Source organism: Hylobates moloch, unplaced genomic scaffold (assembly GCF_009828535.3).
Source record: "Hylobates moloch isolate HMO894 unplaced genomic scaffold, HMol_V3 SCAFFOLD_9, whole genome shotgun sequence".
Classification (NCBI taxonomy): Eukaryota; Metazoa; Chordata; class Mammalia; order Primates; family Hylobatidae; genus Hylobates; species Hylobates moloch.
Window position 1 is genome coordinate 25,616,809 of NW_026652284.1, and position 139,223 is coordinate 25,756,031.

Sequence of the window (139,223 nt, forward strand, 5' to 3'; positions counted from 1 at the left end):
AATAAGAGTATAGCAGCGGGCCGGGCACAGTGGCTCATGCCTGTAATCCCAGCACTTTGGGAGGCTGGGACAGGTGAATCACTTGAGCCCAGGAGTTTGAGACCAGACTGAGCAACATGGTGAAACTCTGTCTCTACAAAAAATACAAAAAGAAGCCAGGCATGTTACTCCAGCCTGGGTGACAGAGCTAGATCTTGTCTCAAAAAGAAAAAGAAAAAAAAAAAAAGAGTACACCAGAGGCCCTTCTCCTCCCACATTCCCTACCTGCCCCATTGCCTGCATGTCAAGCTGTATCCACCCACCCCTGCTGCCCTTGGCCACCCCTCAGGCCTAGGAATCTACCCTGGAAGTGTGGTTTGGATGAGGGAAGGGCCCACCCAGGCCCTGGAAATTAGCTCAGCGAAATTTAGGATCCTGGGTACTCAGAGGTGGTCTAGGAAGGGGTAGGGGTGGGCCCTGGGTGGGTATGTCCTCTTGGCCTCTCTGACTCCTCAGTCCAAGGGAGGCACCCAGTGGAGGAGGGCTAGGGTGGCCTTCTAAAACACTGGGGCCCCTGTCTCCACGGTTGCCTGGGCCTAAGGTCTGTACTAATTAAGAGTAAATGACAAACCCTGGCACAGCACATAGCTGACACCCGGGAAATAGTAAAAATGGCTGCCATTCATTATCTTCACAACAACCCTGAAAGGCAGGTACTATTGAGCTCATTTTGAAGATGAAGAGCTAAGACTCAGAGAGGTGAAGTCATTTGCTATATCTAAGGGGAGAACTGGGACTCAAAGCTGAATCTGTCTGACTCCAACGGGGCTGTTAGCCAAGGGATGGGAATCCCAAAGCCACCAGCAGATCCTTTTTGGGGCTGTGCCAGAGCTAGGTGCTGGAGTGGGTATGGTATCTGTCCCAGGATAATGACCAGACCCACACAGGATACGGAGGCTCAATTTGCCCCAAGTAACCTTTAAGCCCATCTCAACCTCCGGCAGCATTCTAGCTAAAGTTATTTATTCATTCTACACATATTTGCACACCGTGACTTGTGTGTGGAGCCATGTGCTGGGCCCTGGGGACCCTGGATGAGTCAGTCTTGGCGTCTGCCCTCCAAGTGCTGCTAGTCTGGTAGGGGAGGCGAATGCATTGCTAGAACACCTTACTGTAGAGCAGTGTGGAATAAGGATTAAGCACATGAATGGTGGCAACAAATTGCCTGGGTTCAAATCCCAGCTCTATCACTGATTATGTTTGTGAAATGAGCTAGTCACCTAACCTTTCTGAGTCTCAGTTTCACATGAGCAAAATGGGAGTGATGACAAGACACTTTCTTATAATATAACCATGAAGGTTAAATATGATCACGAACATGGAATGCTTACGTAAAGCCTAGCACATAGAAAGAAGCATTCAGTGAGTATTAGCTATCTGGAATTAAATGTAATGGGGCATAGGCTGGGCACAGTGGCTCACGCCTATAATTCCAGCACTTTGGGAGGCCAAGGCAGGTGGATTACCTGAGGTCAGGAGTTCAAGACCAGCCTGGGCAACATGACGAAACCCCGTCTCTACTAAAAATGCAAAAATTAGCCAGGCATGGTGGAGTGCACCTGTAACCCCAGCTACTCAGGAGGCTGAGGCAGGAGAATCGCTTGAACCTGAGAGGCAGTGGTTGCAGTGAGCCAAGATCCCACCACTATACTCCAGCCTGGGCAACAGAGCAAGACTCTGTTTCAAAAAATAAATAAATAAAAATAAATTGTAATGGGGCATAGAAGAGAAACTCATTCGTGTTGGGGGGGTGGGGGTCCAGAGGGGCTTCTTAGAGAAAAGGAACATCATCTGTGTTGGGCTCTAAGGATGAAGAGTTCACCTGAAAAGTGGCGGAGGGCATTCCAGGAGGAATGTATTTTGTGGACAAAGGCCCAGGGATGTGGAAGGATATGACCTGTTTGGGTGTGGCCGAACACAGAGTTGGCTGAGAGGAGTGGTAGGAAATGAGGTTCGAAAGGCAGTGTTGAGGGCATCCAGTGCCTTGCACTGAGGGCAGACTTTAAAGGACTAGGGAAACAGAGCAGGATTTTAAGGGCTGGGAAGGGACAGGATGGTACCTATTTTATTTTTATTATTTATTTATTTATTTAGAGATGGAGTCTCGCCCTGTTGCCCAGGCTGGAGTGCGGTGGTGCAATCTGCTCACTGCAACCTCCGCCTCCCAGGTTCAAGAGATTCTCCTGCCTCAGCCTCCCGAGTAGCTGGGATTATAGGCATGCACCACCACACCCTCACTCTTTAGTAGAGACGGGGTTTTGCCATGTGGGGCAGGCTGGGTCTCGAACTCCTCACCTCGTGATCCATCCTCCACGGCCTCTCAAAGTGTTGGGATTACAGGCGTGAGCCACGATGCCTGGCCTTATTGCGCCTATTTTAGAAAGATGATTCTAATCGCAGTGTGGAGCATGAACTGCACGAGGAGAGCCTGGCTGTCGGGGAGCAGATCTGAGCATGCTCCTCACCAGCCCTCGCTCAGGCTCGGACCTCTCTGACTTCCTGCCTTCCCACGTGCTCTTGCCTCTGCTTAGAGTATGTTTCCCTTGATTTTGCCTGGCTAACTCCTTGTCCACCTTCAGGTCTCAGTTTAGCCAGCACTTCCTCCCGGAAGCTCTACTAGACACCCCTCCCAGTCCAGATAAGATCCTCCTACTTACTCCTCCTCTGCGCTTGCAGACCTGCCCACCTGCCTGCCTCGCCGACTGGACTCTGGCCAAGGGCAGGGACTGTGTGGCACTGCTCACCGCTGTATCCACAAGGCCCTAAGGCATAGTGCCTGGAGCCTCAATCCATGATCGGGAGGGAACGAATGAATGGCTGAGCCTGTTGGGGCAGGTGTGATAGTTTGAGTGAAAGTGACAGGGTCTGCAGTGGCAGCGAGAAGAGAAGAGACACCATAGAATTGACGGGACCCAGGAACCATGAGAGGGGAACACGGGGAGAGAAGAAGGAGTTGGTGATGACTCAGAGGTTGTTTTTTTTTTCGCCTGGGTAAGCCCTGTGCCTCTAACCAAGATAGGAACCATGGAGGAGGGGGTTGGAGGGAGGGAGGGAGGAGTAGGCCAGGGCAGAGGGGCAGGGCGGAGCCTTACCTTGGTAGGAGACTGGGGCCCTGGCCCAGGCTGTTCCTTGGAGTATTCTTCCCTTCTGGGATGCTGTGCACACTGGTGGATCCTCAGCAATGCCTGTGACTGTCCAAATGCTGCCACCTTGACCACTCTAACTAGGCTGCCTCCCCTACGAATTATTCTCTACCAATGCACTCTCTCCACTTCCTCCCAACTCTCGTGATTGTAATCGTGTATCCCTTGACTTGTATTTTATTTTCAGTGTGTCTTCCTCACTAGATTGGAAGTTCCATGAAGGCAGGGATCTCGCTGGTTTTATTGACCATGTATACCTGGCAGGCTCCCTGGCACATAGTAGGTGCTCAAAAAATATTTGTTGAATGAATGAGTGATGAATGAATGAATGAATGAATTCCTTGAATGCCATAATAAGGAATTTGACTCTTAGCCTCCAGGAGACAGGGAGCCATGGAAAGTTCTAGAGGAAGGCAGTGTCAGGATGCAGCTCATGTCTTAGAATGCTCACCCTGGCAGCTGTGTGGAAGACAGATTGGGGAGGGAAGGCGGGAGACTAGAGGAGGGGGAATTGAGGAGCCACTGGGGGAGACAAAGACATAGCACTTGGGGCTGGGCCTGGGAGCTCCCCTGCCTGTGAGGGCCCTGAGCCCCCTCCCAGTCCTTCCCCATCCCCCTGCCAGGCCTGTTGTCTCTGAGCCCAGCGGCGGGCGGGCGGTGGGAAGAGCAGGGCTGGCAAAGCTGACACTCACTAATCACGGCCCTCACCCCGGAGCCGCACTAACTGTCTGGTCTCCATGGAGACACGGCAACCTCCGGCCACTTGTTAATGGCAGCTCAACAAGGCTGCGGCAACAGGGACGGGCCTGACCAGCATGCCCAGCTCCACACTACCTGTCCCAGCCTGGCCCTCTGCAGAAGACCTCAGGGGCACCAGAGCTGGGGGACAGGACTGGAGGTCTAGTGGCTGGAAGTCTCCCCAACCCCTCTGTGGCCCCGCCTCCCCTGGCACTGCCAAGCAGCGAGAGGGCAGAGGCAGCCTCTGCCCAGGCTGACTCCTCTGCAGGGCTGCTGGGAAGCTGAGCTCATGCAGGTCACCCAGACAAGGCCAAAGGGCTGGAGGGGGGTGGTGAGGAGTGGAGCGGGGACCTGCCCACAGCCCACACACTAGCAGAGTGGAGGAGGGCGCGCTTTGCCTGCCCTGACAACCCTCTGCTCTGCTAGCCTGAGGCAGGGGCCCAGTTGGGAACCATCTGTCCAGAACCTCTTCCCGGTGCACTGTCACTACATCTGAAATGCCACCATTAGCAATGCACTCCTTCGGGAGGCAGCGTGGCATAACACAAAAAACACGTTTGCAGTCAAGCAGGCTTGGGTGCAAGGCCTGACTCTGTTTCTCTACCTCTAAGCGTTGATTTCCCCATCTGTAAAATGGGGGTAATCATTGCACATACAGGCTAACTCTTCCTCTTCCTGCAAACCTGATCTCAATACCTGTGATGCCTCCCCCAGAGTCTTCTTCACCCCCACAAACCAGCGGGGCCTCCTCCACAGTCCCCGGGCTCATCCCACAGCATGCTGCACCCGCCTGTGACTGTCCCACATTTGTCCTTCCCACAGACTGAGCTCTGTGGGGTTGGGCAGAGTGAGCCTCAGGAGAGGGTGGCGAAAGGAACAAAGGAAGGGCGTGGGGGCCTCCCCCGGTCTTCTGCCTTTGCACCCTCCTTCAGTGCAGGTTGAAGACTTTCTTTCCTTCTCTCCTTCAGACCTTTGTTCCTCCATCTGTGTGCCTATCCATCCGGCCTGCAAACTCTCTCCAAGCCCTTCCCTTTTGTGGGGCCTCAGAGAGGACGCAGATCCCACCCCAAACTAAAGGTGAGGCAGGGACCCAATTCCAGGGCTCTGGACACCTGAGGCACACCCGTGGCTGGCCGGGGACCTTGGCACAGCTGCCTCCTCCCTCGGTCACTCCTTAGGCAACACTCCAAGCTGAAAAGGCCCTTGGAGATCATCTCCTCCGATCCACGACAGCCAGCCAGATGAAGAAACTGAGGCCCGGAGAGCCCAAGATCCCATAGCAGTTCTGTTTTTGAGCTGACAATGTACCAATTATGCGGGCCTGCTGGGGAGGCGGCTTTTGGCTCTCCCGGCCCTGCTGACAGCTGTGTTCCCAGTGGCAGCTGGAATGCTGGTGGGAGGCCTGTCTGGCCTTTGCACCCTGACTCCCCAGGGCAGAGCCAGGTGGCTCCGGTGGGGCCCAGGGCTGGGAGGTGGTGTGGGCAGACAACCCTGAAGGGTGAGTTGGGGCATGGGATGGCTGGAAGAGAAGGGAGGAAGCACTGATTTTGGAGAGTAAAGCAGAAGCCCTGAGGTCTTGTTCCAGCTCTGTCACTCTCTTGCTGGGTAACCTTGGGTGGATTGTTTGACCTCTCTGAACCTTAGTTTTCTTATTTCTAAAATGGTGCTAATTTTGTAGATTGAAAACCTTTTATCAATAGTGGTAGCCATACAGAGGTGAAGAATTTTTCTTGTTGGGCTGAAAGGCTAAGATTCCAGAGGGGAAGGGACTAGCCCGAGGCCACAGAGCACTGAATTGGATGCAAGGATTTGGACCTGGAGGAGCGTCCAGTCCATACTATTCACTTGCTGAAGGGGCAAATAGAGCCAGAGAGGGGGAGCAAGTTCCCCAAGGTCACTCCGTGAGTCTGGGGCCAGTGTGGGCCCAGAGCCAGGCTGTGCACGAGGTCCCCTGCCCAGCTGCCTCGCTTGCTCATCCAGCCCCCTTGGTTTTGTCTCCCCCAGTGAGTGGGTGCAGAACGGGCCCAGCTTCCTTCCTGCCGCCCTGCCCGCCGTCTGCCACGTTGGCATCCACCCTCAGCCTTCTCGCCCCTGCTGCTGCTGCTGCTGCTGCGGCATCAGCCGAGACCAACCCGCCGAGAGTTTGCCCAGAGCAGTCAGGGCTGCCGGAGCCGGGGCTGGGCTGGCTGGCTGACTCTGCCAGACAGGAGGGAGCGAGCCAGCCGGTGGAGGGAGGGAACAAGGGCTGAGCCAGCCCCTAGCCTTCCCAGCCCTTCCCCACCCTCGCCGGCCAAGGGAAGGAGGCAGGAAGCTGGGGTTGGGGGCCAGGGGACTGCAGTGTTTGAGAGTGAGGTTCCGATAGCTGGGTCTGTCTGTGGGAGCATGCACACGTATGTGTGTGCACGGAAGAGCATGTTGGGTGGTTTGTGAGTCTGCGTTTGCCTCAGTGTGCACAGGTGATGACGCTATGTGTGTGGGTTTGTGCCGACATCGGGGGCCACTGTGTGTTTGTGTAAGCACAAGGGAAAGCTGTGTGCCCTGAGTTTGAACACGGGCCTGTGTACAGAGACACGCGGGATCTAGCAGTGTGTGCACATGGTAGCGTATGGGTACCACGTCAGTGCCAATAAATCTTTGTATGCACAAAAGAGTCGGTACGTGTGCCTGAGTTTGTGTATGTCACGTCTGGGTGTGTTGGGAGCCCCTGTGATTTTATGGTGTACAAGAGGATAGCAGCATATCTGTGGGTTTGAGCTTGTCTGTGTATGTGCAAGGGACAGTGTGTGTGCAGAAGGGAACTCTGCAGGTGGCTGGGATTTTGTGCATGTCTTGTGCCCAGGAAGGCACTGTACTGGTGGTGTGGGCTAGTCCAAATGTCCAGAGGGTGGGTATGGGCGCCTCTGTGCCCAACAGACTTTGTCTGTGTGGTTGTTGAGAGTGACTCAGGGGAACACTGTGTGACTGTATATGCTTGGCTGTGTGTACAGGGAACAGGCGGCACAGGCATTGTGTTTCTGTGGTTGCATTTACACAGGGCGGTGGCGGCGGCGGTGGTGGTGATGGTGACGGTGCTGTGCTACAGGTTTGCACTTGTTTCTCTACGTGGCAGGGCCCTGCGTGTGACTGCGTTTGTGCGTGTCTGTGAGCGCGGTGTGCTGGAAACTGCGTGCTTGGGTCTGTGGCAGGCTGAACGGAGGAGGGCGGAGGGAGTCCGTGGCTATGTTTGTACTTGTCTGTGAGCCCGGGGTCAGATGCGCTCCATGTGCTACCTCCTGTGTGCACAGGTGGCCGCTGTGTCCAACCGTGTCTTTGTGTGTTTCGGGTCGCCTGAATGTGCACAGGCGGAGGACACGGAGGGGGGGATTTGAGTGCGTGCCTGTGCAGGCCCCTTTAACGTGGCAAGTCTAAGAAATGTCGGCCTTCTTGGCAGTGAATCTGGGCTTGGTTCCACTGGGGGCGTCTGCAGAGAGGGGCTCTTAGAAGGGACGTGCTTGAGCGAGAGAGGCAGGAAGGGAAGGGGGGGCCAGCCCCAGCTCGGGGTTTCCAGGAGGGAAAGCCAGACATTGGAACTTGTCAACGCTACCTCCTTCCCTGCCCCCACCTTCCACTGCTGCCTCCCCTCCTGGCGCCTGAAGGCTGCTGGCAGACGGACAGACAGACAGTGCACACATAGACTGGCTCATAGGCACAGAGCCCAAACCTGAGCCCCTAAATGCACAAGCCTGGACACTGAGGTCCAGAGAGCGCAAAGGAAGTAGCTGAGTCTCGGAGGAGCCCGTGTGTTTATGCATTTTGGGGGCAGGGGGTGCTGTTGGCCTCTGGTGCTTCCACCCAGACTGGAGCCCAGGCCTAGGGCGGGGAAGAGGCTGCAGAGAGCCTCTGGGGAGGGGCTTTTATGGCTCTAATCAGGCTCTCAAGGCCCCCAGCTCCTCTCCCTGTTTATACAAACTGCTGCAGTGTCTTTGAGAGTCCTGTTGCCTCAAAAAACACCTACCGCAACTCCCTGTTTGTACAGAGGCAGAAAAGACCCAGAGAGGAGCAGCAGCTGGTCCAGGGTCACACAGCAGAACCAGGACTGGAATCCAGGGCTCCTTCTCCTAGCTGTGCATGTTGGCCCATGGGCCACTTAGTCCTATCTTTCCCTTGGTCCATTTACCTTTTCTTTCTCCCAGGTCTTCGGGATATGACAATGACCTCTTTTTTGTGTTGCTTTTGTTGCCCAAGTGATATGTCTGTCTGCCTGTTAGTCCATCTGTTTGTCACAGGGCTTCAATACCCTCTGGCAGAATATGGAAGAGAAGAGGCTTGGTTTTTGGCCAAGGGCTATTGGAGAGATAGGGGTGGGATGGGGAGACAGAGAAACAGAAGGAAAGGAATTTGAGACGAGAGAAAGGAGGAGAGAAGAGCAAGGGGAGGGCACTGGTGGCAGAGCTGAGAAGCCCAGGCTGCCCTTTACCTCCACCTCCAGCCTGGGCACAGGGTCGAGCTCTGAGCTCAGAGACTCTGAGTCCTGCCTCTTGGGGCCTTCGGGAGGGGACCCCAGGGCTCCTGTAGGGTCTGGGCCCAACCCCCAAACCCTGGGGGCAGCTGGGTTGGAGTTCTGGGGTCAGTATTCAGGGTGCAGGTGTGGGGTGCAGTAACCAACTGCCCTCATGGGAAAAGGAGGGAGGGGATTGCGGGTACCTAGGGGGCGTGAACCTGGGCATGCGTTGACTTACTGTGTGTGGTCTCTTTGCAGCAGGGTTGTTGAGAGTGCGTGTGAGGTTGTGAGTACGCTAGGACTCTGTGTGGACACCTGTGAACATGACCCAGTGGCAGACAAGCTGGGATTTCAGTGGGGAGGGGAAGGACTGCAGGAGTGTGTGTCTATGATCGGCAGGGAGTGGCTGTATATGTGTGGAAGGATTTGTGTGAACCTGCCTTACATGTTCTTGGGGAGGCTATATCCTGTGTATGTAGGCAGGTGAACTGTATAGCTCTGTACAATTGTGTGTGTTTGTGTGTGTGTGTCTGGATGAATGTGTATCATGTGTTTGAATTGCATAAGTGTTTACATGTTAAATGTGTAATTGCATATATGTGTAGATGTGTATACATGTCTGTAATTGTCTTGAGGTGTATGTGTGGAGTTACCTGCATGAGTCTTGCCTGTAGATTGTGTGTGCAGTCGTGTGTATTTGTGGAGCAGTGGATATTAGGAAGCTGTTCACATGTGTGGTTGTGTATTTTGGGGGATTAGGTTATATGTGTGGTTCTTTTTGGATGGAGTTTCATTCTTGTCACCCAGGCTGGAGTGCAGTGTCAGGATCCCGGCTCACTGCAACCTCTGCCTCCTGAGTTCAAGCAATTCTCGTGCCTCAGCCTCCTGAGTGGCTGGGATTACAGGTGTGTGCCACCACGCCCGGCTAATTTTTGTATTTTTAGTAGAGACGGGGTTTTGCCATGTTGCCCAGGCTGGTCTTGAACTCCTGGCCTCAAGTGATCTGTCCACCTCGATCTCCCAAAGTGCTGCAATTACAGGTGCAAGCCACCGCGCCCGGCCTATATTTGTGGTTCTTAAGGCTATACTTTATTTTTTGTTTATTGCCAAACTTCCCCTGTCAGAATGTAAACTCTATTAGGACTGAAATTTTTATCTATTTTGCTAACTATTTTGCTAATTTATTCCTAGTGTCCAGAATAGGGCCCAACACTTAGTAGGCACTGTATACATATTTCTCCAATGAATGATGAATGAGGGTGTGCATGCTTGGCAGGGTGTGGGAAGTGTGTTAGGTGTATGAATCGTGCGTGTGTGTCTGGGTGTGTGAATGGATAAATTTTTTGTGTCTGGGTGTGTGAAGTTTCTAGCATAAGTGGCCTATGAACCAAGTATGTGCACAGGTGCATGTGTGTCTAGGTGTGTGACTGTGTACCTGAAGCTGGGCCACGTCTGTGAGTATTGCACACAACTGTGTGCGTGCACAGTTGTGTGTGCTTGTACATGGGGGTGGGAAGGCGCTGTTGGCTTCTCCCAGCCTTCAGCACTCACTCAGCTTCACCCCAGGTCGCCTGCTGCGAAATGTCAGTGGCAGAGAAGCTAAAAATATCTGCTCTCCTCCTTCTGCTCACTGCTTGGGCTGATGGGACTGTGGGGCCCCAGCCGGCCCCTTGGGCCCTGCGGGGAGGAGGAACTGCTGGATGAGGGGGCGGGGTACAGGGGAAGGAAGGGAGGCCCTCCTCAGTACACACCCTTCCCCCTTTCCTCTTGGGCTCCAAAGCCAGGCTTCAGGCTCACCTCTTTCAGGAAGCCCTCAAGAATCCCCCAGGAGCTGTGTGTGTCTGTGTGTCTGTCTACCTGGCAAGGAGATATGGCCCCCATCAGACTGGAGCTCCACAGAGCAGGTCTGTGCCTCTTCTGCCCATCCAGGGACTCCAGGGGACAGAGCTCTGTCTCCTTCAGACCGGGGGCTCCCAGGGAGAAGGCTGGTGCTGTCTCCTCCCTAAGCCTGAGGGTTATGGGTGCAGCCCAGGCCAGACAGGGCTTCACTGGGCTCTGGTTCTGGGGCCACTAGGGCCCTCTGACCCCAGGGCAGATCTGCTGTGATGAAGAGTTGTGGGTAGGGAGGAGTCTCAGCTCTGCCCACACCACACCCTAGGCTGGCACGTGTTTGTGCTATGGGTACTTGTGTCGGTGCAGGTGGGACATGTCAGGGCCCATGGTCCTCTGGGGACCTGTGCCTCTCCACATGTCGGGCTCCTGCCTGCATCAGTGGTGTCAGCGACTGCCTGCCTTGGGCACTGTGGTCAATCAGTACAAGTTGGGTGTGTTGTGTTTCTCTGTGTGTATTTTTTTTTTTTGGGGGGGGGAACGGAGTCTCACTCTGACACCTCCCGAGTAGCTGGGACTCCAGGCGTGTGCCACCACACCCAGCTAATTTTTTTTATTTTTAGTAGCGACAGGGTTTCATCATGTTAGCCAGGATGGTCTCGATCTCCTGACCTCAGGTGATCTGCCCACCTTGGCCTCCCAAAGTGCTGGGATTACAGGCGTGAGCCTACACACCCGACCTTCTCTGTGTTCTTGTGTGTGCACATGGATGACTCTGTATATGGGTTTCTGCCTTTCATTGTGCAGGCCTGCAGACACTAGCAGGGATGGACTCTGCATTCATGCGGGAGTTGCTGATGTCACCATGGGGGGTTTCTGTTTGTGTGTCAGTGTGGTCGAGTGCGTGTCTCTGTCAGAAGGTCAGTCCCTGTTTGTTCTGTGTATGGAGGTGTATGTGGGTGCATCTGTGTGTCAGTGTTTCGATTACCATGTTTCTGTGTGTCTGTGTGTCTGTATTCCTGGTTGTCATTATGTCTGCGGTACCTACGTGCCTGTGTTGCGTGCCTAGGTCAGTTTGATTTTGCAGGTCTGTAGGGCCACGTGTCCCTCTCTATGTTGGTGTTTTCCGTGTGGGCTAGAGTCTGCCTCTGCTTTTCCCAGTCTCCCACCATTTCTGTGTAGAAGGCCTCAGGCATTTATTTGTGTGTGTGTGTGTGTGTGTGTGTGTGTGTGTGTGTGTGTGTGTGTTGTGTGTGTGTGTGTGTGTGTGTGTGTGTGTGTGTGTGTGTGTGTGTTCAGCAACTTTCCCCAGCCCCAAAGCCTGCAACCCTGAGATCTGCTCTCCCACTCTTTCTCCGTTGGACTTCAGGTGGGAGCTGAAGCAAAGAGGGCAGGCAGGCAGGGAGCTCACGACAGCCGGGGGCCGGGGCCAGGCTGCCACGAGGGCCCTACCTCAGCTTTCCTCCAAGCAAGCGCTAAGCCAGAGCCTCGGTTACATGTAAACACCAGCTGTGTCAAGACGGCGCAGCTTCTTCTAGGTCAACAGACAGCTGTGGGGTTGCTAGGCAACCGCCTGGCTCCCCCCTCCATTAGGCCCCCTCCCACTGCCTCTACCTGCAAACCCTCTGCTGGCTCCCCCCACGCCAGGATAGGCCTTACCCCTCCGCGCCAATTAACACAGCGGGACTGAGGGGGTAGGGGGTCAGGGCAGCTCCGGGACTGGAATCAAGGTATGAGGAGGTATTAACCCTTCACGTGCCACCACCCCCTCCACCTAGTCCTGGGGCACTTCACACACTCCTAACTTCACCAGTCACTTTAGGGCCTGGAGTGATGAGGAGCAGGTCCTGAGGGATGGGGACCCTCAGAGCAGCCACAACCAGGACTGGAGAGATGGTCAAGGCCTCTCCCCGCCCCAGCCAAGCCTGGGGGAAGGAAGGGTTAAATTCCCCCTTTATTTCCCCTGTCCCGCCCCCTCCCAGGACAACCACCCCATTTCCAGGGCAGCACCTGCGCTCCCAGCTGCCGTGCCCGCTTGGTGCCTGAATCCAGGCCAGGCAGCCCCCGCAGCGCCCAGGCCCAGGCCCTCGCCCTCGCCCACGCCGGCCCCAGCGCCGCCCTTTGCCGGGCCTGGGACCTCTCTGCCCGGAAAGGGGAGACAAGGGCCCCCAGGCCTTAGGCAAGGGGCTCAGGCCCACCGAGTGGGGTGCGTGGGCCAGGGCCGCCAGCCCCAGGGTGACTTGGCTGGAGCCGGAGGAAGGAGTTGGAGGAGGGAGCCCGGCCGGCAGGGGGGCAGCTGTGGGGGCAGCGCCCGTGGCCGCCCCATTAGTATGCGGCCGCGCTCCGCGCGCCATGGCAACAGCTCCCCCCGCGCAGCGCTAGGCGGGCAGCCCCGGGCGCAGCGCGCACCTCTCCTCCCACAGGTGGCGGCGCGCACGGGCACGCACGCACACTCGGCTCGGGCGCCTAGGGGAGCGCCGGGGGCGCCAGGTGCGCTGGGGCGTCCTGCCGCCCGTGCAGCCGCCCATGGGCGTGTCCCCAGGTGTTCCAGAGTGAGGCCCGAGGGAGGAATGTGTCCTTGAGGACGTTCTGCCCTCGCCTGGGTGTGCCCCTCGGTGGGTCCCTCGGCGGGCCTTCTGTGCTTTTCTGTCGGTCTCCGATTGTCCTGGAGGGTCTGTGCCTGTCTGTGCTCATCTGCCTCCTTAGCCCCGAGTGCCTGAGTGTGACTGCCAGTTAACCGAGCGTACCTGTGACTCTGTATCTGTGTCTGTACGCGCCCAAGGGGTGTGTGCGTGTCCGTGCGCGCGTCCATGGCTCTGGGTTTTCCCCAGGAGGAACGCCCTGGGTGTGCCGGCGACTCTGGATGTCCGTGTGTGCCTGAATGAGTACCTGTGTGTGCGCCTTTGTGTCTGTGTGTGGCCCGTGGATATCTGTCTGGCATCCCTGCGTGTTTCGGGTGTGGCTGTGTGTGGACTTTTGTACGTCTATGTCCCTGTGAGTGCCCTCAGGAGCCCCTCTCCCCATGCATATCACTGTGTGTTGCTGTGAGTGCCCCACGTCTCCTGGAGTGTGGCTGTGTGTCCAGGGGCTGCTGGCTCTTTGCCCTCCTCGGCTTCACTCCCTGCTGCCTGAGTGAGCCGACACCTGCTCCCTGAGCACTGGGCCCCCCTCCCCCCACCTGGCAAGGACAGGGAAGGGCACGGAAGCAGAGGCAGAGGCAGACATGGAGGCAGAGACAGAGACATGGAGGGAGACACAGCCAAGTAGGCTGGGGAGGTGGAGATCCAGTCACGTGATCAGCCTCAAAGCCCAAGACGGAGAAGAGAGGAACAGAGATGCCAAGATCCGGACATTAGAGAGAGGGAGACTCAGAGGCACACAGAGACCCAGAGCACGGCGTCCGGAACTGCAGAAACAGAAGAGATCAAGGATGCGGCTCCTCAGCCTCCCTTCCTCTCTCCCTCCCTCCCACTCTAGAGTTTCCAGCCCCAGCTGTGCCTCCCCCACATACCCAAAGCAGAGTTCTCCTGGCCCTGGGACTGGAAGCCAGCCTCCTCCTCACAGCTGGCTGTGTGTGTGTGGACACGTGTACATGCATGTGCGCATCTGTGTGACGCACTGGGCTAGTGCCTACCTTGTACACAGCCCTCCTCCATGAAAAACCTCCTCTCCCCACCACCACCGTCCACATTTTCACAGGCCCAAATCATGCACACCTTTACACACATGCCACACAGCCAGCCACACTCATTCAAGCCCAGAAACATGCCCTGGGCCTCCCTCTCTCAATCTCATCCACACAGGGCCAGAAGACCCAGCATACACAGCCACACCAGAAAGTCTCTCCCCGTCCTAAGGTCTGAGGGTCAGATGTCCACCCCTCTTTCCCCCCCTCAGCAACCCTCGAGGGGTTCGAACCCCTGCCACTCACAGGAAAAAACGCATGACTAAATTTGTCAATTCCATCAGATTAGACACTCAAAGGCAGGGCCCCTGCCTATCTGCTCACTGTTGAGTCCCCAAGTGCCTTCGACGGTGCCTGGAAGGTGCTTAAGAAATGTTTGAGTGAATATGTTCATACCAGGTCTCTGGTGTGGGGGAGAACCCATGGTAATTGACAGCTACTCAGAGTGAAAAACACTAATGGATACCACAGTGTACATACACACCTAGGACAGTACACTAAAGACAGTACACTAAATACAGTGTACATACACACCTAGGACAGTACACTAAAGACAGTACACTAAAGACAGTACACAATACAGTACACTAAAGACAGTACATGAAATACAGTACAGTAAATACAGTGTACATACACACCTAGGACAGTACACTAAATACAGTACACTAAAGACAGTATACTAATGACAGTACCCTAAAGACAGTGTACATACACACCTAGGACAGTACACTAAATACAGGACAGTAGGCTGGGCACGGTGGCTCATGCTTGTAATCCCAGCACTTTGGGAGGCCGAGGCGGGTGGATCACGAGGTCAGGAGATCGAGACCACGGTGAAACCCCGTCTCTACTAAAAATACAAAAAATTAGCCGGGCGTGGTGGCGGGCGCCTGTAGTCCCAGCTACTCGGAGAGGCTGAGGCAGGAGAATGGCGTGAACCCGGGAGGCGGAGCTTGCAGTGAGCCGAGATTGCACCACTGCACTCCAGCCTGGGCGACAGAGCGAGACTCCGTCTCAAAAAAAAAAAAAAAAATTAAATTAAAAAACAAAAATTTTAAATTATAGAATGGATTAATTTTTGGATTTTATAAGCAGATTCCCCCCCTCCCCCGCCTTAAAACTGTTACAAAAAAGCAAGAAAGGCCAGGTGCAGTGGCTCACGCCTGTAATCCCAGCACTTTGAGAGGCCAAGGCGGGCGGATCACGAGGTCAGGAGTTCAAGACCAGCCTGGCCAACATGGTGAAACCCTGTCTCTACTAAAAACACAAAAATTAGCTGGGCATGCGGGCACCTGTAATCCCAGCTACTTGGGAGGCTGAAGCAGGAGAATTGCTTCAATTGCGAAGGTTGCAGTGAGCCGAGATTGCGCCACTGCACTCCAGCCTGGGAGACAGAGCAAGACTCTGTCTCGGGATAAAAAAAAATAAAAGAAAAAATAAAAGGGAAATTTTTTTTCTTTTTAGACGGAGTTTTGTGCCGTTGCCCAGGCTGGAGTGCAGTGGCGCGCTCTTGGCTCACTGCAAGCTCTGCCTCCCGGGTTCACGTCATTCTCCTGCCTCAGCCTCCCGAGTAGCTGGGACTACAGGCGCCCGCCACCACGCCCGGCTAAATTTTTGTGTTTTTAGTAGAGATGGGGTTGCACCGTGTTAGCCAGGATGGTCTCGATCTCCTGATCTCAGGTGATCCACCCGCCTCGGCCTCCCAAAGTGCTGGGATTACAGGCGTGAGCCTCCGCGCCAGGCAGGAAAAAAACTTAACAAAGAAAAAAAGGCCGGGCGTGGTGGCTCATACCTGTAAACCCAGCACTTTGGGAGGCCGAGGCCGGAGAATTGCTTGAGGTCAGGGGTTTGAGACCAGCCTGGGGAACATGGCAAGACACCATCTCTAAAAAGCAGAAATAAAAGAAAAATACAAAAAGGGGGAAAAAAATAAAGGAAGGGCCTAAAGCCTAGGCCAACCTACTTCTGCCACTTTCCATGTGAACTTTGGACCGGTCCCTTACTCTGTGTCTGGGAACTTGTCTTCTCATCTGTAAACCAAGTGGGCATCTTTCTCTACCTCAAAGATTGTTCTGAAGAATAAACCCCTCAGGGAAGTGTTTAATAAATGATGGCGAAACCCACGTATCTGAGAGCCACATTGCCTTGATGCATTCTGGAATCATGTGTGGCACTGGGGTGGTGGTAGGGCCCTGACCTCTGAAAAGAACCGATCAAAACAGGGTGTGCCCCAAGCCTGCACCATACACTGTGCAGGGTCTCTGCTGCCCTTACCTAAGGGCACAGAGAACCTTCCATCCCAGAGGCCCTGGTCCATCTCCCGAGTCTGGTCTCCAAAATACACCACGGCCTCCCTCAGCCCTTACTAAGCAGCAGACCCTAGGCTGAAACCCCTCCCCTCCCTGAGCGCCCATTCCCTTGCTGCCCCTCCCTTCCCATCTCCTGGAGCCCCTGTTCTCACCAAGCCTTCCTCCCATCACTTCCCTCTCCCTGTGCCCCTCTCTTCATAGTGAACTCCCATCTTCCCTTTGAGTTAAGGAGCCCCTTCGCTGTGCCATAATCAACTCGTCAAACTCCCATTTCCTTCCTGGGCCTCCTCTCTCTGCCCCAGCTCCAGAGCCCTGGGGCCCACAACCCTTCACTGCCCTTCCTCCCCTTCTCAAGACCTACCTCATGTTGAGCCCCAGTCCCTTCCACTGAGCAATCCACCACTATCTCCTCCCCTCCCCGAAACCTCCTCTGGGCCGCCACTCCTCTAGCCCTCAGCGGACTCACCAGGCCCCACTCTGATTCCCTTGAAGCCAACTGGGCCTGGCCTGCCCCACCTGGACAGCCTCCCCGAGTCTCTTCTTCCTCAGCAGCCGCTGAACACAGGCACCTTCTCCCTGCAGGTGATTCTTGGGGCTGAACACAGGTTTCTCTGGGGTTGGCCTATCTGAGCCTCAGCCACTGCTTTCTCTGATGCTGCCCACCTGCTCCAGCCAGCCTCCACCCCACTCAGAGTGACGCTGCCAAAACCCTCTCCCCTCCCCAAACACAGAGTGTGCCCAACAGAGCTAACTGCGTGTGGCTCCTGCCTCCTGTCACCCTTTCGCATCTCTGGGCCTTTGCACATCCCCTTCCTCCTCCAGGAACTCCCTCACTTTTCTGCCCAGCACCTCAGGCTTGGCCCTGTAGAAGCCTTCTCCTCAGGGAAGCCCTCCTCCCTAACTCTCAGGGGGTCTCACTGCTTCTTGCCCCCACTTCCAGCTCCATACTGCATCGTTAGCTTCAGCGTAGCGTTGTCTTTCCCGTCAGCAGTCAGGAAGCGCAGGGTCATGTCTTCATCTCTGAGTCTGGGGGATGCAGGGAGGGGGCTTGGTGGGTGGATGAGCCTTTTGCTTCCAGCACAGAGGCTAGTTTCAGGGGACTGTGACCCGAGTCCTCCTGCCTCTTCCAGACAGGTGTGCCCAGAAGGTGTGTTTCCTCCTCAGACCACGGGCTCCTCTGACTCTCCTGAGGCCAGGGCCTAGCGGGCTGGGTCAGGGAGGGCAGGCCCCGTGGCACTATCGCTTGGCGTCTCCCTGAGCTTCACCGAGGAGGGACATGAAGCCACACTCCGCAGAACTTAAACATAAAATGGGTCTATGGGAAAAACTGCTTCCCAAAGACCAGGGAGGCCAAAGTGGGCATCGTTTGGGCAAGGGCACCCAAGAGGTCCCCAAGGTCAGGGATCAGGAAACAGCTCAGCTCTTCCAGGCCCACCGGACGCAGGCACAGGGTTAGGAGTCTTCTTTTTCCAAAGTTGACCAAAGCAGGGAGGAAACATTTGGAGTTCAGGGTAGACAGACAGGGGAGGGCAGAGCAACACTGGGGTGACTGGCCTGGTCATATCCCAGGTTCTGCATAAGCAGATGTGGGTGTGTTGGGGTAAAATGAGGGGCCTGGAAGCAGAGAAGACTGATGACCTGGGGCAAATGGGAGATACATAGACGGGGGTCACTCCATTCCTAGTGGGAAAGGGAGGCCCCATGAGGGTTCCTGGACTTAGGACGGAATGAGTGTCGCCAAGAGAGATGTCCCTGAACCAGAGTAGAACTGTGAGGCCCAAAGGCCATGAATACACAGGACACACAGAGGGAACCGAGGCAGAGACCTGGGACCTTGGATGGAATAAGGGGGTCCAGAAGCAGGAGCCCCATGATGGAGGTTCCTCAGGGAGAGGAAACCCAGCATTTGGGGAGACCTTGGACTTGGGATAGAACATAGGGAGAGTCAGAGGAGACCCAGGACCTAGGACAAAATGGAGGTCCAAGAGGCAGAATCCCTGGACCTGGGACTGAATGCATGATCAAGGGCCGGGATGTCCTCGGCAGCAGAGTGGGGAGCTCAGAGGCAGGGGAGACCCAGGGCCTGGAGTGAAATGAGGGGGAACCCAGATGCAAGGGTGACCCAGATCTCAGGCAGAAGGGAGAACTCAGTGCCAGGAACACATGTAGGTATTTCAACTCCTCTGGAGAACCAGTAGCTGGTGACAAAACCCAGCGGTGTCCCTTCCATTCCCTCCACCCTCACTCCCCCTTTCACAAGACACAAGACTGGTTTTTTTTTTTTTTTTTGCTTTTTTTCATTTCTTTTTAATACAAACTTGGATCTTTGGGTGTGTCCTGCCAACAGAAAACAACAACAACAACAACAGAAGAGAAAACCCAAAAGAGTGAAAAATAAGAAAGAAAAAAAAAGCTCCCGCAAGAGGTTCTTCTCCCTCCCCCCTACCATGCGAATTTGCACACCACGGGACCACAGCAGGTTTACAGAATGCAATATACAATCCACGATTTATAATAAAACAGTATATACAATAAATAGGATATTGTTCATTTTTGTCAAACGACCTGTAGATAAATTTCTCAGTGCATACTTGCAGGGGCTCTGGACACCGCGGGGCCCCGCTCGCAACCTCTTGCACACTCTCGCTCTCTCGCTCTCTCTCTCTCTTTTTTTTTTGTCTTTTTCTAAAACTGTGTTTTGTTTTTAAGTTTTGTACATTTTTAAAAAGTATTTACAATTGCTGGTTTTGTGCAGAAAGGGCTCACCTTCGGCTTCTGCGTGGAGGAGATGGGCGGGAGGGGGTGGAGGGAGATGGGTCTGCAGGGGGTGTAGGGGGCAGGGGGGGAGGCAGAGGGGGGAGGCGCTCCTGCCAGAGGACGATGTGGACGCTGGGAGGGATCTTGGCGTTGGTTTTCTGAAAGCTGCAAAGAAACACAAGAGAAGAGGCAGGAGTGAGCGGCAGGCATCGACTGTGCTCTGAGATCAGGGAAGTGAAGAGGGAGACCCCCACCCAGCTCCTCCCAGGATTCGGCGGGGTGGGGGGGGAAAGCTAACCATTGTTCTTTCTCACACAAACTCAGGCCTGCCTTCTCTGAGCCCAGTTTCCCCATCTGTAAAATATGCGTGTCCAAGCCCCAAACCATGGGATGAAGCAGGTGCTGGGTGAGGAGTTGGGGTTCCAGGCAGTGGAATTTGTTAAGAGCTTGGGCTCTGGGATCAGACACAGCTGAGTTCAAATACCAGTGCCACTCTTTAATAGCGCTACGACGTGGGCATGTTGTTGAACTTCTGTGAGCCTCGGTTTACCCATCTGTAAAAAGAAGGTAACTGAACTACCCCATTGGTATGTTGGGAGGATTCAGCGGTATAGGACAGATGAAGCCTGGTCCTTAAGTGCATAATACATTATACTGATTATTATTCATTATTATTTTTCTGGGGCAGTTGGGCTCTCCAAACCTGCCTCCTCATGTCATGATGAGTTTAGTAATTCCTCCAACTTAGGCTGTTCTGAGGAATGACATCATGGGGAGGGCAGGGCCTCAGCACACAGCACAGGTGTGAACAACTGCTTTTATTTCTTCTAAATCCAATCCTCTTCTTACCAATGCCATTCTGTTCCTTAGAGAGGTGAGGTGAGGAGGAAGTCTTTCTCAGTGAAAGAACAGAGAAACTGCTCAACACAAAGCCATCTGTGTCTGGCTTAGCCCTGCCTTCCTGAAGCTCAGACACTCCCAAGTTCCCAGTTCCTCCCATCACCAGACACTCAAGATCGGAAGCACCCCTTTTTCCCAGACAGTTCTCATTATGCTTGCGGGGCCCTGGGGATCTGACTTCCCTACCCAGACCCCCAGCTTGGCTAGACCCCCTGGATTCACAGCTCTGCTAGGGTGAGTGAGAAGGTCCCCTGAAGGACAGGGCTGGGCTCGGGACTTCCTAAGAGCTCCAGTCATCAGCCTGGTCCTTTCAGACTTCTGTCCTCCTCTCAGAGCCCTGAGACACACATCTCCCACCCTCAGTGTGCGACCATCTCCATCTGAATTAAGGGGCGAGGTGAGGGTGCTGAAATGGCCTCCTCAGGTTCCTTAGGGGCCCATCCGTCCTCCCCCACACCAGCAGGAATCAGGCGGCGGCAGAAAGCCTCTCCTCCCTTGTACTCTTGGCTTCCCTTTCTACCAGAGCCACATTGAAATTCTGCTCAGCCTCGGCTGCTGTCTGCTGGGCAGTCAGCCCCGGGGACGACTTTTGTCCTGAGGCTGGACTTGCCAGCACTCCCCCAAGGTCCAGGGGAACCAGGTGGGCTCCTGCAGGGGCAGGGCAGCACCTCATCCTGGTGGATCAGACCAGGTGGCAGGCAGAGGCATAGGAGAGGAGAAGAGCTGCATCTTTGTTAAGCTGTCAGGTCGCCTGCAGTTGCAGGAGGATGGAATACTAGCCGTAGGGGCGAGCGGTGCGCCTGGGAGGGTGACAGCTGTGCTGCAATGGGGTGATAGGTAGAAAAGCAGCTCTTGGGGCAGGGGCTGCTGCTGGGATGAATGCAAGCTCTCCACAGTCAGGCGGTAAACAGGCTGCAGAGACGAGAGGGGTGTCTATTAGGGAGTAGAACGATTTTATCTGGGGTAACTGCTTGAGCCAGAGGGCTGGGAGCATCTATCCAGAGGACTGCTCTATTGCGGTTGAAGAGCAGTTGCCAAGCTAAAGAACCTCTGCTGGGGTGTTGGGGTGACAAGGGAAGGGGACTTTAGGACGGGCTGCTCCAAACCACTGGCAAACCGATATTGTCCAACGCCAGCCTCCCCTGCTCCCTCCAAGGGCCCCGGGGCAGGCTGGGAGCCTCTGCACAAATCCCTGCACCCCCACCCCCACCCCCGGCCCTTAGCCACTGCCAGTGACCCTCTCTAAGCCAGGTCTCCATGGTGATCTCAGCCCAGCAGGCGGCTGCTGCCAGAGCCATTCCCGCGGTGCCTGCGGCCAGGCAGCAGGAGGCTTTCTCACCCTCTGCTAAGCCGCCCATCGCGTCTCACCTTCCTCCTCCCACTACCCTCCCCAGCTTTCAGGACTTGGCCAGCCAGAGACGTTGGCAGTCCCATCTTCGGGATGGGAGGGAGCGGGGGAGGGGGGAAATCAAAGCCCAAAAGCCCCAGGGTTCTCATGGAGGTGGGGGAGAATGCTGTGGCTGCATGGAACCCTGACCTCACCAGGTTCAGCTCTCCACAAAGCAGGACCAGACACTAACGTGCCAGGCAGCCCAGTGCTAGGCACTGGGGACAAAGCAGAGACCAAGACCCATCTGGTTCCTGTCCTTGAGAGGCTCACAGATAGAGGGGAAAGCAAAGCAGACCCCAAACCAGGTAATTACCATGCAGGGAGACGGGGGCTGTGCCACGGAAGGTCCTGGGGAGGCAGCTAACCTGGTCATGGCAAGAGAGACTGCGGCTCTTCAACTACCGCTGAACACTGCCCAGCACGTGCTGGGGCGAGACATACGCTGACTGAATGACAGAGCGGGGACTGACCTGAGTCTGGCCAGCATGTCAAGGTCCAGCTCCGGCCTTGCACACCTTCAGAACACCTCCTTAGACCACCCTGTTACCATAGCTACGATACCCTTGTCATCCCGACCTGGCTCCTCCAGGGCAGGAACCTGTATGTGGTACTGCTGCACACCCAGCGCTAGCACGCACCGGCCCCCGGCACACCAACCACTGTTCCGCAGACTTCACCTTTTAGTGCCTCCGTGACACACAACTGCAGAGCCACATTCCTCTGGGTCCTCATGCTCCGGTGGTTTCACCATCTGAGGTGCCAGGGCATTAAGTGGTCTCTGCCTGTCAGGGGGGGACTGGCACTGGCAGCAGTGAGGGACAGCTGAGCAGAGATTCAAAGTGCTGCAGAGCACATATAAATCAGGTTGTCCAGAGGGGGCTGCTGTCCTCCAAAAAGGAATATATATAATGTGCTTTCATTTAAGTAAATAGCAAACATGTATTCATGCCCACTGGCTGCCAGGGCATGAGTTAAGGTCTAACCTCTACTCTGTAGTCTCTACTCTCTTGAAAGGGTCCAATGTCAAACAAGGCAGTAGAGCAGAAGGCAAAAAGGGTGCATGAGGCTGGGCAGGGTGGCTAATGCCTGTAATCCCAGCACTTTGGGAGGCCGAGGTGGGTGGATCTCTTGAGGTCCAGAGTTCAAGACCAGTCTGGCTAACATGGTGAAACCCCGTCTCTACAAAAAATACAAAAACTAGCCAGGTGTGGTGGCACACACCCTGTAATCCCAGCTACTCGGGAGGCCGAGGCACGAGAATTACTTGAACCCAGGAAGCGGAGGTTGCAGTGAGCTGAGATTGTGCCACTCCACTCCAGCCTGGGTGACAGAGTAAGACTGTCTCAAAAAAAAAAAAAAAAACGAAAAGAAAAAGTGCATTAGAATTTGAGAGACTGATTTCCTGTGTAACCCAGAGTAAGTCCCTTCTCTCTCTGGGCTTCAGTTTTTTGTTTTTTTTTTGAGACAGGTTTTCACTCTATCACCCAGGCTAGAGTGCAGTGGCACAATCACGGCTCACTGCAACCTCCATCTTCCAGGCCTATGCGATCCTCCCATCTCAGCCCCTTGGGTAGCTGGTACTACAGGCGCACATCACCACACCTGGCTAATTATTTTATTTTTTTTGTAGAGACAAGGTTTCATCGTGTTGCCCAGGCTAGACTCGACCTCCTGAACTCAAGCAAACCACCTGCCTTGGTCTCCCAAAGTGCTGGGATTACAGGTGTGAGTCACCACGGCGGCCTGAGTTTCTATTCTATAAAATAAGGGAGTTGAACAGGTGATGGGAGAGATCTTCCGGCACTGGGATGGTGCCCCAAAGACAAAGGGTCAGGGGCAAACCACAGAGGCCCAAAGCCTGATCCATCCCTGTAACATTTTTAGGCAGCTAGGCCTGTGAGTCACCTCCATGTGGAGAGGATACTGCTTCCTGGGGGCTCCGCCCACAACTGGTATGCAGAAGTACCGTTGGACCTGGAATTCAATGAATTATCAATGAGGCTCCAAATCAGGGATCGGGAAGCTGTGTTTGTGTCTCCTTCTACTCCAGAGAAGCTTTTTTTCTTTTCTTTTTTTTGGAGACAGGGTCTCACTCACCGAGGCTGCAGTGTAGTGTCATGATCATGGGTCACCGCAGCCTCAAACTCCTGGGCTCAAGTGATCCTCCCACCTCAGCCTCCTGAGTAGCTGGGACTACATGTGCATGCTGCCACATCTGTCTAGTTTGCATTTTTGTAGAGATGGGGTCTTACTATGTTGCCCAGGCTGGTCTCAAACCCCTGGGCCCAAGCGATCCTCCCACCTCAGCACCCAAAGTGCTGGGATTGCAGGCGTGGTGAGCCACCATGCCAGGCCTGGAGAATTTTTTCTTTCTTTTTTTTTTGAGATGGAGTCTTGCTCTGTTGCCCAGGCTGGAGTACAGTGGCGCAATCTCGGCTCACTGCAACCTCTGCCTACTGGGTTCAAGCAATTTTCCTGCCTCAGCTTCCCGAGTAGCTGGGATTACAGGTGTGTGCCACCATGCCCGGCTAATTTTTGTATTTTTAGTAGAGACAGGGTTTCACCATGTTAGCCAGGCTGGTCTTGAACTCCCGACCTCAGGTGATCCTCCTCCCTCGGCCTCCCAAAGTGCTGGGATTACAGGCATGAGCCACCGCGCCTGGCAAGGAGGTTTTAAACAAACACCTGTAAAAGGCTGCAAGCCCTGTGGGGGCAGGGCACTGTGTGTCTTGCTCAGTGATACCGGCAGCACTGGATACAATGCCTGGCCCCAAGCAGGTCACTAGCTCATGTGTGTGAACACAGAATTCATCTACTTCCCCCAGCCTTCCAGCACAAACACAGTGCACTATGGCAGCAAAGGTTATGCTGACGAAGATGGCACAACTGCCAGGGGAAAAATCATGACATATTACAGTCACAAGAAAATATTTTTCATATTTGCAGTGGGGGAGAGGATTGGTGTGCATAACTGTGATGACAGCGTTTCTAGCTGAGCCGGGTCATTTTGTCCTTGGGTCCTCCAGGGAGGACGCTGCCCAATTGCTAAAGCAAAGAACTAGGTGCTATCACAAAGCCTCCCCCAAGGCCCCAGATCCACACTAGAATACAAGCTCCTTCCTAGGAGGGGCACAGGCGAGGATGGGCCGGCTCTGTGGTCCTGCGTGAAGGTACAAGAGGCGAGGGCTGGAGGTGTGTGACTCAGACAGGCTGGTCAGAGGCTCCGGAGTTCAGCCTCTGTGGGGTATTTACCTACCCATCACCAGCCACTGACTACGTGCTCACTGTGTACCAGGGACCTGGCCAAGGGCTTCACGCGTAATCTCATTTAATTCTCACAAGAGACGCAGAGAGCTGACGTGACTCATCAGGTGACATGACTCACCAGGTCACCTAGCTGGTAAGGGATGGAACTGGGTTGTGCATAGAGGCCTATCTGTGTCCACAGGCAGGCTCCCAGCCACCACCCTCCAGTTCCGTGGCCCTGCTCTGGGACGTGGGAAGATAAGAAAGAAGGAGGGTGAGTCGGTGTGGTCGTGGAGAGATTACATTTTCAGGAAATGAGGGCTCAGAACAAGGCCTGGCCTAAACATGGCTGCAGGAGTGGCAAGAGATAGGATCAGAGGGAGGATGGCCTCAGAGAGTGTGGGGAAGAACTTGTGCCCAGAAGAGTCAGGGCAAGACCGGCTGGGCCCTGACGTAAGGCCTGTTGCTCAGAGTCACAGGCAAGATCAAGTGACCTCTCGAGGTTTCAAGACACGAAGAGACAAAGCCCAGAGCAGCTGGGGCCTGGCCCAGGCCCGGGCATGCCTGCTGACCCCAGCTGAATGGTGGCCTTGGAAACTGCTTCCTGCTTCGGTCAGGCCCCAGCCGGCATAACCTTGGAGGACCTGTGACATTTCTCTTGGCCTCAGGTCAGGCCTGAGAGGGAGTAGGGAGGGGAGAGGGACTCGAGATTCCTGAACACCTTGGAGGGCCCTTCGTACCCTCCCACCCCTGTCCCCAGGGTCTGATAGGGTCGATCTTTAGCCTACAGGGCCCAATGTGGAGCCAGTCTGTCTGGCTCTACTTTCCATCTAGAGGCCCACAGAAGATGTCTGCACAGGGCCAAGGCCCCCTCCTTGCTTGACCTGTTCTGTTCCCCGTCCCATCAGCCACAGCTCTCCCATCAGTCGGGCCCCACGTTCCCCATTCTGTCTCCTCTGAGCTTTTATCCTCTAATCCACATTGGGATGTGACCTGCCTTTGCCCACAGCTCCCTCTGCCCAGAATGCCCTTCCCCTGGTCTCCATGTGTCCAAACCTTGCCCATTCTTGAAGGGTGAGCTCAGTGCAGCTTCTTCCACAGAACCTCAAAACCCATTTAAGATGTCAGACCCAGCAAGAGTTGTGGGGATTGGGCTGGGCGTGGTGGCTCACATTTGTAATCCCAGCACTTTGGGAGGCCGAGGCAGGTGGATCACAAGGTCAGGAGTTCGAGAACAGCCTGACCAATGTGGTGAAACCCCGTCTCTACTAAAAATACAAAAAAGTTAGCCGGGTGCAGTGGCGCGCCCCTGTAAGCTACAGGAGGCTGAGGCAGGAGAATCGCTTGAACCCAGGAGGCAGAGGTTGCAGTGAGCCGAGTTCGTGCCACTGCATTCCAGCCTGGGCGACACAGTGAGACTCCATCTCAAAAAAAAAAAAAAAAGGTGCAGGGATTGTGCAATCCAACCTATCCTTTCGCAGATGGGGAATCAGGCGTGGGGAGACGAGAGGCAGCCATATGGCAGAGCATCCAGGCTCAAGAGCGACAGTACTGGGTTCTAATCCTGGCTCCACTATTTGCTAATGGATCCCCTGGGCAAGGTTCAGAGGTGCAGCCATTTCCTGAACTCTAACGTGGGACAGGGCGGGAGGCAGGGGGTTGTGGTGGGGAGACACACCCCACCTCACAGTCTGCTGTGAAGGGTCAGTGAGGCAGCGTTACATAAAGGGCCCAGCACAAACGACCCTTTTCTCATCAAGGGGGCAGAGGGCTGACTTCTGACCACAACACCCGGCTGTCCAGCAGATCTTGTTTCTCGCTGCCTCTGGGCACCGGCCACTCTCTGCCAGGTGTTTTCAGGTTCTTTGTGTACTTGCTTTAGTTTCCTGGGGTGGAGGCTGAACTGGAGGACAGGGGTCATGTCTGCTTTGTCTCCCCAGTACCCAGCACTGGATGGACACACAGGGGCTCAAGTTGGGTAACTAAGCTCCACTACTGCTTCTCCAGTGCCGGGCGCCCAAACTGCTCAGTGCTGTTGGTGAATGGGCGTCCTTGTCCTCTCTGCTTAAGGCCTCTGTTGAGAGTGGCAGCTCCCTCTATGAACGCTTTTTCCTTGCCACTCTCCTCCTCTGTATCTCCAACTCTTTCTCCTTCCCGTGGTGATTTTGGTCATCCCCTGGCACTGGGGGGTTGCCCTAGAGCCTGTGTGTCATCTTAGAGAGAGAGAGGGGGCAGCCCTCCTACCACCTTGGCCTGGACCATCGTCACTGCGTGTGTGGACTACTGCAGCTGGTCTCCCTGCTTCAACACTAGCCCTGCTCCACGGTGGCCTGGGGAATTCCGGCAGGGAACTCTTCAGTGGATCCCCACGTGTCTGGGAATGAAATTCAGACTCCTTCCAATGCCCCGCGTGATCTGGCCTCGCCTGCCTCATCCCCTCACTTAGCTTTACTGCGTTCCCATAGGCAGTTTCTCAAAGCTGAGCCCCTTCCTGCCGCCAGGCTCTCCACACTGCTGTTCCCTCTGCCCAGAATGTTCTTCCCACTCCCCGCCAGCTGTCCAGCCCCATCATTCCTCAGGCCTCAGCTTCAAGGTCCGGTCAGCATGCTGTGTGCACTCACAAGCTTCTAGCTTTCTCTTGCACAGTGATTCCCATAGCTGGAATCATCACATGCTTAATGCCACTGTTTGCTGTCTTTCCCTCTAAATGGGAAGCCCCCTGAGGACCAGTACCTCATTTGTGGTGTTCACTGTGGTGCCCCCAATGCCTGGCTTCTAGTGGGTGCTGGACAGATGTCTCTAGAACAATGGAATGCATTGGTTTGAGGACAGCGCGGTTAACTCCCAGCCCTGAGCGGGCAGCAGGGCCAGAATGTGGGGCTGGATGGCATCCCAGTTCCTCCTGCGTTCAGGCCTCACTGGGTGGTTCCATTATGTATTTCACTGAGCTGTGACCTGCCCAAACACCCAGCCCCCACGCCCGTCCATTTTCCCACCCAGAGCCTGGGAGGAACAGTTTTTGGATTATTTCACATTTCTGGATTATCCATGAGACATCTCCCCTCCAGTGAGAAGGATCAAGAGTTTGACATTTTAAACCCTAAGCAGCTTCTCCCTGGCCTGCTTCAGATCTGAGGCTCTGCTGCTTGCAATGAGACGCATGGGGAATGGAAGGCCATTTTAATCTTCGCCTGGCTTCATTAGGAAGGAAAAGACGCTGCCATAAAAAAAAAAAAAAAAAAAAAAAAAGTTCGCTTCATTGTCTCTGCCATGCAGAGCTGCGAGAGCCTAAGGGATTATCAAAGTAAATTTCCTTGAAAAGATGGGGAAACTGAGGCCCAGAGAGGGGCAAAAGCTTGGTCAAGGGCATGTGGCAAGTTGGTGGCCAATCTGGGAATGGTCCCCTCCCAGAGGCCTCCTGACTCCTGCATGCTGCCCTTTGTCACCTTCAGGCACCATGGGAGCTGGGGTCTGGCAGAGAGGGGGCAACAAGTTTCCACTGACGTGACTTCAGGACCCTGAGTCACCCTGGCCTTGAATGGCCTCCCAGAGCACGGATGGGACTTTCCAGGAGCCCAGCTACTCCTCCAGGAAGAGAAACTCCCAGGAAGCTTCAGTGGCAGCAGAGGTGAAGGGTGAGGGGCGCGGGCATGCCCCCAGCCTGCCCCACCACCAACCACCACATCTGGGCCAATTTTGTGACAGATCTGTTGTCCAAAAGTGGGGCCAGTGGCGGCTGTATGTCTGGAGCAGGCTGTTCTTCGAGAAGATGGCTCCTTCAACCTTGTTCCCTTTGATCATTTTGGGGGCATTTTCTGTCTTTTATTTTCCCTTTTTAAAACACCAAATCTTGAGAATACTAAAACTGACTCCAACTAATGAGGTCACAGTACCTGATAAAAACAGTATCAAAACATTTAGCACTCTAACTGAACTCTCAGAAAAGCCTGTGGCTTCAGGAAAGGGACTGGCTTTTCTGGGGTCAAAATACCTTTGCCCGAAGATAGCCTCACTGGCTGCAGGTCTGCAGGGACAGTGGGACCCCAGCACCCCTTCTCCACTTCTGGGTCCCTACCCCACATGTTCCTGGCCACACCTAGCCTATCTCAGACCAAGGATGTTGGAAAATAGCCTTTGGGGGTACCTTGGGAGGCCAAGAGAGGACACTTTGGACCATCCTGTGAAGCCCTTGCAGAGTGTGTGACCACGCCATACTGGCCACTCTTGGCCTGGCCCTCACCAGTCTGCCTCTTAGAATCAGTGAAGCTCCCAGGGAAATGGGGGTGTCAGCAGGGCTGGTCCTCTGGATAGGCCCTGGGTAGACGACCGTCCAACCTGCTTCTCCCTTCACCTGTCTCACAGAGGGCGATATAAATGCCCACCCTTATCAGTGTATTTCCTGGGAAATACTCACTTCCTGCCCAAGACATAGCATGAACAAAGAATTGAAAGCTTAATGAACCAAACTACAGGGCCCCATCCAGTGTACAGTCCTCTGGCCATTTCAATTCACAAGACCTTCTGAACGTCCAAGCTCTCCGCTGAGTTCCCAGCCCAAGCACCCCATCTCCTCCCGAGACTGTCCGCAACAGCGAATCCTGAATCCCTACACCCTGCTCTCAGTCCCCAGCCTTGCCCTTAAATCCTGCATCTGCTTCCTGCACTCCGTACCTCTGTCCTTGCCTAAAAGCTCTGATGTCCTCTCCCCACCCCCAGGCCTCTGCCCACCGCGCCCACATCCCCAGACTCACCCAGGAACAAAACCTCGCGGTCCAGTCGGCACTTCAGTTGGCACTACAGGGACGTGACGGTGAATGTGTCCTCGGGGTGAGGTTCCGCCATGGGCCCCAGGAAGCCGCTCTTGGGGCCCCCACCCAGGCCAGGATGCGCCTGGGGCATAAAGCCTGGGTACCTGTAGGTGGTGTCCTGCAGGGGCAGCAGCGAGTCCCTCGGCACGGGGGACAGGGTCAAGTCACTAAGGAGTGGGCAGCCATAGCCAGCAGCGGCTGCAGCAGGGCCACGGGGTGGGCCAGGGGGCCGGGCCATTTCCAGTGGCTCCTTGTCGGCCTTGGGCGTGGCTGGTGGGCTAGCCAGGTGAGGGGCACTGAGGCACGCGGCCTCCGTCCTGCCCAGGAAGTCGGCCAGCAGCCCTGTACCCACCTTGCCTTCATAGGGCGGGCTGCGGGCAGCTGAGCCTGGAGGGTACCAATATGCTGTGCCCTTGCAGCTGGGGGAATCGTAGTGGGGCTGGCCCAGCGGCAGGTCCCGGCAGCTCAGGTGGGCCTGGGCTGCAGCTGCGTGGCCCAGGCTGGCCCCCTGGAGCCCATGCTTGAGGGGCTCGCAGGCAGCCAGCTTTGTGGGCGGTGGCCGCAGCTCTTCCTTGAAGCCCAGTGTAGGCGAGCAGGTGGGCGAGTATGCCTTCTGCAGGCCGGCGTCAAACACCGTGGGCGGGTGGGCCAGCGGTGGGAAATGCTTGCCATCAAGCTCGGGAGCACCCAGGCTGGGTGAGTCGCAGTGGAAGCCTTGGCCAAAGGTGCCATCGGAAGGCGTGGACGGGTTCATGGAGTAGGGTCCTATGAAGTCACAGGGGTCTCGCTCTCCCACGCTGAAGGCCCTCGACTGTGAGGGCAGTGGTGACATGCTGCTGTCCCCGCTATAGTAGTCCAGGCCGAGGTCAGGACTGTCCTGGAACAGTGGGTTGACCGGCTGTGGCTTGGGGATGAACTTGGCTTTGGCCGCTGCGCCACCCCGCTCCTTCTTGGCTGAGCAGGCCCCACCGCCCCGTCCACCTCGCGGCTGCCGGGGCCCGGTGCTCCGTTTGGATGGGTAGCCTGAGGCAGCGGCAGAGGCGGACGTCGGGAAGCTCAGATGTGAGGCCTCAAACAGGTCCACCTTCTTCCGCCGTCCACGGCCCGGCTTGGAGCTACTCTGAAAGAGGACACTCTGATTCCAGTTGTAGCCGGGGGCAGATGACGCCTCGTTCCAGTCCATCATCAGTTTCTCCAGGCTGGACAGGCTCGACTGGCCCTCACTACTTGAGGCCTCGCTGTTGGCACGCCGAAACCCCCCGCCACCGACCGGCTGATTGAACTGGGTGCTGTCGGAGGATGACTCGGAGAAGGTCTCCGACACAGCCGTCTGCTGCTTCACCTTCTGCGGTGTGTAGTTGGAGATGTCCAGGATCACGTTGGGCTCGCTGACGTGGCAGTCAAAACTGGGATTGTAGAGCTGACTAAAGGCCTCTGAGGCCCAGTCCAGGCCTCCATAGCCCTGCCGGAAAGGCCACTGAGAAGCCCCCGCAAACTGCCGACAGTTCTCGGGCGAGGGCTGGAAGGAGGAGGAGGAGGAGGAGGCGGCAGAGGCTGCAGAGGTGGCAGAGGCTGTGGTGCCCTTGGGCACCATGTAGCCACCGGGCGAGACTGTGCTGGCCCGGCTGTCACAGCGCAGGGGCGTGGGGGCTGAACCAGAGAAGGGGGCCCCCTCAGAGCTGTTGAAGAAGGAGGCCTTGCTTGGTGGCAGGCAGGGGCCCCCGGTAGGCGGTGGGGCATAGCCGGCGCTGTGGGCGCTGCTGGGTGAGGCAGGCAGGCTGTTGCCGCTGCCATAGGCGAAGCTGCAGTCCTTGCTGTTAGCGCAGTCCTGGCCTGTAAAGGGCTTAGCTGGGGCGAATACGCTTTGTCCAGTCCCATAGCCGCCGTACTGGGGCAGGTAGGTGTTGGCAGGCGGGTGGGTGGTAGGTGAGCGGGCCACGGCTGAGGGCAGGGGAGCCAGCTTGGGGAAGGTCTCGGCCGCCCGGCAGTCTGAAGTGGCTGGAGTTAGCCCATAGCTCGCTGCCCGTCCTGGTGGGAAGGTCTGGCGTGCGGACAGGACAGGCTGGAAGGAGGGGTCCGTCCCAGCCCCGCCGCTACCCACTGCCACTGGGCTGGCCTTGGCTCCCCGGCTAGGGAAGGTGGCCAGGCCCCGCTGGGCAGGCAGGGCGCTGGTGGGTGGCCCTGCATAGGTGCCTGATGCCTTCCGGGACTCTGGGCGAGAGGCTGAGAGGGCAAAGTCCAAGAGATCGGAGGAGTCATCCGAATCGAGCAGCGAGCGAAAGTAGCCGGTGAAGAGGTTTTGGCGCTCCTGGCTGAGCTCGGTCTGGCCTGAGGGTGCGCCCGTGCTGTAGTAGCTGCCACGGCCTGAGGCTCCACTCTCCAGCCCAGTGGAGGCAAAGGCCCGGGCCTCGGTCCCCTGAAACCCACAGTTTCGGCCAGCTTGCCCGCCTGGGTGCCCATGGTGAGGGGCCCAGCCACCACCCTTATCCCCGGCCCACTCAGCACCTGCCTCCCCAAAGCCTGGGCCACTGGGCACCTGCTCTGGGAACAGAGTCCCATTCTTCCGGGACCGTCTCTTGCGCTTTGGCTTCCCAGTCACAGCGTCTACCTCCCCCCGGCCCCGTTTGCGTGGGTGCCCCAACTCGGTAAGGCCAGGGCCCCCGACCGCAGCGGCTGCCACGGCCACCACCTTCTTTTTCTTGCCAATGCCCTCAAAGAAGTCACTGAAGGAGCATCGGGCTGACTTGGCCGCATGGCCCCCACCCCGGCCACCAAAACCGCCTGCTTTGCCCCCACGCCGCCGGAAGCCCTGCACACGATGCAGGAAGTGGGAGATGCTCTGGGTGTCGGGGGCCTGGTGCACTGACTCCGGCTCACTGGGTGTCCAGCAGCGGGGCGGTGAGCACCGTCCAGCACACTGGCTCTGGCGGTTCAGGAAGGCCAGCTTGGCCAGGACGTCTGAGTACTCGGCCTTGCTGTCGTTGGCGTCTGCTGCATAGGATGGCTGGGGAGATGCCAGCTTCTGCTTCCGCCGCCGTCGTTTCTTCACCTCTGGCATGGCCATGGTGGCTGCTGCCACGGTGGCTGCCTCAGCCGCCACCACAGCTGGCTCCTTGGGCTTGCCGGGACCCAGCAGCAGGTTCTTAGGAGGGCGGCCGCGCTTACGCTTGAGAATAATGGGCATCTCACCGGGCGGGAAGACCACCACCACGTTCCGCCCGTTGTTCTTCATCTTCAGCAGCGGGGTGGGCTCAGCCGACACGCGCAGGCCCAGCTCCTTGCCCTCCACGCTCAGGCTGCTGCTCAAGGAAGACACTTTGTATGTGGTCTTGTTCCGCCGCCCCAGCGATACGGGGATCTTGGCCATCTTCACCACCATGCGCCGCACGCCCCGGCACTTGCCTTTGCGGGTGGAGACCACTGGGGTCTGGGAAGATTCCGGCTTCAACTCTGGGACTGAGACCGGGCCTGGGCCTGGCAGGGCAGGGGGTGGAGGAGGCGGTGGTGGTGGGGGTTCGGCCAGGGCGGCCACCAGCCCCGTGGGCATAGGCAGGGGCAGTAGGCGGCCCTCGGGTCCGGCGTCTGCCTTGCGCCCCCGTCCGGCTTTCCGCCGGCGACACAGGATCTTTGGCCTATCAGTGCGCCGCAAGGCGTACTTGGGGTGACCCTCAGGCCCAGGGGGGCCGTGCGGTGAGCACAAGTCCAGGTGCAAGGGCTCGGCCAGTGGGCAGTGCCCCAGGGGCTGCTGGGGCTCCAGACGGCGACCTGGGACGTCAAGCAGCTTGGGCAGGGGGTCGAGTGCCTGGGGGTCAAGCAGCTGCGACTCCAAGGAGTCAGGCAGGGTGTCCAGGGCCTGGAGAGCCAGGCCCGGCAGCCCCAGAGGATCAGCAAGAGGTTGCAGGGGTGGCAGTTCCAGAGCTTCCCCGAGCGGCTCTAGTGCCTGCGGGTCCAGGAAGCGGGGCTGGGGGTCCAGGAGCTGAGGCTCTGGCTCAGGCGATGGTGGCTCGAGGGCCTGGGCCTCTAGCAGCTGGGCCTCTGGGCAAGTGAGGGAGGCCAGCTCACTAAGGATGTCGGCGTCAGCAAGTTCTGAGTAATCAGTGCTGTCTGGCTCAGGCTCTGGGGGCAGACCCGTGGCCGCAGCCGTGGCTCCGGGACTGTGGCCTTGGCCAGGCTGGGGACTGTCCCTAGGCTCAGGCTCAGGCTCGTAGAGGGGGTGGCTGGGCCGCTCCGACTTGGCGTGTGGGGTGGCCCGCTCCTCAGGGCTACGGATGCTGTTGGCCAAACTGGGTGAGGAGAAGAAGCTGTACTGTAGGTCGCCGGGTGGCGGTGCAGGCGGGCGGCTCAGTCGGAGCCCACCACAGTCCAGGTGTACACCACTGTGCTGCAGGTCCTGGGAGAGGCGTGTCAGGTCCTTCATGATGTCAATCAGCTGCACCACTGGTCGCAGGTTCACCCGCCCGTTGTCCCAGCAGCGTCGGGAGCTGCTGCCGTCTCCGGCCGGTGTGGGGCAGCGGGCCTGTGAGACAGGACGGGCTGCCCGTGGGGGCAGCGGGTCGTCCCCCTTGGCAAGGACTGGTGGGCGCCGGGTGCTGGGGTCCCGGCGTGGGGGTGGGCGTGGGTTCTCGGAGAAGGCGTGGGTGGAGAAGGCCTTGTCGGGTGGGCTGGCAGGGGGCCGGGTGGGAAGCAGGGGCCGGGGGGTGGGGGGGCCGCCGGGGTAGTACTTGGGTTCCCGGAGGTAGTCAGGAGAGCTGCACACGGCACTGGAAGTCACCACCAGGCCCTGGGGCTTCACACGCATCCTGACCTTGTCCTCCGCAGGCCGCCGGGCGGGGCCGGGGCTGACATGAGGGTGCGAGAAGCCGGGACCAGGACCTGCCAGGCAGGAAGAGCAGGAGGTCCCTTACTGAACACCTACATCCTCATCAGCTTCCCATATCCTCAATGAGCTCCTGGACCCCTCCCTCCTGAGGTCTCATCTCCTTACCAAGCTCCCCTCCCCACCCCAAGCCCAATCCCCTTGCTGACTCCCAGCCTTTCTCAAACCACCATGTGTATAGCGAGCCCTCATGGGCCCAGTTTCACTCTTGTTTTTTTTTTGGAAGAGAGTCTCACTCTGTCGCCTAGGCTAGAGTGAAGCAGCATGATCTCAGCTCACTGCAACCTCCGCCTCCCGGTGCAAGCGATTCTCAGGTGTCAGCCTCCCAAGTACCTGGGATTACAGGCATGCGCCACCACGCCTGGCTAATTTTTGTATTTTAGTAGAGATGGGGTTTCACCAAGTTGGCCAGGCTGGTCTCGAGCTCCTGACCTCAGATGATCCACCTGCCTCGGCCTCCCAAAGTACTGGGATTACAGGCATGAGCCACCATGCCTGGCCCAGTTTCACTTATTGACAGCTCATCCCGTTTGGGAATCTGGCTATGCACTCAGGAAGAACAGGACCCCTGCCTTTGAGAGGGAAGCACATCAGCAGGGTGATCAACCTTAAGGAGAGGGCCAGGAAGTTCTAACAAGGGCACGGCCTCCCTCCTTCTTACCCCCAAAGGGCTCTAGGAGAACCCCCACCACTCACCCTCGGCTCTGCCGCCTGGGCTGTCACACTGGAGATCTCTGTGGGCAACAAGACGGGCAACAGATCTGAATTCCCCAAATGGTCTGGTGGCCACAGCTCAACCCCTGCCCGCCAGCCCGGCCTCCTCCAGGTACCACCCCCCGGTTCCCTCAGCGCTCTGTCCAGCGCAGACACCCGGCTGACCTGGAAGAGAGAGGGCCCCCGTGCCTGGGGGCTCTGCCAGTCGCTGGCTGTCAGCTGGGGGTGCTGTGGAGCAACTTCGGCCTGAGCCCAGGCCTCGGGGCGTGGACAGCGCCTGGAAAGGACCATCGCAGCTCAGGTTTAGTGAGCACCTACTGCGCGCCAGGTACTGGGCTGGAAGCTGTCCAGGCATCGTTTCATTTAATTCTTCATACCAATCCTGTGAGGTAGGGGCTATTAATAACCCCATTTTGCAGATGAAGAAATGGAGGCTCAGAGATGAAAGTAACGTCATTCATTCATACACTCATTAGTTATAAAGTACCTACTTTGGACAAGGACTGGACAGACAGACACTGATCAGATCATTATAAATGACTTAATTACTAGGGGGATAAGAGCTGCAAAGAAGAAGTGAAGATGCCTGAGGTCAGAGCAATCACACTGGGAGTCAACAATAAAAGCCCATAGTTTGGGAACATTTTCTGTTGCCAAACACTGGGCCAAGCACTTGATATAGATTATCTCATCAAATTCCCCAGACAAACACGAGATCAATATGATTATCCTCCCCAGTCTTACAGAAACTATCTCCTGGAAGATGGTAAACACCGTAAAAGCAAGGATATCTGTCCTGTTCACCACTATATGGTATTTCCCAACACTCAGAACAGCACATGGCCTACAGCAGCGTTTAAAAAGAACAGCTGTTTGGCCAGGCGCAGGGGCTCACACCTGTAATCCCAGCACTTTGGGAGGCTGAGGCAGGAGGATCGCTTGAGTCCGGGAGTTCGAGACTAGCCTGGGCAACACAGTGTGACCCCCGTCCCTACAAAAATTTAAAAATTATCTGGGCACGGTGGTGCACACCTGTAGTCTCAGCTACTCAAGAGGCTGAGGTGGGAGGATCACTTGAGTCTGGGAGGTTGAGGCTGGCTGCTCTGAGCTATGATCGTGCCATTGTTCTCCAGCCTGGGCAGCAGAGTGAGATCCTTTCTCCAAAACATTAAATTAAAAAAGTTTTTTGAATGAATGAACACACACAAATGAGGTACGCAGAGCAATCGACCCTGCCTTTTCCCTTGAGGCTTTCTTCTTCTCCAGACCCAAGAAGGATGCTGAGGGAGGGACCTAAGAATGTGAAAAGGGACATTCTCTGATCCTTCTTCCACCTTCATCAGAAAAACTCTGCTGCTCCATCCTACCTCTGGCCTTGTCCTGGCCCCTGCTACATCCTCTCAGAGCCCTGTGTATTTCACCTTCATAGTATTTATGGCAACTATAATCAATTACTTGTGTGACTGGCTGTTTAGTGTGTCCCCCACAAGAGTGTGGGCTCTTCAGGAGCAGGGATCACGTCTGTCTTGTTTATCGCTGTATCGCCTGACCCTAGGGCCTGAGCTATGAATGCTACATAAATATTTACCGACTGACTCCCTGAGCTGGTCAGGGCAGAGCTGGGATTTAGATCCAGGCATGTCTGACTCCCAAAGAAGCCTGAGGACTCAGGGCCATGGCTGATCCCAGGAGCTGGGATCTCAGGGAGCAGGGAGCTGAATGGACTCCAACACTGTGAGGGTCTTAAAGACTGACCTTGATCGCTGCCTAATGTTTGGCTCTGACCTAGTACTGGATCCCTGGGACCTATGTGCCACAGAACCATGTAGATTCTACCCACCTACCAGTGCCGTCACCCCACAGGAAGACTGCAGAGCTGACTCGCGGACAGGATAAAGTAGAAAGAGACACTTCTCTGCTCCCCTTTGGGGGATGGCGATTTGCAATCTACAAAGCACCTACACATCTATGACCCACTGAATCCTCACAGCAGCCTGGGAGGCATGATTTATTATCCCCATGTTACAGGGGAAACTGGCTCAGAGTGGATGTGTAACTTGCCTGAAGTCACACAGCTGCTAAGTGGCAGGATTTCTAATTCTGCCTTAAGTCCAAAGCCTCCTTCCACTCCCAGCTCCTGTAACAATACTTCAGCCACTTCTGAAAATGCTCCTTCTAGCGCCGTGGTCTAATTTAAGGCTGGGAGGAACGTTAAAATTATCTAACCCATTGGCTTCCAAAGCCTGGGCCTGGGGGAGCTGTGTAACATTCCAGATACCCAGGCCCTAGTCCAGGGGAATGTGACTCATAGATGTGAAGGGACATCTGGGAATCTGTATTTTTAACCAGCTACCCCAGTGGGGACACTTTCTAGTGCCATCTCATGCCCCTCCCATTTTACAGATGAGGAAACTGAGACCTGAAGAGGGAAAGAGACTTTGTCCGAGGTCACAAAATGGCACAAGAAGGGGCCCTTTGGTTGCCCACCCAGGTGGAACATCCCTCTATCCACTGTTCCTTCTCTCTCTGCAGGTTCCAGGACTCAGCTTCTCCTCATTGTCCCACCTACTTTGCTCTCTCCTAGGCCTGGCTGTGGACCTGGCCCCTCCCGGGTCAGGATCTCTCTAGTCCAAGAACTTGGAGCACTGTTGCCCTCACAGGGAGGACAGTGGGTGACACCCTCACAGGGAGGACAGTGGGTGACACCCTCACAGGGAGGACAGTGGGTGACACCCTCACAAACGAGAAGAGGGGCTCAGACTCTGGAACCTCCAAGTCCAATTTCCAACAGTGTGGTTGCACCGTGCCTCCTGGCACCCGCTTGCAGATGCCCACCAGAAGCCCCCTCCCTCCCTCCATTACTGAGGGTCAGGCTGGCCGAGCCTTCCCCGCTCTGGAGACCTCCCAGCTGGGGCCTGAGGGTGTGATCTTGGCAGCAGAGAAAAACCTCCTCTCCGGTGGTGGCTTCTGTTCAACCCACCCGTGAAGACCTCTGGGCACGTCCTCCTGCCAAGCCTCCTGAGGCTGGCCACTGCTCTCTTTTGCAGCCTCCAGGATCTGAGGGAAGCAGCTGGCTCCCCTCCTCACCACACCCCGGCGGCCATTCTCTTGGACCCCTCCCAAGGGTACCACCTAGCCCTGGTCTGTGGACAAAGTCAAAGGGGTACTTCTGTCTGCCTGTCTGCTGTTGGGTCAGTGTGTCTGAGCTTGCCCATAGGGACACCAGCTGGTTGGGAGGGGGCTGGGGGCTCCAACCTGCTGTGCACAGTGCCGGGAAGCGCCAGCCCACATCCTTGAGTCCCCAGCCCCACCCTCCCCGGCTGTGGCTGTGACCACCCCACCCCTTCCCCAGCCCTCCTTCCCCTCCCCCACCCACTGCCTCCCCAGGGGAGCCAGGCTGCCAGCCCCAGCTCTCACTTCCGGCCTCATGACCCTCTCTGCAGCTTGCACACTCCTCCTCCCCCACCATTTCCCTCCCAGCCTGGTTTGAAGGCCCTGGGATGTCCTCAAATGGAAAACACTGCATCAAAGGGGCCATTACTGCTGCTCTGAGACCTTCCCATCACCTCCCTTTTCCTCCAGGAGCCCTTATCTCTCAGGATCTGCCCCTCAGGGACTAGTCATCACCCCTCTCCACCCCTACCTGCCCTCAGGGACTAGTCATCACCCCTCTCCACCCCTACCTGCCCACACAGTAACACCTGAAGATCTTTCAACCTGATCTCAGGCACAATATCATGATACAAATAACAATGATGGCAATAATAATGGCAGCTGTCACTCATTTGGCATCATTTAAATAGAGGCACAGAGAGGTTAAGTTATGCCCTTAAGGACAAACAGCCATCTCATTCAATTAAGCTGGTGTCTGAATTTAGGTTGAGCTTCTGTAAATCAAACTTCTTTGGTGTCCAGAGATTCAGCCCCCTCCCTTGTAGCCTCCTACAACGGTCCTAGTCCCAACCATCAGTTCTAATTTTTGACTTCTAATCTATCCTCCTCTCAGCTTCTAGTCACCACCTCCCACCAACAGCCATCCAACTAGATGCACTACTCTCCCTCGCCACTAGGTGTCCCCTTGGAGCCACTGATGCCCCCAAGGGGAGCTGGCCCTGCCCCGCCTCCTGGGGCCATCAGGGCCCCCCCACAGCACAGCACTGCACACCCCACCCCACCCTACCCCCAGCCACACAGAGCTCCTTTGTGCAACCCTCACCCACCCCCTTCCTCCCTGGAGCGGGGCACCTGGCAAGCAGGTCTGCCCCAGAACCGCCCCCTGCCAGCCCCCTGCCCTGGTTGCCAGGTGTGCGGGCACCACCGCCAGCTCTGGCTGGACCCGAGGGTCACCCTGCCGGCGGCCCTCCCTTCCTCCCTCCGAGGTCACCCAGGGACTAAGCTTCCCGCCCTGCTCCGCCCCCCTCCCCTCCTGCCCTTGGCCCTTCCAGACTCCCGTCCTTGTCTTTCCTTCTGTCTCCCGGAGGACTCCCCTCCTCCAGCCCCACTAGGCCCTCCCTGCAGCCTCTCACCCCCGCCCACCTCCTTCCCCAGAGAGCTCCTTGTTCCACCCACCCTCCCCGCCCAGGTCTGAAGAACTCCTCCTCCTGGAAAGTTGCTGCTGGAAAGGAAGTGACTTCAGCGATTTGGCCACAAGGCTGGGCACTGCTGAGCCCAGCTCAGCTCAAGGCTTGCCCAACCCACCTCCAAAGCACAAATGGAGCCACATGTGCACATCACTCCCACTGTGCACCCAGAACCCTGAGCACACACTTAGCCAGTGTACACAGATCCCCGTGTGCACACACCATACCATCACAGTGTATTCAGATCTTGTCTATACACACATCTCTCCAGTGTACACTAGCACCCTTGCACACACGCCATCCAGTGTGGCACACACAGTAACCCCACGCCTGCCCAGTACACACCTGGAATCCTGCATATTCATACTTCCATGTACCACATACACAGCCCTTGAACACTCCCCAGCCCAGTCCACTTATACAACTCTTGTATATTACCCCATGTGCATGGAAGGACAGAGCCCTCCACACACACCTGCTTGCACACAAGCTTGAGTGCCCTGTACATTTACATTCGGATACACACAGCCTTGCATCCTCCCACAGCTGTACCTCCCCACCCTTACAATCCCAGGAGACTCCACCCCCAGACCTCAGGCCCCAGGAATGCTCCTTTGGAAGTTGGGTGGGGTCCCCAGGCAGGCTCAGCTCTAGGGAGCTTCCTGGAGCCGCAGGCTTCACGTGTCAGTTCGGGGAGTTGCCTGTGCAGGGCAGGGCGGCTTCACCTGGCTCTGCAGTTCCTGAGCCTGGGTGGGCTAACCTGGGCCAGGAGGAGGGAGGTGGGTCCTGCCACTGCCCCCGCCCCCTCCCTGTCCTGCAAGGGCACCTTAGCATACCTGGGCTGCCCAGGCCCTCCCAGCACCTCACCTTGGCCTCCCAGTTCTCTGCTTCCACAGACTCCGGTAGAGAGGTGTCCTGGGGGGTCAGCAGCTGCACACATCAGGCACTCTGGTTTCCACCTCTGCCCTGAGTCCTGGTCATTGTCACAACCCCTTTCTCCTCCCAGTTCTCTCAGGTCATCAAGGCGCAGGGAAGAGTCCTCAGGCTAGGAGGTAGGACTCACTGTATATCCATGAGCCTCAGTTCCCCTTTCTGGATAACGGGGAGTTTGAGTAAATGTTGGGTTAATATGTTTTGATTCTGTAAAGAAGCTCTTTTTGACCTAAGCTGGGAGGGGATCCCTGTTGGGACTGGGAGGCAACTTCCCCTGATCCCCACTTCCTGGGGGTGGCCCAGGCCCAAGCCTGACTTCCCTGCACACTGTTACCTGAGCAGGCTGCGCAGATAGGCTGGGCTCAGCAGGAAAGGCCTGTCTTCATCAGCATCTCCAGGGTGGTCTCTGCAACGGCCTGAGCGTCGCCCCGCACTCGGGGCCCTCTGCACACGCTCAGCTGGGTGGGCTCTGGGGTCCAGGCCGATGGGTTGACAATCAGGCAAGCTCCCATCTGTGGAAGCAAACACAGCACCACAGAGCTAAGCATGGACACAGCGTAAGCCAGCCAGACAGCAGGGTGCAGAGGGACACTGGGCCAGGAAGCTCTCCTACATGGAGTCCCATCCACCTCCAACCTCATCGCATTATCCCACCAGGGAACTGTGAGACTCTTTTCTTTTTTTAAAAAAAAAAAAAAAAAAAAGAGAGAGACAGGGCCTCATCTCATTTTGTGGCCCGGGTTGGAGTGCAGTGGCATGATCATAGCTCACTGCCACCTTGAATTCCTAGAATCAAATGATCCTCCCACCTCAGCCTCCCGAGTAGCTGGGGCTACAGGTGTGCACCACCATGCCTGGCTATTTTTTTTTTTTTTAATTTTTTTGTAGGGACAGGGTCTCACCATCTTGCCCAGGCTGGTCTCGAACTCCTGGGCTCAAGCAATCCTCCAGCCTCAGCCTCCCAAAGTGCTGGGATTGCAGGTGTGAGCCACTGCGCCAGCCAAACCTGTTTCTTGAAACCCCAGGCTCCTACTGAGAAGCAATGTTTTTGCACATCTATGTACACACATGCATATACACGCACATATACTATAGTGGAAGGAACCTGGCCTCTGGGAGTCAGGCAGTCCTCGGCTCAACCTTCATAACTGTGTGACTCTGGGCAAGTCAGTTAATTTTTCTGGCTCTCAGTTTTCTCATCTATAAAATGGGAAAAGTGCGATCTTATGAATGGGGAGGAACATCTGGGGAAACTATAATGCACAGTGTTTATTGACAATGCGGGTGTGAGAGGTGCTGTTCAGAGTGATGGTGGATGCGAATCTCCACAAGGGTGTATATGCAGGTGGCGTTTACCCATCTCCATCAGTAACTAGTTATGTCTCTTGTTTTCTTTAATAACCACGGCCCTCCTCACCACCCCCCTGCTTCCTGCCCATTTGTCTGCCTCCTTGAGGTCTGTACTGGAACCCAGAGGGGGTCTGGGAACCAGGCCTCACGGATGCTTACAGGTTCTGGTTGCCTGGGAGTTTGTATGTGTGTGATCGAGATTCTGCCTGTACAAATGCATATCTGTCAAGGCTCAGCTGTCTGGGTAAATACACCTGTATGTGGGTTCCTGGGTCTATTTAGCCTGTTCGTGCTTCCCTGTATTTCTGTATGTCCGTGTGAGTACATGTGGGCTTAAGCGTGTCCATGTGTGGGATCACGTGTTTGCTCCGTTGTGGCTGCTGTGGTCAGCTGTGTGTGTGTATGTGTGATGCCAGGTTAAGTGTGTGCCTGGATTTGGTGTCTTCAGTCATACATGTGGGTATGTGCATTTTTCACATTTCTTTCTATTCGTTTGTGTGTGTGTGTGTGTGTGTGAGTCTAGCTAAGCCTGTTTGTATGTGTGTGAGGACACAAGGGTGCATGTGTGCCTGTGTGTAGCCAGGTGAGCCCAGGGGTGGCTAGGTGTGAGCATGCCTGGGTGTGCACACGCTCTGCCTGGCTCTCTGCATCTCGCTGTGTCAGGAGCCAAACCGGCTCCTGCCTGTCTCAGAGCTCTCTGGATGTGTGTTTGGCGGGGGGTGGGGGCGTGCGGCTGATCCTCTGCTGTCCCTGCAGGTTTCCAATCTCGAGGCCTGTGACTGCAGGCACTGGTGTCACTGTGGATCAGTGTTGCCTCCCTCCCACCTCTGCCTTTCTCTGGGTTTTCAGGGTCATGGTGTGGCAGTATGACTGGCCACAGTGTCCCTGTGGGTCTCTTTCACCATGGGTCAGTATGTGCTCGTGTGTGTGTCCATGCATGTGTGGATTTGTGTGACCTTACTGTGTGTCTGTGTACCACGGCGTGTCTCTGTGTATGTCAGTGGGTCCTTGTGCTATGTCATTGTATGTTTGTGCCAGTATGGCAGTGTGTCAGCGTCAACACGTGTGAGCAGGTCTGTGTGCCATGGTGCGTCAGCACCACGGTGCCCCAGTGTTTGTGTGGTAGCTTTGTGAAGGGCTCAGTGTGTGAGTGCGTGTGCGCATGCATGTGAGACACCCTTTGTGAGACAGTGTGTGTGTGTCTGTGTCACTGTGTTTGTGTGTGCCTGCTTCCCTCTTCCCTCCCTCTCCCTCCCTTCCTCTCTCTCTCTCTCTCTCTCTCTCTCTCTCTCTCTCTCTGTAGGAGCCAGACAACTCCCCAAGCCTGGATTAGGGACAATTTATCCACAGGCAGAGAAGGAGAATTCCAACCTGCCAGAGCCTCCCTCCTCTGATCTGTCCCCCCTTTCCCTGTGGTTGGGTGGGCATAGAAACACAGCCCGGCAGCTCCCAAGCCCTTGGGGAGCCCCCACCTTTGCAGCTCCCCAGAGGCCCAGGAGGAAGGAAAAGATGGGAATCTGGGTGGCCCTAGAGCCCTCCAGTGGGGGTAGATTGGCTGCCCCCCATTCAGGCCCCCACAGCTCGGCTCATCTTGGCCCTGTTCTCCTACAGATGGTGGTGGTGGGTGGGGGGAGTCTGCATGGGGTCTGCCTGGCCCTGAGGGTTGGGGGGACTTCAGGAGCAAAGCTCCCCTCAGCCCCTCCACAACCTGATACTCCCCAGCAGATAAACGTCAGGCCCCTACTCAGTGTAAATGAACTTCCAACAGTGCCCACACAGGCTGGGGGAGCCGCTGGGAGGCAGAGGACAGTGTGGTGGGGGGAACGCAGCAAGGAGGGGTGCAGGGGCTGGGCTGGGACTAAGGCTCCCTTCACGGTGCTCCAGGCGCAAGGCAGAATCACATGTTTCCCATTAGCTGCTCTGGCCTCCTTGTTCAGGGGGTGTTGGCTGGGGGAGATTTGTTCTGGTTGCAGACACCAGCCGAGACCACACAAGAGAGAGAGAGGAAAAGACAGAGAGAGAGAGAGAGAGAGAGCGTGCCAGAGGGAGAGAGGAAAAGACAGAGAGGAAGAGGGAGAAAGACACACAGGGAGACACAGAGACATGGGGAGAGAAACAGACAGAGAGACAGAGAAAGACAGAAACTGGGAGACAAGCACGCACAAACACAAAAGCAGAGACGGACTGGTGATGAGGGGCTCATGGAAGAAGGGAGATGGAGAGGAAGGTAGAGAGAGGCGGGTGAGACCTTATCAGAGGCTGAGGGGAGGGGGTAGCTCAGGCCCAGAGCGAGTCTGAGGCCAGTAAGGACCAAGGAAGAGCCCCAGAGAGGAGAGGGGCATGGGGGAAGCGAGCCAGGCAGAGATGGGAAAGGCAGGAGAGAGCAGGGACCAGGGATTTCTGCAGGAGCCTGAGAAAGAGGCGGCGAGGCAGAGGCAGGGTGGGCCGGGGAGAAGGGCCGAGGGGAGGCCTGTGTGGGCAGTAGACAGGCCAGAGCTGGGATGTGTGGGCAGGGGGAGTGGACGTGCCCGAGCTGGCTGGGCGGGGGCAGCCAGCGCGCCGACGCTTCCGCCTCCTGACCCCCGAGCCTGGGAGAGATAACAGGCTCGAATAGTGCTGACTTGCGGTTCAGAAATCCAATATCCTCCCCGGTGCACTGATCGACTACCTGAGCTCCCGGCCCGCGCAGAGCTGCCCCGATTAATCCTGCGGCTCTACAAGCCTTAATTAGTTGAACAGTTTCAGGGGCAGGAGAGGCAGGAAATAGGGTCCCCAGGCCCTCAGGGACACAGCCCCCTGCCCCCCATGCAAACCCTGCCTTGGTGCCCCACCTCACAGACACACACCTGTCCTGGCCCTAAAGGCCCTTCTCCACACCATCTGAAGAATGCTGGGTCCCTCCCCCTAAGGAACAGTCCCACGGGCTGACATGTGGGTGAGAGGGTAGATCATGCGGGACTGAGCACCCCCAGCCCCTACTTGTCCCTCTGCTCAGGGCCCCAAGCATTTCCTCTGGCCAGCCCTTTGGGGCTCTGTGGTCTGCATGGGAAGGCCCCACCAGCTGCCAGCCCCATATCACCAGGCAACATGTCGTCTCTTTAGAGTGAGACACGAGCTCCTAAGTTACTGACAACTTCCCAACAGCATGAGAGAATCACACATGCCACTCCCCACAGCAGCCTGCGACGGGCACATGGTGACATCTCACACACACAACAGCCAGAGACAGGCGCACAACTTGGTGACAACCCTCCTAACGGGATGAACTAAGCACATAACCTGTCGCTTCCTCCAAAGCATGAGATGGGCACACCTGACACACCCTCGACAGCATGGGGCAGGCGTCTGTCACTCCTCACAATGGCATGACACACAACCAGGCACCCCCACACTCACTAATAGGACATGAATGCACAGAGAACCTGTTACACAGCTGACCAAGACACACACACATGCACGCATGCACGCATACACCCACGCAAAGAACCTGTCACACAGCTGACCATGACACACACACGTGCACACACACACAGAACCTGTCACACAGCTGACCAAGCCACACACACACATACACACGTGGGACAAGTCCCATCTTCCAGGTGTGAGGAAGGCATGGACCCCTCCACCCACCACACAGCATGAGGCAGGGACACAACCTCGCCCCTGCCTGGGAATCCTCCCTGCAGACTGTGGGATGGGTACGCAACATGTCACCTCCCCGGCTGCCTTGGACAGGTGACAGCCCACCTCACCCCTCCCCCATCACTGTCACCAGCCCGGGTGGTGCTGTCCCTCTGCCTGCAGAGGCGTCACAGCTCACAGGGCATGAATGTCACCCCAGCACTGCCAGAGCCGGGCACAGCCACACATTGCCCCAGTGACAAACACCACTGGCCCCAGAGGAGGTGAAGGCACACAGGGCTCTGGTGTGACCTTGGTCTCTGGACACCAGGAGGGGAGGTGCTGTGGCTTTCCGCCCAGTGGCGGGTGCTGGGGGAGAGGAGTGCTGGGGAGGAAGCTGCCTGGACGCACTGACTACCTGGAAATGCCACCTCCCCCAGCCCCCACTCCACTCCATTTCTTATTCACTGTAGTTGTGTATCTAGGGAGGGGGCTGAATGAGTGGTGGAGGGAGGGCTGTCCTGAGGCCTGAGGAGCTGTTACTATGAGACTTAGAGATCAGTGGGGAGTAGGGCGGGTAGGGGTTGCTCTCACCATGTGCTCAGTGGGGAGGGTGTGGGATAATGGCTTGAGACCCCCACAGCTTCCAGGGCAGCCCTTCTTCCTTACAAAGGCCCCCTCTCCAAACTTCAGGCCACAGAGCTGGGGACAAGGAGGCCAAAGTCCAGGGACATGACTCACCCAGGGAACAGGCCCAGCCTGCTGGCCATAGCGGTGAGGGAGGCCAAGAGCCAGGAGGCCCGGGGTTCCAGTCTGAGCTCCTCCAGGGCCAAGCTGGGTGACCTTGGAGCAGCAGCTCAGCCTCTTTGGCTTTGGGGAGGGGGGAAGGGGCCGCAGTGAGAGAAGTACCAGGGTCAGAAAGAAGAAGCTGAAGCTGGAGACCAGCAGGCAGCGAACTTCAGGCCACAGAGGGCTCCAGCCCCGCTCCCCTGCTCCCCTGCTTCCTCACAAGGAACCTCATCTTCCTCATCTGTAAAACAGGGACAAGAGTGCCAGCCTCACGAGACAAGGTAGCATAAAGTGGGCCGCTCCTCAAGAAATGGGAAGCTTCTGATTGAAGAGAGGGAGAAATAGACTAAGAGACTTGCCCAAGCCACAGAGCAAATTAGGATCAGCTGAGCTCAGCCTCCATCTCCTGGCTCCCCACCTGGAGCTGTTTCTTTAAGACTGCTTGGAGGTCAAGTGTGGAGGGGGACAGGGGAGATGTTGGGGTGTTGTTGGATGCAGTGCCTCCCTGCCGCCCAATGAAGGCCAGTGAATCTGACAGGAGTCCACCATACCCTACCTTTACCCTAAACCCCACTTGGCCCACAGCTTGGACACGAGGAGTGGCTCTAAGGGGAGGGAGGCACCCCACCTCCCACCCCATCATGACCAGCAGCAGCACCTGGTGCTCGGAAGGACTAGAGGATCTGAGATGTCAGTGTCTAGGGCCCCTCGTTTTACAGGAGCCCAGAGAGGGAAAGGCCTAGCCTGAGGTCACACAGCATGACAGCAGAAGAGCCTAGAGTCCTGGCCAGGGACAGCCTCAGAGCAGAGTCCCTCTAGCCCCTGGGGGTGGCTGGAGCTGGGGGGCCCTGGGGGACTGAGTAAAGCGTGGCGACAGATGGCCTGCCGAGGCAGCGGCGATCTGGGCGGCTGGCAGGCATGCTCGCTCCCGCGCAGGGAAGCGGCTAATTTTAGCTGAGGCCTCGATGCCAGCTTTGTTCCCCCCACCCACCCGCCGAGGGGGCCCAGCATGCCTTGCGTGCAACCTGCCTCCCCCAGGCACCCCTACTCCCCCGCCTGGCCCCTTGGTGAGTAGTGCCCAGACCCCAGGATCCTAGAACGGTCTGCGTGATCGGGCCTCACCACACCCAGAGGTGAGGCCTGACTCCCCTACCCCAGGGCCTGTTTACCCACGACTCCAAGCTCATTCCATGAAGAGGGGCGAGAGAGGAAGGGCAGAGGCCACTGCCCAGACTGGGAGGGCGGGCCAGACAGCAGGGGCTGCCAGTCTTAAGGGGAGGCGAGGCACTGTCGTCCACCCAACCCTTAAGGAGACAGGACCCTGATTCCACCATGCCCTGGACAAACATTCTGTCTGGTGTCCCCCGGTGCTGGTGAGCAAGGGGCGGGAGTCACTCTAGTCTTTCCTCGTTCCTCATAACTTTGAGTTTGTTCCAGGAACTCAAAGCACTTTAAAGAAGTCAGACATGAAGCAAGGATAGTATCCCTATACCATCTGGGGAAACTGAGGCATAGTCTGACATTGCCATCATTTTAGCAAGGGAAGGGACAAATCCCAAGAATCAGTGAGGCCTGTTCTCTAGAGAGCTTCTTGGGCCAGTTTAGCTCCTGGAACTATCTTCTGTTCCCACCCTGGGCTAGTGGAAGGTGGACTAGATGGATGGAGCCCATCCCCTAAAACCGTGGACAGGCAGACTCACACCCTTGTTTCCTGGTGCCACACTCTCTGCAGGCTCTTCAACCTTGCACCCTCCATTTCAGGTTCAACCACATGAGCCCAGTGGGGATTCCAGGACATCTGGCCCCTACTAAAAAGAGGGATCCTTTGGGGTGACTCTGGAGCCCCGCCCCCTGCACCAGCTCCCCAACCTTCACAGGCCTGGGAAGGAAACAACCTGGTAGGAAATAGAGTAAGGAGACCTGAAAGGCCCAGCTCTGAAAGAAAGATATGTATTTAGAAGGAGAAAGTCAGAAGAAAGACAGGGGGCGGGAGAAATCAAGGCAGAGATTCAGATCCAGGAAGAGAGACAGAAAGACAAAGGACACTGAGGCAGGAGAAACAGGGCAGAAAGAGGCGGAAGGAGAAAAAGATCTGGAGGGAGGGGGCGAGAGCCAGAGAGGGAGAGAGAGGGCGACCATGCCAGAGGAAGGAAAACAGCAAGAAAGAGACTCAGGAAGAGAGAGAGACAAGGAGGAAGAAAAAGACAAAAGAGAGAGACAGGCAGGATGATGCAGAGACAAAGACACACGCACAGGGGGGAAGAGATGGAGAAGGAACCTGAGGAGTCTGCACAGACAGGCGGAGGCACAGAGCACCAGCGACCCAGGAGCTGGAGACAGACAGACGGACTGACACACCCAGAGCCCCATAGCGACAGTCGGAGGGTGAGACACACTCAGATGGGGTGGGAAGAGGGGGTGACACTAAGTGTTAGAGTGTGGGGGGAACAGCAGGAGTAGGCAGAGGTGAGGAGGGAGGGGGAGGAGGAGGAGGAGGAGGAGGAGGAAGAGGAGGAGGAGGGATGTCATTGCCAGAACTGGGGGGGGACAGAGGACAGAAATGGAATGTGGGTCTGGGCATGAGGCTCACAGATGCATCGGCTCTGGTTTCAGCTGGGGCAGTTGGCTGCTAGGGTGGGGGGAAGAAGGAGCAGAGCTGTCGAGGGAGGGGGGCCTGTTGCCATGGCGGCGGGCACGGCAGGGGCACAGTCTGCTGGCACTTGGAGCTCTGGGCATGGTAGGGGGCTGACTGAGGGGGAAAGGCAGGGTAAGGAAGAAGTCTCGCCCCTGCCCTCGGGGCTCTACCAGGAAGAAAGTTTCCAGAGAGCCACAGAGATGCTGGGAGTGGAGCATGGCTCTGGGCCCTGCCCAATCCTAGGGAGGCTGTGGAGAGTGCACTGCTCTCCAGGCCATCTGTGGGCATCCCAGCTTCCTGCGTGCGCCTCAGGCTGGCCCTGGGGACCCTCCTCCTCTCAGTCCCCTCCAGTCTAGCTGAAGATCCTGCATGCTGCTGCTTGCAGGAAAGCAGCAAGATTGTGAATTCAGGATCTGTAATCCTAACGCAGAGCCCAGGCCTACCGGGCTCCAGTTGCCAAGGCGACGGCGGGTCAGAGGGCAGCGCGGGGCGCCCGCTCCTCCAAGTCAGAATCCCAATTGTTAAAGCCCAAGAATAAACAGCTGAAGCGGCCGTCGGGGGGCCGGGAGGGGGGCTGAGGTCTGCATCGGCTCAGTGTGGTGTTGTCAAGCGAGATGTCACTAATTGTCTGAAGGAACAGGCTGAGGCAGCTCTTAACTGCTTCCGTGCCACCGGAGACACCTTGGCTGCCTGGTCCCATCCCTGGGGCCTCCCAGCATTCCACCGGGCCAGGCTGTTGGTGGGAGCAGTGCTGGCCCAGCATAATCCCTGCCTCCCTTGCACTGCACTGAACCCCACGTACTTGTGGCTCCTAACCCTCCTCTTTGCTCAACTTGGAACCTCCCACCTGCAAGCTAAATCATTATGTCCCCAACACAAACACCCTCAAATCACTGGGCCTACAATACTCCTTGCAGCCCAGAACTGCCCCTTTGGCTTGCAAAAGCCCTCCCAGCTCCCCCAACATCTCTCCCTCTTCCCAGAAGTTGGGGTTCTCGTCCATATTTGTGGATTGCAGAGGAAGGTAGGCCTAGGGCTCTTCCAATCTGTGGGGAGGGACAGGGAAGGGCAGAGGCCTCCTATGGGGAGAGGTGAGGCCTAAAGCAAGTCTCTGTGCAACTCCCTGCTCTTAGTCACACACCTGAACCAAAGGCCTGAAGGAAGTTGGGAAATCTGGTTTCCAGCTTTGATGCTCCTACCTCCTTTTTCTGTGTGACTTTGGGTGCACTGGTGACTATTCTGAGGCGGGCCGGTGTCTGTAACGCCTCACCAGAGGAACACCCAGCCCTGTGGGTGAGAAGGGCCCGATAGAACAAGGTGGACAGCCCGCAGAAATGCAGCCGGTAAGCCGTTCCATGGAGCAGTGTGGGGTACACAGCAAACCGTTCAGTGGATGGCAGCTAGCGCTGGCAGTAGTGCTGGTACTGCCCTTAACTACAGAGGGCCCTAGAGGGTGCAGGTAATCAGAAAAGATCGGAGGGTAGGTTCTGGGAAGGCTTCCTGCAGAAAGTGGTACTTGGCAAGATCTTGGGGCAGGTGGGCAGGAAGGTGGAGCACTCCAGGAGAGAGGTCTCGTGAGGAGCTTCACGGGAGCAGAGCAGCTCGGTCTCAGGTCGCTCGCGTGTTCAGCCTCTCCCAGACTTGGAAGGGCGAGGCCTTCAACGGTCTCCCCGCCCCTTAGGCCGGCCCTGCCTTTTCCTCCACCTCCCGCCGACTCCACCCACAGCGCGTCCTGAACACCAGGAGCGGTGCCGGCGAGGGGGCGGGCCGCGCGGGCCGGGCTCCCGGAGATTGGTAGCACCTGGAGTGATGTCGCGAGGGGCGGGGTCGGGGCTTCGGACACGCCCTCTTCCCCGGGCGCTCTTCCCCGGACCTTTTCCCCCGGCCACGGCGCGGGTCCCCGGGAGGGGGCGCTCCGCTCGCTGCGCCCCGCAGGTGGGGGCCTGCGGCGGGCCGGGCCGGGGCGCTCTCCGTGGGCGGGGAGCTGGGCGCGGAAACAGGGGATCCCCCAGAGAGCGCCCAGCCCAGCCTGGGGCTGGACACGTACAAAAGGCGACTTGTTCTTTCTTGGGATGCCTGCGCCTTCTCAAACATACCTACAGCCGCACTCCAGGGACAGCTACACCCACAGAGCCGCACAAAGCCTGCCAGGGTGGGGCGCGGGGGGCTGGCGAAAGCCCCAGAAGTCGGCCGTAAGAAGAGCCCTGCCCCGAGCCCCCCCCCAACTTGCCACATACTCAAAGCCCCCTCACCCCATCCCACCCCAAATCATCTGGACACTACCCCCCCATCACCCAGTGCGCAGCCCTGGGGACACTGACGCAGTCACATTCTGGAAACTGCCTTCTGCCTCATATGGTCTATAGCTCACCAACCCCTGCTCTGGAGTCAGACTGCCAGCTGCAATCCTGGCTCCACACTGTGTGTGACCTTGGCATCCAATAAGGCTTGTTAAGGTTACTTTTTACTGAGCACTTACTCTGTGCCAATCCTCGTCATCACCCTACATGGTGAGTACTATTAGTCTTATTTTGTAGATGGGGGAACTGAGGCTTGGGTAAAACAGCCTGCCTAAGACGGGCAAGGATTTGAACCCCATGTTCTTCCATGTCGCATCATCTCAGCCTCCCATCACAGCACCTTACACCCTAGCACCCCACCACACACACAACCGCAGACAGCAAAGCCATCTATCTCAGAGTTGAGGTGTAATTCTCCACCCCAAACATATCTCACTGTCACAGTCTAGTCCCAGGCGGGTTCTCTCACTACTCAAGTGTGTTTGGGGAAGGGAGGGGCATCTCCTACCTCTAAGCTTCCCCAGCCCTGATGCTGGCCGTCAGGAGTCATAAATGGGGCAGCGTGACGGCAGGGCCAGAACGGGCTACCTCTAACCTTTCCAGCAGGCTCACCTCCACCTCCCCTGACCCCCGGATGACAGAGCACTGCCATATTGGTTGGGGCGCCTGGCCTGTAGCTCTCTCCCTGACCCCACAGGCCTGGACCCTCCCCTAGCCCCCAACCCCTGCTGAGAACAAGTAGAAACAAACTCCTTCCTGGATGTCAAACACCTTTCCTGGGGGAGGCGGCACTGTGATGCCCTGAGTCTGGCGAGGGAGAAGGATCGGGTTACTCTTTCCCCAGCTGTGCCTGGACTCCCTGCAGCTGACCTTTCACCTCAGCCAGGCCAGGACCCAAAGGGGGCTGGAGTCCAGCCTTCACCTCCTGTTAACCCTCTGCATTCCTCATCTTTCCATTCCTGGGCCCCCAGCGGGTCTCAGGAAGCCCAGCCGGGCATGCCAACCTTTCCCTACCCTCCCATCCTAGGGTCTGGTTTCCCAGAGAGCTTTACAGAATGCTCCTCCCTGCCCCCTGCCCAAGCTGCCCTGCCGGGATCAGATACCTCCGCCCAAGCAGCTGAAAATGACCTGGGCTATTTTCGCTCTGGGATCACGTTGCAAACTCCCCCTTGAGCTGGCAGCTTCCCACACCCCTCCAGACCATCGCCCCCCACCCCTCATCCCTCACCCAGGGCTACTGACTAACAGGACAGGAGAGCTTTTAGAGACCACTTGCCTAAACCCTTCAAATGGGGATACTGAGGCCATGAGGAGTCGGGCACAGGGCTGGGCAAAGAACCAAGTTTCCTGGGTCCCCGCCCAGGTCTCTTTCTACTGTCTAGCACAGCCTGATCCATACCCTAGATCTCAAATCCTCTGACCCAGCCAAAAACCTAGCCAACCTCCCCTAAGCACCAGAAAGTCACACTGCAGGCTACCAACAAGTCCCTGAGCTGCCCTGCATGTCAGAAACTGCCTTGGCCACACTCTTCTCTTTGTTTAGAACTGGGACCAGGTCTGTACCTGTGTCACAGGCATGTGCACCACTGGAAGGTTTTAGGGGGTGCAAATTGGGAGGAAAGATAGGGAGATTGAGGCCTAGAGGAATGAGGAGATGAACTCAAGCTTTATGTATCTTAATACTTCCCAGCAGCCCCTTGCCCCAGCTTCTTGGCCCCCCCTTTCCATTCCTGCAAACCCACCCCCCTCCAGGCCCCTGCCCCTGCCCCTCTGCCTCAAGCCCCAGCCCTCCTGGGCAGGAATGTGACTGGTCAGGTCTGAGCTGACCACATGAGTGGCTATAAGGTGACAGACCCCCCCACTCTCCCATCCCCCCAGCCTAGGGGAGCTCACATACCAAGGCAAGGGGTGGGAGAGCTCCTTTAACCCTTTGCAGCCTGACTTTCAGGGAGAAAAGGCAGGGTACTCTACTTCCTGTGGCCAGACCCAGTGTGGGCTGCCAGGTGGAGGGAGTGTAGGAAAGAATCTCCTTTAGCAAGCGGGGGTGGAATGAGGGTATTCAGAGAGTCCCCACTAGTATTCTCTGCCACCCCAAATGTCCCATTTCATCTGCCATGCCATTTGGAAAAATAGTCATGAGCTGGTGCTGAGGGTGGAGAAGGAAAAGAGGCATTATGAACCCCAACCTCAGGAACCCCTAGTCCAACGGGAGAAATACAACCCTGCCCTGGGGAGTCTGATGGGGGAGACCAGGCACAGAGGCAGGCTGGGACAAAGAGCCTGGAGTGGAGCAGAACCCTGAGCTGCAGCAGGAGGAGGAAGCAGCCAGGGCAGGAGCAGAACAAGTCAGGTGGGGTCAGACCGGACAGGCTTCCCGGAGGCCCCCTCAGCCCACAGCCCTCCCCCCAGGCTCTGGAATCTCGGGGGTCAGGGCTGAGGGACAGCCCCACCCCCTGCTCCCCTCAGGCTCAGGAATTCCACCAGCCAAGGAGCGGGGGGTGGCTGCTTCGGCTTCAGTCCAAGTTGGCTCCCACTGGACCGAGAACAGCAGCTCCTCCTCGGCCCCCTACTTCACCCAAGCCCTGGGGCTGGCCCCCAGCCCCCTCCCCTCCCCCTCCCAGGCTGGCATGGTGTGTGCCAGGCGCTGGCAGAAAACAAACCCGCCGGGGTGGGTTTGCAGGGAGCGGGGTAACCTTGACACAGTTGCGGCAGTCGCTAATGGCAGACACACACTCCGCCTGTTCTGGGGGGACTGTTGCCGTTGCTAGGAAACCAGCAGCCGCGTGAATGGAAATGGGTCAGTAAACCTGGGGAGAGATAGTGTGACACTCGAACCACTGCAGCTGCTCCAGCCCACACCGAAATCCCTCCTCTTCAATATTTATCACTCCCGCCTGGGCCCTCAGCTCCTGCCAGACCCTGCACCAGCCTGGCCTTCAGCTCCCCAACTCAAGGCCCGACAGGGGTGGGGGAGAAAAGAAATGGAGGGGGTTGCTTATCCATTTTGGGGGGTGGTCCAGACGGGGTGGAACTGGTTCTGGAGGAGATTGAACAGGAAACAAAGTCTAATCCCGTGGTGGGGAAGGGGTTAAAAGGTCAATTCACGCCTGTTCCTGACTTAGGCATCGTGGTAAAATTACTGAGAGTGAGGGGGCTTGAGGCTGCCTGCCTGCTTACCTGTGGAGGGACTGATTAAGACAGGAGACCTCCCTCCAGGTGTCCTGGGGCCCCCCTCTGTACAAAGATAGAGGAGAAGAGACACCCAAAACATGGCCAGGATTCACTCACAGCCTGAAAACACCACCGGATGGTCCCAGTACAACCCAACATCTGATAGCAGCCCAAATGGCCAGGAGCTGCCTACTGCCTCACAACACCGTTCTGGACAGCTACGCGTCGTACCCCAGCCAGCCACACACGCACTGTTCAGAGGCCCTGACAACACCCCTACAGATACCCCCACAACAGAACATGACAACTCCAATTCCGAACAGTGCCACTCAGCTCAACATCCATAAACAACTGACAAACCCAGGCGCGGGCGAAACCACGCAGTGTGGGACTGTGCTGACTCCAGCCGCTTCCCCAGGAGGCTGGAGCCTCCCTGAGGAGCCTGTCCTGACCCAAAGCCCGGCTCTCTGGTTCATGGGTGTTTCTTCCTCCCTCCCACTGCCAGCCTCCTCGTCCTGCACACACCTCAACACACTGCCCCTGCAATCGCTCTTTTGGAGACACCATCCCACGAGCTAGCTGCCTTGTGCGCCACGCCCCCATTCCCTGGAGGCTGACTGGTCACTGACACACACATTCCCTTCCCCTAGAAGCACACGGTCTCACAGCCCCGCCTGACACAAGTCTTGTTCCTATGCACAGGCCTCTCCACAGACAACAGAGACCCAGGGAAGCAGCGGTGCCACTGGCTTGGGTGATATGCCCCCTCCATCCACCATAACCTCCACCAGTATCTCTGAAGGGTGTGTCTCAGGAAGGGAGGCACTCCAGCCTTCTGGGGGTGGGGTGGGGATACCTTGACAGGAATCTCGGAGCTGACTTGGTTCTCTGTGTGCGTCTATCTCCTAGGATACATCAGTCAACACAGGCTTGGAGCCTGTCAGAGCTAGAAGGTGCCTTAGGGAGCCACTAATCCAACCTCCTTTGCTATGCAGGAGGAAGGAAACCAAGGCCCAGAGAGGGGAAGCAGCCTGCCTAACGTCACACAGCCCAACTGCTGGTTGCCAGCCCCTTTTTCTTTCATAGTTCCCCAATGGGAGCCCTCTATGGGTGGGAGAGACACTGGGGAGTAGGGTACAGTTAGCCCGGGAAGGCTTTTCTGAGGCAGAGGGAGGTGGGACTGGACTAGTTGGGAGGGGAATCTGTAGTCCTAGAGAGGAGTTTATGAGAACTGCCCAGCAGTGCATCCAAAGCCATGAGCACCTCGCAGCCCTGGAATTTGGGCCACATAAATTTGGTGGGATCCAGGCCTTGCCAAAAAGAGCTGGTGGATGCTCATTCCTGCTCCACTTTCTATCCCAGGGCCCCAGAGAGCTGTCTCTCCAAACCAAAGGCAAGGGAAGGTTACACAGTTCCCTATACCTGGCCTTGAATGCAAGTTCCCTCTGTGGTCCAGGGCATCCCTGCTTTTTATATTTACATAGATCTCTGCCAGGAAGCCTCTGCAATGCACGAGTAAAGAGGTGTTCTGCTAGGTAGTTTTTATTTCAACTCCATTTTGCAGAAAAGCAAACTGAGGCTCACAAGAGGTAGGGTAATTTGCTCAAGTTCACACAGACAACAAATGGGGCCTTGAGCTCCTTCCAGTACACCAGGGTCTTTCCCAGTGGACATGGAAGGCCAATCAAACAGGAAACAGGGAGAACTGGGGGTAGGAGAGGTTGGGAGTTGACACAGGCCCAGGCCCAACATCCTGGGCTAAGGAGGAGCCCTGAGGCATCTGAATTTGAATCTGGGTATCTGGCAGTGGTGGAGTGAAAGGTCAGCAAGGAGATGAGAGGAAGAGGAAAGCAGAATTCCACCAGCCTCACAGCCTGCCTGGACCACCCCCTGGGGAGCCAGCCTGGAGCTCTCTGCCAGCCCCCGCCCCACCCGCAGTGGAAGGCAAAAGGAGCACTGTGAGGAGACTAGTGTGACAGAGACCTTGGGAAGTGAAATCTCACAGGCTTGGTGCAGGGTAAGGGAATTCAAATGTTTTGGGGGCTACCTCTATTCCTCAGGATGGGGCTGGATGTCACACGGGTGCCTCTCATTTCCCACCCTTACTATGTGCAGATGCTATGCTAACTGATTGAAATGTTGTGCAACTTTAAGCCCCACCACAAGGCCATGGCCTATCTAATGTTATCTAGTTTTTCACGTGAGGAAAGGGAAACTCAGGAGTAAAAGGACTTGTTCAAGGTCACACCGCCAGCGAGTGGCAACCGTGGCATAGGTGAAGGGTGCCTATCCCGACTGCTTTTGTTTGCCATGGTGAGAGTATGCTAGGTGGGGGCAGGAAACAGAACTGAACAGGGGCCACTGGCAGGGGGAGAAGGGTCCACCATCAGATGGGGAAGATGCCTGCTGAGTTGCCAAAAGGTTCATCAGTTTGCAGAGCACCAAATGGTGCTGGAAGGGAACAAAGTTGTGGGAAAGCGCCCCTTCCCCTCCCCAGCAAAGGGCAGGGTAGACCTCTTTCCTTCCCCAACCCATAGTGCCAAGAGTGAGCCCTGAGAGGTCGCATACCTACTCCTGGATTCTCAGGACTCCTGTAAAAGGAAGCCCCTCCCACCCCGGGGTCCTTCTCTGGACTCTGGGGCCTGCGAGGTGCAGAAATTCCCTCAAAGAAAGCTACTGTCGCCGTCGGGAAAATTATCCAGGATTTTCCCAGCACGTCTGCCCCCACTTCGGCTCCGCAGTTGGGAGGCGGGGCGGGGGTGCTGCATGCCGGGAGAAGACTGCCTTGCCTCCCTCCTAGCAGCCCTCAGATTCCTCTGGCTCGAGCAAGAAGCTCCAGTCCGCAGGCCCAGCACTTCTCAGGGCCCGAACAGCCCGCCTCCGAGTTTTCCCGCCGCCGCCGCCTCTGGGGCTACCTGGCAGGCTAAGCTGCCCCTGATCCCTGCCACCTCCGCCCCCCTCCCAGATGAGGCCGCAGTTTCTGGCTCCTGGAGGAGGTGACGGGCCGAGAGGGAAACCAGGCGGCAGGGGGAGGGGCGTTGCCTGCACCTGGCCCTTCTCCGCCGCGCAGGCCGGGAGGGGCGGGACTGGACCCCCGCCAGACCCAAAAAGAGAGGCCGAGGAGGCGAGGGGTGCTCTCTCCACTCCCGCAGTCTGGGGCCGGGCGGCGAGGTCTCCCCCCACCACCCTCGCCGCGGAGGCGCCCCCTACGGTCGGGCACCAGGCGCCTCTGCCCGAGCTGCGCGCTTAGCTCGCTCCCCCGGCCGGCCGCGCTCTCCAGCTGCAGGAAATTCCAGAAGCTCTCCATCATCCCCGCGCAGCGCGCGGCCCGGGCTGCCAAGGCTCCCCGAAGGAGAGCCACATGCCGGCCGGCCGCGCGGCCCGCCCTCGGCCCCCACCCGGTCCAACCCGGCCGGGTAGCCACGTCTGGCCGGGCGGGGGCCAAGCCGGCCGCCCCTTCCCGCGCCCCGGGCCCGGCGGAATGCGTGGCAGCCCCGACCGGGGGCTATTTTGAGCGGGAGGGGAGCGGCCTGGCCTCGGTGTTTTCGGCTTTTTCCTGGCCCCCGGCCCGCCAGGCCCTCGGCTGCCCGCTGGATGGGAGGGGGGAGGGTCATGTGGCGGGGGGAGGGGAGGGCCGTCGCGATCCGGGTCGGGCTCGGGCTCTGCCGCGGCCCGGGGACTGGAGGCGCCCGGCAGCGGTGCGGACCTGCGCTCTCGGACGGGGCTGAGTGGTGGGGTTATTAATAGCGCGCCTGGCTCGGGCAGGGGCTCCAGGGCGCCCGCTACCTGCACGCCCCTCCTCCAGGGAGCACTGGCGGCCCGGCGCTCCCTCCGCAGCGGCGGACTGAGGCCTAACTGGATAGCGCCACCGTGAACCGGCGGCCAATCACAGGCCTCGATTTCCTTACCTGTAAATTGGGGATGAGCTGCCCGGCTTTATAGGGTAGGTGCCATATAAAGGTTTTGTTTGCTGTGTGCCTCTCCTTGGGCAAAACGCTGTCACAATTGGGGGGCCTCCGTTTTCCTTATTAAAATGAAGGGGTCTGAAAAGGTCCTCTGCAGGGAAAGCGTCCGGACATCTGAACAATGCGTTTTCACTGACCACCTATTTGTGCCTAGCGACTACCCAATGGTCACTGCCAACACAGGGCACCTGCCCTGCATTATTAGCATGCGCTAACTCAATTATAAGGCCTCCATAAAGTAGGTAATATTATCCCCTTTTTGTTAATGAGAAGGCTGAAGTTCACGAAGGTTAAGTGACCCACCAAAGGTCACACAGTGTCAGAGGCTAAAGTCAGAAAAACTCTGGTTCCAGAACCCGTTAACCACTGAACACAGTGTTCACCCTGACGCGGGCAGGACAAGCATTGCTGCTTCCCTCCTCCCTTCCAGGCAGTCCCTGGGGCCCCCTTCTGCTCTGGTCCCAGTTCCAGGCATGAGGGGCTGTTCTCAACAGCTCCACTGGGGCCATTCCCACCTCCATCTACCCATAGGGACATGGGGGGATCACACCAGTGTCACCCTTACAACAGTGGAGGCTGCTTAGGGGCATGTGATGACTCGTGACCCTGGCCCTGTCTAGGCAATGGCCATCCTGAGTCTAGCACCTCACACACACATATATACAGTGCATCCCAGTGCTCACCGCCTGCCCACGCCCCCCAACGCCAGCACCCACCGTCATGACATGAACGCAGAGACCAGTACCCTACCTTGCACTGGTGACAGCGCCCCTGTCACAAAACCAGCAGCTTCAGACAGCATCCCTCAACATTCTTCCTGGCTGCTCTGTCCCTGTCCCTCACTCCCTCTCCAGTAGCTCACAGTCCAAATCCCACAATGGATGGGGAAACTTAGGCCCAAGAGGAAGGGATGGGAGGACACAGTCATCCCTCCTGAGACCTGGGGATAGGATCATAAATGAGGAAAGAAAATTGCCTTTGGCCAGTAAATGACAGACGTGGGCATCCAATACAAATCATTCAGCTCCTGGTCGGTTGCCCCACTGCAGCCCTCTGAATCTGTTCAGCTCCTGCTGTGCGGCAGCTAGAGGGGCCCCCAGGACAGGATTCTAGAAATGGGCACCAAGCTGGGACCAGAGTCCTAAGGACCACTCTCTGCTCCCAAGTGTCAGTCCCAGACTACTGGGCCCCTAGGTTTCACCAATCCATCAAATTCTAGACTCAGCCCAGCCTCAGAGCCATGGGGGCAGGGGCATCTGGGGGTGAGGGGAGATGGCATACAGGGGGAACAGCCTAGGACAGGGCTTGGAGCTGCTTCCTGCTCCCCCCACTCCCAAGCAAGGAAGCACAAAGGCTGGCAGGCCCCCCACTCCGCCCCGGAAACCTGGCAGTTTATTTCTGTCTCTGGGCCCCCTGTTTCCACAGAGTCAGTCCAGGAAGGCTGGCAGCAGCTGGCTTGGAGGGGTGGGGCTCCTGCTCTCTCCAGGGTCCAGCTGCCACCCTGCTCCCCTCCCCCTGACCTGCCAGGCCAGACAAGACTGAGGTGACACTGGGATAAGGGACAGGAACTGGGGGCCAGTGCTCAGAGGTGATACTGAATACCCTGAGAGGCCAGAGACCCAACAGAGATTCCACCTGAGGCCAGGGAGTCAAGACTCCAGGGGAGGGAACCCCTGACTCCCCAGCCCACAGCCCAGATGTTCTCCCAGGCAGTCAGACTACACCCAGTTCAAGTCTGCTAAGGGTGTAACCTCTGGCGAGTACAACCCTACTTGTTCCAGATTATTCTGGCTCGTAACTCCTCTGGACCCTGGTCCCAAAGAAAAGCCTGTTTCTAAACCTGTGCTGTCCAACATGGTAGCCACTAGCCACATGTGACTGTGGCTAGTAAGAACTGGAATGCGCTGTAAGTACAAAATATACACTAGATTCTGAAGTCTTAATATATTTTTTAAATGTAAAATACCTCATTAATAATTTTTATAATGCTTATACATTGAAATGATAGTACTTTGGATATATTGGGTTATATAAGATAAATTGTTGGGCCAGGCACAGTGGCTCACGCCTGTAATCCCACACTTTGGGAGGCCGAGGTGGGTGGATCACCCGAGGTCAGGAGTTCGAGACCAGCCTGGCCAACATGGTGAATCCCCGTCTCTACAAAAAATACAAAAATTAGCTGGGTGTGGTGGTGAGCACCTGTAATCCCAGCTACTCGGGAGGCTGAGGCAGGAGAATCACTTCAACTCGGGAGGTGGAGGTTGCAGTGAGCTGAGATTGTGCCACTGCACTCCAGCGAGGGCAACAGAGCAAGACTCTCTCTCAAAAAAAAAAAAAAAAAAAAAGATAAATTGTTAAAATTAATTCCACTTACTTCCTTTTATGTCTTTTTACTTTATTTCTTTTTTTATTTATTTTTTTCTTGAGACGGAGTCTCGCTGTGTCGCCCAGGCTGGAGTGCAGTGGTGCAATCTCGGCTCACTGCAAGCTCTGCCTCCCGGGTTCACGCCATTCTCCTGCCTCAGCCTCTCCGAGTAGCTGGGACTACAGGCGCCCGCCACCACGCCCGGCTAATTTTTTGTATTTTTAGTAGAGACGGGGTTTCACCGTGGTCTCGATCTCCTGACCTCGTGATCTGCCCGCCTCGGCCTCCCAAAGTGCTGGGATTACAAGCGTGAGCCACCGCGCCCGGCCTTACTTTGTTTAATGTGGCTACTTGAAAATTTTAAATTACATATGTGGCTTTTTTTTCCTTTTTTGACACGGAGTCTCACACTGTCGCCCAGGCTGGAGTGAAATGGCGCGATCTCGGCTCACTGCAACCTCCACCTCCCAGGTTCAAGCGATTCTCCTGCCTCAGACTCCTGAGTAGCTGGGATTATAGGTGCCTGCCACCATGCCCAGCTAATTTTTTGTATTTTTAGTAGAGACGGAGTTTTACTATGTTGGCCAGGCTGGTCTTGAACTCCTGACCTTGTGATCCACCTGCCTTGGCCTCCCAAAGTGCTGGGATTACAGGCGTGAGCCACCACACCCGGACACATATATGGCTTCTATTACGTGTCTACTGGATAGTCCTGTTTTAAATCTTTTTTTTTTTTTTTTTTTGAGACATGTCTGGCTTTGTCACTCAGGCTAGAGTACAGTGGTATAATCACAGCTCACTGCAGCCTCAATCTTCTGGGCTCAAGCAATCCTCCCACCTCAGCCTCTTGCATAGCTGGGACTACATGCCACCATGCCCAACTAACTTTTTAACGTTTTTATAGAGACAAGGCCTCACTACGTTGCTCGGGCTGGTGTTCTAGGTCTTGTGGGTTCTGGCTTTGGACTAAAGCTTTGTCTTCTCTGGATCAATATCTGTGTGACTTTAGCTCACTCACTTTCTCATATCTAGACCACAGCCTTATGTGTTAGTCTGAATCTCACCACCCCACACCACCCCACCCCAGTTTTCCGTGAATGTAGGTTCAGCCAGAAACGATGGCTTAGTCTGCTTTATACACACTATTTAGTGCATTTCTTGTTCATCAATCCCCAATGTCTAGATCCCAGCAAGAGTGTGACTACAGATCACCTTTCACGTTAACTTGCCATGGATCTAGGTTCCAGCCTGACATGCCAACATTGTTTGCTTAGATCACTGTCTAATTAGGTTTAAAATCTACACACCCCTCAGGAGGAATAAGGTTCTAGATCAGAGGATGGCAAACTATGGTCCATGGGCCAAATGTGGCCTGTTGTCTGTTTTTATAATTCAAGTTTGATTGGAACACAGCCATGCTTATTCGCTTATGCACTGTCTATGACTGCTTTCAAGGTGCAATGGCAGAGTTAAGTACTACTCATGACAGAGACTGAATGCTTACAAAGTCTGCAATTTTTACTTTCCAGAATGACCATTTTAGATGAGCAACAAATCCAACCCACTATAAATTTAGATTCCAGCCCAAGACCATGGCCTAGTCTAATCTAGATCACCTCCTGCTGTGGTTCTAGACAGTGCTGCCCGCCAGGATCTAAAACCAGAGCCTACCATTGGTTCCCTGGTGCTTGGGTTCCAAATCCTACTCTGATCTCAGCAGATGGGCCCCAGGACTCCTCTCTGGGATGGAAAGGGTGTCTCTACTTCTTAACTCCCCTAGAGAGATCAAGGCCCATGGGCCCTTCTTGATGGCCTTGGGATGTGGGAGGGAGGGCAGATTCCAGAGACAGCACTGGAGGCTGTCAAAGAGTTAGGGGTAAGCCCTTCCAGAACAAGGGGGCAAAATATAATCAGGCCAAAAGATAGAGTAGCCCCACCTCCACCCCTTCCCGGCAGGCTCCAGAGCAAGTCACTTAGCAGGTCATGTGGGAGAGATACCAAGCCCTTTAGAAGCCAGCCAGGGAGCTCTAAATGAAATCCGCATCTCCAGCCCCTTACCTCCAACTACTTGATGCGTCTCCCCTCAGAGCTGAGCTGGCACCACTACCCCTCTTCCCTTTTCTCCTGCTCTGCTATCTCCACCGCTTTCTTTGAAAACCCTCCCATACCTGTCCCCTTCCCTGCCCTTTCTTCTTCCTGAATCCCAGAATCCTTGGCTAACCTTTGTGGTTAAGATCTCAGGGTCTGGATCTGACAAGCCCAGGCTTAATTCCAACTCTGACTCTGGGCAAGCCACTTCATCTCTCTAGGCCTCCTCAGTTTTCTTGTCTGTGAAATGGCAAATAACAATGATAACTATTTCACAGGTTGTTGTATAGCTTTAACAAGATCATGAGGTATATCGCTCTGCCCAGTGCCTGGCACATAATAAGCATTTAATGCTAGCTGCTATTTTTATTACTATTGATCATCTAGCTTAGTTCCGTAAATGGACTTCACAGGTTTATAAACCTCACAAAATTTTAACCAACCAAAAACTTGGTTTTTTTTTTTTTTTTTGAGATGGAGTCTCGCTCTGTCGCCAGGCTGGAGTGCAGTGGTGCAATCTCAGCTCATTGCAACCTCCGTCTCCCGGGTTCAAGCGATTCTCCTGCCTCAGACTCCCGAGTAGCTGGGATTACAGGTGCACGCCACCATGCCCAGCTAATTTTTGTATTTTTTAGTATAGACGAGGTTTCACCATGTTGGCCAGGCTGATCTTGAGCTCCTGACCTCAGGTGATCTGCCCACCTCGGCCTCCCAAAATGCTGGGATTACAGGTGTGAGCCACCACGTCCGGCCTGTTTTTGTTTTTGAGACAGGGTCTCGCTCTGTATCCCAGGGTGGAGTGTAGTGGCGTGATCATAGCTCACTGCAGCCTCAACCTCCTGGGCCCAAGCAATCCTCCCACCTCGGCCTCCCAAGTAGCTGGGACCACAGGCATGTACCATCACACCTGGCTACTTAATTTTTTATGTCGCCCAGGCTCAAAAGTTAAAAAAAAATTTTTTTTAAATTTTTCTGGAGAGAAAGCCCCTAGGTCTCATCATCTTCTCAAAATGGGTCCTTAGCCAAAATGGTAACCAAGGAAAAAAAAAAAAAAGGTAGGCACGCCTTTAGTTCAGTCCAAATGGGAAAATAGAGGTGCGTAATAAAGAAGGGACCCTCAGAAAATCTGGGCAGATCCAAGGCCAGAACCCAGGGGTATCCTCTCCCAGGCCCTACTCCTTCCACCAGTCCAAGTGGTCTCTCTGGTCTGACCTCATCATGTCTCACCTACTTGGCCGTGACAGCTTCCCAGTGGGCTCCCCACCTCCAGTAGCCTCCACTGAATCTCCTCCACCTCGAGCTAGCTACAACTTCCTCAAATCCCATTCTCATGACACTGCGTCTCTGCCCTGAAACCTTTAACAGCTCCCTACTGCTGACGACAACATCAAGGCCAAGGTCTTGAGACTGACATTCAAGGGCCTTCAGAGCCAGCTCCGGCCCCACCAACCTCCTGGCTGTTCCCTCTCATCTGGTCAGTGGGGCTGACTTCGTCCTCTCCTCTATTCCCCTCCCGAGTCTCAACACCACCCACACACTCACTCCGTTCTGGACAGATTCTGCCCCTTTGCTCAATCACAGTGTCTCAGGCCTCCCCTGCTATGCCCTGGGGATTGCCTCTGGGTCCAGCCAACCTCTGAACTCACCCTGATTCCACCAGACCAGCAGAAGCTGGCCAGGCTTGCCTCCAGGAAACAGGCCTCTGCCCCACTCTCCAGCGCTGCTCCATCCCTGAACATTGACCCCCCTCGGCACTGCCCACCCCTCCAATTCCCATCTCTTTTCGTCTATCCTCTAGACTTTCAGGAACAGAACAGCGAATCCCACAGGGAGTTAGCAGGTATAGCACTGTCCTCAAAGTCATGACTCTTGACTCAGATTGTTGTCTTCAAGCCACAGTGTCCTTATCTATAAAATGGGGATGGCAATGGCAATACCTGTATCTCACTTGATTCTCACAGGGAGTAACTGCCTTGTAAACTGGAAGGTGCTTTTTCTACTAAAACCTGCTATACAAATAAGAGTAACAGCAGCCTCCATCTGTACATTGATTTAAAACTGCAGTAACCCTGTAACGTGGGCGTGCCCAATGCCCCTTCTCTGATTCGTTTTCCTCCTTGGTACATATCACCATCTAACGACCACTTATTTCACTTGTTTTTACATTAACTGTCTGTTTTACCCTCTCAATGTAAGCTCCTTGAGGGCAGGGATTTGTGTCTGTTTTGTTCACTGCTGTGTGTCCTAGAAAAGTGCCTGACGTCAAGTGTGCACTTGATGGTTAAGGAATGAATGCATGAGTCAAGTGCTTACTGCGTGCCAGGCACTGTGCTGAGCACTCCTCACAGAGCGTCTCATCGGAGGGGTCAGGTACTTTGATGACCCCGCGTTTTGGAGATGCGATGTTCAGTTGACTTGCCCTGGTCACGTGGTGGGACTCAACTTAGCTAGGATTGGACTGCAGAGCCTGCCTTCTTGATCACTATACTGTAGTTTCTGTCCAGATGGGGGTTTACTTCTATTTCTTTTTTTGAGACGGAGCCTTGCTCTGTCGCCCAGGCTGCAGTGCAGTGGCGCACTCTCGGCTCACTGCAACCTGCGCCTCCCGGGTTCAAGCGACTCCCGAGTAGCTGGGATTACAGGTGCCTGCCACCACGTGGGGTTTCACCATGTTGGCCAGGCTGGTTTCGAACTCCTGACCTCAGGTAATCCACCCACCTTGACCTCCCAAAGGGCTGGGATTACAGGCGTGAGCCACCGTGCCCGGCCGTTTATTTCTATTTCTACATTAGCTAAGCCTCTCGATTCTGTCGCCCTCCCTATGTCCTTGAGGCCAACAGCCCTCCCAATCCTCATCCTGATCTCACTCAGCAATTTCCTCCCACTGCTGAGCCCTAAGCCGCTGTTCATTCTCACCTCAGGGCCTTTGCTGGTGCACTGCACCCTGCCTGGAATGCTCTGGCTCCCCCATCTCTTTCAACTACCCATTTCTCAAGATTCACCTCTTCTGGGAAGCCCTCCCTCCAGACTTCACTTGTTCCCTTCCCTGAGCTCATGCCTTGTTGTTTATTGCTGAGTAAACCCACTCGGGGAGTGTATGTTGATTTGGTTCATTCTCTAATTGTTTCCTGAGGTTGAAGGCCTTGCCCACCTCTGTCCTTCTTTTCTATTCCCCCTGTCCCTCTCCTGGCCAGGTCTCCCCCTCCTTCCTCTGCTGGATCAATGCCCTCACCCCTAACCCGTCTCTTAATCAGGTTTAAAGCTTTGTGATTAATAGTATGGTTTTTGAGTCTCTCCAACTGCAGCTCCACCCTCTCCCTATTAGCTGTGTTTCCTTGGGCATGTCACTGCACCTCTCTGAACCCGATTCCTATCTGTGAAATAAGGATAATACGAGCCTCTGTTTCATGAGCAAATGTGCCTGGCACACAGTAAGCACTAAGTATCAGCCCTTTACTATTTCTATTGCATCTTATCATGTCACTTACCTCCATTCTAAAGGCTTCAGCCTCCTCTCTGCCTCCTTCCCAAGCAGTTGTCCCCTCTTTCCAGATTATGGTGATAATAATAAGATTGCTAACATGACCCCTTATGATCTGCAGTGACTGGAAACATGTCTGGCACCCAGCAGGTGCTTCATATTAGTTGTTGAATAAATTAATTAGCTCATTTAATCCTCACAACACCCTATGGAGGAGAGGAGAACTAGTATTATACTCATTTTACAGACAAGGAAATCAAGGCCCAGAGAGGGAAAGCAGCTCCCAGGGGCTGGGATTTAAACCCAAGCAGTCTGACTCCAAAGCCGGGGCGCTCACTGCCCATTCCATCCTCACCATTCCCATCCTTATCTGCTCTGATGCCAACCCCAGGGAGGGACCCTTTCTTTCTCCAGGTATTGGATTATAGCATCTAGATGGATGCTCATTGAGCCCCTGCTCCAAAGCTACGCCTTCATGTTTTATCTCATTTGAGCCTCACAAAACCCTATAGCATCAATGCCATTATTATTTCCCCTCAACAGGTGAGGAAACTGAGGCTCAGAGAGGAGTCAAGTAACTAAGGACACACAGGATTCAAAGCCCAAATTCTTTAAATGACATGATGTTTTTTGCAATTTTTTTTCTTATTGTTTTATCCCACTGTTGAGAATTGACCACACATATCAGCCTTGTTTTTCCAGTTAGTTGGGCAGCAAGCTCTCTGAGGCCAACCCTTCCACCTCTCCCATTGGTGGCCAGCACTGTAGCGGGGTGAGCTGTGCTCTATAGAGGCTTCTGAACCACTGATCTGCACACTCCTAGCGAGGCACAGCCTGACACTCTTGCCTGTTTCCCCCATAGCACTCTGCCTTATCACCCCATCAAACTTAGTGTTGGGAAAGGCAGGGCTAGGTCTCCCCTTCAACCTAGACTAGAGGCTCCCCAGAGATGCCTTATCTCCCAGGAATTCAGGGCTCCCATCTCCTACTTAGGGCATCAAGGGGGCAGGACAGGCCAGGCGTGGTGGCTCACACCTGTAATCCCAGCACTTTGGGAGGCCGAGGTGGGCAGATCACCTGAGGTCAGGAGTTCGAGACCAGCCTGGCCAACATGGTGAAACCCTGTCTCTACTAAAAATACAAAAATTAGCCGGGTGTGGTGGCAGTCGCCTGTAATCTCAGCTACTTGGTTTGGGCAACATGGCAAAACCCCATCTCTACTTAAAACACAAAAAATTAGGCAGGTGTGGTGGCGCACACCTATAGTCCCAGCTACTTGAGAAGAGAATCACCTGACCCTGGGAAGTCGAGGCTGCAGTGAGCCGTGACTGCTCCACTGCACTCCAACCCGGGCAACAGGAGTAAGACCCTGTCTCAAAAAAAAAAAAAAAAAAAAAAAAAAAAGAACAAATGAACAAACAAGGACTCTGGATCCTAGCCTTCCAAGTTCAAAGGGCGGCTCCACCACATACTGACTGCTGTGTGACCCTGGGCAAGTCACTTTACCTTTTTACGCCTCAGTTTTCTGATATATGAAACAAAGACACTAATAAAAGGGCTACAATCATAATTAAGTGAAGACCTATTTATAAAGTTGGTATAGTACCTGGGACATGGTAAACACTATATACGTGTTTGTTAAATAAATAAAAGTTGAGCTCCACCCAGCTCTGCAAAGGTCCCTGTGGTAGGGTACAGAGCTAGTGACAAAGCCCCTGTTCCAAACAGATAACTGAAGACCCACAAGGAAACGGGAAGAGGTAGCAGAGACCGCACACCTTCGAGAAGCCCCTTGTGGCAGGGACCCCCTCCTCCTCCCCACATCCTCCAGAGGCAGAGGACCCCATTTCCTGGCCTAATCAGTCTTCTGACCTAATCCCCCCACCCTAGTCCTCAAGCCACTTCCCCTCCCCTCCCTCCAACTGTTAACTCTTTCCATGCAATCGGACTGTGGCCAAAATTCATGCCCTGCTGCTTAGTTGCTGTGTGGCCCTGGGCAAGTTACTTAGCCTCTCTGAGCCTCAGCGATCTCCTCTATACAAGGGGATAATCCCCCTGGAGGTCTGTCCTAGGGATTAATCAATAACTGAAAACATACCCCCGGATATGTCCATAGATACTAAGACATGCCGGTTGTCCCACAGGCCTGACAATGTGGATGCGCATGCTGTTTGGGCACTGGGGTGGGGGAGAGGGGAAAGGGGCTGCTGTTAAAAACTGACCCCCAACTTCAAAAGTTTCCCCAAGGGTGCCTAAGCACCATCCAAGGCAAGTTCCCCATCCTTCCAACCACCATCCTATGACATCAAAATACTGTTTCTTGAGAGACAGGCAGGGGCCTCAGGTCAGGCCCCTCATTGCCACAGTCACTACTTCCAAGGCCCTGAAGCAGACCTGGGCGAGAAGAGGGAGGGAAAGGAGGAGCCACAGGTGAGATGGGAGGAGAGGACCCCTGGTGGGGAGGACCCCTGGGATGAGAGGGGCAGAAGGGGAGAGGGACAGGCCTCCAAGGACCTCCCTCTCCCCCACAGCTAACCCGGCAATCACCTGGCCCAGCCTTCCACCCATTTGAAAAGGAAGAGGAGCCAGCGGCAGTCGGTTATGATAGGCGATTACCCGTCATTAATTAATTAAAATAAACAGCAGATTAAATACAGCAAAATTAAAATAGCACAGAAAATTAATTCTCTCCTAGCCCCACCTCACAGGTGAGATGCTTAAAGGGGCCCTTGAAGCCAGGATCCAGGGCAGCTTGGGCTGGGGGCGTGTGTCGCCAAAACCTGCCTTACACCACAACTCCCGGCAACCCCAAATATCAATGGCAGAGCCCAGCTATCCATAGGCATCCACCTGGCTCTGCCACCCCAAGATTGGCCTCCTGGCTCCTTATCCCCAGGGGACTCCAAGCCCTGCTCCCCAGTCAGTGGGCAGGAAGGGTCCTGACACCCTCTAGGTTGAGGGGGGTTGGACACTGGGCCACATCTACCACCACACAGGTCAGGGCAGAAGAAAAGAGGCACCCTGGCCCTCTCTTCTGGGTCCCCTCTGGGGCTTGGAGTCAGGTCTCGGCAAGACCCCCCTCTTCTGTGCTGAGTCCCTGGCCCCTCGTTTGGAGTGCCCCAAAATCTATCTCGGAGGACCCCTCACTTTCCTCCACTTTTGGCTTAGGATGCTCTGGAAGAAAGCACTGCTGAGGCCCAGAATCCCAAGCCAGAAAAATGCCTGACCCAGTTGGCTAGACCGACCAACCCCTAGGACGTGATGCCAGAATTCCCTCCTACAGAAGACTGACCAGCTTATTGCACAGATGGGGAAACTGAGGCCGGGGAGGATAAGGCATTTTGTTTGTGGTCACCCAGTGACCTAGTAGGAGAGCCTGAAGCTGACTCTGTAAGGGGTACATTCCATGTCATGCTACAACACTAGATTTTCAGAGGGCAGCTCAGTTCCACGCTGCCCCCTCCCAGCCTAGCCACTGAGGCCTCGCCTCCATAGGCCCATTCCACAACTTTCCCTTCTGTCCTACACAGCAACTGGTTAGACCTCAACCAACCTCAGTTCCTGCCCTCGGGCTTGCTGTTCACATAGCTTGCTTGGAAGCTCCTTCCCCAACTTCTCCCTGCCCAAATTCTACCAGCCAGCTCAATATCAGTTCCTCCGTGAGCCACCCAGAACCCTGACAACTTCCTTTAAGCTTCTAGGGTGGAGGTGAAGGTGAAGACTCCCTCTCTGCTGTCTGTGTGATATGGTTATCAGGTGAGCTTTCTGTAGACTAAGAAAAGAGTCTGGGCCCCAGCAGCTGGCACAGTACCCAGCCCTCAGAAGATGCTCAGTAAATCTCTTCGTCTGATGTCCCCCCATGTCCAAGTGATAACTGACAATAATGGCTATTATTTATTGAGCAGCTACTACAAGCCCAACACCTGTACTGCCCCATCCTTGCACGATGAACCTTGCTCATAGAGGTTGTATGACTTGCCTAAGGTCACTCAGCTCAGGAACTGGAATCCCACTGATCCTTAACCCTAATTGCGTCTCCTCTCCATCCTACTCACCACTGCTAGGTTAGACCATCATCTCCCACCTGCACTTCCCAAGCCCCTCAACTAGCCTTCCTGCCTCCAGTCTCTCCCTCCCCTGGTCCTGCCAGCAAAGATTTCCCATAACCCCTTGTAGCCCACTGGATAAAACTGAAGCCCCAGATCATGGCATCTACACGCTGTGACATCTGCCTTCTGGCTTCTTTGCAGTGTCTCCTCTGGTCTGTGAACGTCCCTCCGTTTTCTCAGCATAACACACTTGATTCACTTCTAGGCTTTGCATATGCTATTCCCACTGCCTGGAACACCCTTCCCACGCTTCCTCTTATGAATTCCTACACATCTCTCCACATCCAAGATCAAGGGTTACTTTACAATGGAGTTGGAAGAGACAGGCAACAAATAGGCTGGTCATAAAACTGAGAGCCCTGTGAGGGAAGGGCTCATGTCCATCTTGGTCACCACAGTATCCCCAGGGTTTAACTCATCATCAATGCTCAATCAATGTTTGTTGAATGAATCAATGAATGCTCTGTACAGACCAGCTGACTAAACAGAGAAATGACAAAAGAATACACGGCCACAGTAGGCAGGGCCGGAGGTAGATGGGGAGAGACTGAGGCCAGGAAGGGCAAGGACACGGTGAAGAGCAGTAACAAATGCCGTCAGGGCTAATCTGCAGCAGGCCACACTCTTGGCAGAGACAGTGTTTATGAGAGACAGAGGAAGGAAAATGATGGTGTGAGAGAGGCTCTCAGTGTGTGTGTGTGTGTGCACACGGGCAAGAAGACGTGAGGACGCATGTATGTGCTGCATTTGTGAATCGGCCTGTGTGAGAAGGCAGGGAAGTATGCAAACATGTACGTGTGTGTTTGTAGGGGGGCTGTGTACGCATGCCATGACGGCTTGGGTATGTATGAGTGTGTGTGTGCGGAAGGCTGTGTGTGTGTGCACAGGATGCCATGTGTGTACATAATGGAGGTTGTGCACTTCTGCTAGGAGGGAGTCATTGAGAAAGACAAGAGGGGACACACGAAGGAGGGGCGAGTGAGTGAGAAACCATGTATGGGGGGCTGTTGCGAACATGTGCATGAGGAGATGGTGTCCCTGTGAGTGTGACCACTGGGGAACGTAGGTGAGAGGTGTCAGGGCTCTGCTGAGGGTGTGGCTGCCATGGCCTTGACCACAGGCCTGGTGCCAGAGGTGGGGGCTGGCCCTGGGCCCAGGGTCGGGGGTTCTGACAGAGCGGAAGATTCCTCAGAGTCCTCCCTGGAGCCACACGTCCCTAGGCAGGGAGGTCGAGCAGGAGGCCCAGATGTGCGTGCGCCTCTACATCTGTCCACAGTAAAACCTCTGGGCATTTCTTTGTCTTTGTCTGTGTCCGGGTGTGCACGCCTGTGCTCGTGTGAGTACCACCGGCTGTGTGTCTCTGCCTGTCTTTGTCTCTATATGTTTCTGGGCCTTTGTCTCAGTGTGTGTGGCTGGTGATCTATGCCTGTCTGCATGGCAGTGTCTGGTTTTATGGGTGTCTATGTGTGTCCTAGACTCCATGCATGTCTAAGTAGAGGGTGCCACCATCCTGCTGGACTACTGTTTGCATTTGTGGGTCCATGCGGCCTCGGTGTGAGTGAGGGCACATTGTGCTTTTGAGACTGTGGGTCTAGGTCTCGGTGTATCTAAGTGTGTGCTTGTGTTTCTGTATGGGAGACTATGCCATGTGCTGTAGTATGGAGATGCTTATCTATGTCTGTGTGATGTTTGTGAGACCAAGGATATGTGTGTGTCTATGTCTGTGTGTTGGGTGTGAGGGGTTTGTCACACACTGGTGAGCAAGTTAATCTCAGACTCCGTGACACGTGGAATAAAATCACCCTCCCATAATGGGTTCATTCGTCTTCCTGTCCAAGGAGAGAACCAACTCTTCACCCTCCGCCCTGGGGGAGCCAGTGGGGCCAGGGCCAGGCACTGGCCCCCACCCAGGCCGCCTTCTGGCCTCAGCACCCCCACCCCCTCCTCTGCTGCACCAGGCTCATTCTGCCTCCAGAGTGCCCTAGTGCCCACTGTGGGCTGGGCAGGGCTCCAGGACATGTGACTGGGCCTTAGAGGCCTGTCCTAGGCCCCCTGCCCCACCCGCTGCTGAGGAGGGCCCTGCCCTGAGATGAGAGCTGGGGGTGCAGGAAGGACTCTTTGGGCCCCTCCTTCCCCTGGAGGGGAGGGATGAGCTGCAGGCCTGGCCGGGATTTTCCATCTCTCAGCAACAAGATTCCTGGTGAGCAGGCTGCGGGGTTTGGCAGGGCGCCTGCTGGAGACCCGCCCTCACCCGCCAGGATGCCTGGGTCCCTGGGGCCAGGCAGCAGCGGGTTCCCTGGGGAGCTGGGAGGGGGAGGCTCACAACTCCAACCTACTGTTTGCCTGGGCCTGTGGGAAACCAGACCCTTCCAGGCCTGCACCTCCCAACCAAAGATGGCTCCCCAGCACCCCCAGGCAAACTACTACCCTTCCTCTGGCCTCCCCTAAGCCCCAGCCTTAGCTGAAGAAAGTATTCCCAGGCCAGCCACCCAGCACCACCCACCCCCACCACCCCTCAGCACACACCCAGCCCGGGTTCTGCACCTCACCTCCAAGTCCGAGAGCTCCCAAGGTGAGGGTTTTGCTTCTCTCAGGCTTGGGGGGTCTGAGGACAAGGCTGTGTGTCCTGCATCTGTTAAATCCCTCTTGGTCTCAGCTCTCCTTCCTGGCTGGGCTGAGAGGCACCAGGAGAGTATTTAAGGTCCAAAGTTGGGGAAACTGAGGCAGTGAAGCCCTCCGCCCTGCTCATCACAATGAGTCAGAGGCAAAATCCAGTCATCTGGACTTGTCTTAATGCTGCCTAGCAATAGTGGCTGCAGCTCTTTCTTTCCCGTGGGAGGGTGCAATTTCCAGAGGGGATGAGCATCAGCTGGAGGGAGTGGGGAATAGGCAGGTGGGCTCCCTCAACCCCCAGCACCTTGGATGAGCAGTTGGAGAGCAGGTTTGCTAAGAGAGTAAGGTTGAGGAGGAGAAACGAGATGCTCCGTGATTTATGAGCCTAATTCTTCTCCCTTAAATTCCCCTCCAACCCCCACCCCCCAGCCCCAGCCTGGTCCCTCCAGGGCCATGCTGTGGCCCCAGGCCAATGTCAAAGCCCTAACCCATCCATCAGCTGTTGCCAGGGAGTTTCCACCCCAATGGGTTCCAAAGGGAGGGGCACAACTGACACTAGGGGCTCAGATTGATGGGGAGGGGGCATGGCCCTAAGGAGTCTGCCAACAGACCCCTGCACCCTCCTAGAAGCTGGGTGCTCACAACATCCAGGGAGGAAACTAGGCTGGTGGGTGGGGCCCAGGAGGAGGTAGCCTCCCCGCTCTGGCACCACACCCAGCCCTGCCTTTTCAAGAGGCCAGGAGACCTGGCATCCCACGGGGCCCTACAGCTCACAGGGTGTGTGACCTTGGGTGGTGACTGCTCCTCTCCGGGTCTCAGCCTTCCCACTGCACAATGCAGAAAGTGGCTCAGATATCCCAGGTGACCCCCTTTTGGCTCACCCTCCTTTGCATTAAGCCCTGCTCTCTGTCCAGAATCTGGCCCAGATGGGGTAAGGTCACAGCAGCTACCTGGAGGAGTCCTCACAGCCACCCAAGTCAGAGCTGAAGTTTATGGTGATCACTCCTCCACCACATGCCCATTTTCCAGTCCCCGAGAGAGGATCTGGAGTCTGCACCAAGACGTGAGTTTTACTGGTGGGGTGGTTAAGAGCACATGTTCTAGGGACATACAGACCCGGATTAATGTCCTAGCTGCACCAGTAACTTGTTATATGAAGTCCTGTGCCTTTTCTCAGCCTCAGATTCCCCATCTGTAAAATGGGGTAATAGTGCCTCCCTCCTAGGACTGTTGAGTTGAAATGAGAAAAATGCATGCGAAGGCCTTGGCACGGTGCCTGACACATAAGTGCTTGAACAATGGTAGTGACCATAACTGTGGTTAGTATTAACTTAAATCCAGTGGCCAGGGAGAAGGGGGAGGAGGGATCCCCGACCTGGCTGGAGGCGATCCAGCTTCATCCTTGAGCCAGGTCAGGACCCCCACGATCTCAGCCCAGAAGGGCCAGCCGAATTCCTCGAAGCCCCCCAGCTGTCTCCCCTGTTAAAGGCCTCTCATTAGTGAGCCTGGGCACCTGCCCCTCCACGAGTAATAAGCCTCATTAGTATCTTAGCCCCAAGCTCTGAGCCCAGAGTCTATGTGTGTGCACACGCATGAGGGTAGGGGGCTGCAACAGGCCACCAGCCAGGAGACAGCATCCTCGCCAACCACACCCCCTGCCTGTCATCCGCAGAGCCCGTCACCACCCAGCTTGTCACCTGCCTGCCTCGCACCCGCACCACCTGTCACCCACCCAGCTCGTCACCCACCCAGCCCATCACCTGCACCACCTGTCACCCACCCAGCCTGTCACCAGAGCCGCCTGACAGACATCTGGGTGGGGGACAGGAGATGGGGAGGAGAAGACCACAGGGGTGCGGAGCTGGGGGCCCCAGAGACCCTGTGGGACCCCCACTTCAGCTCAGCATCCTGCAGCATCGCCATGGCAACCTCTCAGCCGCAACCACTTTCCCAAACATCCCCCGCCCTCCCCCCCCCCAGGCCCTGCTCTTAGCTGAGCTGAGGCTGAGAAGAGCCTGAGTGACAGCAGAATGGGGCAGGAAGGAGGGGGCTCCCCAGCTGGCTGGCCTTGACCACCCTTGCGCCCCTCTGGACTCGGTTACTCCATCTGCAAAATGGAGGGGCCGGAACGCAGGAGGCCCCTGTAGACAGGCCATCCCTCTCCAGCCTGGATTGGCCGAGCTGGCTGCCGGTTAACCTGTGAGGGCTGGGGGTGGGACGAAAGGACCAGGGTTTCTGGGTTCTTCCACACTCCTCTACCTCGGGCCCAGCTCAGAGAGGCTAGGCCCCCGGCCCAAGCTCACAGAGCAGACGAGGAGGCGCAGGCTGGACAGGAGAGGGGCTCTGCCAAAGGACTGCCAGCTGGAGGTGCCATACTGGGTGACCCAAGGTGACTAGGGGCAGAGTTGGCCCCACCTCCGAGCTGCATTATTTATAAAACCCAGAGCAAGATGCTGAGCAACAGCTGCGGTGCTGCCCCTCCAGGGGCACAGGCCTCCGTGGAACGGAGAAGACACGGTGCCTCCTCAGGGAAGGCCCCTAGGGTCCCGGGCTCCCTCCAGGGCTGGCTGGGGCAGGGGCTGAGGTGGGGAAGGGGCAGCAGCTCCGTCCCTCCCCTCCCCCTCCACTCCTGCAGGCAGGCAGCGATAGGATTACTTCTGCATGACTGCCCGCTCCACAGGGTTCCAGAGACCCTCCTGCCTGCAGCAATCTTTAAAATTCCTCCAGCCCAGCCTCTCTCCCTCTCTCCCTGCAGTGAATGCTCCAGAGTCTACCGCAGTGTGCCCACTGCTGCCGCCACCGCCGCCACCACTACCCCCAGGCAGGCTGGGACCCAGGTCCCTGGTGTCCATGGGCAAAGATGGACCCATTCTCAGGGTGTAGCCCTGTGTCCCTCAGAACCCTCTAAGACCCAGGCCCTGGCCCATTCCCTCTGGCCCTTGGTGCCGCCCCAGTCCCACAGCCATGGCTCCAGCTGGGGTCAGGCATGCCAGCTGTGCCAGGGCAGATGGGCACATATGTGCAAACACCCCCGCTGGATCTTGGCATGCCTGCCCATGGGCTTTGCTGCCAGAACCTGGCTGCCCCACCTCTGCTCTGAACCCCTCCCTGTCTCACCAATCCCTGCTATCCCCCCAGGGTGGGCAGACAGCTGGGCTAAGCCAGTGCCTGTGGCTCCCCGGGGCACAAGAGGCAGGCAGGAGATCGATTCACTGAATTTTTTAAGGCCCTAATGGAGCCTGCATCCCAGGACTTGCTGGACTGGGACACAGGCGATGTCTTGGGGACCCTTCCCACAGCACTGCAGTTGCTTCCTCTTTCAGGTCTTGGGGATCAGTGAAGCCCTTCTGTGAGCCTTCCCTCAGCAAGAGAGGAGGCACGAGGGACCCCTAGGAAAGAGAAGGGATTTGGGGGCTGTGAGCAATATCCAGAGCCCCCCTATCTCCCCAGTCCTAATGCAGGCAGAAGCAGCTCAGCCTCTAAATCACTCCCCTCATGCTGCCCTCTGAGGCGGATTCTGTGCATCTGTAATTAGGGGGTGGAACAGATGGTGGAGATTCCGTTTAAAATCATGCATCTAGTAAAGTAACCTTCACTGTCGGAACTGACTCCCAGGGAGACCAAGCCCCGCAGCCTGGATTTGGGGGTGGGGGGGAGTAGGTCAGTCCAGCACCTTCCCCATCCCTCTCTCTGAAGCCCCAGGCCCCATGTCTCTCTCAGGTGAGCCAAGGGGTTGGGGGAGGGGGGCAGTGATTTGGCAAGCACTTGAAAAAGCGTAGGCTGGGGGCAACTCCCCCTGTCCCCCTCTCCCACATACACACCAGAGCCAGGGCAGAGCTGGGTACTGAGAGTTCCTGGCTGAAAGACCAGGGTGACCAGGTGCCAAGGGGCTCTGCCCCCACCCCAAAGGGGCCCCAAACCTTCAAGCCCAGGCCAGGGTGCCCAGAGCACAGGGTCTTGGGTGGGGCAGCTTTGAACCAGATGTCCAGGCTCACTGTCCAGGAATGAAAGGCCTGGGGTGGTGAAGGGGTGGAGAAGCCTCCCCAGGCAGAGGAGGCTCTGGGAAGAGGGGGAGGCCTGGGCAGCAGAGGGAGAGAGAGAGAGAGAGAGAGCACACAAGAGTGAGCAATGTGTGTGACAGGCTGAGGCTGTCTAGGGGAACAAGGTGGGGGAGAGGGTGTGCTGGAATGTGCCAACGGTGGGAGTGAGGGCTGCAGAAGAATTAGGCGGGGTATGTGACAGGGTGCCGTGGGGTGCAGGCGGAGCACAGAATGGGTGCAGGGTTGTGACTAGCTGAGGCTGTATGTCTTTGTGTACAGGTGTGGTATCGGGGTGTTTGGAGAGGTGTAGGGGTGTCCCTGGGCTCTTAAGTGGCTGAGGAAAAGTACCGGAGCTGAGACTGGGGAGCGGTGGGGCCGGGCCATTAGGACTGCCTGCCGACGAGGTGCCGGGATCCAGGAGGCAGTGTGCGCACGTGCACGTGCAAGCTTCGGGAGGTATTAGAAGCTTCGGGGCCTGATCTGTTAGAGATATACTAGAACCGAAGCCATGTCTGTGTGTTTGAGGCAAATGTTGTGGCTACAGAGGGTGTTCTTGTTTGAGTGGGTGTTTGAAGCAGTGAGTGTATGTGTGTTGTAGGGGGAGGTTGTGTGTTTGGAAAGGTATAGGGGACGATACCGGTGTTTGGGGAAGTGCTAGGCTATAGCTGGGAGAAACGTTGGGGGCTGTGGGCAGAGTGTGTGTGTCTGGGGAGGTGTCAGGGCTTTGAGGCTGTGAGTCAGTGGGAAGGTAGCAGAGCTGTAGCTGGGTCCTGGGTGTATCTGGCAAAGTGTTGGGGTTGGATAGGGGGTTGATATGCTGAGGGTGCGATAGCTCTGTGTGTGTGTATGTGTGTGTGTGTGTGTGTGTGTTGGGGTGTTCAGGGATGTATCAGGGGTCATAAAAATGTGGGTTTTGGTTAAGTACTAGGGCTGCGAACATGTGCCTGGAAAGGTGTTTTCGGTGGAGGGTGCACTGTGGTTTCGGGGAGTGTCTCTGGAAAGGTTATTGGGATTTTAACTGGGTACCTGCAAGGGTCTGGGGAGGCGTTAGAGACCTGAGGTCCCTCCGTACGTGGGAAGGGAAGAATGGGTCTCTGATATCAGAGATGTGCCACAGGCTATCGTCCATGCGTGCACAGGTATGAGGGCTGTAACCAGGTTCCTGGTGTCAGGGAGGTGTTGCGGGTGTGTGGGTAAGCATGTGGTGGTTGTGTGTTTGGGGGTATGTGCATGTGAGGTAGCTGGATGTCGAGGGGTATCTGTATGTAGAGTGTGTGTGTTTGTGGAAGTGTGTGGGCTGGGTGTTGTAGGTGGAGCAGTTGTGTTTTAGAGGTGTTAGAGCTGTGAGTGTGTATGTGGGGCCGTTGTCTGTTTAGAAGGTGTTGGGAGCTGTAATTGAGTCCCTGTGCCCCAGAGAGGTGATGGGGCTGCAGGGTGTGTGTGTGTTAGGGGGGATGCTCCTCTGGGAGAATGAAGGGCAGCATCCTGGCCTTTGCTCCGGGGCCTAACTGGGGGCTACCCGCTAGAACCCCTGTGGTATGGGGTGCCTGTGCGGGGGTGTCGAGACAGGCAGTCCATCTGTCTCAGCCTGTGCCCAGGCCCAAGGAGCAGAGCTGCCTCCTCGCTCCCCGGGGGGCAGCAGCGGATCCAAGCCCACCCATCTGCCTTCAGATGGTCGAGGCAGGAGCCTCCACAAAGCTGCCTGGAGGGCAGCACTGTGTTTGAAGAGACACAGGCTGGGGGTGGGGGAACTGCACATGCACAGCAAACAGTCCTCACGGAGGCTCCTTTAAAAACCACTGACGCCAGAAGAGAGGAAGAGGGAGGACAGGGGCGGGTATGTCTGTCCTTGTGCATCTGTGTGGGTCAGTGCCCAACTTCCAGGCCGGGGGCCCCTTCCCACACGCTCCTGCTGGATGTTCCCGTTCAGGTAGCACTCAGGCCTCGGGCTCCAAGCCAGGCAGCAGGCTCCCAGCCTCACACCTGAACTACACCCTCATATCTGCACAGTCCCTCCACTCACACGCACTCACACACCTTCCCACATGCATGCCTGCCACTGCACGCTCACACATGCAGTTTGCCCCATGCCCTTAAACCTTCGTATATGTACCCCCATCACACATACCCCACCCTGCAAAACCCACAGTTACACACACCCATCTTACACACCTATCACATAAACGTGCAGTCACACATACATACCTGACAAGTCGCTCTCACACATACACCCACACACTCCACACACCTTGGAGCTCCCTGTCACACCCGTATCCTATCTCACAGACACCCAGTCTCTCTCACACTCCATGATGACACTCGCCATCCCTTCTACCCGCACATGCAAGCACAGGTTTATACACACATGCCTCCCCACTTTTGAGACAGCTCCCCACTACCCAACCCACTGGGCATTTCTCTGTGTCCGGGCCAGGCCCTGAAGCTTCCCAGAAGGGCTCTCACCAACTGAGAGGACCTTCTGCCTCCCCACCTTGCCAGCTGGGTTAGAGTATGGGGGTGGGGGGCAGGTGGCAGGGGGAGGTTCTCTGTGCTCTGGTGTGACTGCCACTGTATGTGGGAGGGTGTGATAACGTGTCCTGAGACCCATGACAGGGCCTGTGAGTCACCACCTGTACAGGGAAGGAAGCACAGGTGCGTGTTCACCAGTTACGTTCATGAGATGCAGAATGAGCGTGAGGGTGGAGATTTACATGTCACAAATTGTGTGTGTGTGTGTGACAGTGTGTGTGTGTGACAGTGTGTGTGACAGTGACAGTGTGTGTGTGACAGTGTGACAGTGTGTGAGTGTGTGTGTGTGTGTGTGTGTGAGAGAGAGATGCAGGGCCTGTGTAGACAGGTGTGACCATGGGGGCTGCGTTTACATGAGGGACATTCCCCGGGGTGAGTGTGAGGGGTATTTCCCAAGACAGGAGAGGTGCACATCTGCATTTGGTGCAGGGGTCAGGGCTGCAGGCCTCTCAGCAACCCCCTCCCCCTACGAAAAGAGGAGCAGGGAGCAAGGGGCTCTGGGCGGCTTCTCTCTCTTGCTCTTTCTCCCTGACCTCTTTAGCAGCTGGAAACTGAGCCGGGGGTGGAAGGAATGGAGACTTGGCTGGCCTAGGGGTTTGGGGAGGGAAGAGGGAGAAAACACCTTCCAGATTCTCATCAAATCCCTGTTTGTGGTTTGTAGCCTCCAGTCTCTCCTCCCTCCCTCTCCCTCCCTCTCTCGCTCTCTGTCTGGGTTTCCCCCTTTCTTTATCTCTTCCTGTCTCTCAGCCTCCCCATCTCTCTCCTTCTCCATCTCAGTCACCCTGTCTCCTTTCTTTTCTCTAAGTCTCTGTCTTCCATTTTTCTGCCTCCTCCTCTCTCTGCCAGCACCTCTGTCTGTCCGTCTCTCCCTGTCCCAGTCCATCTGTCCGTCTCTCTCCGTCTGTCTGTGTGTGGGTGTCTCTGTCCATCTGTTCCACCACCCATCTGTCTGGCTGTCTGTGTTAGTCCTTCCAAGGGTGCCCACTCGCTCCCCAAGGCACCCTCCCCCAGGTCAGCAAGGCCTCTCCTGGCTCAGGGGGTGGGGAGGGGGTGCAGAGCTGCAGCTTCTGGAAGCTTCAGTAGCAGCTGGGCTGAATTGGGAGTTCGGGGCCAGCCAGCTGCAGAAGCGGCCCCTCCCCTGGGCTCCCAGGCCAAGGACCCCAGAGCAGAAGAGGAGAGAAAACAGGGCCTCATTGCAGTTGGGTTTGTGTGTGTGGTGGAGGGGGCTGGAAGGGGGCTGGAGGGAGGCAGGGCCTCACTTCACTCTCACTTCACCATTGCCCCCGGAGCCAGGCCCTGCAGGACAGGGATCCTCAGTGCCCACCTTCCTCATCCCCTGGCCAATGGAAGAGATGCTGGGATCCAGGAGGGAGGGGCCAGGAGAGGCCAGGCCTTAGGGGAAGGAGGGGTTGGGAGCCAGAGCTTCCTGTCAGCTGGGCTGGAGGGGGGTTCCTTCCCTCCTCCTTTCCAGGCAGTCCCTGGGGACCCCTCCTGCTCTGGTCCCAGTTCTAGGCATGAGGGGTTGTTCTTGCCAACTGCACTGGGGCCATTGCCACCTCCATCTACCCATAGGGACATAGGGGGATCACACCAGTGTCACCCCAACAACAGTGGAGGCTGGTTTTGGCCATGTAGTGACCCTGGCCCTGTCTAGGCACCGGCCATCCTGAGTCTAGCACCTCACACACACATATATACAGTGCATCCCAGTGCTCACCGCCTGCCCACGCCGCCCAACGCCAGCACCCACCGTCATGACATGAACGCAGAGACCAGTACCCTACCTTGCACTGGTGACAGCGCCCCTGTCACAAAGCCAGCAGCTTCAGACAGCATCCCTCAACATTCTTCCTGGCTGCTCTGTCCCTGTCCCTCACTCCCTCTCCAGTAGCTCACAGTCCAAATCCCACAATGGAGGGGAAACTGAGGCCCAAGAGGAAGGGATGGGAGGACACAGTCATCCCTCCTGAGACCCTGGGGTAGGATCATAAATGGGGAAAGAAGAAAGAGATGCTGCAGGGGCAGAATCAGGCTCCTTCCTGACCTACCACGGGCAAAGTCCATATTGGCTACACCCTCCACACAGCCCTACCACAGGGCCAGGGCCCCGGCCAGGGCCAGGGGCTGGCTCCCTCCCTCTGGAGCTCTCCTTGCCCCTGGTTGGGCCCCCTCCCTCTCCTCCCTTCTGAGCAGCCCTCCCTGCCCTCTCCCTCCCAGCTCTGGCTCTCTCATCCTCAGCTCTTGGAAGCCTGACTCACTGTTTCCCCTCCTCTCTCGCCTCCCTCCCTCTCTCTCCCGGCAGCAGCGGCGCCTCCCCCTCCCCTGGGGGGGCTCTGGCCACAAGGGTGCCCGCCTGCTTCTCTCCCCAGGCTCTGGCCCCCTCCACTCCCAGGAGGCCCCCTGCAGCTGTTCCAATTCTCTAACTACAGTGAGGTGGAGTGCAAACAGCCCAGGTCCCAGCCTGGCCTTGCCAAAGGTATCTGTGACCCTAAGCAAGTGGCTCCTCTCCCTAGACTTGGCTTTCTCTTGTCAAACAAGTGGGGGACGTCCAACTGGATGACGCTCCTGGCATCTCTGGGACCCTAATGTTTCCCGCTTTTATAACCTGGGTGTCTTTTGGCACAGAGCACCTGACAACCTGCAGGGTGCAGTATCTGCCACAGGCCACGCCCCCTCCCCCCCCCCGCCCCCAACAGGTCCCAAGAAAAGCTCAGCTCTGTTCCAGGCATTTAGGGAGGGCAGAAGGGAGATGCTACCCTCCTGGGACCAGAAACATTTGTCGAAAACCCTGGAATCCTTCTGTCTCCCCATTCTCCCTCCTCCTGTGAGTCTCCCTCTCTCTCTCTCTCTCTCTCTCTCCCACCTGTCCTTCTCCCTCTTCCCAAACATCTGCTTGTCTCTCCTCCAAAAACAACCCCAGAATCTGATCTTGGGTGACAGGCCCTCAGTGCTGCCTCCTCTCTGGCTCCAGGGAGGGGAGTGGTATATTCCTAGGCCTTCTTGGTCCCTGGCCCCCACCTCCAGGGGCTGTCATCCCAGCTCTTCTTGCTTGTTTTCTCTTTCACTCTCATCACTGGCTTTGGTCTCCATCTTTCTCTCTCTTCACCATGCATGTGGCTGTGGGTCTCTCTCCTCCCCACGCCCCCGCCCCCCTCCCTGGGGGGGGTCCCATCTGCAGGCATTAGCAACAATGTTACCCTTGCTTCCTCCCATAGTCCCCAGCTCCACTCCATCCTGGCTTCCGCCTCCCCACTCTGTCCCAAGAGACCCAGGGGACCCAGAGACAGAGCTGGGCTCCATCCCATAATAGTGAGTCTGCTTGACCTCACAAAGCCAGACCAGAAGGGCCTGGGCATCTGGTACACAGGCATGGCACCCCCTGGTCTTGGGTGGCTGGCATGAGACACAGAGCTCTGTGTTCTACAAACCAAAAAAAAAAATAAAATAATTAAAAAATTGAAGTTGACCTGGGGGTGGGACAGAAGAGGGGAAGGGGGAAATGAGGGAGATCAGGTTTGCCTGGAGGAAGCCCCTGTCCAATGGGGAACAGAAGCATAGAGGTGGGAGTGGTTCAAAGTCAGTGCTTCAGGCTGATTGGAGAACAACAATGTCCCTCTGGGGCTCTGCCAGTCCAGAACAGCTCCCCCTACCCAAATGTCTTCTGCCAGGGGCAGTCTGCCCCTCAAGCCTCCAGCACAACCACAGCAATCAGGTGGAGACCCCATCCTTTAATCTTCTTTTGAATCCGAGTCCAACTTCCCTACTGTCCACCTCCACTTAGCTCAGTAGGGGGTTCCAGAAGCCTCCCAGCCCAGATCTAAGCCCGTGCAGTGGTGGTAACAAAGTCCCCCAGCTCCCAAACCCCTTCCCCAAAGGCCCCATCAAGGGCTGGGGAGCAAGGCAGAATAACCCCAGAACCCTCACGCATTGAAACTGAGAAGCTATGCTGTCCATTCACAGCGCCTGAGGGTGGTAGGGGCTCCCTGCCCCCACGACCCTGTTCCAGACCCCCCAGCCCAGCAACAATAATAAACAGCAAGCTCTTTTTCTTTATGACACCAAATTTCTCCAAGCCCAACAGCTCCTTCCATCACTACCTCAGCCATAGATCACATTAAAAACTCACAGAGGGCAACTTAAACACATCACATTTGTTTCTCTCTATATTATTTCAAAAGTAACGGCATTAAAAATGGATTTTACTACAGAAAATAAATATCGGCACGTGGGCTGGGAGCCCAGGCGGAGGAGAGCGCCCACCAGGGGAACGTCCCTGAGGGCTTGGGCACAGTTAGGCACTGACCAGACGAGAAAGGCCAGACTACACCTTGGGCTGTGGGGGATTCTTGGGGAGGGGGCAATGCCTGCCCACCTGGGCATCTGCCCCAAAGCCGGACGAAGAAGGACAAGTCACTGGTTTGGGCTGGTGGCCACTGGTCCCCCAAAGCTTATGCCCTCACTGGTCTTTGCAACCCCTTAAGAGTAGGCACTCTGGGGCCAGAAGTTCACCAGTCTCTGGGGATTACTCCAACTATTGACACAGCAGGAGAAAAAAATGAATTCAACTTACTATCCAGTTTGATTTTCCATTACTATAAAAATAAATATACATCTGCTCAAAGGAGGGAGATGGCAAGCAGCATGCACATGCCACCTGGGGGGTCCCCCCACAACCCAGCCTGCCTGCCCCCCCGCCCCAGGTTGGGGGACAGCCTGGTAATCTTTCACTTACAGCCCCAGCTCACACAGCCACACACACCGGGCCACACGGAACAGGAACAAGCCAACAATAGAAACACCCCAAATGCCCCTGGCAGGACTCTGCCCAGGCCCGGGCACATGCCCCCGCCCAGCCGGCGGCGACAGCAGCAGCGGACAAAATGTGGCCACCCTGACCCGGAGGCAAAGCTTGTCCTCACACCCTGAGCTCTGCCCAGGGAGCTGGGGCCAAGTCCCGCCTGACACCAACTGGTCCGGCGGGAAACGCCTGCCCAGCCAGACAGGCACAGGCCCCCCAAGGGTCCCTCCTTGTGCTCAGGGACCAGGCTGTGCAGTCCGGCCCTGCCTCCCAGGGTGACGCCTGGGCCCAAATTCAGCTGGCCCTGCCAGTCAGGCACTGGTGCAGAACCTAGGGCACCAGGCTCAGCCCCTCCCAGCCCAGCCCCAGGGCCCCCAAGCTGGGAGGGAGGGGAGACTCCCCACCCCTCCACATCTGGCCCTGGCCCCCAGGGTCTGCGGTAGAGAATTCCCGCCCCCGCTTCTCTCTCTCCCTCCTCCCGCTCTGTGCCCGCTGCCCGCCTCAGGGACAGCCCCAGCTCCCGCCTCCGGCCAGCAAGGCCCACATCCTTCCTCCCTCAGCTGGCCCCTTCGCCTGGCAGGAGGCTGGGGGGTCAGGCTGCTGGGGAACCCCCCCAAGCTCCCATCAGTCCTCATCCCCAGCCCCCAAACTCTGGGTTGCTGTCCCTTTTCCTGTAGAACAGGAAACAAGGTTATTTCCTAGACTCGGAGCCAGCCCCCTGCCCCTTTGGCTCTGCCCGGGGACCCAGACCCAGCAGGGGAATGCTCCCTCAACCAGCGAGCAGAGATTCAGCAATTCACCCCAGCTCCCTGCCTAGGGGGCTGACAGCTGTCACTCAGCACCCCACCCCCTGGGGAAGAGGGGGCCGATTCAATCAGAGCCCCAGAGGAAACGCATTGATAGGCGATTATTTATTTATTTATGCAAAAGTGAGCCGACTTTGTTCGCCAGGTAACCGGGCACTCGGCCCAACCCCTCCAGCCCTAGCCGCCCCCAAATCCCTCCTCCGCCCCACACCCCCTCCGGGTCATTAGGTCCCCGCCCCTCAACTCCCCGAGAGCCAGTGGATCCTAGGGATTTGGGGGTTGGAGGGGAGGGGCTCCTCCCTCCGCAGTCTCCCCTTTTCCCAGCGCCGATCCTAAAATCCAGCCTTGTTCTCCGCTCCCACGGTCCCCCCTTCATTCCCCCCCCCCCCACATTCTCAGCAAGCTGGAGAGCAAATTGCAGTTTTAAATCCAAAGACGGAGGGAGGGGGAAGGAGGAGGGGGCGCGCGGCAGCGCTGGGCGCGCACCTCGCCCCCGAGCCGGGGGAGCCGCGGGGCGGCCAGGAAACCCGAGAACCCCCCCTCCCCGCCCCCCCTCCCCGTCCACCTCCCCCTCCCCCTTCCCGGCGCTGCCTGCCAGGCTTCGAGCCGAGCCCAGCCGAGCCGCGGGCCCCGGTGGAAACAAAGACCGATCGCACCGCGGGCACCGCAGCCACCGGGTCCAGCGGACCGGACCGGGGGACGCGGGCCCCCCCGCCCCGTGCGTTGCACAAAAGAGCCCGGCCGGCCGGTCCCCAGCGGGGGTCTGGGGCTGGGGAGGAGGCGCCACTCACCGGAGTGCTGGGCTGCCGGCTCCGTGGGTCCGAGCCAGGCGAGGGGTTTGGGGGGACGTCTGTCTTCCGGCGGTGGCAGCGACGCGGGCGCCCGGCTGCTGAGGAGAGGAGTCGTGGAGGAGCCCTGAGCCGCCCGCCGTCGCTGACAGCATGGCTCGCGCCTCGGCTCACATTCTCCGCCGCTAACTCCGCTGGACACGGCCCCCCGCTCCCGCGGCGCCCCCCCACCTCGATCACTCCTTCGCTCTCTCTCTGCGCCCCCCTCGCCCTCCCGCCGCGCACACACTCTCCCAGCCCTGGACACCCCCGCCCCCACCCCCCCAATTGCAAACCTGGGAGGGAACGCGCCCCGCGTAGTCCTCCTGCTCCTCCTCCTCCGCCCTCCTCCCTCCCGCTCTCTCTGGCTGTCTGTCTGTCTCTCAGACTGTCTCTATTTCTCGCTCTCTCTGCCTTTCTCTGCTCTCCAAGCTGGGTGGGAAAAGGAAATGAGGACAGAAAGCAGACGCTGGCTTTGGGTGGTGGTAGCTGGATTCCCTCTCTCCCTCCCTCCCCCTCCTCCCCTCCCTCCTCCTGCCTTCTGCTCTCTCCGCTGCGAGCGGGGCTGAGCGCAGCCTGGCGGGTGGCTCGCTCTGCCCGCCCGCCCGCCTGTCTGTCTGTCTGGTCCGCCTCGCTCGCTCCCTCCCTCCGTCTCTCGCCCTCGCCCTGCCTGCCTGCCTCTCTCCGTCTCTGCCGCCGCCGCCGCTGCCTCTGCGAGCTCGCCTTACCTTCGCCGCTCACCATCCGGAACCCCAGGGGGGAGCGCGCGCGCGGCACGCCGGGACTTGTAGTCCCCGCCCCGGCCGCTCCGCGCGCGGGGAGGGCGGGGCCGCGCAGGCTGCTCCGACGGCGCGGCCGGGAGCCCCGGGGACCCCGCGCCTGGGGCGCGTCTGGCTAGGGTGCGTCCTCGTCTACCAACGGGCGAAGATCCTCCCCAAGGGTTAAGAAGGGTCCCCGTGTTCCTTGTCTCCACCGGGGGGCTCTGGATCGAGCGGAGGTTGCGGGTGGGAGTGAAGGGGCGGGGTCTGAGAGTGGAATGGGAGTGGAATAGGGAACCAGGGGATTAGCCAAAGGGGCTGCGACTTTCTGGGGCGTCCCAATTAAATGGGAGGGGGAGAGGACAGAGGAGAGGACCGGCTCTCTCAATCTGGGGACGTTATCCTGTTCTGAAAAGGTTTCTTATTGAGTAAAGCGCAAGTATTTATGGCGGGAGGGCTGCTGGGGCGGGGGAGCGGGGGAGACCCAGCCAGCGCTGCCTCCTCACTCAGTGACCCCTGCTCTCAAACTCCGAGCTCTGGGTTTCGCCCTTGCAACTCCCAGCTTTCCTATATGTCCAAGGGCGGCGAGGGCTCAAAAGTCCTGGATAATCCACAGACGGAACACACACACCCTTTTCCGAATTCTGCTGAGCATTTGCGTTGTGTCAGGAAGCAGGATTCAGATTGAACGGTGCTGACCTCCTGCCGCGGCCGGGGGCTGGGCTCAGCACTTTCACCTACGTCCTCTTCAGGTCACTTCTGTTCTCCAGCCCCTGGCACCTGGGCCCCCTGCCTAGCCTATCCCACAGATGGGAATGTGCGCTGCTTGAGGGCCTTGTTACCGCCCCCGGGGATGGCTGAACTGCTGTAAAATAGGGCTGTTATTTCCATTTTAGAGATGGGGGCACTGAGGTCCAGGTTCTCCGGTTAGCAAGTGGCTGAGCCCAGCTGGGTTTGAACCAGGGTCTGACTAAACCCCACAAGCTTAACCCCTGGACTATCACAAGGAGTTGTGACTCCCTCCATTTCTGTAACTGACCTTCTCTCCCTGTGTCTGTGTGTCCTTTCTTGGCACTTCAACAAATGTTAACTGAGGTATGCAGGGCTTGCAGGGGACACGGAGATGAATAATGCATAGTGGTTGTCGTCGTGTCCTGTGTCCTGGGTGTCTACCAACGCCGGCCCTGACTGGCCCTGCGGCGGTCCCATCTCATTGGACCACCTCATCTGTGTGTCTGACGTTCCACACCCTGCGTCTGCTGGCCTTGTCTATCTTGCTCCAGGTCTGAAGTTCCTAGAGCAGTGCCTTTGTCTCTGGCCTACCTGTTTCTGGCTCTTCCTTTGGCCTTGCAGGGTGATGGCCAGTGTGCGACAAAGGCAGCTGGTGACATTTTGCCAACTGCAACTCCCTGGTCACTATCTTCCCCACACCTTCACTCCTTTCAAGCTCCTTCTCTATGGCAGTCCAGTACCCTCAGAGGACAAAAGAGGGGATCTGGGGAGCACTGTCTATTGGCCCTTGGCAGAGGGTGTGTGCAGCCATAATAGGAGAGGTCTAGGGCTCTAAACGGGACGCTACTGATTTGGCATCATGGGACTGCCGTGACTGGCTGGAGAGAGGCCCTCATCTTGGGGCAGCTTCTCCTTGCAGACAAGTTAGGACTTGGGTTCAAAGATGTATTCATTGAATGGGAAATATAAGGTCAGATGCTCATAAAAGTAGTAGCTAAAGTTATTAGAGATTCTGCAGCTCCAAAGCCTGGGCCTGAAGTGATCGCAAATAGATGAGGCTTTGGCACCTTGCCCTAGCTGGCCCGCTATAGGACAGACAGACTTTGGCGTTGGGGAGGGTGAAAGAGACCCAGGTTCCTCCTCCTTTCTCTCCCTTCCCCCATTACCCATTAGATTCTACCTGTAGTCATGAAGACTCTACTCAGTTTGAATCAAGTTTTAGGAGGGAGTTGGGTGGGATAATATAGGGTGATTTCTGGGGAGTGGAGAGCCCCATTAGGTTGAGATGAAGGGGAGTTTGGGGAAAGCATGGGAGGGGGAGGTTAAGTAATGAGATGCAGAGGGCGAGATTAGTAGGGCCCATGGCTCTATGAGTTAGAGGGAAATAGAAGTTAGGTAGAGAGCCTCCCACCCCAGCCTACTTCAGCGGCCCCCTTCCCCTGTGAGGGTGAATTCCATTAGCCCTTAAAGTGTTGACCATCACTGGAAACCAAGCATTGCAGAGTCTCCCTGTTATTTGGGGGCTGATCTTTTTCGTAGAGCCTCTCCAAATTGTGTTGAGTTGGGGGAGTGTCTCCCCAAACTCAAGCTGTCTTCCCGTGGGCTGCTGCTGCCACCTAGTGTCTAATCTTCATTTCTGCTTCAGCAGTTGTCAGCGAGCAGGAGGGAAAAGAGGCTTGAGGCAGAGGACACAGGTTCTGGAAGAGCCTGCATCATCCTTCTCTGCGCTCAGCTGCCTCCAGCCGCTTTTGTTTCAGTGTAAGCAGAAGGTGGTGTAGCTAGACCCTGGAAAATAAAGATGAGAGTCTGGAATGGGGCCTTGGGTTTGAGAGGCCATGTGGAGTAGGAGCCAGACAGGCCTGGTCCTGATCTTGATTTTACTTGTGTGTCCTCAATCTGTGTGAGTCTCAGTTTTCCCATGTGTAAAATAGAAGCAGAGCTGTTGAGAAGATGAACTGAGCACATAGATGTAAAAGCACTGTGAAAAGTGGCAAGGGCATGGTGAGAGAGATGATGAGTCACACTAATAATGACAATAACTGACAGGTCCCAGCAGCCTGGAGCCAGTCCCCTGGACCTCATGGAAAGGGCAGGATGAAGGGAGTCTTGGGTAGGGACTAGCGCGGCCCTCCGTGAATATGGAAGTTCTGGGGCTGGCCCTACTCCTGGGGCTGCCTCAGGAGAGGTGTGGGCTGCTAGAGGGTGGTTCAGCCCAGTATGCAGAAGGGGAGACTGAGGCTTAGAGAGGTTGCGGGCCTATCCTAAGCTATTGAGCTGCAGATCCAGGAACAAGAGGCCTATTGGACTGGAGCCATTATGGCCCTGGTTTTCCCCTTCTTTGGATGGGAACAGCTCAAAGCTGGAGCCCAAGAGACCAAGCAAGCAGGAGGCCTCCCTCATTGTGGTACAGTGGGGACTAAGGCCCCCAGGCCCTGGTAGCCCTCCTCCTGGGCCAGCCCCTTTCCCCTCCCCCGTGCAAGTCCTCCCACATTCCTCTAGGCCACAGGAAACCCCAGCTGCAGCCCAGACTTCAAACAGCTCCTCCCTCTGGGGCAGGGGGTGTGGGAGGAGAGGCCAGAGGCCAGAGGGCAAAGGTCAGCTTTGTTCCTGCCGTAGGTGGTGAGGGACCTGGGGGAGACAGAGGGGGAGCAGGGTCGGGCCCTTGACAGCCACACTGAGTGTGTGTGAATTCCTGTGGCCATCAGGGTTGTGTGGTTCCCGCTGTGCGCCTGTGTCTGGGGGGTAACTGTGTGTCCTCGGTTTGCTTGCGCTTGCGGGCCTGACTTCTGTGTCTGAGTGTGAAGCAGTCCATGTTTGTCTGTGGGCGCTCAGCCTGGGATCCCACTGACATGTCTGTAGGTGCCATTACTTGTATCGCTATGTCTGGTTCATAGGCGCGGTCAAAGCTATGTGTCCTTCTATGAGTGTGACCTGGTATGGTTCTTTGTGTCCAAGAGGGGTGTCCCTTTCCTGCCTCTTCCCCTCCTATCTTTCCTCTCCGTTGTCACCAAAGGGTTCCTTCTGAAAAGTGAATCTGGCTAGGCGCAGTGGCTCATGCCTGTAATCCCAGCAGTTTGGGAGGCTGAGGCGGGCGGATCACTTGAGGTCAGGAGTTCGAGACAACCCTGGCCAATATGGCAAAACCCCGTGTCTACTAAAAATACAAAAATAAGCCAGGCGTGGTGGCTCCCGCCTGTAGTCCCAGCTACTTGGGAGGCTGAGGCAGGAGAATCACTTGAACCTGGGAGGCGGAGGTTGCAGTGAGCCGAGATGGCACCACTGTACTCCAGCCTGGGCAACAGTGAGACTCCGTCTAAAAAAAAAAAAAAAAGTGAATCTGACCTGCTCAAAACCCTTCAGTGGCTCCCCATTGTCCAAGGCTTAGGATCCCAGCTCGAGTGCGTGGCAGACAAGACCCATGCCTGCCTTTGCCATCTTCATCTTTAGCCACTAACCCCTCTGAAATTTCACATTCCTAGCACACCTACCTAATTGTAACTCCCTGAGCAGTCTCATCTCTTGCCTTTGAGCTCACTTAATTCTGTCCAGTCTGGAATGTCCCTCTGTTGCTTCTTTCTTTACCAAGCAAACTCTTACTCTTGTTTCTGATGAATCAACACCTCCTCTGAGAAGCCTCCCAGACTTCCCCCTGCCCAGTTGAGTTCGGACTCTCCCCTGTTCTCCCACATAGCTTTATTGTCATTTTCTGCCCGCATCTGTCCCTTTAGCACCCATCACCATTAAACTGTGACCTCTTTGAGAGCAGGAACTGTGTCGTATCTCCTGACCTGTGGCGGGAAGTTTCTGAAGAGACCTGGTTCGCCCATCCCAGGGGAAAGTTTCTTGCAGTTTTGGATGTAGTACTCAGAGTCACCACTAGAGAGAGTGTGAACATCACTGCAGGACCATTCAGGCTGTGTGTGTGTGTGTGTGTGTCTTCAATACTGTGTGTGTGTGTCTTCAATAGTGTGTGTGTGTCTTCGATAGTGTGTGTGTGTCTTCGATACTGTGTGTCTTCGATACTGTGTGTGTGTGTCTTCGATACTGTGTGTGTGTATGTATGTGTGTGTGTGTCTTCGATAGTGTGTGTGTGTGTCTTCGATACTGTGTGTGTGTGTCGATAGTGTGTGTGTGTGTCTTCGATACTGTGTGTGTGTGTGTGTGTGTGTGTGTGTGTCTTCGATACTGTACCTGGGAGACAACTACCGGAGTGGAGAGAGGATCCACTCAGCTCAGTCCCGGAGCAGTGGGATTCAGACTAGACTCCATTCCCAACAATGAGTTCTGGGTCCCCCAGATTTCTTCCGTCTTTTCCCCACAACTCAGAGCCCATACCCCTTGGTTTTCCCCCTCCTACTTCTTGCCTCTGATTCTCCATCCCTCGTCTTCCATGCCTCATCTGCACCCTCAGCCCTCCCATGCCTAATTATTGGCACTTGCCTGGCCGGAGTGGGCCTTACTCTACCATACCTCTGGGCCTTTGCACATGCTGTTCCCTCTGCTGGAGATGACCTCACCCTCTGGCTGCTTCATCAGGCAGACTTTTATTTCACAGACTCCAAGAAATCCCCCAGACTTGGCTCCCAGACTGACCTTGCCCCTAAGCGTTGTCATTGTTTACTGTTCTGCCTCCTAGACAGGACCAGCCTACAGGAGACATCAGTAGATGTGTGTGAAATTAATAAATGACTTAGTTCTTTTACGAGTACAATCCTCAGCATGTGGGGAGCTACCCCTGAGCCCTGTGTGCACCAGGCCCTTCCTGGACCTGACTCTGGGTCAATATGACACTTTTCCATGCTGCTCCTTCAAATAAAGAAATGTGACCCGGGGAACACATGAGATTTTGAGTTCAAATCCTGGCTCTACCATCCACCTGTATGACCTTGAGCCAGTGTTGTAGCCTCTCAGAGTCTTGTTTCCTCTTTTGTAAAATGGGGATAATCACACATCTGCGCTGCCTTGTGGTGAAGATCAAATTAGACGACGCATGTGAAATACCCAGCATTAGTCAATTAGGTGTCCTCCTCCCCCACCATGAACTTGGAAATAAAATTGCCCTCTGAGTCTTAAACCAGTAAAATCCACGCGTCACGGAGGAGAAGAGCCAGGTGGGGGAGTGAATGAGGCGAGAGATGGTTTTGTAAACGACTGAAGAGTTTTGTGAACGGTGCAAACCGCAATCAAGGTGACCCGCCTGTAATCTCAGGGAGGCAGGGCGAGGATGTGATTGAAATTGAGAAAGCAGAAGCCTAATCAATTGCATTGTGCTCTATCTGAAGGGAACAGAAGGCTGCACAGAAAACGGGGTGCAAGGGAGAATTCATCTAGCTGTTTCAGAGGCAGAGACAAGGAAGGCACCAGTAGACACAGGGATTCCAGGCTCAGGAGGCTCTGGTCTCTACTGAGGAGCAGCGAGGGGCCTGGTGAACTCCAGGTGGTTCACTGCCCTACTGGGCTTTCGTTGAAACCAAACGGGCATCCCGGTACCAGACAGACCCCTGTAGGGCAGACAAGAATATTCTGGTCCCAGGAAAAGGCTATGGAGACTGAGAGCACTGATTTTGGAGTCGGAAGACTTGGTGTAAGCCCCTGCTCTGCCACTTCTGTCCTGCCGATTCACTTCACTGTGCCTCAGTTTCCTCATTAGCAACATGAAGATACAACAAACTCCTCCTCATAGGGATCTGCGAGGATAAAATTGCAGCATGCATGCACTTAGCAGGATGTCTGGCACAGAGTCAACAATTTGCAAATGGTAGTGACAAAGACAGCTAACATGTATTGATCATTTGATTACTATTTCACAGATGAGGAAACTGAGGCTTGGGGAGGTGAAAAACTTGCACTAAACCACACAGCTAGTGAGTGGTGGAGGCAGGATTCACACCAGGCACTGCAGCTCCAGAGCTGTGCTCTTCTCTGCTTATTTCATGGCAGGTAGAATCACTGGCCTCTGGCTTATACATCAGGCTCTTGTGAGTTTGGTCAGCCAGAAACTGTGGCCCTTGGGAAGCCTTGGCCCCTGAGACTTTTCTCAGGGCTCCCACCCCTATGACAACCCCTCTGAGCAGCCATTTGGCTTCTCTCCATCTTATTGCTCTCATTCAGCAACCCCCAGCACAGGGCAGGACACAGGGAATTCTCAATCTGCATTGATTGCCTTAGCTTTCTTTCCTTTAGGTCACCCAGCGTCGGAGGATTTCCAGGGAATCTTTCTACCAATAACTAGAGGAGGAAGGATCATACACACACACACACACACACACACACACACACTCCACAGAGGCTCTCTTCCCAAAGCCTAGAGGCAATGAAGTCCAGTGAAAAGACCATGAGCTTTGGTGTAAGATCTAGGTTCAAGTCCTAGCTCTGTCACATACACTGCATGCCCTTGGTATATCATGTAAGCCCTGAGCCTCAGTTTTCTCACCTACAAATGGGGCTAATCACAGAACCAGGCTCAGGACTGGATTAAATTGAAAAGATGGCTGTAAATACATCTGGCATTCAGAAGACACTTAATAAGTGAGTTATTATTATTACAATTTTCCTCCTCTGCTTGACTATGAACTCCTTCTCCAGGGCAGGGACAGGTCTTATTCATGTTTGTGTTCCCAGGGTCCTCCTTAGCAAAGAGTCAATGCTTTGCAGAGTCACTTCTCAGTAATGATTTGCCAATTGCTGCAGTGATTCCCAGCTCCCAGATGCCTTCTCTGTCCATTCCCTTAGTAAGTCAGATGGTCAACAAACATTTTCTGATGGGAGAGGTGGGAATCTTTATTCCCTGCTCCCCTTGTTTCCACACGGAGGCATGTCAGCTTCCAGAGTTTCTCTAAGGGGAACGAGGGAGTGGGAAGATTCATCATCGCGCAGGTGCACTGCAGGTTGTTCAGCATCCCTGATCCCTACCTGTAGGATCCAAACAAACCAAACTGCCTCCAAACCTCTCCAAAAGCTCCCTTGGGGGCAAAACTCCCCTAATGAGATCCAGTGAGTTACTAACCCTCAGGCCTCTTCTCTCTCCTCCCCTCTCTTCTGTCCTCTTTTGGAGAGTCCGACAGCTCCAGAGGGTCCACTGTGGTCTTCCTCCCTGCCCTGGCAAAGGAGGACTAAGGTTGTCCCATTGTGCCTGTGATGAATGGCAAATCCGATGAACTCAGATAAAGAATTAGCAAACCTATTATACACAGATTGAAGGCCATATCAGCAACGAAGGGGACATTTTAATGTATCTTCAGTCGCTTGTCTTCTAAACTCACGTGCAGATGAGCAGTGGGACTCTGGGTGTTCTAAAACTCCACACCTTGGATGCCCCATGCTTGGTAGGCATTAGGGCCCTCTTAAGCTTCCCCTGCTGCTGCCCGTAGCCAAATCTGTCCATTCACCCCCCATTGACCACCCTCCCTCCCAAAGGAAGGTTCAAGGGTATTTCATGGCTTGAGGATTCATATTGTCATTTTACTTATTTACAGAATCAATAAACCAACACATACACACTATTCAGAGAGGTGGGAAGTGCTCTGCAACCTTCTCTCTCAAACCTGGGCCCAGACCCCAGTCCTGGACCACTGCATCCACCCAGCAGGAAAGGGGTCCAGCCAAGACTTTTCCTGACTTTGTAACTTACAGACACAAGAGAACAGAGGGTAGAAGGGAAATTCTTGGCACCTGGACTGGAGTGAGATAAAAGGAGCGTAGGAAAGCAGTGATAGGAGAGAAGTGAGGGAGGTACACACAGTTTTATAAATACCTAGACAAGGTCTGAGCACTTTGGGTGGGGGTGGAGTGAGAAAGGCTAGAGGCATGTAGGGGCCTAAGTGGAAAAGGAAGAAATAGTGCTTGGGGCCAGAGCGGATGAGGGATCAGCTCTGGGCCTCCTTTTGCCCCATCTGTAAAACAAGTAGGTTGCCCTAGGTGGTGTCAGAGCAGCCCACCTCCTCGGAGATGCTAGGACTCTATGGGGTTCTAAGCCAGCCTGGGGGCTTTGGAAGAACAGCTCTGGGGATTGGCAAGGACTGGTGGCCACCGCCAGAGAGGTGGTTGATGCCCGGACAGGCTATGTCTGATCCCCGGGCTGGTACTGTGGTTCAGCGGAGGTGAAGTAGTCCTCCAGGAAGGACTGCAGGTACTCGAAGGTAGGCCTCTCCTCTGGGTCCAGACGCCAGGTCTGTTCCATGGCCTCGTACAGGGATGCTGGGCAGCCTGGAGGGCACGGCATGTGGTAGCCGTGCTCCACCTGTTCCAACACTTCCCGTTTATTCATGCCTGAAGGATGGGGCTCTGTCAGTCAAAGGGACAGCCAGGAGGAAGCCTTTCCCCATGACCATCCCCCAGCCCAGCCGTACCCCTGGCGAGGCAAACCTGGGTAGGGGATTCGGCCCTTGGTGATGAGTTCAGTGAGGAGGATCCCAAAGGACCACACGTCTGACTTGATGCTGAATCTGCCAAAGAGGGCAGCTTCTGGGGCTGTCCACCTGATGGGGAACTTGGACCCTGGAGAGGATGGGGGAGCAGGGAAAGTTAGTGAGGGGGTCCCTGGAAACAGCTGGATTAAGAGAATGGGGTCTGGGAGCAGTGGCTCACATCTGTAATCCCAGCACTTTGGGAGGCCAAGGCAGGCGGATCACTTGAGGTCAGGAGTTTGAGACCAGCCTGGCCAACATGGCGAAACCCCGTCTCTACTAAAAATACAAAAATTAGCCGGGCATGGTGGCGGGTGCCTGTAATCCCAGCTACTAGGGAGGCTGTGGCAGGAGAATTGCTTGAACCTGGGAGGCTTCAATAACCTGAGATGGCGGCTGGACGCGGTGGCTCACGTTTGTAATCCCAGCACTTTGGGAGGCCGAGGCGGGCGGATCACGAGGTCAGGAGATCGAGACCACGGTGAAACCCCGTCTCTACTAAAAATACAAAAAATTAGCCGGGCGTGGTGGCGGGCGCCTGTAGTCCCAGCTACTTGGAGAGGCTGAGGCAGGAGAATGGCATGAACCCGGGAGGCAGAGCTTGCAGTGAGCCGAGATTGCGCCACTGCACTCCAGCCTGGGCAACAGAGCGAGACTCCGTCTCAAAAAAAAAAAAAAAAAACCTGAGATGGCACCACTGCACTTCAGCCTGGGTGACAGTGAGACTCCATCTCAAAAAAAAAAAAAAAAAAAAGAGAGAGAGAGAGAGAGAGAGAATGGAGACTTTAGGGATGAGGATTCTGGGGATCCTGAGCACAAGGGTCTCTGGGCATAATAGAAAGGACATGGTATCTAGTCAACACCTACTATGTGTCTAGTACAGTGATGGGCACTTTCCAAAAATTGCAATAATTCTCATCCTAATAACAGCCAATACTTGGCTAGCCTTTCCTGTGTGCCAGACACTGTTTTAAGTGCTATGCATGCATTAACTCATTTAACCCTTACAAAACCTCCATGAGATAGAGACCCATTTTACAGATGAGGAAAAGGAGGCACTGAGTAGTTAGGTAACTTGCCCCGATCACAGAGTTAATACCTGGCTGGGATTCATCCTCAGGCATTCTGGCTATAGGATTCCTACTGTTACATGCCATTGTCTTTCATTTAAGAATTATAGCTGTGCCTGTCACATAGCAGGTGCCTGGTAAACATCTGCTGATTTGCTGTTATCTGAATATTGTCACTTTACAGAAGAGAAACGGCAGCTCCCAGAGGTTAGGTGACTTGCCCGAGGCCACATGGCTGGTAAGTGGCCGACCTGGGATTTGAGCCCAGAATTGCCTCTCATACTACATCAGGATGGGGTGACTCGGGCGACCTGGGGTGAAGAAGGGTTCCTGAGTGCGTGGGGCCCCATGGAAGTCCCTTGTTGCATGGGGAGCTCTTGGAAGGTGGGGTGAGGCAGGGCACCTTGGCAGGGGTTGTACTCATCATCCTCGATGAGACGCGCCAAGCCAAAGTCTGCGATCTTGCACGCCAGCCGCTCCCCAACCAGGATGTTGGCTGCCCTCAGGTCGCGGTGAATGTAGTTCATGCGTTCCATGTAGGCCATGCCCTCAGCTACCTGGGGGGCCAAGGTGTGGAGAGATGGGAGCTCATGTGGACTCACAGCACCGTGGCCTGTGTGAGGGGTGAGGGACGATTTGAAAAACCCACTTTCCAGAGGGGGAGACTGAGGCCCAGAGAGAGAGGCAGTACCGCTCAGGCACAGCTGGAGGCACAGCTGAGGCAGGGGGCGGGGCCGCCCTCCCAGGCGTTTGAAGGGACAGAGAATTTGTGAACAGTTAATAGGTGGGAGGTCCGGGAGGTAAAGGCTGCTGGCCCAGTTACCTGGGCTGCCATGTCCACCAACTGGGGCAGCCTCAAATCCTGGCCCTCCGGGTCCTTGAGAAAATCCAGCAAGCTGCCTGGGAAGAAGCAGCCAGAACGTCAGCGGCAAGGCCCTGCCCCGGGCCCCAGCCCCTCCTCCTCTCGCTTGGCCCCGCCCCTCAGCCCCTCCCACCTGGACCCGCCCCTCATTTAGGACCCCCCGCGGCTGCCTCAACCCCTCACTTGTCTCGCCCCGGCCCAGCGGCCAGACACGGACTCTGCCCACATCTCGTTTCTTCTGTTCCTTGGTGTCCCGGACACGACCCACCCAGACTCCGCCCCAGACCCTCCCTCATTCCCGATTCTGCCTTGTTTAGCCCAAGCCCTACCCGCCTAATACCGGGGGCGCCGCCCCCCAGCTCCCTAGTGGTCTCGCTCGGCCCGGCTCCCACCCCAGCCCTCCAGTCGTTTTACACACCTGGTCCCGTAGTGGGACTCTGCCCATTGTCCCAGATCGCGTCCCAGGTCCCACGCCTGAAAACTCCCCTCTTAACTTCACCCCGAATCCCGCCCGACCAGGCTCCGCCTCCTGACCGTGACACATGAACTCGGTCACGATGTAGATGGGCTCCTCCGACACCACGGCGTACAGCTGCACCAGCTTGTCGTGCCGCAGCAGCTTCATGACCTGCGCCTCCTCCAGGAAGGCCTTCGGGGACATGGTGCCCGGCTTCAGCGTCTTCACCGCCACCTTAGTGCTGCCGTTCCACGTGCCTGCTCGGAGGCTGTCTCGTCAGGACCCTCTCCCCCGAGCCCAGGCCCTCGCCCCGGCCCCCGGGAGCTCCGTACCCAGCCACACATCCCCGAAGCAGCCGGTGCCCAGCCGGCGCTCCAGCGTGATGGAGCTGCGGCTGATCTCCCAGGCGTCCTTGGCCAGGCCCAGCGTCTGCGGCTTCATGATGGTGCAGGGCGCGATGAGCAGGTTGCACAGCCCGTCATTCATCTCTAGGGGAGGGGGTCATGAAGTAGAGTCACAGGTGGGCCAGGACACCCCCCTCCACTCCTTATCCTACCCCAGCCTGGTGCCAGACCCTAAGATCAGTTATGAGGAACTAGGGCCCAAGTGAGGTCACAGGCCAGGAAGAAAGGCAACCCGACCCACTGAATAGGGGAACATGTTGGTGCCCAAGGAAGGGGGTGGCACCCAGACGGAGAGATGATCCCTGTAAGCCTTCTGTAAGGACTGGGGGCCTTCCCATAGGAGGTAGCCTCCAGCTGGGCCTTGAAGGATAAGGTGGGATTCTCACAGGTGGAAATGGGGTTGGGGATTCCAGGCAAAGGTGTGGACATGAGGCCCATGGTCTTCCGTGGACCTCATCCTTGGCATAACCAATCAAGGCAGAAACGTGGGCATTGACTCCTGCCTTCCCTTCACCCCCACAGCCAATTCTCCCCCAAGTCAGGCCTATTCTGCCTCCTACCCAGCTTCAGAATCATCTCCTTCATCTTTACTCCACTGCCACCGATTTAGTCTACCCTCCACCACCTCTCACCTGGACAACGGCCACTGCCTTCTAATGGACCCTTCACTCTGCCTTGTCCCCTGGCATCCAAGCTCCCCCAGCAGCCAGAATTTCTCACAAAAGTGAGACCAGCCTCTGTCGCCCCCTGCTCAGGGCCCTGTGATGATGGCTCCCTGTCTGCCCGCAGGGCAGTCCTGGTGCCTTGGTGGGGCATTCAGGCAGCACAAACTCTCCATCGAGTTTCCACAAATCAAAGCCTTGAGGCAAGAAACTGGCCAACGCCTTGCTCAGCCATTAGGGGGTGCTGCTTGGTGATGGACTGCTTCCCTCCAGAAGCCCACGGAGCTGGATCTTGGGCTGGGAGACCCCATCCTTGGGTTCTGGTTTCGGTCTGGCCAATACTGCTTGGTAGACCCTTCCCTTCTCTGGGCCTCAGTCTCCCCATCTGGACAATGCTTCAGTGGGTTGGTTCGGGGATCTGAGGCCCCTGCCCTCACCCATGTAGTGCTGCACCAGCTCCTGCACCGAGCTGAACTGAACCCGTGTGGTGATGTAGTAGCCGCCTGTGTCCAGCTTGCGGATCTTGTAATGCTTCACATGATCGCCTCTGGTCGGATCCCAGTCCCGGATGGACAGGGAGTAGGCACCTGTGGAGAAGGATCACGTTGGATCTGCTGTTCTCCTCTCCCCTAGTCTGGGAGCTGGGAGAGGCCCGACAGCAGCATCCCTAGGACCTGGTCCCAGTCTTGGCCTTGACCCAAGCAGCCTACTGCTCCTAGCCCTACCCCAATGGCTGGGCCTCCCAGTCGCCTTGGCACGTGGCACCACCCCTACCTTTGGTGGTCTCGCTTTCCCGAATGAGAAAGGCCCCCTGGGGGTTGCCTGGTGAGAGCAGCTGCCTCTCTGCATCCTTTCTCCCAATCTTTCCAAAGTACCACCTGTTGGGAAAGACAGGCAAGAGTCAGGTACGCTCTGCTCAAACCTCACCTCAGCCTCCTGTGCAGTCACCTCACAAGTCAAGACTCCATTTTCCCCACGTGTACAATGGGGCTGGTACACCTGCTTCACATCCTGGCTGGGAGGATCACAGGGAAGGGGAGTGTAAAACGCCTGGCACACAGTAGGTGCCCAGCAAAGGTTAACATCTCTTCTCATTAGGTTTCTCTTGAATTAAAATTGCTACAATCCCAGTCATCAGGGTGCCATGGACCCTCAGTTCATCTCACTACAGCCTCTCTGTGCACTCATTTTACAGATGAGGAAGCTGAGGCTCAGAGAGGGAAAGTGACCTGTCCACAGGCTGGCTAATGGGCTCTACCTAAAATCCTCTGCCGCTCACCCTAGTTCTTTTTTCACCACTCCAGTAATCAGATCACTCAGATCCTTCTCCCACCTCCACCTCCAAACGCTTTCCTCCTTTGGCCTACAGAGCAACACAGTCTCCTGCTTCTCTTCTCTCTGGCTGCTCCCGCCCCAGCTACTGCTCTTCCTGCACTCTCTTAGACTTGGATGTTGTCCTAAGTCTAAACTTCAACCTCAGGCCCCAATCACTCCTCTCCCTTGGGGATTCTTTCTGCGATTGAACTGTAGCCCTAAACCAACTGTGCAGGTACAATGGAGGAGCTGAAGTGGCCACAGGTGCCATAGATGACTCAGATGATCATGAAACTGGCCTGTGGTCATCTTGAATGAATGAAAGGAGCCTCATGTTTTCAAACCAAGGGTGCTGGAAGTCTCAGTGGAACCTGGGAAGGTCAGTCCGCCCCTGGGTACTGGGCACAGTTCAGGAAACAGGGGAAGGCATTGGCAAGTAGTGTGTCTAGGAGGGCAGGCAGGAGGGGGACGGAGGAAATGTTGAAGGACTGTATAGACAGGACACATTGTCAAGTTTTTTCAAAGCCCTCCCCACTCCCACACGCATGACATTAGCTACTTCCTTAATAATCACTATAGGCCGGGTGCGGTGGCTCACGCCTGTAATCCCAGCACTTTGGGAAGCCGAGGCAGGCGGATCACGGGGTCAGGAGATCGAGACCATCCTGGCTAACATGGTGAAACCCCGTCTCTACTAAAAATACAAAAAATTAACCATAGTCCCAGCTACTCAGGAGGCTGAGGCAGGAGAATGGCGTGAACCCGGGAGGTGGAGGTTGCAGTGAGCCGAGATCGCGCCACTGCACTCCAGCCTGGGCGACAGAGCGAGACTCCGTCTCAAAAAAAAAAAAAAAAAAAAAATCACTATAATAATAACACACATATTTCGTGTTACGGTCTGCCTTAATACATGTATGTATTCACTTAATTCTCCTAACAGTGTTGTGAGATAGCTACTATTGTTAACCCCCGTTAGACAGTCAGGGCTGCAGTTGCTAGAACAGGAACCCAGGCTGTCTGCTTTAGGGCCTGTGCGCCTAACCACACTACCCTTAACCACAGCACTGCACTGAGCACCTGTCAGTGCTTGGTGACACTGGCTCCAAGATGTGGACACAAGCATGAAGCTCCCCACAAACCTCCTGTCCTCTGCATCATTGTCCCTCCTCTCCATGCCTCCTACCACCTCCCCAGACTTGGGCCTCACCGCGCTTGACCTCTGAACCTCGCCTACCCGCTTCTGCTCAGTGATACCCACTTCCTGCCAGCAGCCTCCACCTGCACGCAGCCTCTCTATTCCAACAACCTCCAAACATGCCCACATTTCTCCCTTCCCCAAAGGAAACTATTCTAAGTTCCATCTTGCCATCAACATTCTGCTGTATCTTCTCGCCTTCCCTTCACTTGAAAAAGGGCTTCACACTTGGGTCCCCACTTCCTCACCTCCCACTCCCTCCCAGGCTCTGCTGTCTGGCCTCCGCCTCCCACCCTCGCACAGAGAAATCTCTCACCAAGGTCACCCCCACTGCCAAATCCAGTGGTAGCCTCTGACACGCCCTCCCTTTTTTCCTGAAGCTTCTCTGCTCTCTCGGTTGTTCTGACTTGGCCCGGTCTGGATTTCCTCACTTCTCCGGTGGCTCCTTCTCCTTCGAGGGCAGCTTTCCCCAAAGTGGGGTCCTAGGGCCAACCTTTTGCACTCTCCACTCTCTTCCTTAACTGTCTATATAGCTTTTTAAAAATTTTTTAATTAATTAATTATTTTTGAGACGGAGTCTTGCTCTGTCACCCAGGCTGGAGTGCAGTGGCTCGATCTTGGCTCACTGCAACCTCCACCTCCCAGGTTCAAGTGATTCTCTTGCCTCAGCCTTCTGAGTAGCTGGGACTACAGGTGCCTGCCACCACACCCGGCTAATTTTTGTATTTTTACTAGAGATAAGGTTTCACCACGTTGGCCAGGCTGGTCTTGAACTCCTGACCTCATGTGATCTGCCTGCCTCAGCCTCCCAAAGTGCTGGGATTACAGGCATGCGTCACCGCCCCCAGCCCCCTCCTATATAGCCTTAATGATCATCTTTACTCTCATGAGTCCCAAATTTCTGCCCTAGCCCATTGTGCCCTCTGCAAGGGCCACAGCAAACAAACTGAGGAGTTTTACTGGCAATTAAGAAAAGGTGTCCCTTCCTCTGGGCTGATTCAGGGGCATGGATTAGCACGGGCTGGTTGCCTGCCATACAAAGCACAACCTAATAGAATTGCTGGCAGCCTCGTCCACCTGGATGTTCCTCTCCACAAACCACAATCCAACAAGTACCCCCTAGAACTCATGAACCTACACCTGCCCCTGTGTTCCCCACCTTAGCAAATGGTGCCATCATCCACCCAGCTCCTTAAGGAGACTTTGAGTCACGCTTGATTCCTCCCACTCCCCATAACCCAAATCAGTCACAGAGTCCTGGATTCTCACTCTGCAAAGTCTCTTCAATCCCTTCTTTTCTCATACATGTATGACATTTGTGAGGATAAATTTTTAAAAGCTTTTTGAGCCTCAGTTTCCTCATCTGTAAAATGGGGACAATAATGATATCAAGGGGCCGGACATGGTGGCTCATGCCTGTAATCTCAGCACTTCGGGAGTCTGAGGCAGGACGATCACTTGAGGTCAGGAGTTTGAGACCAGCCTGGCCAACATGGTGAAATCCCGTCTCTACTAAAATTATAAAAATTAGCCGGGTGTGGTGGTGTGCACCTGTAGTCCCAGGTACTTGGAAGGCTGAGGCAGGAGAATTGCTTGAACTCAGGAGGTGGAGGTTGCAGTGAGCCAAGATTACGCCTTTGCCCTCCAGCCTGTGCAACAGAGCAAGACTGTCTAAAATAGTAATATCAAGGCCAGGCATGGTGACTCATGCCTGAAATCCCAGCACTTTGGGAGGCCAAGGTGAGAGGATCGCTTGAGCTCAGAAGTTTGAGACCAGCCTGAGCAACATAGCAAGATTCTGCTTCTATAAAAAAATATATTAAAATTAGCCAGGCATGGTGGCACACACCGGTAGTATCAGCCACTCAGGAGGCTGAGGTGGGAGGATCACTTGAGCTCAGGAGTTTGAGGCTGTAGTGAGCTAAAATCATGTCACTGTACCCCAGCCTGGGCATCAGAGCACGCCCCTGTCTCTTAAAAAGCTAATAATATCAACAGTGTTATAGTGAGAATTAAGTGAACCAAGGTGGTAAATACTTGCTGTAGTATACTTGCTCAAGTATATAAAGGTATTCAATGAATGATAAATTCCTGCCTCTTGGGCCAGGACTCGGGGGCTCGTGCCTGTAATCCCTGAACTTTGGGAGGCCAAGATGGGCGGATGGCTTCAGCTCAGGAGTTCAAGACCAGCCTGGGCAATATGGCGAAACACCATCTCTACTAAAAAAAAAAAATATTAGCCAGGCATGGTGAAAGAATCATCTGAGCCAGGGAGGTCAAAGCTGCAGTGAGCTGAGATTGTGCCACTACACTACACTCTAGCCTAGGCAACAGAGTAGGACCCTGTCTCAAAAAAAAAAAAAAAAAAGAGAGAGAGAAAGAAAAAGAAAAAAGAAAGAAAAGAAAAGAAAAACAAAAAGAAAAAGAAAAATTCTTGCCTCCTTAATAGAATTAATTCCTAGTAATGCTCCCTTGCACTTTTTCAGCACTTTACAATTTTTTAAAGCTCATACACTGTTGTTTTTACTGGGAGGCAATACGTGTAATGCTTAGCAAATGCAGCCCAACTATCTGGGTTCATACATCAGCTCCACCACTCACTAGCCATGTGAACTTGCACAGGATATTTACTTTCTCTGTGCCTCAACTTCCTCATTTGTAAAATAGGATAGTAGCAGTTTCTAACCTCGTTAATACACAGACAGTACTTTGAATAGTGCCCAGAACATAGTACATGCTCTATAAGTATTATCTACTATTATTATTATCAGTGAAATCTTCTTTTGTTGTCACAATGACCTTACAAAATTATTAGATAAGGAGACAGGCTCAGATTGGAGCAATGACTTGTCCAAGAGGTGGCCTTGGAGTCTGGACTCCAGGGTCCTGTCCATAGGGCTGGTCTTGCCCCAATCCCCACTTACTCTTCAGCCTGGATGGAGTCAACAGGGGCCACATAGTTGCTGGGAATGTAGCCAGTTTGTCCGGAGCTGAGAGACCGAGCCTCCCACCAGTCACTTTCACTGTAGGCACAGAACAGGGCATGGTCAGCAGCACCCCCAGCGCCCAAGGCACCCTGGGGCCAGGTGGAGCCACACAGGTCTGCAGAGATGAATCCTGCCAAACCCTCATCTTGGACACCCCCCACCACCGGGGCTTTTTGTCTGCTCTGCCCCAGCCACTGCAGCTTCCCTGGGAGGGCTCGTCCCTGCAGAAGGAATAAGCTCGGGGGCACTTGGGGCTCTTAGCTTCTTCCTTGGGCTCCCCAGCTAGGCTGGGCTGGGGATTGGGAATACAGTGGACAGCTGACTAGGTCACTTCCCCACAGAAAATGGCTACAGATTTCCTTCTGGATAAAATCTAGACTTCTCAATGTGTCTTAAAAAGCCTGACAGAGGCCAGGTGTGGTGGCTCATGCCTGTAATTCCAGCACTTTGGGAGGCCGAGGCAGGCGGATCTCCTGAGGTCAGGAGTTCGAGACCAGCCTGGCCAACATGGTGAAACCCCATCTTTACTAAAAATACAAAAAATTAGCCAGGTGTGGTGGCTCTTGCCTGTAGTCCCAGGATCACTTGAACCCAGGAGGCGGGGGTTACACTGAGCCAAGACTGCACCACTGCACTCTAGCCTGGGAGACAGAGTGAGACTCCAACTCAGAAAAAAAAAAAAAAAAAAAAAAAAAAGCCTGGCAGAATCTGCCTCTGCCTGCCTCTCTAGCCTCTGTTCTCTCCCATTCTGCATCCCATATTTTATGACCCACCTAAGGTGGACCACTCTGTGGTTTTCAGAAGTCATCATTTATTCTCATTCTCTCTCACTCTCTTCCTCTTTTCTTACCTCTTCCTTCACTATCTATTCATTTTTATTTTTTATTTTTTAATTATTTATTTATTGTTTTGAGATGGAGTCTCGCTCTGTTGCCCAGGCTGGAGTGCAGTGGCGCAATCTCAGCTCACTGCAATCTCCACCTCCCGGGTTCAAATGATTCTCCTGCCTCAGCCTCTCAAGTAGCTGGGATTACAGGCATGCGCCACCATGCCCGGCTAATTTTTGTATTTTTAGTAGAGACAGGGTTTCACCATGTTGGCCAGGCTGGTCTCCAATTCCTGACCTCAGGTGATCCACCCGCCTTGGCCTCCCAAAGCGCTGGGATTACAGGCGTGAGCCACTGCACCCGGCGGTCTATTTCATTTTTATAGCCTCAGCTTAAAAATCACCTCCTCCAGTCTGGTGCAGTGGCCCAACACCAACCCCCTCAACCAGCACACCGTTGCAGTCACCCAGGGTTTTTATTGTTATGTACATGTGTTCCCAACTAGGCTGGAGCATTCTGAGGCTAGGGACCAGGTGGGATTCCTGTCTGTGTCCTGCTCCCAGCCCAGGCAGTGTTCTGACCAGGCGGCCTGGTCACTTACGTATTGTTCAGGATGTGGAACTTCTCGCCCTTGGTGAAGGTGAGGTCATCCTCAGTTCGAGCCGCATAGTCATACAGGGCAATGAACAGGGTCACCCCAATCCCTACAGAGTCAGGGCTACTCAGCAGGGTAGGGCATGCGGCAGAAGCCCCAAGGGGGCTGCACCCCAAATTCCTGTTCCCCAGCCAGGTGCTGCACCTCCCCACTCCTTTAGTGGCCCGGTTCCCAAAGGCCTTTGGAGTCCAAGGAACTTCTGATTTGGTCTCCACAGCTTAGGACACACAACTTCAAGCCCATTCCTCCCACCATGGAGGATCCCCTTGTTGCCCACTCCTCTTCCCCACCAAGAAGTCTTCCCATCTGGGAAGTGGCACCTAACAGGGCAAGAAGTTTCTTTTTGTCACTTGCATCTGCCACAGGGTCCTGCCCCTCTCAGCCTGGGAGTAGAGCTTCTTGACCCTCCCCTGCAGACTGTGGTTTCTGATGGTAGGGCTGTACAGACTCCCTCAGCCCATGTGATCTTGAAAGCAGGGTTATATCTGTCACATCCTACTGGAGGCTCCTAAGGGCAAGCCCGCACCTCCTCTTCTTCCCTCAGTTTCTCCCAGGATCCAGGCAGCACCTGCCTCCGGCCCCTTGGACTCACCTGACACACCCCTGATGGTGCCACTATCAAGGAAGCCAGGGTTGATGGCCTGAGAGGAGAAGTTGCTGTAGGTGGGGATGTGGACAAATGGGGATGCAGGCTGGCCCTTAGTGGGGTCAGGCCCATAGTGGTCTGCTGCCCTGTAGCTTCTGAAGTCCCCTTCCAGGCCAGCATCCTCCTTGGCCGTGGCCGCCGGCTCCAATTTCTTGCAGAACACACAGCCCATTCCAGGTTCCCTGCTACAGAATGGGGCATGCCTCACTCAAGGGCCCCTGCCAGGTGCACCACCCCGTGCACACACGCACATGCACACGCTCATACGCTCGTACAGGCACGTGGCTTTCCCTCTTGGGCCTAGATTGGGGTCTTTATCCCTGTAAGGGATAAAGGCGGAACTGGGCCACCTACTGTACCGTTCAGTCTGCCTCACAGTATATCCCCCCTCAGTGCTTCTCTTCCCATTGGCTCATGTCTATATCTCTGGGGCTGGCTTTCTACATTGGGATATTGCTATGCTTATTTGCATATTTTTGCCTCCTATTGCTTTGCTTTTTTTGTTTTATTTTGGGACAAGATCTCACTCTGTTGCCCAGGCTGGAGCGCAGTGGCACAATCATAGCCTGCTGCAGCCTTGATCTCCTGGGCTCAAGTGATCCTCTGGTCTCAGCCTCCTAAGAACTGGGACTACAGGTGCGTGCCAGCACCCCTGGCTAATTTGTTTGAGTTTTAGTAGAGACAAGGTCTTGCTATATTGCTCAGGTTGAGTCCTGTTGCGTTGATGTTTTGTGTTTCTGTGACTCTTTCAGTGTGCTTGTACATGTGTGTCTTTGTGTGTCTCTAAGTATGGGTGAGTTTGCCTGTGTGGGTATGCGTGTGTGTGCAGCTCTTTGTGGATGTCTGTGTGTGCAGGTTTGTGTGTATATGAGAGTGTGTAAAAGTCTCTGTGTATGTGTTTGGCTGCATGTGTATATGTCTGTAAGACTGTGTTTTTGTGCATGTGTTTCTGTGTGAGTGTGTGTGTGCCTGTCTGTGTGAGTGGGTGTCTATGAATGTGCACCTAGCTCTGTGTGGGAGCAGTGTGCCTGTCTCTGGATGTGTGTATCTCTGCATGTGTGTCTATATATCTGCGCATGTTTGTGTGTGAGCGTGTATGAGGCTGTGTGTCTGCACCTGGAGAGTCACTGCAGAGGGGATCAAGGCCATTTCCTGTCGTGGGTCCAGCCTCCAACCTCTCAAGCTGCCTCATTCTGGCTCCCCCATCCGTTACCTAGCAACAGGGTCCTTGTAGGAGGAGGGGGCTGTAAGGAGTTGTGGGGTTCAGGAAGGCCACCCCCACCCTGTTTCCTGACCCTGAAAGCCCTCAGTCCACCCCACTCACCCCTTAGGCCCCTACTCCTGGGTCAGTGGGGCTGCGGCATGATCCTTGGGAGGGGTCAGAGACCTGAGGGTGAGACAGAAGGACAAGGAAGATGAAGTCTCTGCCAGTGTTTCTGTCAGCAGCTGCCCAGCTCCTGCCCTCTTCAGGAAGCCAGAAGGCCCGGGCTCTGCCCCAGCATGACTTCTGCCTTCACATTCCTTCCTATCACCCCTGGCACACTTACACAACCCCCGTCACATAGGCCAAACCACCCACACCAGCTCTCTTTCACACTCATACTCACCTGACACACCAGCACAGTCACACAATCACACTCACAGCATATATTTGCATGAGTGTGCGTGCCAACCCCATCACTCCAATACAGGCTCTAACAAGCCCAAGCTCACAATAGCACACACACATACACATGCACATATACACGTGGTGCCTGCCAGGTTAACAGACGAACACACTCGGACACGCACGATTTTGTACATTATAATCATCCCTCTAACAGGATTTCTATCAAGCCATGCTCAGCTCCCTCACAGTCCCCAGTCACCATCTCCTAAAAACCAGTTCTTCCGGCCGGGCGCGGTGGCTCACGCCTGTAATCCCAGCACTTTGGGAGGCCGAGGTGGGTGGATCACAAGGTCAGGAGTTCAAGACCAGCCTGGTCAATATGGCGAAACCCCGTCTCTACTAAAAATACAAAAATTAGCCAGACATGGTAGTGAGCGCCTATAGTTCCAGCTACTCGGGAGGCCGAGGCAGCAGAATCACTTGAACCCGGGAGGTGGAGCTTGCAGTAAGCCGAGATCGCACCACTGCACTCCAGCCTGGGTGACAGAGCGAGACTCCATCTCAAAAAAAAACAAAAACAAAAAACAAAAAACAATCCTTCCTCTGAACCCTGCTGTGCTCCCAGCCACCCTAGGGTTCCATGTGGTGGCTGAGTGACAGTGGATGCCTGCCTCCAGAGCTCTCCTTCTATCCCCATACCAGAGAAAGGACCAGGTCAGAAGCTGGGGCCACCAGAGTACCTTGGGAAGCCCCACAATGAGCCAACCCTTTTCTGGCAGTGGTATCCTCTGAGCAACAGGGCAGGAGGTCATTGAGCAAGGGTCCCCCACACCCTGCCAGAAACTCTGCCATTGCAACACTCCGAGAGGAACTGACTGCTGAGAGGACTTGGTTTCCTAAGATGTGAGAAGAATGGAGAGTTTAGGGTGGGGCCAAACTTGTGAACCCTGATTTGCCCCAGAGGGGCCCCAAGGTCCTAGAAGCAAGGGCCCCCAGCTTCTCTCTCTCAATCCCCAGTCCAGTCACCCTTACAGATATTCTCTTCCTCTTCTCTCTGTGTCCTATCCTTCCTACCTAGCGCCACTCACCTCTTCCAGGAAGTCTTCCTGGATCCACCAGGTCCAGTTGCCTGGCCGATGGTTCCTTCACATCAGTGCTTTGGTCTCCACCCTAGCCCCATCTGCCCCTCTCACCCTTTGCTATAAGTGTGCTCTCATGTGTGTGTTGGGTGGGGGTGGGGGCATCACACCCATGTGGTGAACTGTGGGGCGGGCTGTGGTGAGAAGCCTGCCCTAAAATAGCCCCTGTTCACTGGGCCCTGCCTGAGACCTTTGCCCCGGGACCCCTCCCTGGGATGAAACCACTGTGTCTAAAAGGCCCCAGGATGCTACATAGTTAGAGCCAGGGCAGAAAACAGAGGTGGAGGACTGGACGCTATCCAGGGCCCAGCGGGAGGGATTTCAGGGACTGGTGAAAACAGAGATGGGGCTGATACGAAAACAAGGGTGAGGCCGGGCACAGTGGCTCACACCTGCTATCCCAGGACTTTGGTAGGCCGAGGCAGGATGATTGCTTGAGCCCAGGAGCTTGAGACCAGCCTGAGCAACATAGGGACACCCCGTCTCTACAAAAAAAAAAAATTTTAATTAGCCGGTCCTGATGGCACCCACCTGTAGTCCCAGCTACTCGGGAGGCTGAGGTGGGAGGATTGCTTAAGCCTAGGAGTTCGAGGCTGCAGGAGCTGTGATTGCACCGCTGCACTGCAGCCTGGGAGACAGAGTAAGACCCTGTCTCTATTTTAAAAAGAAAACAGAAAAACTAAGGGTGAGAATAAAGCCTTCTCACAGGAAGACACACATACACACCTCAAATGGTGCACCGTGCTGATACCCAGATCCACACAGCCCTTCAGACCCCTTCTCAGATGGCACATTACCTCAGCTGCCTCATGCACAGGCTCCAGGCTCCTCTGCACAGATTCTTAGCACAAACATCTTCTAGTGTACACACACCCCATATACACACACCTCCAGCCCTCATCCGTCTGCACATAGATGTGCATGCACACGCATGCACACACACACACACATCCTCTATACAAGAATAGCAAATATAAAATTTATAGCACTTACTATGTGCTGGCCACTGCATTAAGCACTTTACCTATATTATCTCATTTTATCCACACAACCCTGTGATTTAAGTATTGTTATTATTATTAATTTATTTATTCTGAGAGGGAATTTCACTCTTGTCACCCAGGCTGGAGTGCAACGTCATGATCTTGGCTCATTGCAACCTCCACCTCCTGGGTTCAGGCCATTCTCCTGCCTCAGCCTCCTGAGTAGCTGGGATTACAGGCGCCCACCACCATGCCAGGCTAATTTCTGTATTTTTAGTAGAGATGGGTTTTCACCATGTCGGCCAGGCTGGTCTTGAACTCCTGACCTCAAGTGATCCACCTGCCTTGGCCTCCCAAAGTGTTGGGATTACAGGCGTGAGCCACTGCACCCGGCCTAAGTATTATTATTATTGATGAGGCAACTGAGGCACAGAGAGTTTTGGAAACCTGCCCAGGGTTGGCCAGTCACAGTGTCTCATATCTGTAATCTCAGAACTTTGGGAGGCCAAGGCAAGAGGATTGCTTGGGCCCAGGAATTCGAGACCAGCCTGGGCAATATGGCAAATCCCATCTCTACAAAAAAATACAAAAATTGGCCAGGCATGGTGGCTTACGCCTGTCACTGCACTCCAGCCTGAGTGACAGTGAAGCTCTGTCTCAAAAAAAAAAAAAAAAAAACTCCAAAAATTAGCTTGGCATGGTGGCACGTGCCTCGAGAGGCTGAGGCAGGAGGACCACTTAAGACCAGGAGATAGAGGCTGCAGTGAGCTATGATCATGCCACTGTACTCCAGCCTGGGCAACATAGTGAAACTCTGTCTCAAAAAAGAAGGACACAGACATGATGTATCCTGGTGTTTGGCTCCAGAATCTGAGCTTTCAAGCACTTCTCTCCATTGCCTATCACAGATACCGACAGCTGCAGCCATTCCTGCTAGCATACACAAATGCAGATGGCCCCGCACTGTCCCCCCGCCCCCCATGTAGGGACACACACACTCACACACACACACACAGATATACACAGACCTCTCCAGTGACACCGACCCACATAGAGCTCTCCTCTATAGGAGAACGTAGACTTATACAATCTCTCAGGTTCACACACAGATACAATGTTGCCACTTCCAATAATACCCACGTATATATTGCCACAACATATCTAGATCAGACGGAGGGGGTCCCTGAGTTCTGCACGCCCAGTATGGCTGGAAGGGAGAGACTGTCAGCATCTGATAAGGAAGCTCTGTGGGCTCAGGAAGAGCCCTGGCTGGGCTGACAGTGTCGTCAGCAGGCAGAGGTAGGCAGCTCTTGGGTTTTATCACTTCCAAACTTGATGCAGACCAAAGCCCTGGCCAGGCCTGGCTTTCTGGGGACCAGTATGCTGAGGGGTCAGGGGACGTAGGGCACAGGGTATGGCATCTGCATGGCCCAAGGCAGGGAGGGGCCACACTGCATGTAGCCATGTTCATGCTGTTTTGTCAGAGGAAAGAAAGAGATGGGAAAGACAGAAAAAGAAGAGGCAGAAGGAAAGAGAGAGAGAGGCAGAGTATGAGAGATACAGGGAGATAAAGAGAAAGAGCCAGAGACAGCTAGAAAGACAGAAAGACAGACAGATAGAAGGAAGAGACAGAGAGAGAGAAACACAGCGTGGTATGCTGGTAAACTGACTCTCAAAAAAAAAAAAAAAGAAAGAAAGAAAGAAAAAGCCCTGATTTGTCACATTTTCTGATTTCCATGGTGTAAATATTCCCACAATGGCTGATTTAAAGCTACCAAAGTGACTTCCCGAAAGCTGGGGTGGGAGAGACGCACAGAATGAGCTCCCCTGAGCCAGTAACTAGCTGGCTCCAGCACACACTGCCAGAAAGAAACAGAGTCAAAGAGACAGAGGCAGAAACGAGAATTAAGGAGAAAGAGTAACCGAGAGACAGAAGGAAATAGAAATAAGGCCGGGCGCGGTGGCTGACGCTTGTAATCCCAGCACTTTGGGAGGCCGAGGCGGGCGGATCACGAGGTCAGGAGATCGAGACCACGGTGAAACCCCGTCTCTACTAAAAAATACAAAAAATTAGCCGGGCGTGGTGGTGGGCACCTGTAGTCCCAGCTACTCGGAGAGGCTGAGGCAGGAGAATGGCGTGAACCCGGGAGGCGGAGCTTGCAGTGAGCCGAGATTGCGCCACTGCACTCCAGCCTGGGCGACAGAGCGAGACTCCGTCTCAAAAAGAAAAAAAAAAAAAAGAGAAACAGAAAGAGGCAGAGATGAAGAGAAAGAGAGAGAGAGCTAAAGAGACAAGGAGGGAAAAAGACGGAGGGAGAGCAGATTGGGTTCACTCTGCTCAGGCATCTGCATGAAAATAGCCCTAGGACTTGTCATCCTCCCCTTGCTCTGATCTCTATGTGCCACCAATTGTTTGGAGAGTAATTTGACTTCCTAGAAATGCGGGTGGCAGTAAAAATGAGCTAATTTATTAAACGGTTACACAGTGATTAGCATCTCGCCAAGTAATTCCCAGTCATGGTCTTATTTGCTGAACCTATGAGGTGGGTTTATGGCTACCCTTATTTTACAGATGAAGAAACTGAGGCACAGAGATGTTAAGTAACTTGCCCAAGATTACATTGCGAGTAAAGGATGCTAAAGTGCAATGCTGATCAACTTGTTGCCAAAAACCACAGTAACCGCTAGTCCATTCTGTAATCCTAGTAGAAGCAATAATGCGAGCTTGTCCAACTCATGGCCCATGGACCATATGCAGCCCAGGACAGCTTCGAATGTGGCCCAACACATATTAGTAAACTTTCTGAAAACATTATGAGATTTTTTTTGCGTTTTTTTTTGAGATGGGGTCTCACTCTGTTGCCCAGGCTGGAGTGCAGTGGCACAATCTTGGCTCACTGCAACCTCCGCCTCCTGGGTTCAAGTGATTCTTCTGCCTCAGCCTCCTGAGTAGCTGGGATTACGGGCGCGCTGCCAACACACCTGGCTAATTTTTTGTATTTTGAGTAGAGACGGGGTTTCACCATGTTAGCCCGGATTGTCTCGATCTCCTGACCTCGTGATCTGCCCGCCTCGGCCTCCCAAAGTGCTGGGATTACAGGCATGAGCCACCGCACCCGGCCTTTTTTGCAATTTGTTAAAGCTCATCAGCTATCATTAGTGTTAGCGTATTTTATACGTGGCTCAAGACAATTTTTCTTCTTCCAATGTGGCCCAGGGAAGCCAAAAGATTGGACACCCCTGCAATAATGTGTGTCTCTTAAGGAGCACCTAGTGTCCTGAGCCCTGTGCCTCATGCTCTAAATCCTTGATACAGCTGGCAGGGCGCAGGTGCGGGGAGGGAGGGGCGCAGGAGAGAGAGAGAGACAGCCATATCTGCCCAGATTTTCTCAGGCAGTCACTGAATTTGAAGAAGCCAGGTCTCTCTTTTCTCAGCACTGGACTTCGCTGCCTGCTAATACCAGCAAGGGGGCAGCTCAGAGAGTAGCCACAGAATCATTCTGGGCACTTGGTTCTGTTTATAAATATGTCTCTTGAACATCTGGTTTACAGGAGTCGGCCCCGAGCTCCCCATCAGGGTCAAAATCAGGTTACAAGTATCAAACTGAGGTCCAACCCTGGACCACAGTGCTCCCCACTTCAACATCTGCCCTGTTGCCCTCCCCAGCTCCATTCTTCAGTAGCTCTATGACCTTGGGTCTTTGACATAAGCCTCTGAGCCTTAGTTGTTGCATCTGCACCTTCTGAGTAGCTGTTGTGAGGGCTTCATGACATGTGGCTCTTGCCCGATGTGCAGTGGCCAAGTGTGACCAATAGCCAAAACCAGAAAGGCCCCCAGGGACCGTTTACCACTCCCCCTTCTCTTTTGCATAGGGGGAAGTTACTTTCCCAGGATCACACAGCCAGACAAGGGATTCAAAGTCAGGACTATTAATTCAAGTCCAGAGTTCTGTTCCCTCCCCCGTTGCTGCGTTCTCCAAAGCCTGAGCAGGAGATCATGCTGTTCCATGGCAGGAATGTCATACTTCCGGTCGAACACACCACCCCTGTCATATGGCAGCTGGTCACTCAGCAGGGAGGGACCCTGCCTCCCACTCACCCCTACTGCTGGACATAGGAACCCCAGGTCCACCCATCCTTTTTCGAGGCCCACACTTCCCAAAGCTATGCCAGTTCTTTGATGTAGACACAGGATGTCCTGTCCCCACAACCCTCACCAAGTATCTGTGGGATCTAGAGGCAGATTTAGGCTCGAATTCTAGCCTGCCTGACAACTAGCTTAACATTGGGCAAGTCACTTCATCTCCCTGAGCAGCAGCATCTTTGTCTATAAAATAAGAACACAAATGTCCACCTCCGGGGCTTGCTTCTCAGCATCAAATGGGGTCACATCGCTGAAAGCATCAGACATACAGTAAGTGCCCAGTGAACTTTCACTTCCCTCCTTTCCCTTGAGGAAGGTCCTCCGTGGCAGTGACGGTGTGGGACCAGAGGGTACAGGACTGGGCAGGGCTGAGAAGAAAGAAAAGTTCCCAGGGTGAGGTGAGAGGGCTGAGCTGGCCCAGCTGCCTGGGGGATTTCGTCAAAAGGGAACTGGGACTTTGGGCAGGGGCAGGAAACCACCACCCTGCAAGAGTTCCGGCTTCTCCTCCAGGCTCTGGGCTGGCTGGGGGCAGGCCAGGGCTGGAGGGGCAGGGAGCAAGGCTGAGGTCTGCAGGTGACTCCCATCCCACTGTGCCGCATCTCTCACTAGGCCCTGTCCCCCAGACTGGGCGGGCTTCCATCCCTCACCCCCAGTCCTCTCACCAAGACCCTCCACCAGGCTGGATGCCAGTGCCTTTGCTGAGGCCCCCACCACTCATTAACTCGCTTTCTTTCTTTCTTCTTCTGCCTCCTGAAGAAGACATGCCCACCCAACCCCGTCTGACTCCACCATCGCCGTGGTGAGGCCAGGTGTGTGCAGGAGGTGTCGGGGGTGGTCTTTACCCTCCATGTGGTCCCGAGGCCATCAGCCGTTTTTCTGCTTCTTGTGGGTAAAAGTGGTTTTCCACCTGTTGCTGAAAACCACCCACCGGCCTCTAAAACACGGCGCTTTAGGTGCCATCTGGCCTGGGACTCAGGATTTTCAGGAGATGGGAGCCATGGGGGCGGGGGTCCAGGGGCAGCCAAGGGATGGGAGTCTAGATTTCACAGTGTGGCCAGACAGGGAGCCCCCTCCCCGGTCCCTCAGGGGAGGGGGGCGGTGAGGGGGACATCCTGCCTTTTCCCACCTTAGGTCAGCCCAGTCTGCTCTGCGTGGGAAGAGCCCTGGACCCTACCTCCCCAGCTCTGGGGTTCCCTGCCCAGCCTCCTGAGGTCGGGCCACTTCCTTTGCCAGATCAGCCCCAGGTGGCTGCAGAGAACACCCAGACACCCACCCATATGCTCAAGGGTTCATGCTCATTCACTCAGAGCCCAAAACATACAAACACTCCCACCCTCACTGGAGGAGGGCGTGAGAGCACCTACTCACTGGAACGGGAAGTAGTCATGAAGCCCCCGAACCCCACACCCTCCTTCCCGGAGAGCACACGAAACTTGGTAGGAACGAGGTAAGGACTCAGGCCTCAGCTCAGGCTACATCAGAGACCAGATGTCCTGGACTCCTGGTCCCTACTGTTGGCCCTGCAGGTTGCCAACTCCCAAACCTCCATCTTCCCATCTGTGAAGTGGGAACAGGGTCCTGCTCTCCCATTAGCACCACAGTCGGAAGGATGCCAAGGACATCAGGGCCTCTGACAGTACACACCTGAGGGGCGGCCAGCTGGGTGCGGCAGAGAGGGTGTGAGACAGATTTCAACTCTGCTGACCTCCCCAGTGTGGGCTCTCATCAGAGCCATAAACTACTCAGACGCCAACTGTGTGCTGGTCCCTGGAAGCCCTGTCAGTGAGAGCCGGGCCGTCTGGTCCCCTCCATGCTTTTTGTTGTTTTTTACAGACAAAATCTCACTCTCTCACCCAGGAGCTCTCACTGCAGCCTTGAACTCCTGGGCTCCAGCGATCCTCTGGCCTCAGCCTCTGGAGTAGCTGGGACTACAGGCAGGTGCCACCACTTCTGGCCTTCCGGCTAACTATATTTTTGTGTAGAGACAGGACAGGGTGACCCTGTGCCGCCCAGGCTGGTCTCCTCTGCATGCTTTTGAGAAGGTGAAGGGGAGGCTCGCTGAGTCAGGGATAGCCCTTAACCCTTCAGGACACTCAGCAAAAACTGCTTTCTGCACCTGATTGTCGTGGGGAAAGGGTGGACACGAGGATAATTTCTCCCCATAGTTCAGATGAGGAAAATGAGGCCCAGAGAAGCCCTGTAACTTGCCTACAGTCACACAGCAATTAAGGGCCCAGTCTTGCTAAGAACCCAGCTCCCTCAAACAGCAGATCCTCCACCCCAGGATCCCTGAACACACAGCGGCATCGCCTCCTACCTCGGTCGGGAAGCCCACCCCCCACCCACCAGACCGAGGATTGAAAAAGGGGGCGAAGGCGGAGAGCAAAGGGGGCTGCGCCCACCAGGAGCCCCGCGGCGGCCCCAGCGCTGCCCGCCCTCGCGTTGCCACGGAGGCAGCCCCTGCGGGCACCCGCGGTCAAAGGCAGGATTTCCGTCGGGGCGGCAGCAATTCCCGGATCCCGCGGGGAGCGCGGGCCGAGACGGCCGCGGGCGCGGAGGGGGCGCCCGGAGAGGCCCGTCCCTGCCGAGGGCGGGGACTTCCTCAGGAAGCGGGGACCCACGCCTCGCGCGCCGGGCAGGAGTCCCCTGCAGCCCGGAACCCACCGCAAGGGCGGGCCGAGAGGGTCGCGGCCGCTTACGTTACCCTGCGGGCTGTGGGCTTCGCCCCGACTTCGGCCGGCTCGGAAGAGGGGAACTTCCTGGACCCGCAATTGCACCCCAGGTTCTCCGTCCTCCAGAAGTCGTTCTCCTCGACCCCCTTCCCGCCAGCTCCCCTACCTGCTCCCTCCAGCTCCCCCACCTGCTCCCTCCAGCTCCCCCACCCATTTCCCCCTCCTGGACCCATCAGACCCGTCGGCTGCTCCCCAAAGTCCCACTCTCACCATCCCTTCAGTTTCTCCCCCAGACCCTCCTGGGGTTCCCCTTAGTCCTTCTCCCCCGCCTGTCTTAGCCCCCTTCCTAAACTCTCATCAGTCGCCTCCATTTTACCCACTAGGCCTTTTTGGGGGTCCCTTTGGTCGGCTTCCCCCGTGCTCCCCTCCGCCCTCTCCCCCAGGTTTATCAGCCTTGCTTTCCAGGTCTCCGGTTTTCCTCCTTAGGCCTTTTCGGGTTGGGGTCCCTTTGGCTGTCACCTTGCTCAGGTGTCCCCCCACCCCCAGGTTCAGGCTTCTCTTCCCCTCTACCCCCAGTCCTCTCTCCAGAGCCTCGAGGGGGAGGGCACTGCTTGACCTGCCCAGCCCCCACCCGAAGCTGTCGCTTACCTGGAGCCCAATTCTGCCCGGCCCCGGGGTGAGCCAGGGGTGAGCCAGCCGGGGCTCCAGCAGCCGCGAGTGCCGGCTTGCGGGGAGAACTGGGGTGCTGCCCGCCTCTGACCGCCGCCTCTGCTGGGCAGGGAGGAGGAAGCCGCCTCGGACTTCTCTTATTGCAGTCACGGCGGGCGGGCGGTGATGGTGGCGGGGGAGACAGTCACGCCCCAGCCCCAAGCCAGCTGCCCGCAGCGAGGAGGCGCCCCCAGATCCTGGGACCACCCGCCCCCACCTTCCTCCTCCCCGGTTTACGGGAGGTCGGCTCTGTCACCCTCCGGACCTGAGTCCCCAGCCCGGCCTTCCCAAAGGCCCCCTCCAAAAGTGCAGTTTCAGCACCCCCGAAGCACCTGCTCTTTTAGGATAATTGAATTGGAGGTTAAGAGGGGTCTTTCTCCGTCACTGAGGACCAGATCCGGACGGGCCTTACTCCAGTTCTGGCAGCCAGTTGACTTCAGACTGCTGTCACCAGAGCCACTGGACATGGATCACATGGACCCTGTCAGCATGCCTTCCCTTCCTCAGGGGCTGGGCACTGGGGACACAGGGCTGTTAAGGGTGGTGAGCAGCAGAAGACCCTTCCCTTAGGAAACTGCCTTTCAGAGGAGTGGGAGGGGTGTCAGCCTCCCCCACGCACCCAAGTTTTAGAAAAACCAGTAACTGGCTGGGGGCAGTGGCTCAGCCTGTAATCCCAGGACTTTGGGACGCTGGGTGGGAGGACTGCTTGAGCCCAGGAATTCCAGACCAGCCTGGGCAACATCAGGAGACGCCATCTCTACCAAAAAAATTTTTTCTTAAATTAGCTGGGTGTGGTGTTTTGCACCTGTGGTCCCAGCTACTGCGGAGGCAGAGGTGAAAGGATTGCTTGAGTCAGGCAGGCTGAGGCTGCAGTGAGCTGTGACTGAGCTACTGCACTCTAGCTTGGGTGACAGAGCAAGACCCTGCTTTAAAAAAGAAAAAATGTGGGTTTTGTTGCAGAAAATGAATTTAAAAAAAAAAAAAAAGAAAGAAAAGGCCAGGAGCCGTGGCTCACGCCTGTAATCCCAGCACTTTGGGAGGCCAAGGTGGGCGGATCACGAGGTCAGGAGATCGAGACCATCCTGGCTAACACAGTGAAACCCCATCTCTACTAAAAATAAAAAAATTAGCCGGGCGTGGTGGCGGGTGCCTGTAGTCTCAGCTACTCAGGAGGCTGAGGCAGGAGAATGGTGTGAACCCGGGAGGCGGAGCTTGCAGTGAGCCGAGATCACTCCACTGCACTCCAGCCTGGGCGACAGAGCGAGACTCCGTCTCAAAAAAAAAAAAAAAAGGAAGAAAAACTGAGTATCTTAGAATATGTGGAAAAAGATTTTTAAAAACAAAAAGAGAAACAGCATCCTCTATCAGTTCCAGTCTCTCTGTCTGATAGGGATCCCTGACCCCTCCTCAATCTGGGGTTCAGTCCCCACTCCCACCACTGTTACTTCAGCCTTAAAGCAAGAACCTGGAATATCCCTCCTGTCCAGGAGAGGAAGAGGTGTGGTGGGGAGGGCTGTTTGGTGGAGAAGGATGTGTCTGTTGGGATGTGGTGAGAGGCAGGGAGGTGTGTGTAAACACAGAAGTGTGTGTGTGCGTGTGTGAGAGAGAGAGAAAGAAAGCAATGACATGATGACTTTGCTTTTGGAATCAACAACTAGGCCATGGCATGCAGGCAAGTGTGTTTCTTTGTATGGGCAGGGGCATGTGGGGATGTGTGTGTGCATGCGTACACATGCTCAAGTGTGGCCCAATGTGCCTGGGGTAACAGAGTGGTGGGATGGAGATAAGAATGCTTTTCTCTTAGGAAATGGGAGGAGGGATGAGGACGAAGACAGAAGAGCCAGTGGCGGTGCAGGGTCTCTGGAAGAGTGGCCTCACCCTAGCTGGGCAGCACCACCTCTGCCATCAAATGCTCCCTGCCTGGCCATCGGCCCACATGTTCAATTAGCAAACAAGCAGACATTTATCATTGTGTCTTAGGTGCCAGCCTTAGGGAACACAGAGATGAGAGACTGGTCCCTGCTCTTGGGGGACCCCCCCCAATCTATCATGCTCGCTCTGTCATCCTTCAAGGTCTGGCTCACAGGCATCTGCTCAAGAGGCCTTTGCTGATTGCTGCCTCTACCCACTCCGAACCCCCAGCAGAACCTCAGCATCTTCTGCCTGGTGCACCACTGGTTCCTGGGGGAGGGGTGTGTGGGATATGTTTTCCTCAAGGGCAGGGGTCTGGCTCTTGTAGATGCCTCCAGTACCCACACAAGGCCCGGCACACGGTAGCAGGCTTTCTGTGTATAGGAACACATGAATCAACCAAAGGACAAAGGAATTAACAGGTGGACAAAGGAAAGCCCAGTGGAAAACTAAATAATGGAAGGTAGGAAAGAATGAAGGAAGAAATTCAAGAATTGATGACTGAATAAGCAAATAAATGGAAGAACAAAATAACATTGCTTCTCAGGCCGGGCATGGTGGCTGACGCCTGTAATCCCATTGTTTTGGGAGGCCAAGGCGGGCGAATCACTTGAGGTCAGGAGATGGAGACCAGCCTGGCCAACTTGGTGAAGCCCTGTCTTTACTAAAAATACCAAAATTAGCTGGGTGTGGCGCCGGTGCCTGTAATCCCAGCTACTCAGGAGGCTGAGGCAGGAGAATCGCTTGAACCCAGGAGGCGGAGGTTGCAGTGAGCGGAGATTGCGGCACTGGGCTCCAGCCTGGGCAACAAAGCAAGACTCCATCTCAAAAAAAAAAATTGCTTCTACTTTTTAAAATATGTGTTGGGCCACATTAGTCCCTTGCTTAAAATCTCCCAGTGCCTTACCTTTCATTTTGCTTGGAAAAATAAAAATACAATACATACGATACCATAATAATAAAGAATAATAAAATCCAGCAGCTTTGTCCTGTCCTCTGAGGCCCTGTGTGCTTGGCCCCTGCCTCCTCTCCAGTCCCAGCTTTAGCCATCTTTCCCTTTACCCACATTTGGATCTTTTTCAGTTCCTAGAATACACTGAACTTTTGTCTCAGGGCCTTTTTACATGGTGTTCCCTCTTCCTTGGAAGTTCTTCTTCTTGCCCTTCACAGTACTGCTTCCTTTTTATTCTTCGATTGAAGGGCCGTCTCCTCAGGGAAGCCTCTCCTGACTGCCACATCTAAGAAGGTCTCCTTATTCTTGGTCTCAGCATCCAGTTTGTCTCCTCTATGGCCATCACAATCTGGAATTATATATTTCTGTGTTCATTGCTTTTTGTCTCTGGACCTCTCTTGACCAGATTAGGGCACTGACCCAATCTGAGGTCAGGAGACAGCTGGCACTTCTTAGGACGAGAAAAGTGCATTCTATGCCCTCATTCATCCTTTCAGAATAACCTTGATTAGGAACACAGACTCTGGGCCCAGACTGCCTGGTTTGCAGACCAACTCTGCCTCTTCCTAGCTCCATGACCTTGGACACGTTATTTCACCTTTTTTTTTTTTTGAGACACAGTCTTGCTCTGTCTCCCAGGCTGGAGTGCAGTGATGTGATCATGGCTCGCTGTAACTCCCAGGTTCAAGTGATTCTCCTGCCTCAGCCTTCTGAGCCACCACACCCAGCTAATTTTTGTATTTTTAGTAGAGACAGGGTTTCGCTCTCTTGGCCAGGCTGGTGTCAAACTCTTGACCTCAAGTGATCCGCCTGCCTTGGCCTCCCAAAGTGCTGGGATTATAGGTGTGGGCCACCGTGCCCCGCCCAAGTTATTTCACCTTTCTGTACCTCAGTTTCCTCATATGTAAAATGGAAATTTAGTAGACCTCACCTCACAGAAGTCTTGAGAGAAATCAGTGAGCTGTTAGAGGAGTGTTTGGCACATAGTAAATACCACATAAGTATTCACTATCATTCATTCATTCATTCGTTCATTCATTCATTCATTCAATTAAACCTCAACTCTCTGACCACAGTTTCCTATCCTTTCAGCCCATGTACTCACAAGCTCCTTGAAAACAATTCTAAGTTGGGTGTGGTGGCTCACACCTGTAATCCCAGAACTTTGGGAGGCTGAGGCGCCAGGATCACTTGAAGCCAGGAGTTCGAGACCAGCCTGGGCAGCCCAGGAGTTCGAGGCTGCAGTGAGCCATGGTTGTACCACTGCACTCTAGGCTGGGTGACAGAGCAAGGCCCTGTCTCTAAATAAATAAATAAAACAATTCTAAAAACGGATACCAAAATCAAAAATCAAAGCCCATCAAGCCCAATGAGACCTCTCTCATCCATTTCCCAGCTAGCCATCACTCTCCTCCTCTTCTCACTCCTGCTTTCAACCAGCCTAGATTCTGCTGTCAGTCCTTATGGTCATTCGTTGCAAAGACCTGGCACTGTCCGGCCTCCCTCTCCCTCCCTCTCCCTCCAGTGTACCTGCCTGGAAAACCCAGGCCTGCAGGAATCTAACCATTTACCTTCTTTTTTTTTTTTTGAGACAGAGTTTTGCTTTTGTTGCCCAGGCTGGAGTGCAATGGCACGATCTCGGCTCACCGCAATCTCCTTCTCCCAGATTCAAGCGATTCTCCTGCCTCAGCCTCCCGAGTAGCTGGGATTACAGACATGCACCACCACGCCCAGCTAATTTTGTATTTTTTTTTTTTTTTTTTTTTTTTGAGATGGAGTCTTGCTCTGTCGCCCAGGCTAGAGTGCAGTAATTTTGTATTTTTAGTAGAGACAGGGTTTCTCCATGTTGGTCAGGCTGGTCTCAAAGTCCCAACCTTAGGTGATCCACCTGCCTTGGCCTCCCAAAATGTTGGGATTATAGGCATGAGCCACTGCCCCTGACCTCCCTTACCTTCTAAATGTGGAGGAGAAAACTGCTTGCTATGCAGACAGGGCCGCAGCTCCCAGCCTCAATAGGACACTAACCAGGCCCAGCAATCCTCTGGTGCATTTCTCACTAAGCAGGCCCTATCACTCCGCCCAGATGAGCAGCTCACACTTTTTCTTTTGTCTTCCAACGTCCTACCCCATCTCCTTCTTCTCCACCTGGATTCGAAATCCTCTCACCTTCTGGGGATGTTACACCTCTGTAACTCCATCTCTCGTACCATCCAGCTTTCCCTTACACAGAGTTATCCTCTTGGCCTACAAACACATTCTAGAATCTCTTGTTTACAAAGAAAAAACAAAACCCTTTCCTTAGAGAATTAAGCATTTATCCTGCCTTTTTAAGGAGAAACTGTGGTTCATTTCTAGTTGAAGATCCTCTTTGTAGAAAAATGCCAGCTAAAGCTGGGTGCGGTGGCTCACGCCTGTAATCCCAGCACTCTGGGAGCCTGAGGCGGGTGGATCACCTGAAGTCAGGAGTTCAAGATCAGCCTGGCCAACATGGTGAAACCCCGTCTCTACTAAAAATACAAAAAATTAGCCGGGTATGGTGGCGGACACCTGTAATCCCAGCTACTCCAGAGGCTGAGGCAGAAGAATTGCTTGAATCTGGGAGGCGGAGGTTGCAGTGAGCCGAGATTGAGGAACTGCACTCCAGTCTGGGCAACAAGAGCAAAACTCCATCTCAAAAAAAAAAAAAAAAAAAAAGGGCGTGGTGGCTTATGCCTGTAATCCCTGCACTTTGGGAGATTTCGGTGGGCAGATTAACCAGAAGTCAGGAGTTCCAGACCAGCCTGGCCAACATGGCAAAACCCCGTCTCTACTAAAAGTACAAAAATTAGCCAGGCGTGGTGGCGGGCGCCCATAATCGCAGCTACTCAGGAGGCTGAGGCAAGAGAATCACCTGAACCCGGAAGGCAGAGGTTGCTGTGAGTCGAGATTGTACCACTGCACTCCAGGCTGGGCAACAAGAGCAAAACTCTGTCTCAAAAAAAGAAAAAGAAAAAAAGAAAAATGCCAGCTAGATGTGAGCGCACAGCAAGATGGTGGCTGCCTACAGGACAAGAGAAGAAACCTCAAAATAAAACCCACCTTGCCAGCACCTTGATCTTGGACTTCCCAGGCTCCAGAAGTATAAGAAAAAGAAAGAAAGAAAGAAAATGCCCACTAATAAATATAGAAGGAATGTGAGAACTGGAAAAACTCCATTTAAAAAATTTTTATTTTTATTTTTATTTATTTATTTTCTTTTTTTTGAGACGGAGTCTCGCTCTGTCGCCCGGGCTGGAGTGCAGTGGCACGATCTCGGCTCACTGCAAGCTCCGCCTCCTGGGTTCACGCCATTCTCCTGCCTCAGCCTCTCCGAGTAGCTGGGACTACAGGCGCCCGCCACCACGCCCGGCTAATTTTTTGTATTTTTAGTAGAGACGGGGTTTCACCGTGGTCTCGATCTCCTGACCTCGTGATCCGCCCGCCTCGGCCTCCCAAAGTGCTGGGATTACAAGCGTGAGCCACCGCGCCCGGCCTTTATTTTTATTTTTTGAGACGGAGTCTCACTCTTTCACCCAGGCTAGAGTGCAGTGGTGCGATCTTAGCTCTAACTGCAACCTCCGCGCCCCTCCCCCCACCCCAGGTTTAAGTGATTCTCATGCTTCAGCCTACTAAGTAGCTGGGACTACAGGTGCCTGCCACTATGCCTGGCTAATTTTTGTATTTTTAGTAGAGATGGGGTTTCACCATGTTGGCCAGGTTAGTCTCGAACTGCTGGTCTCAAGTGATCCACCTGTCTCAGCCTCCCAAAGGGCTGGGATTGCAGGCATGAGCCACCGTGCCCAGCCAGGAAAAACTCCATTTTGTAATCCCAATTACATCACTGATTTAAGGAATCATCAATGGTTGATTGATGGTGGTGTCTCACCACCTGTAATCCCAGCACTTTGGGAGGCCAAGGCAGGCGGATCACTTGAGGTCAGGAGTTCAAGACCGGCCTGGCCAACGTGGCAAAACCCTGTCTCTACTAAAAATACAAAAATTAGTGGGGCGCGGTAGCATGCACCTGTAGTCCCAGCTACTCAGGAGGCTGGGGCTGGAGAATTGCTTGAACCCAGGAGGTGAAGGTTGCAGTGAGCCGAGATCATGCCACTGCACTCCAGCCTGAGTGACAGAACAAGACTCTGTCTCAAAAAATAAATAAATAAATAAATAAAAATAAAGAATCATCAGTGATGTCCAGCAGGGTCGGTTCCTGGTGAGGGCTGTCTCCCTGACTTGCAATGGCTACCTTTGATGTCTCTTATTTTTTTTTTTTTTTTTTTTTTTTTTTTTTGAGACAGAGTCTCGCTGTTGCCCAGGCTTGGGTGGCGTGGTGTGATCTCAGCCCCCTGCCGGCGCCGCCCCCCCGGGGTTCCCCTGGAGTGCAGTGGTGCGATCTCAGCTCACTGCAGGCTCTGCCCCCCCGGGGTTCACGCCATTCTCCTGCCTCAGCCTCCCGAGTAGCTGGGATTACAGGCGCCCGCCACCTCGCCCGGCTAGTTTTTTTTTTTTTGTATTTTTAGTAGAGACGGGGTTTCACTGTGTTAGCCAGGATAGTCTCGATCTCCTGACCTCGTGATCCGCCCGCCTCGGCCTCCCAAAGTGCTGGAATTACAGGCGTGAGCCACCGCACCCGGCCTATGTCTCTTAATTTTTTTAAATTTAAGGCCGTGTCTCGCTCTGTCACCCACGTTGGAGTACAGTGATACAATCACAGCTCACTGCAGCCTTGACCTCTTGGGCTCAAGCGATCCTCCCACCTCAGCCTCCCGAGTAGCTAGAACCACAGGAATGTACAAGTACACCCGGCTAATTGTTTATTTTTTGTAGAGACAGAGTCTCAGCATGTTGCCCAGGCTGGTCTGGAACTCCTGGGCTCAAGTGATCCTTCTGCCCCCCAAAGTGCTGGGATAACAGGGGTGAGACACCATGCCAAGCCTAGTGTCCCTTTTTATAAGGACACTAACCCTATGAGATCAGGGTCCTACCCTTATGATTTCATTTAACCTTAATTACTTCCAGAAGGCCTCGTCTCCAAGTATAGTCACATCAGGGGTTAGGGATCCAACATATGACTTTGGGAAAGACAAAATTCAATCCATCACAGATGCTAAAACCACTAGGTGAAAAGTTTAAAGAAGACTATGTTGGCACAGTGTGAAAGGAGCCCCACACAGATGATCTGGCATTTGCAAAGAGGATCACTCCTTTTCCATGAAGAGATCTGGTGGACGCCCCATAACCGTGCTTCCTATGTATGTGTATACCATCACTACGAATAATTCTTTTTTTTGGCTGGGCGTGGTGGTTCATGTCTGTAATCCTAGCACTTTGGGAGGTGGAGGCGGGTGGATCACATGAGGTCAGGAGTTTGAGACCAGCCTGGCCAACACGGTGAAACCCCGTCTCTACTAAAAATACAAAAGATTAGCCAGGCATGGTGGCGGGCACCTGTAATCCCAGCTACTCAGGAGGCTGAGGCAGGAAAATCGCTTGAACCCGGGAGGCGGCTGTTGCAGCGAGCCGAAATCACTGCACTCCAGCCTGGGCGACAGAGCAAGACTCTGTCTCAAAAATAAATAAATCAATAAATAAATGTTGTCATAAAAAAGTCAGGAGTAGAGGGTGACCGTTTTGTATTATAAGGGACTTCAAAGAGACATCACCGCCAAATGCAATGTATACACCTTGGTTGATTTCTTCGATAAAAAGACCCAACTCTCATTGTGCATATTAGTTGCTGTGTTTTTCTCTCTCCCTCCTTGACTTTGGACTAGGTTTTGTCGCTTTAACTTAGCACAGTTCAACTAGCATCTTGCAGCGTCTGGCACCCACTAGGTGCTTAATAAAGACTGACTGAAAAAACAGGAATGAAGGAAGGACAAAACTTTGTCTAGTGGAGAGTGATGACTTCTCAGAGGATTCTGAAGGACAAACAGGTTGCCCACAGGTGAAATCTCTGATTCAGCCTCCCACTCAGTGGCTCTAGTGCCAGACATGACACTCATTTTTGGGGAACCCAAACAGCAGAACTCTGACCAGCGGGTGGAGACTGATTTCATCTCAGGGGCAGGAAGCACCACAGCAGTGGGAATAACTCAGCAGCAGAATAGCTGGTCTCAGGAGGTACCAGGGTGAGCATGCAGAGGGGATGCACACGGACTGACCTCATGCACAGGCAGGAAATGCAGCTGCATGGTGACCCCCACCACAAGTCCCACCACCAAGCCTTTGCCCAAAGGTCCTCCCACCCGGCGGTCTCTCTGTCCTCTTTTGGCCCAGGCTCAGCCTCCGAGACAGCGGTATTTTCTCCCTTCTCTAAGCCCTGAACGCTTCCTGTGTGCACCACCAGGGGTCCCGTGGCACGACGTGCCTTTTTCGGGCAGGCAGCTCTGCCTGGATAAGAAGCAAGCCTCTGACAGGTTGTGCGAACTTGACCAAGTGTCTGCCTCTCTCTGGGCCCCTGTTTCCTTTTTTGTACAAGGACAAGGTGGGACAAGGTGCCCCAAGAGGCCTGTTCAACCTTCAAATGTCTTTCTTGGAGTCTGGTCCTCTAGTCCTCTATGGCACTGGGGACTCCTAGGGGACAGGGACGATACAGCCTGAGGCCCCTGCCAGGGACCCCCAGGAACAGACCCAGCTTATCACCCCACAGTGTGGACATGCTGTGGTGATACTGTCACCTCCATTCTTGCTAAAGGCAGCATGGCTCAAATTTAGGACCCACAAGTTACTGGCTGTATGATCTTAGGCAAATGTCTTAACAACTCTGGGCTTTAGTTTCCAACCAATAAAACTAGAACAGTAATATCTGATTATCAGGATGAGGAGAGTAAAGGAAATGATGGCTTCCAAAGTATCTTGTACATAGCAGGTATATAAAAATCTGTCAGGAGCCAGGAAGGGAGGTCTGATGAGGAGTTTTGGAATCTCTCCCATCACCACCCCAGATTCTAGTCTCTTCATCGTCACAAGCTGCTTTATGCAGAGAGAAATACTACATACCATATGTCTAGATCTAAAGTAGGCCTGGCACATAGTAGGTGCTCAATACATATTTGTCAAATGACAGATTAATCTTATAACCAATATCTTACTTGAGCCTGAAGCAAACTGGTAAGGGGCAAGACAAAGGTACAGTTATTATCTCTGCTTCAAAGGTGAAGCCACTGTAGCTCAGAGAGGGAAAGTGACTTACCTAAGGTAACACAGCAGAGTTGGGCTTGGAACCCAGTTCCCTTCAGTTGTAGAACCCATAATAATGTCCCCCATCCATGCAGCCACTTTATAGACAGATTGCTAGACTCTGCCTATGCTCACTCTCACATAAGGGAGTATCCCGGGGGTGGTGCTTTGCCAAACACAAAGCAGGGCCGGCAGGCCAACCCTGTCCCAGGGGCCCCACTCTGCTCCCTGATGATCCAGAGCCTGTGCTGGGTCACTCTGCTCCTTGGCTGGAGGCAGCTTGGCCTTGGCCTAGCAGACCCACGGAGCCACAGGACAGGTGTCTTAGCGCAGCAGGATGGGGAACCTGGGCCAAGTACGGTGGCTGAGCCTGTGGGACTACCTCTTGGGGCTGACCCACCCAGGGGGCTCACAACAAGTCAACCTGGCAGGTCAGGAGTGTGCCATCCCCCAGGGCCTGGGTGCCCCCAACTTTCGGTGACTGCTGCCATATTTATGGTCAGTGAGACTTTTATTCTGGGGGTGGTAGGAGGGTTTCTAGAGTGGGTGGACTCTACCTGCCTGGAGTGCAGTGAGGAAGCCAGTGGGGTCATCACACAGCCTCCTCCCACCAGGAGTGCTTCTGCGTCCCTACACAGATGTCCAGGAGCCATCTGAAGCCTAGGAGGACATGAGAACAAGCAGAGACCAGAGTGAGGAGCACCGTAGTGCACTCTGGGGAGGCCGTGGAGTCCATCTTTCCCTCAGGGCAGGACAGAGCATTATAGAGGGGCTGGAGGTGATGGAATGGGGATTATCACTGGGGGTGGGAGTGAGGGCTGGGGTATTAAAGTGGAGTGCAGAGTATTCGAATGGGTGCTGGACTATTTCAAGGGGATTGGAATATTTAAAGTTGGAGCAACAATTTCAAGTTGAGGCTGGGCTTTGAGAGTGGAGTGGAGGTTTGCCATAGGGGCTGGAGAACTTCCGAGATGATCGGAGTATTGCACAGTGGGGGCTAAAGAGTTTCACAAAGGCTGGGCTATTTCAGAAGGTGCTGGCATATTATGGGGAGTGGGAGAGGACCTAGAGTATTTCAGTGACATGCTGGAGTCTTCCAGGGTAGGCTGGTATATTTCAGAGGTGAGTGAGAATGGTGTATGCCCTTGGAGGCTGCCCAGGGAGCCCCCTTCAGCCCTGAGTCTGCAGGTCAAGGATCCTGGGGGTCCCTAGGAGTCTAGTCTTCTGCTTTCTCCTGTCCACCAGGGCAGGTCAGGACTGAGCCCTCCAGCTCCGCCACAGCAGTCCTTCTGCATGTGCCAAAAAGTGACACCAGGGATCATGGGCCTTGGGGGCCAATGTCTGCTGTTTATTTCCAAGTCAGTGGCACTAAGGAGCAGCCAGTCCCAGGGCACCCAATGTAAAGCATCCTGCTTGAGCTTTGGGGCTTCCAGGTAAGGACCAGGTCAACCTGGCCATCCCTCTGCCTGTGGGGAAGTCTCCCTTCCCTCCCCCACAGCTCTCTCCCAAGAGTGGGACTCCCAGATGAAGTAGGGAGCATTCCTGGGCACAGAACCTTCTGCTTCCGGGGGTGTCTTTGCAGTCTGCTTCCATCTCTCCTGCTTTGATGGGAGGCTTGCTAATTTCCTGAGTATGGGCGCTCTGTTGGGCTTTGCCTCAGTGGCTCCTGGACCTCCCATAACTTGTGAGATCTGAGGACCTTGGGGGCCAGGAGTGCTTGATACTAGAAAGGGTATCAGTGGGTGGTGGAGGGAAGAGGTTAGTGCCAGTTCTGGGTGACATCAACCCCCCAGGGGACAATTCCTATCCATTACATCAGGCACTGCTTTAGCAACTTACTGGGCTCTCACTTTGACAAGCACGAGTGGAATTATGCCAACTTCACCAGCTGCTGTTCACACCACAACACATTCCACCTTCCCTAGAGTGAGTGGCCCCAGAGGCTAACTTGACATAGGCTAGAACCCCTGACACGCTCCCTTCCAGAGCACCAACTCTGTGCCTCCTGTGTCCACACACCCCAGCCACACCCCAGATGCGCAATGAGGTGGCACAATGCTGTGGTTCCTCAGTGTCAGGTGTGGGGCCAGGACCTCCCCCCGTATTGGGCTATGTCCCCACCAGCCTGGAGACTGTCCCCTCACCCGCCAGCTGACTCAGGTTCCCTGGGAGTCAAGGCAGTCTGGGAGTTGGGGGCTCTCAGTGGTCCCCTAAGCCTTATCAGTATGAGAGGAGGGAACACAAAATTGTCCCTCTGAGACAGGAGGCCAGTTTGGCTTGGCATATGCTCAGGCCTGGAGTTCCCACCAGAGAAGCAAAAGAAGGAAGGGAGGAGGAAACACCATTTATTGAGCACTTACTGTGTGCCAGATCCTGTCTAGACATTTACATACATTCTCTCCCTGTGGTAGAATCACTCTGTTATGTGGATAGAGAAACTGAGGCCAGAGAATTCCAGAGACTTTCCCAAGGTTACGCAGCTAGTGCATGAGTGAAACAGCTGGGGCGTGGCCCAGAGTCTGTCTGAATTGACTAACGTTGCCTCCTCTCCATAACCCTGAAATGGGCCTCTGGACAAATCCTGACTCCTCCATCTACTGTCTGGATGACCTTGAACAAGTTGCATCAACTCTTTAAGCCTCAGTCTCCTCATCTGTAATATGGGTATATTAGTAAAAACCCATGTGATGTGATGAATTGGGATGACGCATGTGAAGTGCCTGACATGTAAGTGCACCGTCACTGTTGGACAATATGACCTTTGGAGCTCTTACGGAAGAGACATAGCCCTGCCCCCTGTTTGAGGAAAGATATAAAGCTCTGTTTTCAGGAACCCCCAGTCCGAAGGAGATACCCCCTTGCTTAACATCACCAGGGCCGGGAGAAGGAAGAGGGCAGGATGGAGTGGACCACAAGCTACAGAAAGGTGGTCTCTAGCACCAGGTTAATTTTGAAAGACTCTCCCGTAGGGTCAATTTCATTGTCTATACACACACACACACACACACACACACACACACACACACACACACATATTTTTGAGACGGAGTCTCGCTGTGTCCCCCAGGTTGGAGTGCAGTGGCGCGATCTTAGCTCATTGCAAGCTCCGCCTCCCGGGTTCACGCCATTCTCCTGCCTCAGCCTCCCGAGCAGCTGGGATTACAGGTGCCCGCCACCACACCCAGGTAATTTTTGTATTTTTAGTAGATATGGGGTTTCACCATGTTGGCCAGGCTGGTCTCAAGCTCCTGACCTCAAGTGATCTGCCTGCCTCAGCCTCCCAAAATGCTGGGATTACAGGCATGAGCCACTGCTCCCGGCCCATTATCTCGATTCTACAAATGGGGAAACTGAGGTCCAGAGAAGTCCAAGAATATAGTGACTCAATGAGCAGGGCAAGGCCCACACCAGGCACTCACCCCTCTGGCTCAGGGTGGGAGCAGATGTAATATGCTGGGTGCCCCTGTGCCCCTACCCCAAGATATGTTCTGCATGAAACTGAAACTCTTCAGCCTAGGTACACCACTGCGTGCCAGGGAACCCCATGCCAGACTTCATGGAACATGGCAAGGAACCGACCCTCAGCCTCTTCGGGCACTCCCGCCACTGGCATGGGAGGAGCTATAGCAGCAAGAAGTGCCTGGAGCTGCGCAGGGAGAGCTTGCTCCTCATCCTCAGGTGGGCCAGGGCTGGCTCCCACACAGGGCATAGCACCTTTGACTTTGCCATCTGCCCTCTTCTGCATCCTCACGGCCACCCTGCCCCTGTTGAGACCATCCCCATCCCCACTATTCAGAGGAGGAAACTGAGCTTGAGAGTGGCAGGAGCCTTGCCAAAGGTCATACTGGGAGAATTCAGCAGAGGCAAGATTGGAAAGCAGGCTAGCTGGCCCAACTCCAAGTCTTTAGTCCTGCCCTGCCTTATTTTTAGGCCCGAGTCCCCATCTCAACTCCTGCAGTCTCCCTGGCAGGACTAAAGAGGGTGTGCCTTCCCTAAGGTCACCCCGCCGAGCAGCAGGCAGGCAGGCGGGCTCCCAGCCCCACCTTGTCCCCCAACTACTCGTTGTTTGGACTTTTTTTTTTTTAAGAGACAAGGTCTTACTCTGTCGCCCAAGCTGGAGTGTAATGGCATGATCCTAGCTCACTGCAGCCTCAAACCTCTGAGTTCAAATGATCTTCCTGCCTCAGTCTCCTGAGTAGCTAGGACTACAGGTGTGCACCACCACATGTGGCTAATTTTTAATTTTTTTTTTTTACAGACAGGGTCTTGCTATGCTGCCCAGGCTGGCCTTGAACTCCTGGCTTCAAGCAATCCTCCCACCTTGGCCTCTCAATATATTAGGATTACAGGTGTGAGGTTGGCCTGGACTTTATTCATAAATATATGTTTCCAGATCTGCCTTTCCCACTGGACCCTTGAGGGCCTGGCCCAGAGATGGCATCTCTCAGTATTTACTGGTTGAACTGGAAAATAACATGTTTATTGAATATTTATAATGAGCCAAGGATACGCTAAGGGTTTTATATACATGAGTTCATTTAATCCTCACAATGACCATGTAAATACTATTACCTCCATTTTATAGACACAGAAAGCAAGACTTAGAGAAGATAAGAGCTGGTTGCCTAGCACATAGTTGATGCTTCTGATTCTTATTCTGAGCTGACTGACTAAATGGATGGATAAATTAAGAAGGGAGAGGTGGGAGTGAGGTGGTCAAGGTTAAGGTGCCAACCTCACCTCTCATCTGGGTTCAGTCGTGCCCACGACCATGCCCACCATCTTGTCCCTGGCTCCCAACCACCTGATGGGCCACAGTCCTGGGGAGCTGGCCACCCTGTGGGGTGTGCTGAAATCCTCTAAGATGAATAAAGAGAAACCTTTCCTGCCAAGTAGCTGACAAGAGTTGCTCTGCCTGAGAATTGAGACTGCAGACTCCATGGAGAGGGTTCACCTCCAAACCCTTAACAACTACCAAAATATTACAGGAAAAAATTAGCCCAGCTGCTTTCTCAGAAGCCCTAGGGAAATAAAGGAAACTCATTCTTTATTGCAGCAAGAATGATTTCGGTTAGACTGCAGAAGGAATTGACAGAGAAAGAGAACAAACCAGAGGGGGAATTCCTTATCAGAGTCAGGAAATGATACGTGTGGGCCCTGTAGGCAGCTTCATAGGGTGAGCTTTGGAAAAGGAGGGAGGCTGAGTGAGTAGGAACCACGGTTCCCATAGGTCCTGCACAGGGGAACCATTGTCTAATGGAGAAGTCATGTCATATCTCCCGGCCAACAGCCAAATGAAAAGGCCACATGGAAAGGAGAGAGGGAGGGCACCCTGAGACAAGGAGCTCATGTGGTCACATGGGAGGTCTTCCTGGAGGGACAGGGGTGAGAGGAGTGTGAAGGTGTCCCAGGGAAGGAGAGGGAAGTCACGTTTATCAAACCCCTGCTGTATGCCAGGACCACGCTAAGCACTTTACATCTGGTGTCACATTTCATCCATTCATTCAACAAATATTTACTGAATGTGCCAGGCCCTGTGCTAGGGCCTGAGGAGAGAGCTGTGAACAAGGCAGCTCCAGTCCCCTCCCCTCTTGGAACTCAGAAGTGGAGGAGACAATCAACAGATGTGTGACACCATGGGTGAGACTTGCTTTGAAGAGAAGCAAAGACAGGAAGGGGCTAGAACGTCTTGGCAATCAGGGGTCAGGGCTGCGTAAAAGAATTTATTTTTTTATTTTTTTATTTTTTAGGTGAAAGAAGGCCTCTCCGCAGAGGTGACATTTAGCAGTGACCTGAATAAAGTGAGGGAACTGTGAGTGCAAAGGTCCCGAGGAGAGAGTCTGCCTGGGGGCCGGTGTGGCTGGAAGACAGTGAGCGAGGGGAGATGAACTTAGAGCTGTTCAGGAAGGATGTGCTCACACTGGTGGGCCTTGTCCGCTACAGGAAGGATATTTGGTTTTATTATCAATGTGATGGGAAACCACTGGAAGGTTTCTGAGCAGGAGAGTAATACGATTTATTTGTTTATTTATTTATTATTATTTTTTTGAGACGGAGTCTCGCTCTGTCACCAGGCTGGAATGCAGTGGCACGATCTCGGCTCACTGCAAACTCTGCCTCCCAGGTTCAAGCAATTCTCTCTCCCAAGTAGCTGGGACTACAGACGTGCGCCACCACATCCGGCTAATTTTTGTATTTTTGGTAGAGAAGGGTTTCACCATTTTGGACAGGCTGGTCTTGAACTCCTGGCCTCAAGTGATCCACCCACCTCGGCCTCCCAAAGTGCTGGGATTTCAGGTGTGAGCCACTGCACATGGCCAAAGTTAGTATCCTTTATTTTATTCTATTTCATTTTGAGATGGAGTTTCACTCTTGTTGCCCAGGCTGGAGTGCAATGGTGCAACCTCAGCTCACCAGGACATCCACCTCCCAGGTTCAAGCGATTCTCCTGCCTCAGCCTCCTGAGTAGCTGGGATTACAGGCATGCGCCACCATGCCCAGCTAATTTTTTTGTATTTTTAGTAGATACAGGGTTTCTCCATGTTGGTCAGGCTTGTCTTGAACTCCTGACCTCAGGTGATCTGCCCACCTTGGCCTCCCAAAGTGCTGGGATTACAGGCGTGAGCCACCGCGCCCGGCCTAGGCCTCTATTTCTGTAAGATTGTCGGTCCTTTTAATCAATTTCCTGGAATTCTTTCTAAATAAGTGAGCTGTTCCCTTGTCTGTGATTAGAGTTGCAAATATTTCCCCCAGTTTGTCATTTGTCTTATGCGTTGATTTATAGTGTTTTTCCAGGCAGAAGTTTTTGATTTTTATATAGTTGACTTTATCAATCTTTTTTTACACCTTTTTGATTTTTGAGTCATGGTTAAACTTTCTCCACTATGAGATTATACATTCTCCCATGTTTTCCTCTAGCGCCTTTATGGTTTTATTTTGATTTTTCTAAAATTTAAATATTTTATCCCTTGGGAGCTCGTCCTGGTGCTCAGTGTGGGGCATGGATCTAGGATCTAATTTTTTTTTCTTAGTTGGCGACCTAGGTGTCCCAACACCATTTATTAAAGAGCCCATTTTCCACTTTGAGAGGACACCTTTATCAAATACTAAATTCTCGCGTGCAATTAGGTCTATTTCTGGAATTTCTATTCTAGTCCACTGGTCTGTTTGTCTCTTCCTGAACCAAACCAAGTGGTTTTAATTATTATTTTTTGTTTTGTTTTGTTTTGAGACTGAGTCTCGCTCTGTCACCAGGCGGGAGTGCAGTGGTTTGATCTCGGCTCACTGCAACCTCTGCCTCCCAGGTTCAAGCAATCCTCCTGCCTCAGCCTCCCAAGTAGCTGGGATTATAGGCACCCACCATCACGTCTGGCTAATTTTTATATTTTTAGTAGAGAAGGGGTTTCACCATGTTGGCCAGGCTTGTCTCGAACTCCTGATCTCAAGTGATCCACTCGCCTCAGCCTCCCAAAGTGCAGGGATTACAGGCGTGAGCCACCATGCCCAGCCTTAATTATTTATTTTTATTTTATTTTATTTTTTTGAGATGGAATCTTGTTTCATTGTCTAGGAGGCTGGAGTGCAGTGGCATGATCTCGGCTCACTGCAACCTCTGCCTCCTGGGTTCAAGTGATTCTCCTGCCTCAACCTCCTGAGTAGCTGGGACTATAGGCGCCTGCCACCAGGCCAGGCTAATTTGGCTAATTTTTGTATTTTTTTTTTTTTTAAGATGGAGTCTCATTCTGTTGGCCAGGCTGGAGTGCAGTGGCACGATCTTGGGTCACTGCAACCTCCAATTCCCGGGTTCAAGCAGTTCTCTGCCTCCGTCCGCCAAGTAGCTGGGACTATAGGCATGCACCACCACACCCAGGTAATTTTTGTATCTTTAGTAGAGACAGGGTTTCACCACGTTGGCCAGGCTGGTCTTGAACTCCTGACCTCAGGTGATCCTCCTGCCTCGGCCTCCCAAAGTGCTGGGATTACAGGCGTGAGCCACCATGCCCGGCTCTTAATTTTTGTATTTTTAGTAGAGATGGGGTTTCACCATGTTGGCCAGTCTGGTCTCGAACTCCTGACTGCAAGTGATCCACTCGCCTTGGCCTCCGAAAGTGCTGGGATTACAGGCTTGAGCCACCCCGTCCAGCCCCAAGTTGTTTTAATTTTTGAGGTTTTAAATATTGTTATCTAACAGTAGTCAGTGAGTGTTGCCTGTTCTTTTCTTTTTTTTTTTTTTTTTTTTTTTTTTTCAGAATTTTTCTGGCATTCTTTTTCTTTCTCTCTCTTCTGTCCTTTTTTTTGTTTGTTTTTGGGGGTGGGGAACCTCAGGAGACCTCATGGGATTTATGCTCTTGCAGGAAAAAGAAAATCAATAGTTACATGTCATTTGGTAGTGAGTGGCTAAGAAAAAAATAAAGCAGGTAAAAGAGCAGAAGGAAACTAAGGGGTAATATTTAGATGGGCAGCCAGGGAAGGCCCCTGGATGAGGGGGAGATACCTGAGTGATGGAAGGGAGACCACGTGGCTACCTGGGGGAAGACACGCCTGCCAGGACCAACGGCAAATGCAGAGGCCTGAGGCAGGAGCGCGCCTGGCATATGCTGAGAAACAGCAAGGCGGCCAGTGCAGCTGGAAGGGAGTGATCAGAGCGGAGAGTGGGAGGCAGTGAGGTAGATCACGCAGAGCCTTGTAGGTCACAGCAAGGACACTGGCTTTTCCTCTGACACCAGGAGCCATGGGGGGGCGAGGGGGTTGAGCAGAAGAGTGACACGTTCTGACCTCCGTTTTAACAGGATTACTCAGGCTACTGTGTGGAGCGCAGACTGCAGGGGTGAGGGCAGCGGCAGGGAGGGCAATCGTATTTGGGATGGGTGAATAAATTGTAACTTGGTTTCCTTGTCCATTTTCCCCCACCAAACTGTGAGCTTTGTAAGGACAGGCCCTGAGCTTATTCAGCTCTATGAGCCGAGTGCCAGGCCCAGAGTGGGCGCGGATAAACACTGTGTGAGGAAGAAGGGTGGGAAGACAGAGGAGGAGACAGGAGGCAGGAGAGGCAGAGCCCCCTGGGAAATGGCTCTGCAAAGGCCACGGAAAGAAGAGGAAGCAGACGTGATGACAGAGCCTGTTCCCCAGCAGGAGCCAAGGCCAGGAAGGGCTGAAGCTGGGGAGCTGGGCCCCCAACCCAATGCCTGCCCAACCCCGGATCTGTGGCCCCCATCAACAATCAGGTTATGTGCAGTTTATGCTGGAGTTCTGCCAACAAAGGGACCCTGGCCGGGGGGTGGGGTGGGGATCTGTTCCTCAAGGTGAAGGTGCACAGGTGAGGTGCCTGGCAGACAGGAGAGCAGCTTTCCTGAATCCTTGCACACAGAGGCCCTGAGAAAGGATAATTCGCCCCTTTACAGATGGTAAGTTGAGGCTCCATGAAAGAAACAGACCCAAGTGATACAGCAAATAGGTGGCCCGGCCTAGTTTCAGGGGCTTGGCCTCTCCAAAACACCTCCTTGGCCACTATCTAATTTGGTCAGGGTCCCCCTGCAGTTTTAGGGAGTGACTAAATACAGAAGGAAGGGATGACTCCTGTTATTCAGCCAGCTCTTAGCTGCTGCCAAAGCACAGCTGGTGAGTCCTCACTGTGGGCGGGACCCAGCTTGGGGAACAAAAGCCACAGGACACTTCAGGACCTCATGAGGCTTAGAAAAGAATTGGCCTGGAAGTAGGGCACATAGACAAGAGGCACCAAGCTGAGGGGCAGAGGAAAGAGGTCAGGCTTTGAAGTTAGGCCTGGCTTTGCCACTATCTTGCTGTGTTATCTTAGGTAACTAGCACCTCAGTTTGTGCATCTGTAAAATGGGAACGGCAAGTCCTGCTTTATAGGGCTGGCATGGGGGTTGAAAGGGGCAACAGAAGTCCACTGTTACCTGAAAGTGCTTCCTTCTTAGCTTCCCCACTCCCAGACTGGGGACCTCCTATCCCTGTCTTCAGCAGATGCTGGCTGGCTGCTCCTGAGCAAACAGGAAATGGGCTGTGATGGCATCTCAAGTCCCAGGCCTACCAATGGATGCAGGCTGTGGGGGAGTCTGGCCAGTGCTGATACCGAGGGCCTCTTTCAGGGTTAGGTGAGCCTGCGCATGCCCTCAGGACAGTTGAGCAGGTCTTGGCTCTGCACCAACTACCTCAGGCAAGGTAATCACTCTCTCTGGGCCTCAGCTCCAGGGAATCTCTTGGGCAATGGTTGGGGGTGGGCAGGAATTAGAGGTCTTCTAATTGCAAACGGAGTGGGCTGCTTCAAGAGTAGTGAGCTCCCTGCCTCTGGAGGTATGTAAGCAGGGACTGGACAAGCACTAGGTAGAGATTCACTCACTCATTAATTCAATAAACTCCTATTGAGATTCCATTTTGGGCCAGGGCCTGTGGCCATCATTGTCATTAGGAGATATAGTGACAAGGCATCTTTACTCTTCTGTAACTACATTTTTTTTTTTTTTGAGATGGAGTTTCCCTCTTGTCGCCCAGGCTGAAGTGCAATGGCGCGATCTCGGCTCACTGCAACCTCCACCTCCCAGGTTCAAGTGATTCTCCTGCCTCAGCCTCCCAAGTAGCTGGGATTACAGGCATGCGCCACCATGCCCAGCTAGTTTTGTATTTTTAGTAGAGACGGAGTTTCTCCATGTTGGTCAGGCTAGTCTCAAACTCCCGACCTCAGGTAATCCGCCTGCCTCGGCCTCCCAAAGTGCTGGGATTAGAGGTGTAAACCACAGCACTCTGCCTTTTTTTTTTTTTTTTGAGACAAGAGTCTCACTCTGTCGCCCAGGCTGGAGAGCAGTGGCACAATCGCAGCTCACTGCAACCTCTGCCTCCCAGGTTCAAGCGATTCTCCCTCCCTCAGCCTCCCGAGTAGCTGGGATTACAGGCGCCCACCACCACGACTGGCTAATTTTTGTATTTTTTTAGTAAAGATGGGGTTTTGCCATGTTGGCCAGGCTGGTCTTGAACTCCTGACCTCAGGTGATC

At 54.9% G+C, this 139,223-nt stretch overlaps 3 protein-coding genes across 11 annotated transcripts in view; all 3 read right to left on the reverse strand.

The window, feature by feature from the left end:
• WASF2 (WASP family member 2) overlaps positions 1–3,151 on the reverse strand; it is a 118,593-nt gene extending 115,442 nt beyond the window's left edge. Inside the window, exon 1 of the mRNA XM_058444007.1 lies at positions 3,132–3,151. The gene's annotated coding sequence lies outside the window, so the exon portion shown is untranslated. The remainder of the gene's footprint in view (positions 1–3,131) is intronic.
• Positions 3,152–17,897: 14,746 nt separating this feature from the next.
• On the reverse strand, positions 17,898–86,669 carry AHDC1 (AT-hook DNA binding motif containing 1). 7 transcript variants are annotated; one of them, XM_032759462.2, is made up of 8 exons: positions 86,215–86,413; positions 85,883–85,980; positions 40,763–40,940; positions 40,363–40,587; positions 35,081–35,192; positions 34,898–34,935; positions 29,269–34,197; positions 17,898–19,146 (listed from the first exon to the last, which is right to left on the reverse strand). In XM_032759462.2, the coding sequence occupies exon 7, from the start codon at positions 34,121–34,123 to the stop codon at positions 29,312–29,314; it is 4,812 nt and encodes a 1,603-aa protein (XP_032615353.1). In that variant the 5' UTR covers positions 34,124–34,197; positions 34,898–34,935; positions 35,081–35,192; positions 40,363–40,587; positions 40,763–40,940; positions 85,883–85,980; positions 86,215–86,413; the 3' UTR covers positions 17,898–19,146; positions 29,269–29,311. The 7 variants fall into 7 exon arrangements, with proteins under 7 accessions (XP_032615353.1, XP_032615356.1, XP_058299995.1 ...); XM_032759465.2 differs by having other exon boundaries at positions 35,081–35,297; XM_058444012.1 differs by lacking the exons at positions 40,363–40,587; positions 86,215–86,413 and adding an exon at positions 86,647–86,669.
• A 7,945-nt stretch (positions 86,670–94,614) lies between these two features.
• FGR (FGR proto-oncogene, Src family tyrosine kinase) lies at positions 94,615–118,219 on the reverse strand. 3 transcript variants are annotated; one of them, XM_032759470.2, is made up of 13 exons: positions 118,088–118,219; positions 108,217–108,279; positions 106,839–107,077; positions 106,193–106,295; positions 104,702–104,800; positions 100,043–100,146; positions 99,706–99,855; positions 98,535–98,690; positions 98,280–98,459; positions 97,707–97,783; positions 97,287–97,440; positions 95,773–95,904; positions 94,615–95,676 (listed from the first exon to the last, which is right to left on the reverse strand). In XM_032759470.2, exons 3-13 carry the CDS (start codon positions 107,062–107,064, stop codon positions 95,468–95,470), a joined length of 1,590 nt encoding a protein of 529 aa, XP_032615361.1. In that variant the 5' UTR covers positions 107,065–107,077; positions 108,217–108,279; positions 118,088–118,219; the 3' UTR covers positions 94,615–95,467. The 3 variants fall into 3 exon arrangements, with proteins under 3 accessions (XP_032615361.1, XP_032615362.1, XP_032615363.1); XM_032759471.2 differs by lacking the exon at positions 118,088–118,219 and adding an exon at positions 109,590–109,727; XM_032759472.2 differs by lacking the exons at positions 108,217–108,279; positions 118,088–118,219 and adding an exon at positions 109,590–109,682 and having other exon boundaries at positions 94,655–95,676.
• Positions 118,220–139,223: the final 21,004 nt, after the last annotated feature.

Excerpts from the sequence above, each read along its gene's own strand:
- AHDC1 (XM_058444012.1), bottom strand. The coding sequence starts at position 34,123 with ATGCGTGTGAAGCCCCAGGGCCTGGTGGTGACTTCCAGTGCCGTGTGC.
- FGR (XM_032759470.2), bottom strand. The coding sequence starts at position 107,064 with ATGGGCTGTGTGTTCTGCAAGAAATTGGAGCCGGCGGCCACGGCCAAG. Across the intron at positions 99,856-100,042 it reads GGAAAGCGAGACCACCAAAG|GTGCCTACTCCCTGTCCATC; the intron begins GTAGGGGTGGTG and ends CCTTCTCCACAG. Across the intron at positions 97,784-98,279 it reads GACCGAGTTCATGTGTCACG|GCAGCTTGCTGGATTTTCTC; the intron begins GTCAGGAGGCGG and ends GCTTCTTCCCAG.